Below are 144179 nucleotides of genomic sequence, written 5' to 3' on the forward strand. Positions count from 1 at the left end.
AACTGGGGGTCAGGGAAAGAAGTGCCCTTCACGGACACAGATAAGACACATGAATCAGACTTTCTCGCCGCTGTCACCACATTTAAGATATTCAAAGCTATTTTGCACGACACGGGAAGGTCTCATTGCTGCGTGCTGCTTATTTAACAGGTTGCGTTAGCAGTTGTGAGTTAATAATTCTTAACAGGCGAGTTTAACATGTATTGACCAGTCAGGAATACAAATGAGTCCCCTGAGGTAAAAGTCAAAGGCTGGGATACCACGAGACAACAAAGCAACTAATTGGTCTCGAGGGGTTTACCAAATATACAGGAACACAATCTTTAAAGGACTCATCGTATGCCCATTTTACCACAAGTTGATATGGTTCCTTGGGGTCTTAATGAAATGTCTGTAGCATACTTTTGTCAAAATACCACAAGGATCATTTAAAAAAGCCCCTTTTTAGCCGTCTCCCCGGGGAGAGGGCGGAGCGCGTTAGCTCGCGAGCTAACGCTAACCGGGAAGGCGGGGAGCCGGGCCGTCTCGATCCCCCGGAGCCGGTGAGATGATGGTGGGGGGTGGTCCAAGGCCCATGTAGCGAGACTATGACGTATTTTTGGGTCGTAATCCCATTCGACGCCATCTAGCATATCGTTTCTGACATAGAGGAACCACAACAAATCACGGGAGTTGTTTTTTTCCAGAGTTTTTGGGACGGTAGACATGCCAGATACCCAAATTAATGTGTAGAAGCACTACAAAAGTGGAATTTTCACAATATGTCCCCTTTAAGGTTAATTTGTCCAAACAGGCTAATGGTTGTCTTGGCTGTGTGCATCCTTCCAAACACTGGATTTTTGTTGTGTACTTAACCTCTCTGCACTTGATGGAAATGAGCGTGTTGCTTAATTGCACTTTCCTTATTTATTTGCACCTGAAAGATCAGAGATTCATTCACCTCGGTCTCCTGTAGTGCTCCCAAACTCTCACACACTGAAACTGGCACGATCACCACCGAAAGTGCACGTACGCACGCAGGCATCCGCCCTCTCACACACACTGTTGACATTTGACGGACCGAAAAATGTTCCCGACGTGAAACATAGTTAAACCCGTTGCGTCACTTCACCCCGTTCCACAGTCGGAATGCGTGCCCTCCAGCCACCTTTCACCTCAGCTCGCCGGCAACCCAACACCACCACCACCCCCGCTTCCTGACCCCCGGGATGTTTTATTCCCACTGGTATTTTTAGATATCCCATTGAGCTTTGCACTTTCCTCATGTGAAAAGAACCACCTGCTGCGCACATCCATCAGGCTGAGCGGGTCCGTCATGTCATCGGACGAGAGAGAGACGTGAGCTGAAACGTTAACACTCGGCCGGATTAGCCGTGCTTTGCGGTAACCTGTTTTTCGTGTCAGGGGGTCGCTTTAACACAATACTCCAAGGTTAATCCCAGATTTCCCACATGTCTGGTGGAAAATGTTGAACTCCACCTACAATCCGTTAAACAAAAAAGGGTATTTAATGCTAAAATCTTACTGTACACTCCCCCCTCAAAGTGGAACTCAGTGCCCTTGCAGTTTTTTTTCAGTTTGTTGTCTCATTCATTTGACCCATGCATACTTAAAGAAATCCTCCTGGGATCTTGCCCGGTCATGTGGCACAACCTTTAAGCGGTTGTCCGTGTCAGCAGCGTGCGGCAGGCCCTGAGTTCGCTGCTGTGTGTGCAGATGGAAACCCGAGGGACCCGGAGCTTTAGAAAATGACAAGTGGATGCAACAACAGCAAGAGTCCATCGCTTAACGCTGATAAAGACAGTGAGGACCAGCTGCTTGGTTGCAGCCCGGCTCGGAGTGCAAAACAGAAGATGAAATTTAATCAAATCGGACTCCTGTCTGGCTCCTTGCACACTTTAAAAAATTGGCATGATCCCATCTTATCAGGCTTTTTCTTTCTACCTTCCTCTTTCCATAAGCACTGCACTGTATTTGAGCTCACAGCAAGATATCTCAACACTCTCCCCGGTGCTCTTCCCCAGAGGGTCAGAGTAAACCCTGCACCTCACAGCCCATAATCCAGTGTCCGGGGCCGAGTGTGCCATCCCATGCCAAGGCAAACACGCCTGAGGGGAAACCAGTAGCAGTGGCAGACTAATAATTGAATTGTCTGGCTCCCCGACCCTCGGCCCACGCCGCTCTCCCTGCCAATAATATTTCCGTTGCTGCGTTTTGATAATGGCCCCAATCAAAGTTCAGACAGAGTTCATGTCTGCCCTCGATAAACTGTGCTCAATATTTACAATGGTGCTTGGCGGAGCGACGAGAGGCCCGCTGGATGCTGGGTCACATGGGGCGGGTGGCGCGGCGCACACACACCGTTTTCTTCCCGAAGAGGCTGGGCAAGAGGAATTCAACAGGGCTGAGAAAGGGAGTGGCACCGGGGGCTGCGCATTCCAAAGGGTCTCTCCGACAGAGGCGAGGAATGCTGATGCTGGACTCGCTCACGTGGCTGGAGGAAATCTGAGAGGCATTTCCTTATTCATTCTTGGAGACAGAGAGGACTTACACGAAGTTTAACACATCCCCTCATCCTTTGGAGAAAGATACACACACTTCTAGGCAATCAAGATTTTATCAAAAGAGCCACGCTGCCGATATTAGAAGTAATATTGTCACTTTCCACTGAATTTACTCGGGAAGACATTTTGCACATGACATATTTTTGATTTTGTGACCATCAATATCTGACAGCACAACACAATGTGGTGACAGTGAATTCCACATCGGCATCACGTCTTCAAACCAACTCTACTGTTTATTAATATTAATATATTTAGTTATATTATTAACGTTATCTAACATATGACACTTTCAGAATGATTCACAGCCTCACCTACAGGGAGATCTGACTCCTCCTATCTGGTCCATCATATTTGCTGCATGTATCTTCCTTTATCATTATAATAATATTATTCTATTTATATTTTATTCTGATGAATACATGCCCAAACTAACACTGTGGATGTCAAAGTGAAATATTTGACCTTAAAATAAACATAACATTCACAAGATTTAAAGAGACAGCATAGAAACATTCGTGGTATGAACTCACTTTTATATTTCTCACTCAGGAAAACATGTAGAACACATCATCTGACCCCCTAACTGCAATCAGCATGGCAGCAAAAAGCTAGTGTATGAAGATGACGGCACAAACAACAACATGCAAACAAGGCCTGTTTGTGTTCAATTAGGAAATAATAGATTACACATTATTACACTATTATAAATGAAAAAATGTGAGATTACGAAAGACTCAATTACACTTTAATTAGTCCCGTGTGTTTGCTTAAGCCAGTTGCTGGTGCTGTGGTATAATAAACACGGCGGCAGATAAGGAGTGGGCACAGCAAGCTCATCGCGCCGCTCTCCCATCAATCCCACTTCCGCGACTGGGCATCGCCGAAAGGTAAGAGACACATCACTCAAGCCGCTCGTGTCAGTGAGGCAGATTTGATTTGTCAGGCAGTGTAACCTTGAGGCGTGTTACAGTGGCTCGCGTGTATCTTTGGCCTCTCGTGCGATGGCGGTAAGTGATGGGTTTGCATACGACTGTGGCACGCGAGCGCCATCATTCACTCCAATGAGCCTCCTTTGTAGCACGGGCCCTCTCAATGTGAAATGATTAACTTGGTGGGGAGGTGGCTTGTCTGTGGCATATACGTCCGTAATCTAGTTGGTAGGGAAATGAGGCTCGAGCATGAAAAATGAAATGCTGAGAAGAATAACGAGGCCCTTGTTGCATCACACACCTTTTTATTATGCAAAACTTGTGTCTGCAAGATAAAATACTCTTATGCACATTAATATACAACAAATTCCATTTATTACAGCAGTGGCTCTACGTACTGCACATTAACTTGTGATGTATGCGTCCCAGTGAAATGAAGAGACGCTGCACACACGATAACCTCAACCCGGGACACTTTCTCTCACCCTGACTCTGCTCCCCCACGCCATCCCTAACCTTGGGTGCGAGGAAGTTGACAGCATCTCTGTGTGACTTCATTACGGGTTCAAAGGTCGTCTGACTCAGGGATGGGCGTGGGCTCAAGGGAAATGGTGAGGAGGGGGACCGTCCCGCCCGTCGACACCCACCCCAGAGCGGATCTGTTGAAGGAGGATCGGTTGATCGGTGCGTCCCCCCGGAGCTCAGGGAAGTCGGGGAGGGCCTCGACCTGTGCCGGCTTGTTGGGAGCAGGTCTGCTTGGTGTCTTGCCAAAGCCGCCGAATGGGGTGGCCACCCTGGATGTGAGAGAGCATAGTGTTAACAGTAGTTGTGGTGTGTACTAGGGACTGCAGAGAGATTTTAAGCAGCACACTAATTAAAGTCAAGCAGAGAATCAGACCACGAGACATAGTCCAGGGGATAACAGCTCAGAGTGAGATGCATATGTACATAATATGAAGGATTACACTTTGTTTGCACAGTGAGCACGTGCATGCATGATGTGTTTACACTAGGCAAACTAGAAATATTTACAAAAATAACTTCTGGTGCAAAGGAAAAGTTGTAAAAGTTATAAAACACTTTCTGCTGCTATCAGCCTCTAATTTAGATTACAATGACTAATGCAAGCAACCTGAAGATCTAGCCATACTTTCCAAATGTGTTCCCAGTGGCCACTCTCTACGAAAACTTATAGTCTTGCTTTAAATTACAAATATTCCTCCGTGTTAGCTTCATGAAATTAGGCTCTTTACAGCAGGTGGTATTCTATGACACAATCCTCCCATTATGATCCAGTTTATCTTGACTGGGTATATTTTACTGATGACTTGCTGTCCCTCTGTGTGCTCGTTACCTGTTGAAACTTTTGTACCCCGGTAGGTCTGGCTGGGGCTCGGGCTCAGGCATGCAGCCGGTGAGAGCGCTGGCTAAGGCCGGATCACCGTTGATGGCCTGGTCCCAGGGTGAGAAGTAGGACTTTGGCACAGCCGTACTGTTGAACTTCTCTGGTGGGATGTCTTTTAAAGGACCTCCGTACCCTGTGGTGGAGTTATGCAAAGCAGACAGTGATTGAGTAGAGGGCCTTTCCTGTGTCAACTAAAGGGTAGACAGTAGTTTTTCCTATTTTAAATACACTTGTTCCCATCATTTATTCTTTTTATATGTGCAAAATTAAATACGTTGAGGTCTTTGAACTATAACTATCTCTTTGTTGTTATAGAACTGTAGATCTTTCAGTCTTAGTGCTTAACATTGTAAAAACCCTCCCCAGTTTTTTCTTCAGCCCTTCATTCCTCGCTCACAGCAAAACAAATAACGCCGCAGCCAGCGTCCATGTGTGTGTGCACGCCTGCGTGAATGTCTCCCTGCATAGTCCGTGTGTGTTGATGGGAAAGGCCGATCCGAAGCACTATCCTTCAAACCCAGCGCTTCACTCAGGGGGGGCTCGCAAGCTGAGGCCTTACATAACGTGAGGTGTCACGGCCTAACCTCTCACAATGAACAATCCCCCTTCCTGAGTTTATGTTTTGCCCCGAGAAGGAAGCAGAAGAGACCAAACAGACCTGCGGGGGAAGTTTACATATTTTTTGGGGGGGGGGGATCTATTACAGAACATCGTATAAAAGATTTTCCTGAGGCCCGGGAAACATTGTTCTTGTAGTCGGACATTTGACTGGATTGGATGTTTTTGTGGGTTGAGGAATGTCACACACCCTGATCTATTGCGTATGTTTGCAGATAAAAACATGATCCCAAAAAGACAGCAGGCAGCACTTTGAACATTTTGTACATGATGTTCTAGTTTGTTTGTTTTTTACATTTAAATGCTGAAACATAATCCTATAAAGATACAACTTATCTGTATGCTTTGTTTTCAAAATTCAACACAAAAGCAACTCAAGTGCATAAAACAGTATATTTTTGCCAGTTATATTATGCTTTCTTTTTCAAGGCTATACAGTGTTTTTACCACATATTCTCTGCCAACTACAACTTATTATAAGTAATATAAGTTGTTGTAAGTTTTCTCTGTATATCAATTGCCTGGTCACATATTTTAACGTCAGTACACGGACATAGAAGACGCACCCCTGGGTGGATGAGTGTGCTATTTTAGGGATTCTTAACATTCGATACTTAATGCACTTTGGCCTGATGTCCGCTACAGCTGGAGTGACTTCATTCAGACAGTTATGGGTGGCGTCTGCTTCCGAGCTCCAGGAAAAACACGATGCTCAAGCGTGGACGAATGCTCATCCCTCCATCAGCGCCGGATTTGTGTCAACTGGGCACAACTGAGACGCGAGGGAGGATGTGTGTGCAAAGCTGATGGTATCAATGGCACGGGAGGCACAGAGGAAACACTTCCCGTTGGTAAACTCAACAATTTCTCTTTTAAAAAGATAGTCGTGGCCGATTGTGACGAGCTTGGGAGAGGTAGGGGGGGGGGGGGGGGGGGGGTGTGGAGGAGTTGGGATAATGATAGAATGGGGGGGAGGAGAGGATAAGACTTAAACTACGCTCTCGTCCAGCAGATTCCAGACGAGAAGAAAATGTTCTCCTTCAGGATCAAAGCCGGCGTAAGTGCAAACAACGAGAAACAGTCGAGTTCTTATCGAAGCATTAAAGGAAACAAAATCATACCGAATGTACTAAAACCCACTGGTCAGGACATTCTAGTTCATCGTGTCCCAAACAGGGACCAAAGAAGGTCACTTGGTTTGTCAACTCAGCTTTACTTTATCAGTGCTGCGACAGTCTTGAGTCCTTGAAATGTGTTGGTGTTCCAGTGCAGTGCATCACCAGCGTTACCGACCCGGGGCAATGCTGTCTGGATTCGGCTCCCCTCCTCCGTCTGGTGCGTCACACGCCTCCTCTTTGGGTGGCTGGTTGTCACCGGAGTTGTTTTCGTCCGCGGGATTCTCCGTCTGAGAAACCACTCCGTTCTAAAAGAAAGATCGAGGAGGTGAGCCGAGCGCAGAGATTAAGTTGAACACAAAGAGATTAAAAGTTCCCGATCTTGAGCAATCGGCATTAACATGAACATTTGTTGCCATTAGACTGTATTTAAAGATGGATGACATGACTGCTCCTCAAAAGTGAAGCCAAATTGTCTCAATCGCCACCTGGTGGTCGGCAGCAGTTAAGGTCCTAAATCATATTAGTTTGGTGAAAGGTCATGATTGACAGCCGAGACGCCCGATTGGTTGAGTGCGTGTATCGGTGGAACATCTCTTCCACTGCTCCACGTCCCAAACACTACTGCATCATGGCGGCGGTCTTATCCAGGATGATTTTGGCTTCCTTTCTACACAGCGGAGACGTGTCGTCCATCTTTATATATAATCTTACTTTTGGCCATTTTGGGGCTGTGGAAAGAAGTTGTAAATATGACACTGAAAACAGTATTGTCACTTTTTTTAAGTTGATGTAAAGTAATTTAAAAGCTACTAACAGCCAGTAATATTTATATATATGATTTGAAAAGTTTGGCGAACATCTACAGTTGCACGAAACAAAAAATCTTTTTTCTGAGGAAGATTGTGTAATATGATTGAAAGCTGCAGGACAGACAGTAAGTGAACCCTTGGACTGTTATTTGACAGGCCGCAAAATTAATTAACAACATTTTCCATATTCCCCCCCCCCAGTTTTATGGAAACACAATAAAAACAAAAGTGATGCAAGCGCTGTAAATCTGGAGCGTGTCTGATTCTTATTGAAACCAAATGTTTCACTTTTCCACCCTGCTTTGCTTCATGCAGTAAAAACTCGATTTTTCATGTTTGTATATCTCCAGTCTGCCTGTCCATTTTCTCTCTCTCTCGGCACAAGAGACATTGTCTTCTGGGCCGGGACGAAAAGTACCGCAGCCCGAGCATCCAGCTTTCATCCCTCTGCAAGATATTTATGATGATTTACTGCAGGACTTCCTCAGGAAATGTTGACAACTTGAAACAAAATCCCTTCGCTGCCCTGAGCAATAAACAAACAGAGATATGCGAGTCCGACTCACTTCAAAGATGAGGAGGAAAAGAAAAAAACTTCCCTGGAGCGTAGAAATTATTTTATCTATGGGCTTCAAGACGGCAACGAAAAGTACACAAGGCCACCACAGAACTAAATGAAAGAGGATTTAACCAGCATTGCTAATGAATTAAGAATATAACACAGAGGCTCTTAGTCATTTTATCGCGATTCAGTTTTACTGACAGATCAGGCTAAGCCGCTGGGGAAAAGAAAATGCTGAGCTGGCACACTGCCCATCCACACACAAAGGGACATTAATAAAAAGTGTTTATGAGCAGCTGGGAGACTTTCACTGCTGCGATTCTGTGCCACTCCACGCATGTAGCACAAGTGGTGGAAACACCTCAAGTGCCTGGTCTTTCCCATATAGACTCAGTCAGGATGTGAGGTATTGTGCAAATATTTGTCATGTGATTGAGAGGAAAGATGTGGTGAAAATGATTAGCGCATTACCACCGTATGAAATTCTTACAATAACATCTTCATCAAAGGGAATTTCCATGCTTGTTATGTCCTTATCTCGGGCACAATAAATGTATATGTATTAAAAATAACTGAACTTGTAACAGTTTCCCCTGCTTCCAGTCTGTATGATATTTTCTATTTTAGCCGTACCTTCCTGACTCTCAGACTTCTGATTGGTATTGATCATCTCATCTAAGTGTTAGTGAGCGATTCAGTCTCTATCTACTCCTGTAAACAAACAATTTCGAGAGGAGTGATTCGATTTCATGACTTCGAGAATGAAATTCCGAATGCTTGTGTGCTTTTGTGTTTTCCCCGTCACGCACTTCATTGTTTCTGCTCACATTGATCTGGGTGTTGTTGTGGTTCTGGATGCTCTCGAAGGTGTATTTCTCCGAGCGTCGCTGGCGCATTTTGAAGAGACGGGAGCCCCGGTTGGAGGCGAGCGACAGCTCCTCCAGCATGATGTCCTTAGGCACGCTCACTTTCTTCCCAAGATCCATCTCGATGTCTAGACACAAAGAAACAAACAGGAGACAGAAGAGAATGTGTGTGTTCACTGTTTGCCGCTCCACGCTTGATCAGACTTCTAACATAATTCTTTTTCTTGTACTTCCATCGATCAAACTTCATTCAACACAAAAAAATAAATTATGGTCATTGAACATGGTGGGAAAAGTGCTGCTGCAGCAGAAGTGGTATACTGCGAGGCAGTATAATGAATGAGGCCTCATCTCCCCACATAATCCACTCATGTCCAGATCTTGTTTTGTGGTTAGCGCCGCTACTGCATGCTGATCGCAGATATGTCACAGGCCTATATCCGAGTGTGAGAGGTGTAATTTGCCAGGATATCTTTCAGCTGTCAGTGGCCTTCAGACGCTCCCTATCCCACCGAGCCACGCAGTTGTCCTTGCCCAGAAATAGCTTGTTCAAAAGGACAACGACAAAGGGATTAGTTTCTTTGGCCCATAAAAGTATTCATTTGCTTATTTATAGTCGGGCAACTGCTGGACGGGCAAATGTTGAACTCACACCTTCCACAGTAAGTGTGGCAGTCATATTAGACACCCCAATATGTGTGTGTAGGGCAGGGTGTGCGTTTATAGTGAAGTTATTATGTGTGGGGATTTCATACTGTAAGATATAAAGTTCAAATCCATCTTGATATGTGAAATAAGACAGAGGGTTGAAAGGAGCAGGATGTGAGGAGATGAGAGGGAAACCGAGCGGATGAGAAAAGAGGCAGGTGAAGAGGAAAGGTTTCATCTACCTTCCTGCCCGAGAACCTCCCTGCAGATCGCCGCCGCCTGCATCTTCCGCTCGCTGGTCGTCATGGTGGAGAACTGCGACATGGCTGCCCCTGGAGGGGTCAGGGGGAGGGAGGCAGAAAGTCTCAGGAGACAGTGCACATCAGTACAACCTGTTCAAACGCACAGCAAGACACAAAGGCAAGACAAACAGCGGCCGTGTGTCGGCCATCGATCGGGCCAAACATCAGGCATCCACGCCACGCACGGAAAGCCCACTCAAGCAGACAGAAGCCATCGGGGGCGACGAAAAGGGCAAAGTTAGCACATCCCTTTAAATAACCTTGGCCTGTTAAACGCCGAGCACATGCTCTTCAGACATGGCAGCCAGCTGTGTCAGGGGGGTCCGGGAATCAATATGTTTGAAATTACCCAAGTGGGCTGAAAGGACACAGATAGAAACATGCCGCTGTCAGAGCACACACGTGACGCCGGGCCGGAGGAAATGGCACAGCGGAGGGTTCACACCGAGGGATCGAGTGAGCACAACTCGAGTGTTATATTCCATTCCAAAAATAGTTTTCACAAAGTTTTTTGGGGGGGAGGGTGGGGGGGATGGATCAAAGGAAGACACTAGTCACCAAACATGTCAAAGAGGTAAGTAGACTTTTATTAGCTTTATGCATTGCACTGTTAAAACCAGGTTATTCTCCATATAAAAACATTAAGATAAAAGCCATTATGAAAAACTTATCAAGCTGAGACATAAAGAAAAATGGGAAGGGGGATGAACGTAAGAATCCTGGACACGTACCTGAGGAGAAGCCCAAAGCGATGTCTTACCTGTCCTAAGGGACCCTCTGGGACTGGTAGTGGTCTCAATGTGTGCCTCGGGGTCAGAAGTCAGAAAGGGGGAGAGGCAAGAGGGTCAGACTGGGGAGGTCCAACTGCTCGTGGCACCCCGGCACTGGGGCTGGTCGTGGGGAGGGTGGGCAGAGGGGGCTTGCGGCCGGACCCGTCTGCCTGAGCGGCTGAATGAGTGGGTGGGTTGGTTGGTGTGAGTGTGTGTGTCGTCATTGGTATTTAGTTCACAAGCGGAGGGGGGGGCAGACTAAATTTAGAGCCCTGTCAGGATGGCTTGTGGGCTATCAGTGATCACCATCCAGGAATGAGTTACTTCTACAGTTACTAGTGTATGAGGAAGGATTGTAAAATAACTTATTTGATCAAAGAGAATTAACGATTTGATTTAAAATAAATAACCCCACTGAGAAAGCTAGAACACCTGAACATTTTTATAATTAACCTAGTTATTAAGGGAGAATAGAAACACAGAAATCACATACTATGAGTCAACAGCTTTAGTGAAAAGGAAGTTAAAGATATAATATGTTGTAAAATGTAACTTTAGCCACTATGAGTCTTTTAATCAAAACAACAACAAAAGACATAATTTAATGATGTCGCAAAGGAGCATGGGATCATGGGAGTTGTTGTCTTCAATGAAAATAGACCTGATGTGAGGCGGAGGTAAACTGCATTTATGATGGTAGCAGAAATGTACTCTTGACTAAACCAACATAAACGTGTATTATATAGTTTAAAAAAAACAATATTACATCATCTATGAGTTAAACAATATGCAATTTCAATGAATTCTATTAAACCCGTTTGTGCAATGATGGGGGGTGTTAATTACGGGGGACTTGAGTTTTCAGACTAAACGAAAACAACTCTTATTGATATGAATACTGCTTCAGCCATTCTATATCCCCCACGACTGCCTGAGCTTTATCTGTGGCAAACGACAGATAGTGACGCACAGTACAAAGGCCAATGATCTGTTTGCAAATATACGTGAACTCTGAAAGCACCACAGGGATAACAAAAAATAAAAGAAGCACCCTGGAAAAACACTGACACCGCTTTAGCATAAAAAAATTAAGTTGATTCAGCTGCCTCTGTATTTATCAGCTGCTGTGGACTTGCAGTGCACAGACAACAATAAATACATTCAGTGACAGGCAGCACGGGAACATCGCCCCCTCAGGGCCCGCAGACCAATCAGATACTATTTGCTTTAAAGGCCGTCATGTGATATAGGAGAGACAGGGGCTTAATGGGACGCACTCACCTTATAATCCAGTCACAATGTTTTAATTGACTTTGCTGAATTTAATTTAGCTCCTATATATTTATTTATTTGTCGGGAGAGACAAATAAAGGGAGACAGGGGAGAATCTGCTCGAGCGTAATGCTGGAGGTTCAGGGGTGCAGTGTGTTTCCTTCCATACAGGAAACTATATAGGAAACTATACCAGACGCCTCATACACAAAATGAAGTATCGTCCCTATTGCAATTCACGCTTCACCATTTGAATATTCTGAAGAGTCTCTTCCGAATCCAAATTGCCTGTGGGGGGGAAATAATTTCTGTTTATCGTCTCCCTCCCTGTGCCCTTATCTCTCATTCTCTAATGGTGCGGCTACAGTAAGCACCCACTGTTGTTATGTAACATGTGGTCACCATGGGAACAACCCCCCCCCCCCCCCTCTACCTACCCCACTCCCCAACCCAACCCCTTCCAACCTAACCCCCCTCCGCTGGGTATGCAGCCAGGGACTGTTGAAGAAAACACGTCGCACAGAAAAGCTTCCTGGGACGGCACAGCGAGCAACGAATGGCCCCGGGGGGGTAAAGTATTTCACGCTGGGAATAAAGGAGCACAGACACACAGTGGAGTTTGTGAAGAAGGGTCATATCCGTGCATTTATTCTTGAAAAATGTGAAAAACATATCGGAATTAGGTTGGAACAAATAGGTATTGATTATTGGAAATCGCGTCAGGACCACAAGTCATGCTCGTATGCAGGCGATACAGTGAAATTATCACAGATACACAAAAGCACGAGAGGAGGCTCAACACACACACAATGTTGTGCGAGGAGTCGTATTTGTATTTATGAGATTATGTACACACTGTGGGGGGGGGACAACCTTTTCGTAATTGGAAGAGATGTTTGCAAGTCGCTAGCCAAAGCCCAAACCAAACTCAAGCCACAAACTCATTAAACACTGCAAGCAATATTCCCACTGAACCATAATAAATCATAAAACTTTCTTCTGCAAAATAGAAATTCAGAATACGATTAATTAGTCGTTGATTGTACTTTAAATCCGAACTAAAACACCACTGTCCTTCTACATGCTAGTTTTCCAGGAGGCAAACTCCCCCAAAAAGTGTTGGAAAACTCTTCTTCTCATCTTCCCTCTCTCTGAGTAGTTGGCGGCCATATGCTAATGCGATAATTAAAATGAAGCAGGTAAATTAATCTCACTTCTTCACGCTGACGTAACCACGCGTCCCGCCCCCACATAGAGTTATGGCACTAACCTTTCCCCGAGTTTTAAGCCTCACTTCTAATCGACATCCTGACAGTGGAAGGACTTTCCCCGTCTGAAAACACCAACCCCCGAAAAAGACAAAACCAGCAAAAACACGAAAAAATAGTAAAACGTGCACGTTCACTGCAAGAACCAGCATGCTGAATACATACATCCACAGCAGACAGTGAAACCGGGATGAGCCACAAGCTCGGGAACAATTCTAGAGACATTCTGTAACTTACTCAAGGGAACGTAGGTTTCTTCATTTTCTCTGTCATCATCCCCTCATATCTCTTTTCTCAGGACACCATCATTACCTCCGCCAAGGTTTGTTTGTTTGAGTTGAGGATTATGGGAAAAGTACACAATGGATTACCACGTGTATCACTTTCTGTAATATGTACTTTCATAGGGCGACGGTTGGGCCTTTGGCGGAGTTATGCGCTCTACTGAGTACGTCGAGTTACTCTTCTTCCACATTCTGAAAGTTTAACTGAACACTCAGCTATCGTCATCTCCAGACAAACTGTTTCTATATAATCATCCAAAACCCCCTCCACTGATCCAGCACATGATTCACACTCAGTGCATCCGTTCCATAACAACATGCTCCCGGCTTTTTATGACGAACCAACTTCAGTGTATCCACCAATCAATTCACCGAGTAAACTCTCCGAAACATTGTTAAAGTCACCATCGGTCTTCACATTTGATTGCTGCATGCAAATACTTCATTTAAATCATATAAAAAAAGGTGAAAGTGTTTTTTAAAACACGTAGTAGCATGAAAACCAGGAGAAATTCAAAACAAGCATTTCCAAATGTCCGTTTCATGTTTCGCTCACTGCTCACTCAAAACTGCGAGGACCCTCTAACTGCACTTGAACGCGTCACGAGGTTGAGTTGTGTCCTACCGTCTCCAACTCCAAGTGTTGCTGGCGTTCACAGACTTGTAAGTTCCCGAGGGCCTCTTATACTCAAAGGAAGAGGCAGAGGGCCCAGGGCTTGCCTCTGTCACAGGCCTCTGAGGCTGCCACTGTCTGGGCAGAGACCGGTAACCGGCCGGACCAGCGACACTGGAGATGACGCTCTTTGCAGGGGTCACAAACGATGGCAGGGGGGCCCGACTCTGACTGCGGCCCTGGCTCCAAGTCTGGCTGCCAGTTTTCTGAGGGGCTTGATAAGACCCCCCGGCCTTCCATTCCGCCGGCGGCTCGGGCAGCAGTTTGCGCTGGGCGGCCAAACGGACGTTCGAGGCGAGGGTTTGGTGTAGGTTCCGCAAAGAGAAGGCCTCATCCACCAGGCCCAGGGGGTGTCGGGAGGCCGCCTCCCAGGGCGAAAGGGGCTTGTGGCCCTTCTCCGGCCAGGACCCCTGCCTTGCTGTGGGAGTTGGGCAGGCCCGAGTTGGAGGCCTCGGGGAAGAAGTCGTTGAGGCGGACTTCTGGCCTCTGAATGGTGTTCTGCCTGGTGGGGAAAGAGAGTAGCTCCTGCCAAGTGCCTGTAAAGAAAGATCCAGACATGTTTGTTTTAATAAGGGTTCAGGTTTGTTTGGTTGACTGGCTCCTCCAGCCAAATCAAATCCGCTCGGAAAGAAATGATGGAAAACAGAGGAGCACTACGTCAGCACATTTCCAGGGCGATAACATCCTCATATTGTATTAAAAGGAACTCGGTCAATTTTTTTTACGTATAAACATTGAATGTTTAGAAAGAAGGCAAAAAGATCTGAAATAGTTTTAAGACTTATTATTATTAAACCTATTGAGGAGGTAACAGATCATTCCACATTAAGCCTCCTCAGCACAGGAGGGGACTATACTTCTCAGAACAACTGGCTCTTGAGAGTATTACCAAGCTTATCGTCACTCGATCTGATTTTGAACACGGCAACACATCTGAAGTAAAGCAGTGAGATGGTGAAGCTGCTAAATGCTTAATAGTAAAAACCTCCTCAGGGCTGCCCACAGAGCCCAGGGTTACGTGGGGTGAAGAAGCACCTCTAACAACACATTCTGTGGGGGGTGGAACAAATGCAGAAAAGAGGCAGTGCTGCCATCCCCTGGCCAAAGATGTGTAAAATCAGCAGGTGGAAATGGAAAAAGAGCAGAATAGAAAAGAGTGCAGACATAAAAAAAAAAGAAGTGTAGCTGAATGAGTCAATAGGGGGAATTAAATCTACGCTGACTCAGGTATTTCAAAGGCCCAGAATGCTTCTGCCTATCCTGGAGTGAGGCAGACACTAGAATAGATCAGTAGATTAGCAAACAATCTGAGGTGACATATTTGTTTTGTGCAGTTTATGCCCGAAGCGCATTCAAGAGCGGAAGGTTGAACTGAACTAGGATCTTAATCTGATCTTTACAGGACATCAGCAACTTCCACGGTGGGGTTAAAACAGGTGATGCACAGAATTTAAAATTACGTGTGTGGGTAATGATTTTGGCTGTTATCTCAATTTCATTCGTTGTTTTTATATGCTTCATTTAATTCTATTGCATTTTTTTAAACCATTTTTATTTATATGCTTTATTTTCATAATTTTTTTTATCTTTATATTTATTTATGCACCTATCTTTGTAAGGAGTGAAGCCTCTCATTATTTAATTGCATCTAAGTATAACGACAAGATGTTTCATTTGTTTATTTCATTTTTAAATCATATTTCAATTTAATGTCTTGTCTTCAGAATGCATTAGAAATTAAATATGGTAATTAAAAATGTGCGTGTAAACAACCAATATGCCGTTATCGGGGGGGTCAACCCCAGCCATGTGAATAGGAATCAGCTTCCTCCAGATATAGCTGCAGAAATCTCTTGAATTAACACATAATTTGATATGAAAATTTCCACCGTACAAATAACTGCCCTTTCTCTAAGTGCATGACACCACATGGATATACATTTCAGCAGGGGGCCCACTCACTTGACCAACAGTTATCCAGTGAGGTCTCCTCCCGGTGAGTTCACCGGTCTAAGAATACCCTTGATGAACACATCACCAGGAATTCTGCATCATTCTGCAGGAATGTGCTGCTCAAGCATTCACCTCAATCTACTGAGAATGTCAGGGATTCCTTCTTTATAGCGTGTCAACTGTATTTTTGTTTTACTGTTAAGAAGTGATTGGTTTGTGAAAGACAGTGGGTGCAAGTGGTACTTCAGTTGAAATCCATTTTGTCTGTGCTAATGCAAACTTGATCAGTATTTATAGTACAGGTGAGAGAAGGTGGTGAAATTCAGAGACAGGAAACATAACAAAAGAAACCAGAAATAGAAGAAAACCGTAAAAAGCGTGCAGAGGTGAACTGAAAGAAAGGAAAAGGAGAAACAAGGATAAAAGACATTTTAATGGCACTGCAGTGAATCATACAGAAAGTGCACTACGAAGAGAAACACACACGGGGAAAAGAAAAGAACACAAAGAACAGAGGCAGCCCTGTACCAAAAATATATAAGTGAACATTACTGAGCTGGTCATCCTTTCAACAATCCTCCTTTTTGGATATTGTCTATTCATATAAAACAAAAGCAGGTGAAGATGCATTAAAGAGTGAGACGAGGACAATGGGCAATGGGCAATAGTACTACATTACACGAAACATTTTTTGCTTTCTTCAAAAAAATATTATAGGGTCCAGGAGATTGTAGCTTTCACTTGAGGCTTCAGTTGAAATCCAAGCCGTCTATTCCTGGACCTCAGCTCTCCCTCTCATGAGGCCGTTTAAATATAGGACCTAACATGATGCAACAGTTGGTAAAAAGCTTAAAATAAAACTAATCCACCTCAGCGAGCGCTATGGGAGAGAAAGCACTGAAGAAAAAGTGTTTACTAATCAAGCATTTAAGCAAGCCACTGTTTGGTTGTCACTTTAAAGCAGTATTTCCGTTTTCTCCAGTGTCGTTACATAATCCCTGTACCTTGTACCAACATCACTTCGATTACAAACTTAGCCCTCTGCTTACCATCCCCCTCCACCACTTCATTACTATTTTTCCACTTTTTTTGATAACTCTTTTTAGGCACATTTAGTGTTTGCTTCTTTTCAGAAATCAACTTCCTGTTGTCACAGTCGAGAGCCCATCACTATTTTGATTTCTTTTTTTCTTTCAGCTCTCTTTCAGCCTCTCCTACATCATTTCTTCTTCTTATTCTTTTGCACATAATTACATTTATCATTAGTCATTTTAGTCTTTAGTCAATTTATATTGTATATATCCATTTCTAGTGAACCATCCATATGCATAATCTTATATAAAAATGCTCCTCTGTGTCTAAAGAGCTATACTTACATCCTGTTCTTATTCTTATGCTCCTAATATTTTATGACACCATTCACATTATCTCTTTGAGAACCACCAAGCTCTGTCCAATGTCAAGAGCAGGTGGAAGTGTACAATGTCATTACAGCACTTTTACGTGCTCTTAATGCACCACATGCCAGTGGACTGTAAGAGCACCAATGTTGTGGTTCAGGCCGACACAATGCATGTAATGAAATCACTCTTTATCAACTGCTGCTGGCTTCCACACCTGAGCTGTGCTCTTTTTGGCAGAAAATCTAGGCTTAGGAGCGGCTGCAGGGTTACCACCTGATGCAGATTCAGGCCGAGCAGCCACAGGGAAACTAGGAACAACAAAGCTACTGGGAGGCTGCGGCTGGTAAGGCACTGAAGGAGCCGCCATGTAGGGAGGGCTGCTGGCCGGTGGGTAAGAAACCTGCGGTGCCTGTTGGTAGGAAGGGTTTGCCGGTTGAGGAGCTTGGGGATGATAAACAGGTGGGGCAGCTTGTTGATACTGTGGGTTATATGGTTGCTGGTAAGGGACGGCAGGGGGTTGCTGATAAGCATTAGGGTTGGCATAAACATTAGCTGGGGTTTGCTGGTAGTGGCCCTCATGCATCATTGGCTGCATAGGCATCCCATAGGCCTGCTGGGGGTATGGAGCATTAAGTGGTCCAGTTGGCTGGATGGGAGCCATTTGCTCATAACTAATTGGTTGGTTGTCAGCGGGGGGGTCAGGAGGGGAACTGTCGGGCTTAGGCGCAGGGGGCTTCGGAGCCACCACTGCTGGACCATAAGTAAAGAGGGAGGAATTAAGTTGATATGGTTGATGCTTCATCACATCTATAACATTAAGGGGTTTAGGTGCAGGTTTCCCTTTGGCTTTTTTCTTATCTTTGGATGCAGGACTAGATTGAGGGATCTGCTTTGTTGCTGCTGGGGGATAAGAAGGGGAGTGAATAGGATTATACGCCCGTGAAGGTGGAGCACGTACATTTGGACTATATTTCCACTCGTTCGGTAAGGAGGCAGCTGGTGATGATGACCGGCTCGCCTTGTTCGCTTCCACAGTCTCGGAGTCCACAACATACTTCTCCATACGAGACTGTCTCTTGGCAAACATATCAGCTCCCTTCCCTCTTACAACTGGCATCTCATTCGCTGGACCTGCTGATGATGGGTTTAAGATAGTGGCCATCGGGTTGATCGGCGGTGAAGCTCTTTGACGTATGGTAAAAGAGTGCATTCGCTGGGGTGGAGAGGGTGGGGTGCGGTTTTGTGGGGCATTTTGTGGTTGAAGCCACGGTTTTGGAGAAGGAGGAGTGTTCACCATTGACGTGGAAACATTCACAGGTGTTTGCTGGGACTCTGGTGCCCAATGTGTCTGAGGCTGAGGCTGTGCTGGAGACCAGGCTGTATTCGTTGATGGCTGTGGTGGAGACTTTGCTGTGGCTGGTTGCCAGTTTGGCTGTGGTGTGGACTGGGATGGAACTGGTTGAGCCCAATGTGGTGGTTGATTTGGGGCCTGGTTTTGCTCTTGTGCCCAAGAATTTATTGAGTGCTGTCCATGGCCTGGAGGTTGCTGGGGCCATGATGGTTGGGGCTGAGCCTGGGCAGGTACTGGTGCCCATGGACTCAAATTGGCTTGAGGCTGCGCTTGAGGTTGTGCTTGGGGTGCTTGCATCCACGGGGGCTGAGCTTGGGCTTGAGCTTGTGATGGTGGCCATGCATTAATTGAAGGCTGCTGTTGCTGCTGAGGCTGAGCTGAGACCCAAGGTGGCTGTGATTGAGCGGGTGCCTGGGCCTGTGGCCAAGCTTGTTGTGGAGCCTGTTTCTGTTGTTGTTGAACCCAAGGCGACTGTGGCTCGGATTCTGGCTGAGCCTGTTGAACCCAAGGAGGTTGTACTTGGGATTTCTGCTGGGATGGTTGCATCCATGGTGGTTGAGGCTGTGTATCCGCCTCTAATGGCTTTGCCCATGGGGCCTGGGTCTGCTGCTGCACTGGTTCTTGAGGCTGACCCCAAGTTGGTTGCATTTGCTGAACTTGTGGCTGCTCTAGAGGCTGGGCCCAGGGTGGCTGAACTTGTGGCTGAGGCTGCTCTAGAGGCTGGGCCCAGGGTGGCTGAACTTGTGGCTGAGGCTCTGGTTGCTCTAGAGGTTGGGCCCAGGGTGGATGAACCTGTGGCTGAGGCTGTGGTTGCTCTATAGGCTGGGCCCAGGGTGGATGGGCCTGTTGCTGAGGATGAGGTTGCTCTAGAGGCTGGGCCCATGGTGGTTGGACCTGGGGATGAGGCTGTGGTTGCGCTGGAGGCTGGGCCCAGGCTGCCTGAGCATGTGTCTGGGCTTGTGCCGGTTCTTCAGGCTGACTCCAGGATGGCTGAATTTGAGGGGTCCAAGTGTTTGTGGGGGGTGGAGGCTGAGCCAGGGTCTGAGAATTTTGTCTTGTCACCCAAGGTAACTGTGGTGGGGACTGACTTGGAGGTGGTTCCTGTGGTTGCACTTGAACTGGATGCCAGGAATTGGTAGATGCTTGTTGTGACTGGGATTGTGCTGGGGCCCAGGTGGTTACAGGTGCAGGCTCTGGCTGCGGATTAGAATAAATTTGACCATTTTCCTCTTGAGTTGTCACTTGGAGGGGCTCTTTTTGAGATTCAGGCTCTGAGAGAGTCCACGTGTGCTGCCCTTCTGTATTGGTGCTGGCAGCAGCCTCCGCGGGGGCGGGAGGGGGAGAGGGCTCAGGAGCAGGTGCAGGGGTTGGCTCTTGCTCTGGAGCAGGAGTAGTGTCTGTGGTGGGGGCAGCAGCAGGTGTGGAAGCACTATTTTCAGCACACTGAGCCATGTCCTGGTTGTTCATTTCTATCTGTGGGGACCAAAGAGAGCTGGGGTCGATCGCAGGCTTTGGAGCCACTGGTGGAGGATTCTTCTGTTTAGCTCGTGGAGGCTGGAGGAAATTACAAGCCTCAGCCCCAAGGCTGAGGTAGTCTTCCTCAGGTCCTGACTCAAAACCCAACTTCTTATCACCCTTGTTTAGGAGGTTCAATAAGGCCGGGTTAGGTGACACTTTTGGGGCTTCCTTAAACGTGAACATTTGCTTGCCAGTATTTCTTTTCCTTGCATCCATCAGAAGGCCAGTCCTACTAGCAGGGGTAGCAATGCGCTCATCTCGGGATGCTAGCTCCTCCCCTTGGCCCACCGAATCTGCATTGGTCCCACACATTGCGGGAGCAGCTGAGAAAGGCTTTGCAGTGCGATTGCTTAAAGAACTCTGCATTTCATTGGTTTGATGTTGGACTGTGCCATTGACGTTTGAAGAATACTGCTGCATTTGCTGGTGCTGTTGCTGATATTCTTGCTGCTGCTGATACACTTGCTGCTGTTGATAATGCTGCTGCTCATACTGCTGTTGCTGGTACTGTTGGTATGCTTGCTGCTGTTGGTAGCTCTGTTGCTGCTGTTGATAGCTCTGTTGCTGCTGTTGATAGCTCTGTTGCTGCTGTTGGTAGCTCTGTTGTTGCTCATGGAACTGTTGCTCTTGATACTGCTGGTACTGGTGTTGCTGTTGGCTTTGCTGGTGTACATTTACATCCATGTAAGCATGGCCCTCTGTCGTTGACTGCATATAGGACTGCTCCATTGTCTTCTTCTCAGGCTCCGGCACTCCTTCCACGGGAATCCCCTGGCGCCGGAGCTCATCGTGCTCAGCACCTAGCTCATCCATCCTCTGACGTCGCTGGACAAACATAAGGGCACCCTTTCCTTTGGTATCAGGCAAACACTCCATCTCTGCTTTGTTGTTCAGGTTCCTTTCAATATCAAGGAGACCTTTGTCCCAGTTGATAGTCAGCACACCTTTGCTACTTTGGACATTAGTCAGGAAATTCTTATCTAGTTCAGAATCGCTCGGAGCCACAAGGGTAAATTCGACAGTGTGGGTTTCTTGTTTTTCGTCTTCCTCGTCCTCGTCCTCGCTGTTCTCTGGTTCGTCTTCTCCTGTGCCGTAGCTCACAAGCGTGTACTTCTTGGCCCTTTGCCGATGTTTCTTGAACATCAACACCCCTTTGTTGTTGGGGTTGGGCGGAGCAGCCGTGAGGAGGAGAGCAATAAGTTTACATTTGGACTTGTGCTCCTTCAGCTGCTTCTCGGACAGACTCTCGCTACGCCTGAGCCCTGCGTCGAGAAAGAAAGAGAGAATTTAGGGTTATAGCAAATGGTAACAGTTCTGTTTGTACATTTCAGTTCTTTGATCACTGACAGTTGTTGCAGACTGTATCTACACTGATCACAATTGGAATTGTCTAAATTACTTTACATCTATTTTGGTTATATGCCCATGAATATCAATCTGAAAATAAAATCATACTACGTTATATAACTCCCATTGGTTCCAGTATTCATTTGAAAATAGATCATAGTGACAAGATAAAAAAAGATAAGGTTAAGCAAGTAACAAAGCTTTTATTTGTAAAAATACATCCTTTAGGTCCAGTCAAAGCAGAAGCAACAGACTTAAATATAACAAGTAAATGATAAATGTTATACATTCTCTTGTTGATCTGATATGATTGCACCACAAATACAAACTAATCTATAAACTGATCCCTTCACAAGGAAGAGAAATACACAAATTCTATCCAACCATAGCCGTGTACTTTTCCTCATTATTCCAAATTTGCTCATTCGGTCGAACATAAATCATCTTCCCGCAAAGCACTTACAAAGTTCTGTGACCCATATCTAACATCCTCATTTGTCCATTGAAAATTGCGCTGCATTAAATTGGTTATTAATCCCCATAACGCATAAAGCCGGGACTAGGACCTGAGAAAGATTAAAGATAGACTGCGCGCAATAAATTCACCAGGATCAGAGCATCTTTGCCATACAGCTTATCTGCAAGTTCATAAACTCACCCTCAAAGCTGAAATCTATCACATACACTCATACTTAAGCCAAGTCAGCGCTGCGATAAAATAACAAGTAGCCTTACTGTTTTTATATTGCTGCAAGACTAACCTGAAGGTGGAGGACACAGCGGGAGTGAGCGACTGACTCACTTTTTTAGCTCAGTTAAAGCACTCAGTGCGAGAGGATCAGGTAACGGGCTGGGGGGAGCACATGCTGGTGTCTGTCAAAGGGCCACTTCTGCAGGCATCATCAGCGGGCTGGTGTTATATTTATGTCTTCCACACAGCCCAGAGGAATGCCTCCGTATCCATATTCATCATTAAGCCTCTTTAAAAGTAACAGAATTGGTTTATAAAGAGCAGCATATTCTCCTAATATGAACGATTCCACATCCTTTTGTTTCTCTCCTATCAGATTCTGTTAATTTAACCTGCGTCACCATACAATCCGCTCCCTGCTGCCCTGTCGACACTTTGTGTTGTAATTCAGATCAGACCCGGATGTATCTTCTCCCATTCAAAGGAATGAGTACCCTCCTCCAACTGCACTGAGAGATACATCCTATTTTGAGGGGTACACACATTGGACCATCAGGCTCTGGAATGCACACATGCTGTTGACAAATGCAATCCAGTGCCCTACTGGCTTGTAGAAGATCCCTTAAAGAGTAGATGATTCTAATCCACACACTCAAATACATTGAGGACAAAACGCACACACGATTATGGTAGGTAACACAAATGGAAATGGTCCTTACTGGAGTGCCTTGCCCGATGCTTGTTAGGTTTGTCTGGATCCCCCTCAGAGTCGGAGTCCTGCTCTGCTGCCTGTGACGCCTCATCTGTGGGAATTCCAAATGAGACCGTAAAAGACCCAGGGTCTCCCTCGCAGTGCCCTCCTCCTTCTTCCCCTTCACTTTGGGATCCGACGCTTCCACTGACCCTGGGGCCTCCCACGCTCAGGATGCCCCTCCCTGCCCCGGCTGCTGATGGCTGCTGCAAAATGACCTCCACCTGCCCCAGCACCGAAGGGGAGCCGAGCACCACCCCATGCTGGCCCAGTGGCTCTCTCACGGAGCTCGGCACAAGGTGCGATATGGTGGAGGTGTGGATGGTCTCGATAACCTCCCTGTCTGAGAGCCCCCCCTCGACCCCGAGTGCACTACCAAGAGAGCAGCATCCCGCTTGGTCAGACGTTTGCTCGGACAGGGAAACCTGGAGCTCCACCACGTTCCCAGGGGAGAAGCACCGTCGTCCTTCTTTCTCACTGATAACAGGCTCTCGGCCTCTCTGACCATCAGACGGGGGAGCATCCAGCTGGGTGCAAAACAACTGGGGTCCCTTGGGGGACTCTGTGTTGCTGTCCGGCTCCCCATAGTAGAGCTGGTTCTGGGACTCGGATATGTAGAGTTCTCTCGGGCTTTGGGATCTGTGCTTTGGGGAGAGGATGTGGAGGGTGGTGCTCGCTAAAGCCTCGGACGAAGGTTCCCTCTCACCACAATGTGTGTCTGAATCCTCGCCTTCAGGAATGGAGCTGAATCTGTCAGAGCCGAGGGGGAAGAACAGGAATAAATAAAATTGATCATTTAAATAGGAAATTATGCCATTTGGGGTTTTGGTGAAACTGTGAAAGTCTGATTTTACATAAATAAGAATCATATCATTACAGAGGATTGGAGCCATTAGCTTGCTATAGGAAGGTGAGGCCTATCTTCCACTGCTGAAGTTGTTGTTATAAAGTAGATTTCATCTTTAAACAGCCAGTTAAATGAAAAGGTCAGGCCTCTGAAGGGGAAAATAATCACATTTCAACATCGCTCTTTACCGAACATTTACGTTCAAGGTAAGGAGGAGCACGAATGCCATATAATGTTATTATCCGTGACTGGTATCATTGAATTTAGGCCAATTACATCGGTGACTAATCCTTTTTCAGCCACAAGGTCAGCTGCTCTCCATGTCCGAAGAGATCCTTGTGTGTCATAGAAACACTTTTAATACAAATCCTGCACTGAGATCATAGTCCTGTTATAGCCACAATAAATTGGATTCAACTAATTAGTTCAACTTCAATGCGCCATCGAAAAACAACTGTCTCCCCCGCTGTGGGTTTAAATGCGGCACACACTAGGGCGCATGCAGCAATATTTGAAGGGATCTCACCCTGGCAAACACACTGGCAGTGCCCACTGAGTAATGGCCGAGCAGCTGCACGTCAATCACGCACACAAATCTGTTGCACCTTGAACCGAGCCAGCGGGAAGGTCACCATGGCTGACACACATTCAGTCACCAGCACACACACACACACACGGGCATTAAAACCAGTGTATGTACACATATGAGCTGTGCAATGAGCCGTGCAAAAGGATGCAGGCCATAAAAGACAGAAAGAAAACAACATGCTATCTAAATGCTAATTCAGTGCAGCTTTAATGATTTCTGCACTGCGGTGGTGAACACCAAGGGCCCAGTGCAGGGCCCATTTGTCACGACACACAACATATTCCACGTTTATTGATTTTGCATGTATACCCTCCTCCGATTGTGAATCGATTGGGGCGGCATGCGGAGCTGCACCTTTTGAGAAGCAGCTGCAGGCGGTCGATGGACGTGTCGATGAGGACAAGGGCCCGTAAGAGGGTGAGCTCGGCGCACGGCTCTCCGTTCAGCGACACCACCTCGTCGCCCTCCTGCACTCCGGCCGAGAAGGCGCGGCCTCCTTCCTCCACCTGTGGACGACACAAAAGCATGTCCATTACAACCACACATGAGCTCTTCACAAACAGCACCGGACATGCATCAGTTAATCAGCTTGTGACCCCAAAATGCAAATGTACATATAATATAATATATATATACAAACTATGACTGCTGCTATTTTCAGGGAGTCTCAATTAATGTTCTTACTGAGGTCATTATACAGAAACCCGCCCCCTCCATTTTGATCTCGGAAAACAAGAGGACAATAGTATTTTTTACAATGGAGTTAAGATGGATTATGCATTTTCATGAAAATAAAAGGAGAAAACATAAATCTGTATAATATTTAAAGATAAAACGAGTTTTTTCCAGTCATGGCAGTCGGGGGGAAGAACTAAATAAAAACATGTTAGACTAGATTATTATTCTAGAGATATAAAAGGAAAACAATTGAGACGTAGTGGTAGTTGAATTTTAAATTGAATGAATTCAAAACATAACCGTGCTGCTGCAGTACTATAGCTGCAGGCCGGCTCTGCCCAGATCCATGTGACGGGCACCTCCTTGCACAGTTGAGCTAATGATTGATGGTTTAGTTCTCTTGTAAATGGTTCCCGAGTTCGATAAAATGGTTCATTAATAAGAGGATTTAATAAGGAAGAAACACCTCATACATTTTTGCACAATAGGCCACTTATTCAAAGCGAGGGGATAAATGATTACTTCAGTTCCATGCAGTTAGCGGATACGCTCTCGGCGAAAGATATTTAGCAAATGCTGCAAATAAACAGCTTTAGGTGGGTTTGTGAGGTCTGCAGTGCTTTTCTTACTACTTGAGCAACACTAGAGGGTGTTTCATGTGCTGCGTGACATCTTATCATAAACAGTCCCTCCCACACTTCGTTGTGTTTCCTAAATATTGACTGTCAAATGAAAAACACAATGCCAAAAAACACAATCTTCAAATATCGATGGGGATAATGCACAGCCCTTAATTCGCCCTGTAGGATGAATCCGCACATTGACCCAGTAATGTTTATGATAGATCAATACAGTTTAACCTGAGGCGATGCTGAACACGTCGCTCTGCCATCGATCACACTAATGTTCTCCCGTGCTCTTCAAGTTGAGTCAAACCATAACAAAACCAAAACAGTCTCCTTGGTTTCTCCTATTAAAGTGACACAGGAGGACATCGTGACGAGCAGCAGTGCACGTTTAAGGTTTTCCATCTCTCTATCCTTTAACAACACACGGAAAGATTGATTAATTTGTTTTATTCCGTCTCCTGCCTAAAGCAAAACAGAAACTAGATTTGCAATATCGGGACTAAACCAATAAACCATCCTAACGATGTAGAAACAAAAGGAAGCCAACTTTTGAGCATTAGAATTAAACAACCATTCCATTCTGTCGTCGTCAGGGTACCACTGGATTTCAATCATATATTTTATGCAGTATAGATATTTTAAATCATCATTATAATGCCAAAGTATAAGAAAATGTGATTCTCAACCTCTCTTCATTCACACAACCAGAAATGTTTTTAAATCTACCAACTTCCAGAGCCAGAGGAAAGATCCCTGTTCTCAGCTCCCCCCGATAAGTTTGCTGTAACATAAGATTCAAGTGTGCTTGATTTAAATATATATGTTAAAGTGAATCTTATATTTGTTCTATGTTTATTCATGGCAAAGCCATATTTTTTAAACTATGACAAAGTTGTTTGCATTCAAACCCGAAGCCACTGCTATGAAATCTGGAAAATTATGCCATTCTTCTTACTACAAATGTATTTCATTGTACTGTTCTATTTAGATTTTGGAATTTGACACTTGCTGGCAGCTGTACCACCTCCATTGACATGCATTCAACTCTCGAAACCTGCAGTACCGCCATCTTGTCACTAGATGGCAATGTCCACACATACATCTTCAGTTGCTGATTCAAATAGAGGAGAATGCATGGATAGACACAAGAGGAAATCAAAGCAGTTTACATCCCAAAATAACCTATTGTTTTGTGATACAAATTGCTGAGCATACCAAGCAGGTCGTTGCATCCAAGTACCCAAACACAAATCTTGAATTGGACAAAAAACCAGCCAAGACAAACAAAGAGAGACTATATATACAAACATATTTTATGAGGGACTTTATAGAGCTGGTAGCTTTCAGGTAAAACCTCCTGTGAGTCCATCCCTGAGTTTATAAGAGTGAACCAGCACACACACAGGCCCTATAAGGCGGCCTGGGAGCCGGTCCATGGGGGACGCACGCCTCACAACAGCAGGGACTCTGGGTTCGTCCTCAGGGCCACAGCAAACCAGCCGTGCTCCAAAAAAGGAAGGGAAACATTCGTCGTGTTCTCCCACCTCGCAAAACAAAGACAATCGTGCAAATCGCTCGAAAGAAGGTAGAATACCACCTGGTGTTTCTATCATGCTGCCCGTAAACTGGTTGTAAAGGGAAACCCCAGTTTGCAGTAATTGGGGCTGGAGAGGAAAACCAATGAGCGCTACTGTAGGTGTCTGACCAGAGGGGTCGTAAACAGCTTTGGAAAGCTTCAAATTCGAATGAAGTGCTCTCCGAACATTACCAGCAGAACCCCGATCGTCTGAATTCACATCATGTGGGGTCACAATTAAGGCAACATTTACGCCCGCATTATCCCGGGTCGGCCATTTTCGAATTATCTATTTAATGGGCTCGAGCACAATGGAAAAGAAATCGCAGGAGAAGCTGGACTGAGTAGAGTGTTCGTGCAGCCCCCGGCGGTTCCTGCCCTTCGCAGCTTAAAGCAATTATGTAATTTTTTTTGTACATTTGAGGTAAATATTTTCCAGCTGTTTACAGGTACCACTTACACCATGTAGGGAGGAGCGTGCGTTTAATGTTTTCATTCACTCATCCAGTCTTTATTTGCTCAGGGCAGAATACTTAATGGAAGGCCAGTTACTGGGCTGATTGAAAACATATTGCATTGTATCTACTGACATATACTGTAACAGAGAAACCCCAGATCCCTTTATTATTTACTTTAATTTGGGTTTAACAGCTTTAACTTAATGTGTCTTAATTTGGGTTTTCTACTGTAGATTTAATTTGGAAAGAAGCCTATATGGATACTAGGTTGAGAGCATGGATATTATCAGTTATCCTGACAATTGACAGCACTGATATTTACTTTAACTAATTTACATTAAACTATATTTAAATACAGTTAAGCTTCAGTTCCTCTCCAAAGAAAACAATATCTGACATTTGGGGACACATATGACAAATTAGAAACATTAAGGATCATTGAAAATGCCAAACATACTATATCCAGTCCATATGTGGATATTGTGTGACTAAATTATCCCTTGTTCCTTCAGTTGACAAGGAGAACATGAATAACCCATGTTTTTAAGTGTTAAAAAGAAGGCATTGAGTGTCCACAGCCAGGAGCCCTGCAGCTCATTCCTATATAATCCAAATGTTTAAGCTGTTGGCTTTAATTTGCATGAACGATGTGAGAGGAAAAAGTCTCGGGTCATATCTGCTGCCTCCCTGGATCGGGACGTTACAAAAAAAACAAAAAAACAAACAATGCCAAAACTCCTGTAACTGTGGAGCACTTTGTTTACTCCAGGAAAAAAAAATGCACTGGACGAATGAGGCAATGGCATTTTGCTGATTGCTTGGCAGCTTAATAAGGTTCCTATGGTGCCGTGTTAGAGCAGAAACATCAGCAACAAGAGCCCTCTTTACTCTGCCAAGGCCAAGATAATCCAGGCAAGGAGGACTCCTAACTCAGCCTGCGAATAGAGTTTAATGGAAATTAGATAAAATTCTCATTAGCTGGCGTAATTAATATCAACGTGCAGGCTCAGCCCCAAAAGTTAGAAAACTTTGCAGACTTGCATTAAGATTACATTTTGCTATTCAGCGGTCCAGAACTGATCTGATGCATGTTGACATTCCACATACCAAGATGACATACTTTAGTAATTAGGAGGCCGAAAAAAGTCTCCTGCTCTGATTCTGATGATTAAACAATTTCTAATTCTGAAAGTCTGTCTCCTATCAATGCAAATGACATCACCGGGTCTTTTTATTTGTTTTCTATAAGACGTCGAAAAAGTATGCACGATGATTCCTCCATGTTTTCTTCTGAAGGTGTGTTGGTGAATTCGCAGGTCAGGACTTGGAAAAAAAAGTTGCAGTTTCTGTAGCTTTAAAAATAAGGTGACCTCATCAACTTTGTACTCGGGCCACGACTCCAACTAAGAAGAAACACACAGCTTCCCTTATATGGAGAGAACCTTTTGAGAGTGGATACCCGGTGCCCCCTCGCACTGCACCGCCTGTCAGCGCGCGGAACAATCACTTTCTCCTGGGGAAACAAAAACTGTTTCTCTCCTCGCTAGCGTTCAACAGAAGCGTTTAATAGAAACGCATTTTTCCATCAGACACACACGGGAGAGAAACCGTGGGCTACAGGCCTCCATCTTGGCACGTCCTCCCCTTTCGACTCTCACCGAACACACTCTGCTCTCCCTCCAGAAGAGTTTGGAGGCATGTTCAGAGTTATGCCTTCCAGATGAGGTGGACTAAAGCCCCCAGATGTCCGCGAGTGAGGCAACAGATCATATGCGGCTACCACTGGTTTTAACAGGACAAACACTCAAATCCAGTGTATTTACAGGAACCTTGTGTGGGGGGGCGTGGAGAGAAAATTAAAGCTTAAACGAGCATTAGATGTAGGGGGTATTTTCCCATCAGGGCAAGATGACAGAGGACTGTTACAGTTGATCTGCTTGATAGAGCTCACGGATGCTGCGACCTTTTGGCAAAGCCTCTCGTAAAGGTCATGTTGACTCATGCAGAACTCCTTTGCCCTACAGTGAACATAACTTAGTGGGGGTATTGGCTCATCGTACATTAAAAGTAACAGGCTTGTAAGATTGCCATGACATGAAGGGGAATACATTTGTGAAAAAGCATTTGAACTCCATGATAAACTCATCCTTTCAGTCCAGATGTTTCTGAGGTGGCTCTACATTCACCTGTTCAGTCTGCAGAGACTCCTGCAGTGAGGTGTGGACACAATAGCTACAGCCTTACTCAAAGATAAGTGTTTCATTATCTCGTTAAAATGATCAACCGATGCTCTCAGGACGCTTTCTTCTGCCGGAGCTTTGATGTCACAGGAATGCAGCTGGAGAAAAAACATTTACGTCTTCAGTGAGAGACGTGTGCGACCTGAGCACTCGTGAACATGCATGACTATATATAGGCTCCACTGGTCTTCAAAATAAAAGCACCTGGCTCTACCATTTTTACCACGCACGTACAGTGCATTAAAATGAAATGTTCTGAAACTTAATCTTTATGCATCACATACGAAAGAAAAGAGAATGGTGGTTTTATCGGCGCATTTAATCTGCCTTCAAAGTTAATAGTGAACATGATTTAGGGACCTATGCAAATGCTCGTTAAATCTAACAGTAGATGATTAAAGTGGCATAGCTTCAAGAGAAATAGGGACATTGTGCATAGTTTAAATGTATAAGTTAATGCTCCTGAGGTCCAGAGGATGAAGTTGGATAATGTCATCACTACAGTTACAACCAAACAGCAGCCTGTTACTCTTAGAAATAACAGTCATACATTATTGCCCATGTTAGAACAAGAGGAGCAAACGACTCAAGTTAACATAACATAATAATTATTTGTACAACAGGATTATCAATCAACACTACAGTTCCTAAATGCACCATCACACTTTATCACTTGAAGTGTGCAGGTGAAATCCTCTGTTGTCATTTCTAAGGTTTATTACCACACTATCAGCCCTAAGCAAACGCCGTGGAGCCGATATGTTCCTATAACAGGGCCTACATTTGTCTAACCTCCTGCACCCATCTGCATGTTCCTCTCTCCCTGGTCTTCCTCCGTAACACACGTACTCTTCCCTGTTCGGGTCGATTGCACGTCCGAATGATGTGCTGCCTTCCTGCTGTAATCTTTGTGAGTGATAACAGATCACACTGGCCTCAGCTTCACACTCTCCCTCGGCCTTGACCATATAAGGGTCCAGAGGAATCTCGCACACCAAAACACAGCCAACGCACAAAAAAATGCAGGGACACAAACACACACACGCACACACACTGCTCCGAAGAAAAAAAGAACGTTTCTCCCACCAGGGACTGTTTCACTTAAGATTTCTCTTTTCTCCAGTGAATGGCTCAAAGAAACTTTATCCAAACTTAAATAGATAACGGCTCTTGTTATCCAAACCGAGAGGGAATTCATACAGTCTCCAATATCCAGCAGATAACACGAGTAGAACTTTCATCATATTTACAGGCAGAGCCCAACTTGCTCAGATGACACATTTAAATAATAACTTCATGTCAATTATTGATATAGATTTACATATTGAGATAAACATAGGAAGTTATATAGAGAGAGATTTATATACAAAGAGAGAGGGAGCTATATCGAGATAAAGAGTTATATAGAGAGGGAGACATACAGTGAGAGATTGAGAGAGTTATAGAGAGAGATAGAGAGAGAGGGAGAGATGTAGAGAGAGACAGGGAGAGTTATCGAGAGAGATAGAGAGTTATAGAGAGAGGGAGAGATATAGAAAGAGACAGCAAGAGTTATAGAGAGAGGAAGATATATAGAGAGATGTAGAGTTATATTAGAAGGGGGAGATAAAGAGTGATAAAGACAGAGTTATAGAGAAGGGGAGAGATAAATAGCTTATAGAGAGATGGAGAGAGTTATATAGACAGGGGCAGAAACAGAGAGGGAGAGTTATACAAAGAGGTAAAGATGTAGAGAGAGATGGAGAGAGTTATATAGAGAGGGAGAGATATAGAATCATAGAGAGAGAGAGAAAGCTATAGAATGATATATCGAGAGATAGAGAGATAGAGGATGATAGAGAAAAAGATGCACATAGAGAAACCGAGGCGTGGGGATATGGACAGACAAACAGACAGATACCTGTGAAATGAGGAAGGGTCTGTAGGTGTCTCCCTCTCCCTCTCTCAGGGTGAATCCCCAGGGTGCACCCCCACGCAGCGTCACGCAGATGTAATCCCCGGTGCCCATGATGCTGCGCGCCGCTCTTCCTCATGCACACAGCAGCGCTGCTACCATCGAGCTGACGGCCGCGGCAGCACTCTGCACGAACCACCTCTCCACCTCCACTGCTCTGTATAAACCCCATCATCCGAGTTCTGCCCGAGTCCAGCCCGCTGCTGCAGACGTCACGGCGCAAGGACCCGCCTGCAGGCTTCGGCGTGCAACTGGTGGTTTGAGTCCTGCAAGGGGAGGGAGAGGGAGGCGAGGGGGGCTGGAGTTGGACAAAAAGTTAATATTGTGTATTAATATACGTTTTTATACTTATATTACTATTTTATTCACCCACATACAGTATTGTTTGACTCCTATTATACTCTATGAATACTGGCAGTACTCATTGTATATTACTTTCATTACATACTCGTAATTCTCATACTTCCTCATCTTCTTCTATTACATATTCTTATTTCCTTAATACTCGAGTACTTCCTCCTCTTGTATTACATAGTGTTAGTACTCATACTCTATGACTTTCTCCTCTTATTATATTACATAGTCTTAGTACTCATAAACTCTATTACTTCCTCCTCTTTTATTACATAGTGTAAGTACTCATATACTCTAGTACTTCCACCCCCTCTTCTTCTGTAATTCTACTCACAATATTTTTCTTCCTTCCTTCTTCCTTCCTCCCCTTCCCCTACTTCTTCCTCAAGATTAAAATCAGGGGCGTAGGCCCATGGTCAGTGTTATGAATAAATACATAATTATAAATGAAAATAGTCTTGCAAATAAAACCACAATCCTATTACAATGTGGACTTGTAAAGAATGTGTAGAACATAAATAAACTTTTTTTTAACAATACACAAAAAAGGCTTGTTTGTGTCATTGAATCTTGTCAATTATTACAATTGTATGTCTCTACGACAACAGAGAGTGAGGCCTGCTGGTGAGCAGAGGTGCAGCTCGTGAACAGGCAAGGCAGGCAACTGCTTGGGGCCCCAAGCTGAGAGGGGGGCCCCCGAGGGCTGACACACTTTACGCCACAGCAGAGTCTCATAAGGTGACTGGGGACTGGGGACTACAATCCCTCCCCTCTAACAACCAATGGAGTATTTGCGATGACATCTCAGTAGGAAACCTCCCTATAGGGGCCCTGTGTTATTCTCAAAATTTGAATTGAAAATGAAAGCAAAGTAAAATTAAGAGTTGTCAATCTGGAAGTGAAAAAAGAAAGAATAAAAGAAGGACAAATTTAACAAACCTAGTAATACAGACAGTAGTGAAACTTTAAAACCATTAAGCCCGGGTGAAATGAACATCGTCTCCTAGAGTAGACTTTGCATATGGGACACCAGTAACTAAAGCACGGGCCTTATAATGTGGGCTATAATTGAATGTATAATTATATTTTGTACTATAGTTATATTGCATTTATTTCAAGTTATTTCTGATGTTTTATACATTTATATTGTTAAGTTATATTTGAAATATTTGTATCGTCAATATCTCCTTTATCATCAATATCTCCTTTAGCACATACTGCTCGAAATATGATACTGGATGCCTAAATTTCCCTAAGGATCAATAAAGTATTGATCTATCTAGATTATGTATAACATAATATTGATTAACGCTTTGAGGGGGCCCCCTGCAGCATGAACATTTTTGCTAGGGGCCCCAATAGACTCCAGACTCGCCACTGCAGGTGAATGTAAAACAGGCAAGTTATAGACTTTTATATAGACATATACAGACATACACATACTTATACACAGACTTACATATATACTTATATAGACATGTATACAGAATTACATACTTATATATGGACTTATATACAGTCTTATATAGACTTGTATACAGACTTACATACTTATATATGGACTTACATATAGTTTTATATGGACTTGTATACAGACTTACATACATACTTATATATAGACTTATATACGTGTATACAGATCAATATACCTAGTTATATATAGACTTACAGAAAGTCTTATATACAATCTTATACACAATCTTCTAGCCCTTTATACAGACTATGGTTATAGCTCTGTGACCTGTGCTGACGTGTATGGGATCCCTTTGCCTCACGCATGCGCACAGCGACACGCACTACTCCGTGTCTTGTGAAGTTGGTCAGAGGCAGACGGAGCAGAAGCACGCACCTGGATACTGACTTTTCAACATAAAAGCACAATGTTCCATTTCACCGAGATTCTTTGACGCACAAAACGTTAAATTATGTTTTGCAGAGAAGAGTAAAAAGCATTTAAAAGAACAAAGATTATTTTCCTGTTATTTAAAAGCGTCCGAGACTGTGTACTCGTCTGTGAGGATTGTATTTTGAAACACAGCGCCGGAAGCTCCGGGTGTCTCGTTTCCCTCGTAACGTAGCGACCGGCGCCTCCGTGGAGTTTGACGTGGCACTCCGCTTCTTCCACCGAGGAGAGGACCGCTGGAACCTTCAGGTAAACACCGCTGCGACACCACTCACAACCGGGACATGTGGAACCGGCGCCTCGCTGGGCCCCGTCAACCCACTTCCCTAATTCATTCTCTAGCTTCCGGTGCGGAGTTGAAAGAGAAAAACGGAGAGAAAAAGTTTGTGCTGATTTCCGCGCTGCTAGCAAAGATGCTCTCTTTGATTCATGGACACGTCACGTCATCGCACTTCACCGATGTTAAGCCAAAGGTCAAATGGTAACCCGTGATGTGGATACGTGCGTGGCGCTGGATGCGAATCGGTTTAAAAAAAAACAACAACAAAAAACACACACACACGTAAGGATGCTTCATAACGGTTCCTTTGACGTGGCACAATCTGGGAAGTGGCTGGGCGACTTCAATATTGAGCTGAACATTCACCAGCGAGTATTGACTTCTATCCATGTCTTTTCATGGATGTGTTCATGGACGTGTTGTGTAATTGGTTTATTGGGTTGTAATAAAGGGCGTCAATGGTGTCGACCACAGCTGTTGTTGTTGTTGTTGACCCAGCTGTTCCTAGAAGTTTGTGAAAGACTTGACACATAGGCTCCATGGGCTTGGCGTGAAATGACAGCAAGGCTTATAATCCACTGGTAAACACTCACAGCAAGTGTTTTCCAATGGCTGACAGCAAAACTGATAACTGCCTTATCTCTCAATAAGCGACACCAAAGGTCCATGTTACACCAGTTAGCGATGATTGCATGAGGTCAAACTTTACCTGTTGCTTATTTTGGCTTGTAAACATCCCGGATTCATTCAATGAACACACAAACATGAGTCGGAAAGGCCTGATGCAAACTGTATGTGGTTCCTGTGATCTTCTTTTTTAACTGCCCACGCCCAAAAGAAAAAACAAGATCTTTGTTTTGAAATTAATCTTGTCTCAATTTTTGTTATCTTTTCCACTTCACAGGCCGTCGAGGGCTCATGCGTCTTGGAAGGAAGGAATTAACGGGCGTTCCATCGAGATGAGTCAGCAGGGTTATGTCGCCGCACCCCCGTACTCCCAGGCCCAGCCAGGGATGGGGGGCTACCAAGGTGGATTTGGGAGTGGTCCTACACAGCCCCTCTATGGGCACTACGGCGGGCCACCACAGGCGTTCACCGCTCCACCAGCAGGTAGATGTCGTTTGCCTTTATATTTGGAATGGTCCTCAAATTACATGGTTGTCAGACAGCTTATCAGTTGTAGTAAATTATACTTTTTTTCTCCATAATAGCAGAAGAACCCTACAATTTCCCAGCCCTCAGAGATTACATTGTTTTTTTTGTGTGCATGAAAGAAACCAAATAATACGTTGTGCAGAATACGGCTCATAAGATGTCTTAGCTTTTTGCAGCTTCGAATTCATCTGCTACACCACTGTGATAACGCTCATATTTAGAACCAACGGCACGAGCAAATATAGATAAAGTCAATTTCTTGGGTATATTTCATAACTGCACCCTGAAACAAGCCCTAAGTGGAGTTCAAACACGAGCACTGAAATGATGGTGTCATGTCACTCACTGCAGGGATGATGAAATCGCCGGTTTCCTCTCCTGCCGCCATGCCTCCGCCTCAAGTCGGCAGTTCGTACAATCCAAACGTCCAGCAGAATGGCGCTCATCCACAAAGGTAACAGCGAATCTTCTCTGAAATCAACACAAATATGTTAAGAATGTGAAAAGGAACTACTGGATGTTGTCTGTTCACTTTGTTTAACTGGGTCAGGAAAAGTACTGGCTTTCTCTGATGATGTTTCACTGGCCCTTAAATTTGCTTTATCTTTTTAATGTTAAAATTGTCTTAACAGATTATTTCAAAACAGCAAAGTTTACAGGCAACTGTGCTGCTCGTTCTATTGACATCATCCGACGCTGAATGAACTGTTATTAGCAGCTGTTAGCATGAGACACTTAATCTATATGAGGCACAGTATCCTGGCTGTAACTGTCTTGGACTCCTCAGGTACCCTGCTCCACCAGCTGTATCTGCTCCTTATGGACAACCCCCACAGGCCCCATACAACAGCATGGCCTCACCTGCCCCGCCTGCAGCACAGCAGCTCACCAATCAGATGAGTGCTATGAACATGGGAAGCTATGGTAAGTTTGCTTTACACATTTACACTGCTACTACTAAATTATCACCTTTACTATTGAAAAAAACTGGAACCAGAAGAAGCAGTTCGAGGAGTAATTATATTATATTGTTGCAACTTTCCTCTTTGCGTAGCCCCAGGGCCCATGCAGAGCCCTCCTCCACCAACAGGCTCTGTAGCCCAGCAGCCTTTCCAGGCACCTCCTCCATCAGCAATGGGCCATCCACAGATGCATCCTGGCCCACAGTCACTCCACTCACCCCAGCAAATGCCCCCTCAGATGGCTCCACCGCAGTCATTCCACTCATCCCAGCAATTGCCCCCTCAGATGGCTCAACAGCAGTCACCCCAAATGGGCATGGGAGGCATGGCCGGTCCTTTTCCCGGCCCACCGCCTCCAGGCCCCGGAGGTTTTCAGCAGCCTGGTCCTGGACCCAATGGTCCACAAGGATACCCACAGCAAGCTGGTAAATCTGCCACCAAACAAACAAAAAGAAAATGTATCAATCAAGTGGTATAAGAATCAGATTGTTTTAGTTACTTTCATTAGTTGTAGAGCTGTAGATATATTTTCAAAGTACTAGTGTGTCTGTGATGTGTATTTTTTTCTCTGTTTGCTCTGCATAAGAGAAATATCTTGTTTGTAAAATATTTGTCTTTCTGGTGTAGAAGTAATTGAGTAGTCTGATCAGAACTTATTCTACAGCTTACAACAAAGCTTCAAGCCCATTCATACTTTACACTTAAGTTCCCAAAAATACCCTCTAATAGCCAGGATGTCTTGTGTCCATGTGCAGGTCAGTTTGGGGGTTACATGGCTGGGCCCCAGCAGGGCATGCCAGGGGCCTTCCCCGGAACACCGGGCTCACTGGCTGGCCCTCCGCAGAAGAAACTGGACCCTGCTGTTATGCCAAGCATAGTGAGTTAACAGCTTATCCCCCTGGGACCTCCTTCACATACCAACATACCACATATGTCTTTACATTTTCTGTCCTGAGCTAGTGACTTATAAAATCCTCAAAAAGTGTGTGACAAAGGCATGTACTGTAAATATTTTCTTTTGTTAACATAACGGGTATTTTTCTATAAATTCTTATGAATTGTATTTATCTAGATTTACAGAAAAATGGATGGTGATCAAAGAATGTCATGTAGCTAGGCTCTCTGCATTAATTACATATACATTTAAAAATATAGTATTTTCATAATCTGTCCGTTGTAGACCAAGATCATACAGGAGGACCAGGCCAACCATGGAGGAGAGGTCTTCAGCACAAGCATCAGAGGAACGGTTCCACCTCTGGTCACCACTGACTTCACAGCATGGGACCAGGGTAACCAAATTAACCCTTTATTTGCCAGATGTTTTGGGCTACAGCTGCTTGATTTAATAAATTTGTATTTTTGTGTAGGCAGACAATCTTTCCTTTATGTTGCGTTCCCAACTTAATTTAATCTGACCTAGCAACATCTATACTGATGCTTACACCTCTGTAGAAACCTCACTAGTATCACTTTTATATAGATACCAAGATTATTCATATTTATCACCTCGTTGCAGTGTTATACTCTGCTGAAGGTTCAGTGTGAGGAATTTAGTGACATCTAGTGGTGAAGTTGTATGTTGCAGCTGAATACCCTCACCTCACCCTCCCATTCCAAGAATGAAGGAGACCCCAATGGTAGTCTTCAGTTTTCCTAAAAACTCAAAAGCTTTTTAGTTTGTCCAGTCTGGGCTCCTGTAAAAGAAATGTCAGCCTCCAAAGACAGGTCCCGCTCCTGATGTAAATATAAAAGGCTCAGTCTAGGGTAAAGAAAACAACAATTTGTACAATTTAGGCGATGACACTCTAGTGAAAACATCATTATGATTATTTTATACTCAATTCTTGCCATTAGATCCCTTTCACCTAAATCCTACACACTGGACCTTTAACTTTTGGTCATGTTATTTTCTAAAGGTCTGGATATTTGTAATGGATGGTAAACTGTAGCAAATGTAGGTGAAAATCCATACATTTCTATTAATACTCCGGTTCAATAGTTTTTCTGTCAATTGTGGTAAATCATTTTCAAGTGAAAGGCTTTTAATAGGTATCTCTTTGAGGATTATAAATATTGACTATTTGTTGTTAGAGTAAATCTTAAATGCAGAACTTTGTTAAAAGAATCATAATAATCAGGTCATTGACAGTTGTTTTTGCTGTTCCCAGGCAATGCCAGTCCCAGGTTCATGCGCTGCACCACCTACTCCCTCCCCTGCACCGCCGATCTGGCCAAGCAGTGCCAAGTGCCCCTGGCTTGCATCATTAAACCCTTTGCCACTTTGCAAAAGAATGAGGTAAGTTGTGGATTTATATATATATATAACTTGAAGCCAGCGTCTCCAACTAGTTTCTTTACTGACTAATGTCAGTAAAAAAAAAAAGGAGATCAGAGTGCAGCTTGGCTGTGAAAGAAATAAAATCCTATTTGCCTCATGTCACGTTGTCCGCCATGTCCAACTCTTGCAGGGAATGATAAATGCTAATATATGCCAGTGTCTCGACCACAGATGGAGATTTCTGATGGCCAACCTTGTGTTATAAGCAATCACTAAATTTAGCTCTCTGATATATTGTCTCTTCGTATTAGAGAAGTGAATTTGTCCTGTGAATGACCCTCCTGTTGGATAACGTGTGGTCCAAGAATCCTGTCTTAGATACTTTCCCCCTACACTCGCCGAGTCCCAGGAACCAACTGGCCTTTTTAGGCAATGTTGGCTTTCTCTCATCTGGCTTAGGGGTAATTAGCTAATGTCAGATCTGCAGAGGGCCACTAGAGAAGAGAGGAGGTTTTATACTAAAGCAATGAGATGTATGAGTATTTTACTTTATGCCTTGATTCCAGACTGTGCAGCGTGGAGCAGATTCCCACCCGAAATACGAGAGTGAAACTAAATCCCAACTGAGTTTGTTATTCTAACTCAAAGGAGCATTGTGTTGTGTTTGGATGTTCAATGGATTGATTCATCATCCACCATATTTTGTTTACTGCACCGGTTAAACAGCTCTAAGACACTGTAGTGGTTCTCAGACTGTGGGGTGGGCTCCTCTAAAGCCGCTGCAGGGGGTGTGTGGACAACCAGGGTTAAAATACAGAGTGAAACTAAGTTTAATGACCAAGACCTGGGGGGAAAATGAACTTGCAGAAGTTTGTATATTGTTGTTTTCACCAAAAATCGAATATCATTGTTAATGGCTGATAAAAACAGTGGTGGAGGACATGCCAGAAAAAGTTCAGCACGACTGCTGTAAACACTTCATCTCATTTGAAGCAAATACTTTCAATTTATTTTGTGTCAAACCACACAGGGAACTTTAAATAGAAAGTGTTACATAGTGTTTGGTTAGCGAACTCTGTAACAGCGCTGTGGTATATATGTTAAACAGCTTCATGCTCATCATTCTTATTCAATGAGAGACTAAATGCTCTGTATATGAAAGTGCAGTGTGTATTGTTTGGGTGCCATGGAATCGGCGATGCTTGAGACAGAGCAGAATTTAGCATGGTCCATGTATGGTTAAATGTTGCATTGCTGAAAACAGGGGCGGCGTCGGAAGAAATAAACCAGAGAATCCGTGTATCAGACTTGGTTTTCTGTACACACGGAAGAATTTAGTTTAGTCATCGATTTCCCTTTTCACAAACCCAGAATTAGTTTAGTTGAAAACTATAATTGAACTTGTGTTGTGTACCTGTCCGTGTGTAGGCTCCTCTATATGTTGTGGATCACGGTGAGACGGGCCCCATCCGCTGCAATCGATGCAAGGCCTACATGTGTCCCTACATGAAGTTCATCGATGGCGGACGTCGCTACCAGTGCTCTTTCTGCAACTGTGTCAACGAAGGTACAGTACTTCTATTTCATCCTAAAGACTTTGGCAAAAAAAAGAAGAGAAACATGCATTTGATTTAAACTAGATAAATATAATTTGCAAACTTCATGATTCACGTATTTTGTTGTCCTACCCCAGTTCCAGCCTTCTTCTTCCAACATCTGGACCACAATGGCCGTAGGGTGGACTTCAACGAGAGGCCTGAGTTGTGCTTGGGATCCTATGAGTTTGCAGCCACCATTGACTACTGCAAGGTAAAGCACTTCTCCAAACCCATCACATAGTCCATTAAGTTGATTGTTTGAGTTTAAAGAAAAAGAGAGAGACAAGTACATGAATTCAGGGTTTGTTTGATGATTTAACACAGAAAGTGTTGTGCACGATTTTTCCTCAGAGGTTTGTCAACTATGCACTGAAACAAACACACAAAAAAAGACAGATACAAATCAACTGTGTGTCCCCATGGAGGCTGCGGCTGTTGAGAACAACATCAGAGGGTCAGAGTACATTGGCAAAGCTGAGTCACCCCACTGGCCTACTTTTTTCTTTGCTCTGTTTATTGAGACTTATAAACACTCTCTGTGGGCCAGCGATAAAACAAAAGCCTGCAAGGTGAGTGTCTTGTCGCGGCTCGTAACTGTGGAAACATAACAGGGTCTTACCGACACACACTCCAGTGCCATTAACCTCCATCAAGGAATTCAAACCTGGCACAGTCTTCTTACAGCCACACCAGCTCTGGTTCTTTGGGAACTAATAACAGAAACTTGAGGGGGAAGACTCCAGGGCTTGCACGCCAAGATTAAGACCCTTAAAAAACCAGAATACAGGACTGAAAAGAGGAATAATTAGTTTGCACCAGACACTCATTTCCTCATTTAAGTTTGAAATAAGGTATTTTATGCTGCATTCCAGTCAAGTCTAAATTAATCTCACCCTCTACCTTCATCTCCCGCAGAACAACAAGCCTCCGAATCCTCCCGCCTTCATCTTCATGATCGACGTGTCCTATAACAACATCAAGAGTGGACTGGTCAAACTGATATGTGAAGAGCTGAAGACCCTGCTGGAGAAGCTGCCCAGGTACACGATTACACACTCACTCATTCACACAGTACAGGTCAAAATATATTACTATATGTGCTTTATTAATAATACCTCTTTTACAACTAAATCAGTGGGTACACGCAGGTTTTATGAACAAAGGTAAACCTACTTCTCCAGTAGAGGAGTGAAGCTGTCCCTGGGTGTCTAATTTCTTGAATGCACTGAAAACTGAGAATCCTTGTCCCCTCCCTGCTTTAACAAATAAGTGCATTCACCAGGGTATCAAAATTCAGGCTTTATCGCAGGACTTCCATCAGTTTTCCACGAGATCATCTTCTCAAGAAGCTGCACCAGGATCTGTTACTGTGCAGAACTATATGCTGTTCACTCACCACGCACCTTGCCAAAATAGGACATCCTACAACTACTTGTTCTCATCAGCTGAATATTCCTGCATGACGTTTTGCAGATCGGTCGTTATCGGTCGAGGAGGGCGCCGCAGCTGCCAAGAAAGGAAAATATTATAGTGCAGGCATGTGAAAGAAAAACAAAACAAAACAAAAAAGAAATGGCCGTACAGATGGCTCCGATAGTTGTGGTAACGGTTGTTCCGGAAGTGACTTTTTTTGATTGATCGTGGCAGGAAAAGAGGATTTACATCACCACAATATTTCCATATTTGTGTGATACCATGACCTCATCTCTTCAGCTGCGTTTGAATCTTCTCTTTGTTTGTACAGGCACTAAATTAAAAGGCATTAGACACACTGCATTTTGATATGCTTCGTATAATTCTGCAGTGTTTGGCACGTTCCCTCAAAATAAGGCCTGCGTCTGGTTAAAGTAAATGCAGATGTTCGTTGTTGGTATTTCTAGTCTGTCTGGTATTAGAAAGGATAACATCGAATCTGAATCTATTAATTTCCAACAGCACCCATGACTAATGTTCCCATAGGGGTCTGGGATCAGAGTTAACCAGTGGCATACGTTCTGCTCAGAAACCACATTACATGTTCCCCCGGTGCGTCTGCGTGATTTAAGTGGAGCGGCTGACAAACTGCAGTTGGCAGTGTCAGTGAGGAATGCTTTTAAATGACTGTGATGGTGAAGGGTTTTGATGTATGGTGCTGGTTTAGCGGAGCTACCAGTTCCACACCCGAATCCAGAGAGTTCTGGTAAACGTCACAAAGTTTTAATTTTTCATTATACGTTGCACCGATACACAAAAATGAAGCATAGTTGGTTCATAGACTGTATTTACAGTTATATACCTTTCTGTCTATATATAGATAATATGTATAATGATAATCTATCACAAGTTGTAATAATGAGAAACAGAAAGAGCAAAAGAAAATAGCAGGCATGGGTCAATGGGCATGGTTTTCTTGAAGAACCAAAAATTACTCGGACCCATACACACATAAACAAGTCCATATTGGATGTTCTTTCAATCCTGAAAGGAAGTTTATACTTGACAATGTCCCATGGCTTGGACAATGGACTTTCTAATAGCTGAAACGGTGCTTGAAAGTCACGTGCAAACCCAGAATTTCCTCCTGTTTTTCTTCTTGCTTCAAAGTACCAGTTTCCTCATATTATTTAAATAACAGCGTCTAGTTTTTCGGTTATGTTGCGTCATTGCGGGAGAAAAAATGCAGTAGAAATGCAAGTGGGATCCAAGCAGTGGCCTCAGGATGACTTGTCTCGGACAAAATAGAATTTATCCACTGCACACGTTTGAATAAACATTTCCAACGATGTCCCAGAACACGCTCTGAGGTTCACAGACCCTTGTCCCTTCTCCCCCACCAGAGAGGCAGGCGAGGAGAGCTCGGCGATTAAAGTGGGCTTCGTAACCTACAACAAGGTCCTGCACTTCTACAACGTGAAGAGCGCTTTGGCCCAGCCCCAGATGATGGTGGTGTCAGACACGGCCGAAGTGTTCGTCCCGCTGCTCGACGGCTTCCTCGTCAACTTCCAGGAGTCGAGGGCCGTCATCTGCAAGTAAGAAGCAGCTCATTGATAGTTTGGGGGAAATGTGTAGAGAAGTGGAATGTTTCTACATAGATTTTACTTTTTGGTTAGAGGTTAACAAGGCTTCAGTTGAATATTTAAAGAACAAACATTTTTAAGTAAAAGCTTATGCCTGAGAGAGACAAAATATAGAAATTTGCACTTAAATACTGTGGAGTACAGGCAAATTGCTGAGCAAGCCATAACCCTGTCCCCTTGTCTGCAGCCTCCTGGACCAGATCCCTGACATGTTTGCCGACACCAACGAGAGTGAAACGGTCTTTGCTCCCGTCATCCAGGCCGGCGTGGAGGCATTTAAGGTCAGCCGCCACACGGTGACATCTGTCAGCATCGGGTTAGGATTATATTAGGAAGCTACAGCAGCGTCCTTGAACTATGAGAGGCTGCTGTGGCTTTAGATATGGAAGAAATCTATTAGGTTGATTTGACTTTTGTTAATTGTATCTCGAATTATATCTTTGTACCAAAGCACATAATGGTGTATTTTCCCTGAAAAGGTCGATTTAAATCGACACAAAAGACCAAAAAACACAACCACCCCCACAAGATTGTTTCAATTAGTCAAAATATATCAGATGTGTGGAACGACTTCAGCACTTTTGTCTGATCTCCATGTTTGTGTTTACTTTCAAGTCCAGTAAACTTTCCCAGTGATATGAGGTCAGTGTTTGGCGCAGACCGAAGGAAACATTCTCACAGCTTTTAATTGGAAACAGTTGTAATATTTCACACAAGCAAATAGCCTTGTTTATTTTTCTATGCCTCTTGGTGTTTAATAATACAAAAAAAAGAGGATTGCTGACGTCTTTATCTTCTCTTTATCATTTGGCAACCACAAGGTAGTGCTTTAAAAATAAAAGATGATTATCATTAGAATCATTTGAGTACTGCCCTCCCCCCGTTATGATTTCACTCTATCGCTACAAACAACACATCATGAAAGAACACGCTACACACCTTTTAGTTTGACCTTCTTTTGACGACTTTTTCTTTCCCCTCTCTCGTCACTCTATCGCCTCACAGGCCGCAGAATGTAGCGGAAAGATCTTCCTCTTCCACTCCTCCATGCCCACGGCCGAGGCTCCTGGCAAACTCAAGAACAGGGATGACAAAAAGCTGGTCAACACAGAGAAGGAGAAAGTGAGTAGTGTTTTTTTATTGTGTTGAGTGGACTTGACTGGAAGATCTTTTTTTTATATATAAAACATACAAAAAAGAGGGTTTAGACTTTATTTTGAAAAAGACAATTTACACTGATCTGACTTACCCAGCATAATTGTCTGTTTTCCTACAGAACCTGTTCCAGCCTCTGAAAGGAGTGTATGAGCAACTGTCCAAGGACTGTGTGGCACAGGGCTGCTGCGTGGATCTCTTCCTCTTCCCCAACCAGTACCTCGACCTGGCAACCATGGGTGATGTGCCCTCACACACCGGAGGCTCCGTGTACAAGTACAACAACTTTCAGGTACAACATATTGCAAAATACAGTATATCGACAAACATTTTTTCAGTTTTTATTTCTTGTAACGAAGCGATCATTTTACAGACAGGCTTAGGCCTTTGCAGCTTAATCAAATCTTTCTGGGTTCACATAATAACACTGGCATGGTACCCACTGTTTAATATAATTGCCCCAAAGGAATAGTGCAACAAGCATGGGAAACGGCTCCAACCTGTACAAACACACCACAGACCAAAGCAATGCTGTTCTGTTGAACACGCACAGTCCAAACAAACACTGACACACTTCATTAATAACACTGCAATGACGACATTAGACATAAAACACTGTTACTAAGAGCAACAGGATGTTAACCCCCAACAAAAACGAAATCTTTTATTCTAGTGTTTATTTATATTTCTTACTTTTGTCCAGAATGATGTTTCAGTCAAGCTTATCTTGGTATTAAATTACTTGCATTGAGGTTCATTTAAGAGCCACCGTGTCATTGACAATACTGCCACCTGCTGGTCAGAGCGTATGCACATCACATGCAGGATCTGCTGCTCACCCGAGTGCACTTCTTCTTTCCAGGTGGAGACAAACGGGGAGCATTTCCTGAGGGACCTAAGGAAGGATGTGCAGAAGAGCATCGGATTTGACGCCATCATGCGTGTTCGCACCAGTACAGGTAAGGAATAGTGCAGGATTTCCCATCTGGTGTCTTAATGGGACAAGATTATCCTTAGCAGTATAAGGTTTGACCTCCCTGTACGTCACGTTTCTGTCTCCAGGCTTCAGAGCCACAGATTTCTTCGGAGCCATCCACATGAACAACACCACAGATGTAGAGATGGCGGCCGTGGACTGTGACAAGGCCTTGACCGTGGAGTTCAAGCACGACGATACGCTCAGCGAGGAGGCCGGAGCGCTCCTGCAGGTTTGTTGTGTGTCTTCTTCCTTTCTGTCCGTCGGATATGAAATCTTCAAGGTCTGCTTCTCACTCCTGTTTGCACGTGTCTTTTCCCAGTGTGCCTTCCTGTACACCACCATCAGCGGCCAGCGACGCCTCCGTATCCACAACCTCAGTCTGAACTGCAGCTCGCAGCTGTTGGACCTGTACAAGGCCTGTGAGACCGACTCGCTCATCAACTTCTTCGCCAAATCAGGTGACTGTCCGATTACATTTAATGAGAAAATGGAACTCAGATAGTTTCCTCCACTTGTACACGATCATTTTGTCTTTTACTTCAAGTTTGCATGTAAAAACACAGATTTGGTTATTTTTTACGCTAAGGTAAAATGCAGAAATGCTTTACTTCCCATCTTATGATCTATGAACAGTCCATTATTAAAGGAGGCAGCCTCCCTATAGAGTCAGTGCTCTTTATTTTGGGGGGGTGGGGGTGTAATGTAGTGCAGACGTAGCCTGCTGATGCAGAGCTAATGCTCACTGACTTGTGAGGAGAAGAAGAATGAGCTGTGAAAGTAAGGAACACATGTTTCAAATTAAGAACAGATAAACACAAAGCCTGCCATAAAACCTAGATGTAGTCCTGACGTTGAGTTGCCTTCTTTCCCTCGTCCTGCTCCTCTTCATCTCCCTCGTTGTCCCTCTTGCACTTCATTCCACTTTCTTATGATTAACTTTCTCGTATTTTAACCGTTTTTTCCCGTGCCCGCTCAGCTTACCGTGCCATATTGAACCAGCCTCTAAAGAATGTGAGGGACATCCTGGTCAACCAGACAGCCCATATGTTGGCCTGTTACAGGAAGATCTGCGCCGAACCTTCAGCCGCCAGCCAGGTCAGTGCGGAGCAGCACCAGTCTCTGATTTAACGTCATTCAACGAGATGCGTTTAGGTTTGACGTGTCTGTAATTGTAATTTTACAAAGGACATCTATTATGCACGAGTCAGAAAGTCACTAAACACTGTTATGCATGTGTCCATATTTAGCTGATCCTGCCGAGCACCATGAAGGTGTTCCCAGTCTACATGAACAGCCTGATGAAAACAGCCCCCCTGGTGTCGAGCACGGAGCTGTCCACAGACGACAGAGCCCATCTGAGGCAGTCGGTCATGGCCATGGGGGTGGAGGACACACAGCTGCTGCTCTACCCTCGCCTCATCCCACTGGTGAGGGTCACACTGACATTGTTTTCATGAACCTTATTATGAGTGTAACATGTCTCCTTTCAATCCACAGCAGAGACATTTTTACATTAAGAGAAGTGGATTAGTCACAGATTGATTTAGATTCTGAGATATTTTTACGTCACAATCGGGACGAATCTCCTCTACTTTCCACATTTGTTGAATAAAAGTGAATTTACATTGTGCCAAGTGCTTTGTGAACTTTACCATTCCAGTGGGAAATGTCAGCCTGTGTAGAAATCTCAATAATCTCTGTGTTTTTTCTTTTTAAAAGCACGACCTGGACGTTGGAGGCGATGCTCTGCCCGCCTCGGTGCCCTGTACAGAGGAGTCTCTCGCCGACTCTGGCATGTTCCTGCTGGAGAACGGCCTCTCCATGTTTCTGTGGTTGGGCCAAGCAATCCCCCCTGACCTCATCCAGAGCATCTTCAACCTGCCCTCCCTCGCCCACCTGCAAGACAACTTGGTCAGAATTCATTTGAACAGCACTTAGATCTCACACACACTTATAAACCAGATAAAACAGTACAATATGAATCCTTTGATGCAGCCAGGAAGTAGAACAGCTTCACATGTGTAACCTGTAAAGTGTTCTACCCTGATGAAGTCAACAATAGTTCTAAAATATGTAAACCTTATGCCGAGTTCAAACGGACACATTGATTTTTCCAAGACAAAAGTAAAACATGTTGTTCTGATCCTCGTGGAGAAGGAGGTAGAACATCATTAACAGCGTATTTAAGTTCACTGGTCTTAGTTAATAAATAAAAATCAGAACTGGTCTTCCATCCTCAAATGTGAGATATTTGAATTTTCAGTGACGAACCTTGTAATTGTGCTTTTCAGTTTTCGCTGCCAGAGCTGGACAACCCACTGTCGCAGAAAGTCCGATCCATCATCAGTGGCCTGCTCGAAAAGAGGCCGAACTCCATGAAGGTAAGGAAACTCTTTGCCCTCAGACAGCTGTAGTTAATTCAACTGTAATAGAGGAAAACTGCCGAAGATAAACACCGTAGAGCTTTTCCATGACCTCTGCCTCCCCCTAGTGGATTTAGTATGTAAATACAAGAAGCCTCAAGGACCCATTCTTTTTCCCAAAGCACAATTTAAGGATCCATATTTTAACCACACTAACTTTGTCAATCATCAACAATGCAACTTATATTTCTTTACATCCAAAATGTCATTGAGCCACAAGTGACCGCATTTTTGAACGGAATCTGTTTCCTCTCCGCTCAGCTCGTCATCGTGAGGCAGAAGGACAAGCCGGAGGTGATATTCCGCCAGTTCCTCGTGGAGGACAAAAGTCTGTTCGGCGGAGCCTCCTACTGTGACTTCCTTTGCCACGTTCACCGGGAGATCAGGCAGCTGCTCACCTAATTTAAAGTCCAAACGCCCGGTGTCCTCGAGTGTTCCCATCCGGACAGGGCCGGGTAGAAAACACATGATCTAATGGACCGTGCACAGATCTCACAGGGTCAGTCCATTTGAAATTGTCAGGACAATGCTTTTTATGGGGTTTTATAAAAAGACAGAAGAGGGACCAAGGATCCGGGAGATTCCACCTCCAGTGTCCACAGCTGCCTTTCACATACACACGGTATGATCTCCAAATAACGACTTGTCGCTCCAGGAGCCTCCGAGTAAATCTGCCAGAATTAAATGGACAACACATCTCGTGTTTCCCAGCACGGATACTTGGCGTGATGGACAGTGGAGACGGTAATAACATCAGTGCCTGCGGCTGAAATGCATTTTGGCAGAAAGCCCACTGGCTTGAGCAATAGAGCATCTATCTCCACTGTTCAAGTTGATTTAAGTCCTTTTTCATTTCACTATGTAGATTTACAGCGTCTGGATAACACGAGGGGTTATTTGTAGATGTTCGCCAGTATTTGTTACCCTCAGATAAAGTCTTAATATTTAAAGAATTCTCAGAATCTCATTTAAAAAATATCGATTTCATTATAAACAGTTAACTCTGTAAGAAAATTTATAATATTTAACTTTCTTTCTGCATTTTATCTAATTTCTCTCTCATTACATTAACCTTTAGTCAATGTGTCTGCAGTATTCAGTTATTTCATAATTTAGCAGAAACGTTGGCAGGATAAAGTTTTTTTCCCCCCCGTCATTACACCCTGAATAATGAGAAGCAGTTGATTCGCTCAGGCCCACACCAAAGAAAAGAAAAAAAAGATTATTTGACCTTTTATGTTCGAGACTTGATCTTCACTTTGTGCAGTGACGCAGAATCTGCTCTGGTGTTCTGAGATTACAGGGAAACCAACGCAGCTGTGGCTCCACAAAGGAAACAAGAGAAACTCCTCTTTTCCCTGTAGAAGAGTCCGAATTGGTCATTAACAACTAAAACCATTTCAAATGGCATCGGGTAAAAGGACTTAACGCGATGCCCAGAGAGAAGACCATGTGACAGGGGCCAAATATCAAGCTTTTCCCTCAAACTGTCACATTAAACTTTGTTATTTATTCTTGTTGGAGAGATATATTTTGACAAGCGATTTACAATAATACGAAAAAAAAAAAAAAACTTCTGCCCGGACCGACAATCAGACTTCAGCTCACGGTTCAAATGTAGTAATTTACTTTTATTACTCAAATCAACTTATAGTTAACGAGCTCCAGTAGTTACATCATCATTCTGCATGGCCTTACTTGTTTATTTTATACCAGTCGATCATTTCTTTGTCATGCAGATTCTTCATCTGACAAATATCACACCACCTTGTGTATGTGTGTGTGGCCCACCAGGTCATTTTTGTACATGAAATGAGCAACTTGTGTTGCCGAAGATATTCCTATCTGCCTTAAGTTGATGTAATACATGGTTGTGATAAAAAAAAAGATGATGTCCAAATGTACATGTCCCTTTGACGTCCACGGCTGATTTAAATCCATCTTCAGTATTTGGTTTTATATGCAAAATGTATCTCAGGTAATTTCAGTACCTTTCCATTTTTTTGTTGAAAGCAGTGATTCGAGTTGAACTGGAAACATGGATCTTCTGGGCTTTTGTTGGAGTTGAATTGTGGGAAATTATGGATTGGCGTGTTCCAGTACTTTCATTCCAAACCCTAAAGAAAACTTTGTCTAATTAAATCTTTGCTGTTGCAAAAACTGTTGCTGCTGACTTTTGTTTTTAAACATTTGACACCTACAGTTTGAGATAAATGATAAAGTCACAGATCTGTAGGTAGGAATATGTTCTCCTGACATTATCGAATGAGCTCTCGAACCATCATTTAAAGGCGCAAATTGCTGATTGGTGGACATTTACAATTAGAAACCCATTGCACACTATCCAATAAAATATATACAAGCAAAGACCTGATCTTACATGAGCAATAACCTTGATATTTACACAAACATACACAAAACGTCTGTAGATGTAGAATTTATTTTCTTTGTTAAATCCAGTCCAACTGGCAATTTTTTGCCTCAGCGTGTACCTTCGTCCTGTCGCCACAAGGGGGCGCCAGACAACCGCTCTTCAGTCAGACACAATAAAAGAACGATGCACTTTCTCATCCTCATACATGCTCTGCTCTCATTGGGTAATAAACTACTTCTAAAAAGGTCATGGACGAGCATACAAAAGACATTTTGGAATATACAGTCGAGGATTCATTTCAAGTCAAACCCACCAAATTCCACATGCACAGTCAGAGGAAAAGCTGCGGCCAGATCCCTGTGGTCCTGTGAGATTCTTAAAGTGACCGATGTTTTGTCCACTCGTATGAATAAATACTGTGTTTTCCCACCTATCACAGTACTACAAAATATCCTCTAAGACAAACACCAAAGTGTGTGACCAGCGCCTCGGATGCTTCGGATCCTATTTACAGAAGAAATGTAAAAATGTCCTACAATTTACTCTTTCAGAAAATAGTATCTGCATCCGCCGGGATGTTTTAAAAGTAACTTGTATCCCCCGATTTTAAATACAGGTACGTATCGAGAATAAAAACATGAACTTACAGTTTTAAAACAGCAAGGCACACAAAACACAAATAAACAGAAAGTCAGGTTTGATGGAAACGCACACATCGTCTCAAAAAGAACACAAATGGGAAGAACCTGCCATTTTCTTTGCTGAATAAATGAACCAACACGAGTCATTAAGTGTGTGACTCTTGATTTCTGCTCATACAGTGCAATGATGATGGAAAAACAACATGATAAACTGTCAAATGCACAAATCCAACTCAGATTTTCGTCTGCAGCCGGAAACACTCATTACTTACATAACATCCGGACACTTGCAGTGGCAGTACTCGGTCGATTCCCCGTGAGCGAGACGCAGTCGGTGAACCCCTGCCCAGCATGCCTCGTGCTTTGCACACATTTGGGGCCAATCAATGCTTTAATCAAAGGCAGCAGGAACCAATCAGGCTGAATGGTCGTGGGGCGGGGGGGGGGACAGCTGGACCTGAGCCCACAGGAGAGTTGGAAAGCAGCAGGAACCCAGAACATGAAGAGCTAAATAGTTTGTGCCCAAAAAAGTGAATTCCCATTTGAATACTTTACAAGTGACAGTGTTTTTAAACACCATATAAATAACCTGGGACACTCCTCTCAGTGTAAACTCCTCTTACAGTGCTTCAGAAACTGAAATAATAAAAACATACTGATAGATGGTTTACTTTACAGATCATATACATACACAGAGTGAAATGAAATACACTGGAAGCAGCGTTTATTTCATGGAGGCAGGGAAACGCCTCATGATATGCTCGTGGGCAAATGGAGCTACCGGTGTGCTTGGACATCAGTGTCCTCGTGTTGTCTCATCCTCGTTGGCAAGTAAACATGAACTAAAGTGTCTCATAGAGTTCATATATATATATTACCTATAGTATATACAATTTTTTTTAAATGGTACAATGCGTGTTTTTTTTTCCTTTCAAAAGAGCAAAGCGTAGGAACACTCTGGAATCCAAACCCCCCAGTCTGGAATGTTGAAACGTGATTTCCTGTTTTGTTTTTTCTTCACTTTTGTTTTTTCTGGTGATGGCGTTTAAAAGTCACAGTGATTTCACTTGGCAGCACATGAAGCAAGTCAAAGCTGCGACGGAAGAGAAAACCAGTCCAGACCCTCCTTATTCCCAGTGTGTTCCCAAACATTGAAGGCTAACACAGTTTACAGACGGCAAACAGAAAGGAAAAATAAAAAAGACAACTCCGGAGACAGATGGTGGAATGAAACCTTGAAGTTAAAATTTCAAACCGGAGCTGCAGAAAACGTTGTATTTTGTTCTGTCCTTTCAATTATTTTTTTCCAATATATCCAATATAAGGCGACTGGATTCCAGAGTGTTCCCCAGCGTGCTCCTGCCCCTGGCCCCCCCGGTCGTGGACAACAGCTGGGTCTATGATCAGAGGTTCTGCACAGCACACTGTACACAGAGCGAGTCCAAGTCAGTCAGTGGGGCGAGCTAAAGGTGGTGTTCTCCTCCTCCTCCTCCTCCTCCTCCTCCTCCTCCGACGCTCGGGCCGAAAGCTAGAGAACGTTTTCAAAGAGGTGCATCGATCTCATGATGTTTTCATCCTGCAGACAGACGGACAGAGAGAGAGAGAGAGAGAGAGAGAGAGAGAGAAACAATGTGATGAGAAGTGTGCCAGCAGCGGTGGGAGCAGACGTGTCGGGGGGGGGGGGGGGGGGAGCATCCAGCTTACATTTTGGCAGCAGTCGATGAACTCGTCTATGGTTACCACTCCGTCTTTGTTCTTATCCATCTTCTGTTGTCGGGGAGAGAGAGAGATGAGTTAAAGTCTGCTAAAGCCTCTTCACTGTGACAGACTGTCTGTTTGTCTGTGTGGCCGCCGGCGCCCCCCCCACTTGCCTGAAAGAAAACCTCCACGTGCTGACGAGGCGTCTCCTCCCTGAGGGCGGGGTACGTGCACTTCCCCATCATGTCGTAGATGGCCTTCATGATGTCCAGCATTTCCTGTGGGGGGGGGGGGGGGGGGGGGTCCCAGAGGGGGGCTCATCAAGAACATTTTAGTTTTACGGTTCCTGGTCTGAGGATCTTTTTCTGTGGAGTTTGGGGCTTTTAGGATAATTGCAGACTCTGAATTGACCGTTGATGTGAATGGTTGTTTGTGTCTTTATATTCTGACCCCCCCCCAGAGTGAATGGAATCTCACATGTTGTGTTCAAATGAATGAAGAGTGGTGATTCTCTAAAAGGGGGAGGGTGGGATCTTCCCATCTAGAAATGAAGCCAAAGTATCCAAGATACAAACGAGGGATTAACAACCTGTACTGCGGCCAGCCACCAGGTGGCGATAGAGACGCTGCTGACCAATTCGTCTTTACATAGAGACTATGATCTCTACACTATCATGATGACAATAAAGATGGAGAGCAGGACATTCAATCCGCTCAGTAAATGAATACGTAATTAAGAATCATTAATAATAATGTACAGTTTATTGTCAGGTCTGGAGAAATAAACAAAACAGAATTTGATTGATGGATTGATTGAGTGTTGAAATATCAATATTCCCATGGGATGAAGGCAGAGATCTCAAACTGGTGTCTGATACAAACCAACAGAGTGAAATCTAATTACTAAAATGGCTGAAGCCTCTTATGAACACCACCTCTTAATCACGCCCGTATAGAGGAGCTACCTCTAACCCTAACCCCAACACCAGCGTGTGAAGGGACGAACCTCTTTGGTGATATATCCGTCTTTGTTGATATCGTAGAGGTTGAAAGCCCAGTTGAGTTTTTCCTGGACGGTTCCTCGCAAGAGGATCGAGAGGCCCATGACGAAATCCTGCAGCGGGGGGGGGGGAATACACACATTTATATAAAAGCAGCATTTTGCAGATGAAATCAAATCACTGAGTCACGACAATATGCGGAAGCCATCATACATTTTTACAAGTATTCATAAGAGCCAAATGATGAAACAGCAAGAGAGCAGACGCTGGAAATTAGAATAACTCATTATTCACATTATTAGACGTCTCGTACTGTTTCCTTATCCTTCGGGGGGGGGGGGGGGGGGGGGATCCTCAGCACTTTTGAACAGACATTAGTTAGTGAAGCTCTGGTTTGGAGCAATGACAGGTTTTCTGTTCATATAAGCAAATGCGTGGCCCCTCGTGAATATTCATCACGTGTTGACGGCTTCTCAAGTCGACGTGCTCGGATTGAATTAAAGGGGATCGTGGTTAGCAGGTTATGTAATGAGGCGGTGGAATGCACTAAGGGGCCCCCAGTGGTGAAACTGTCCTGTTTTGAGACGCTGGACAGAGGTGACCTCTCTCGAATTTGTTGAAATGTCCAACAAGGACTAATCCTGGATAACAGTGGGGTCAGTTTCTTATCTCGGGGCCTAATCCTGAAGGAATGAGTTAACTCACATTCATCCTAGTACCTGTTGATTAATAAATACTAGTACTGGGCCCGTTGTAAACCTGACTGCTTGGTGTTTGTCAATGCTCCGGAACTTTATTGTTTGTTTGCTGGACCCCAGGTGGGCCAGATGTTGTTGCCGATGGGTCTGCAAGTGGCTCTTTGCCTGTTAGAGAGAATATGAAATCACTCCACTCACCTCAAAACTAACAGAGCCGTTGTGATCCGTGTCAAATGCATTGAACAGGAAGTGTGCGTACGTGGAGGCGTCTGCGAGGAGAACAAACACACACACACAAGTCAAGTTCAGGAGAATCTACCACCACACTGATGTTACACCTCCACAGCTGCAAGCACAAATTTTGTCATTTTTCTAAAAACCATCCTCAGATCATTTTTTTCCCGGTGTGCCGAGCCATTACACGCACTGGTCTGCCTGAACCTCTTTCCCAGCAGATATATCAAAGCCTCCCACTGTTTCCTGTCTGGCTCCTCGGGTGGAATCTTTGCATAGTGATGAGAACCAACAGTGAAACGGACCCTCGGCGTCACACTGTAGATAAACTCCGCTTTCTTCCCCGCGTTTCCCTCTGTCCCTGCGTTTCCTTTGATGGAACTTTAACTCTCAAGTACTTCAGCACTTGATGGGAGAGTGCGTGTGTGTGTGTGTGTGTGTGTGTCGGTCCGGCACACAGAGGAGATTAGAGGCCGGCGACACGAGTTGGAAGAAAAGAAAAAGACGGGGCAACAAACCTCCTTGTGGGAAGAACTGGGAGTAGATGACTTTGAACGTGTCCTCGTTGACGACTCCGCTGGGACATTCCTGCAAGACAGAGCAAAATCACACAGGTCGTCAGCGTCTGCCTAACGCTTCCCTCGAGTCTTTGCATCAAATCGGAGTTTAAAATGTGCCACACAAACCTTCAGTAAACAACTTACACAAGTGGAACTGAAACTTGTGCATAAACTTTACTGAAAAGTCAGATTTCCCTGTAGAAGGAGAGATACTGAGGCCTGTAGCTAAAACGTTAAATCTTTAAATTTGTATATTCTTGATAAGGGGGGAAATAGTTGATATTGATAAATATTCAGTTCCAGAGGAAAGAAATTCACTCGAGCCATTACTTGTGTTCCCAGGATGAATTCTGGAGACGTCAGTATTTATATCTGTAACCGAATCAAGCTCGGTTTGGTTTTTTATTAAAACTGTCTGGATGGTACGTGTCCACAGCCAGTGAAAGTCACCCACTCTTCTGCAACACTGGCTTTGTGTCCTTTCAGAGGAATGTGCCGTCCAAAGACAGAGGTGGACGACCTCGCTCAGACCGGCATGGTGGTGAAGGCGGGTCGTCGTGCAGGGTTTGAGTTTCTGTGTGTTGACGAGGCCGCAGCCATGATACTGAATCTAAAAGAAGAAGGGAAACATTCCACTCATTTACAGGATTCCTGGACCAGCAGGTGTTTCCTGGCTGATCAGAACCTGGAGCTGAAGGTGTGAGAAAACAAAGATGAAACCTTGTTGTCTTGCTTCAAACGGGCGCCTTGTGTTTTCCTGCTGAGAGGAAGCACGAGTCCCCCGAGGCTTCTGTTGTCTCACACACACCCTCGCACATATTGTCGGGTGAGGTGAGGTCGGGAAAATAAGATGAAGTTTGAAAGTTTTCTTCATAATTAATAACGGACGTGAGTGATGCAGCAAGAAGAAAAACTCTCCTCCTGAGCTGACGATTCTGGCTTGAACGATGCAATTTCTTTCAAATTCCTGATTTGAACATTTTGAGGTATTTTACTGTGAAAAGGTTTCATTCAGCATATCTGCTTTTCTTTCTAAATTCGAAATAAATCTAACTTTTGACTCAAAAAGCTCCAATTCACGAAAAACATTGCATTTCTCAAGCGAAGGCAAAACTCTTCTGTATCAGCCAGTGCAACACACTCGTGACATTCTTTCTGGAACGGGAATTCAATGTTTTGCAGAATTTTTTTTACCAGACACAGTTAAAAAAGTTCCCATGATGCTTTGCACTTTGCTTTCACCTTCTGTGCAGTTCATGTCAAACCAGCATCTCTTCATTAAATGTTTTTAATAATTTTCTTACCACAGGATGAATCTCTAACCCACAGTTTGCCTTTATTTATTATTCATTTTTTTTTAATGATGAATGCAATATACAGTACTAATTTTGCAGTACAGTTTGTTCTAATGCACGAGGGTGTAGTTCCACATTAATACTTTAAAGGTGGAACTAATTTCTCCAGTAAAATGTAATAAACCCGGAGTTTTTCGTGATTAAAATGACTATGAAGTCAGAAAGTTTCTTCAGGATTTAACTTTTGCAACCAATGGAATTAAAGACGAGAGAATATAGAGATTAACCAATCATTTGCCCTTACAAAGTATAAATGATGAAGACATCATGAACCAACATTATTATAATATTAACAAATTAGCATCACCAGATTGGGGAACACAATACTAGAGCATGTGCAGGCTGCTTATTCCTCCTCTGACGCTTTTCATTTTAAGCTTCCTCACATTTGCTAATTAGACTCACTCTCCATTTTGCATCCCATCACAAAATTCAGCAAGGTCTGATGGAAATGTCCCAAGGTTCCATTGTTTGTGATTATTGAAATTTGCACCACAATTCTCATTTGTTTAATCTGTGCACGGATGTTTGAATATTACACATTTTAGGGGGGGTTTAGGGCAGAGACTCCTCTGCCTAATGATAAACCGAGTCTTGCCCGAAGCTTTGCATTCATCCAACAGAGAGCGGAACTTTCAAATGTGTTATTCCAGCAGACGGTGCACAGATGTCAGCACTGGGAGGAAATATCAAATCATATCCCTTCTCAAAGTATAAAGTTTTATCCGCAGCATCTTTGTTCATGTGAAACACCACTTTTTTTTTTTTGTTGAGCAGAGCTTCTGTTAATTAGCAGTCAACCTTTTGTTGTGTAATGAGGCACGGGAAATGAGGAGAGAGATCGTTTCTCTTCACTTGTGGAGTCGGTGCACGCCTGCCTGTGTGTGTGTGTGTGTGTGTGTGTGTGTGTGTGTGTGTGTGTGTGTCTAAACACAGATGGGCAATTACAGCTGTCAACCCTAATAACCCACTGATGAAGCGGGACAGCAATAAACCAGTGGCTTTGTTCCAAGCGCTCTCCTAACCTCGTTAAGTCATTTGTTGCAAATTTGAAGGAAAAATTAAAGGCCAGTAAAATATGTTGGTGATTGTTGAAGCAGGCCTCACACCGACGGCAACATTCATCTAATTGTAGTTTATTTCCTCTTGTCAGCCTCATGGTGACATCGGCGCCTGAGGCTGTTTTTCCAATCGAGAGCAAGGCCACCGGATGAAACACAGTTTGCACTCACTTGATAAACGTCCGGCGGTCGCACCGGGGGAAAGGAGAAGCTGGGAATCAGGAGCCCAGTCACACACTGCTCTCTGATATCAAGCTTTTGGGAAATATGTTTTGTTGTCTGCATCAGTGAAGCGCAGATAAATGAATACAATTATCTTTTGAAGGACATATAATCCTTTAAATTCCACATCTGCTAGAGTTTGTGCTGATCTCACTCTTAAGACTGTTTAGAAAGAGGGACAACGTCAAAAGTGAAGCCAAAGTGTCACGATCACCCCCTGGTGGCTGGCTGCAGCATGGGTCATAAATCCCGCCTCCTCCATGTTAGTGGAAGGGATGTGGGTGAAACTAAATAGTGGAAGCACAAGTCAGGGTGTTTTAATTAGTAATTTTTTTGCAAGAAGCCAGGCTCGCGATTAGTCGAGCTCGTGTATCGGAAGGACCGACTTTAAGAGGTGCTGTAAAATAAAAATATTAGTATTACATAGTACATTTTCTATAATTTCTCTCTCATTTCATGTATTGTTTAGAATCTCTTTATTTATAAACTCATAAATGAAGTCTACAAATCAACTGGAATAATATAAGGCATTGTTATAAGGTAATCTACAAAGGAAGATGCAGTATTCTACTTTTTGCACATTATCTCATCGCGAGGGGTCAGAAAAAATCTTTCTATTCATTTGATATGATTTTAATATTGGCTCGGCCATTAAAATTAAATCACACATTCAATCTGTGAAATGCCAAACCAGTCAGACGTGAAATTTCTTCACAAGGCTTCACGGGACAATGCAGCAATAAGCAGAGCTGGGGGGGGGGGGGGGGAGAATCTTAATCTACAGGCCCGAAGCGATGCCCCACACTGTGAACTGTGAAAGCCCGGCAGATTTAGCCAGACAGGAAAATATTACCGTGTTATTTCCTGTAGTCGAGGACCAAGGATTTTATGAAACAATAGATCCTCTCTCTTGACCTTTGGTTTGACCTTTGCTCTAATACCACCTGAAGTGCAACACCCGGAGGCGGAGGGCTTGTTCTGGATATATTGCGGATCTGAGACAAAGCTACAAGGAAATGACTCGTGAACTTTGCTGTCGAGACAAACTACCTCGGCCTCCCACCTGCGTTCGAGCCATTTGATCTGAATAGAAAACCTTGGACGTGAAGGACGAAGGAGCAGGTTTCTCATCATGGGACCGATGCCAGCTTCAATTAGTCTGGCTGGCCTCTAAAAGCCTGTCTGTATTCCGGGTTGGGCCGAGGCAGAGATGAGCCGTTTGACCCTGGCAGTGACATGATGGACAAAAGCCTTTTTAGTAGATGCAACTTAAGAGCCGTGACTCTTTCTTTGTTCAATCTGGACTTCTGGCTCCTCGGCGTCCGTCTTATTACACAGAAGAGATAAGTAACTTTGAATTGGACCAAAGTTTCGTACAATTCATCCTGGAACGCTGGCATCAAACTTCATTGGACGACAAACTAATCAGAATCACTGACATCTTTTAAATCCCCTCTCAACCCTCAATGAAAGCCTTTTACTAATTCTAGCACGTTGTGTTATTGTAAGCCTGTCCTTGCTTTTTTTTTTTACCTCCTCAGGGATGTTTTGGCCTCTTGTTTGTTAGTCGGCGGGATCACACTAAAACTATTCCCCAGATTTTGAAATAACGCCCTTAAATATATTTGAGGACCCAGGAACTTTTCCCCCCCCTTTGATTTATCATTTAATTAAAAATACGGTGGCATGAGGGGATGGGACTGTTGGGCCTTGGTGGAGGTACACACTCTACTGAGAGCTATTCTAGTTTATTATTTAGCATTTATCTTAAATGTTAGGTTTTTTAATTTCCTATTTATTCACTCCCGTAAATCTTTCGTATCTGAATTGCTTGTTGTACCAGCACTTAGGTCTACTACTATTATTATTATTATTATTATTGAGATATTTCATTGGACCAGTTAAAAGCTTGACCTGATGGTGGCGCTACAGTCATTAGGGCTTCCTCCTCTCAGGACCATGAACGTCTAAGTAGGAAGTTTCAGGTAAATCCATCCTGTAGTTGTTGAGAAGCTCCAGCTGCACCAAAGTGATGAAGATCCCCAGAGCTGCTCGTGCAAGCGGCTAAAAATAAAATCCCAAATCTCTAGTGTGCAAAAAATAAATAAATGGAAGCGTGTATATAAACATGTGAACTAACCACTCCCTCATAGTTACATGGAGGCAAAGTGTGGGGCAGGAATTGAAGGCCTCATTAGCGTACCTCTCACCTCTTCGTCTTAGGTGGACACAGACTAATGGGCTTTGCAGGGACGTGGCTGGAGCACAGTGCGGGCTCCACAGGAAACTGAGGCCTCATGGGAGTTTCCCTATCACAGAACTCTCGCTCGCGCTCCTCTCTTTCTTCCATCGGCAGACAATTTGGGCGAACCCGATCGATCGTCACTTATCTCCCTGGATCGGTCCGGGGTGCCGTACGACCTAATTACCCCCGGCACAGTGAACAATGTACAGGAAATCCTGTTTTGCTGAGGTGAGCGCGATTTGCCTTGATAACATCTTTTTGCGCAAGATGAAGATGACTCAGCAAAAACAGCATTTTATCTTAATGCCACACGAGCAGAAAGTGGAAGTGTAACAGCAATGAGAGCTCGAGGGGAAGGGGAGTTGTTTGAGGAGGCTCCAGTAGAACAAATCAAATAATATCAAAGCCAAACAAGATCTTTTTGTGTCCAAGAGGGAGAGAGGTGTCCAGCGGAGAACAACGCCCCCTGGGGGGTGTATATTATAAATGGGGCCCGAGGCCGTGTGTGTGTGTCACTTACGTTCTTGAAGCCGCGGTAAAGGATCTGCAGCTCCTTGCGGGAGAAGCGGGTCTGGGCTTCCAGCTGCTCCAGGCCCTCGGGGCGATGGCGGACTGCGGAGAGCTCAAGCTCATCTTCAACGCTGTCTGGAGAAGAGGAGGAGGAGGAGGAGGAGGAGGAAGGTCAGGTGTGAGCATGAGGCTTCAAGTTGAAATAGCAAATCAGCATTTTTTATTTAAAGGCTGGAATTAGTGACTTCCCATTAGCCCTGCAGGTATCACAGAGAGATGAGGAAAACAAACAACTCTATTCAAAATCCCAACAAAACCTCAGAATGGCTCCTTCCTCTAAACACCAAATACAACATTTAGCCTTTTTGAAACCTCAGACCTCGAGCCTGGTCTTGACGGAGGGCAGCTGAACCCTGTGTGACCCCGTAGTGCATATTAGACTTGTCAACACGGGGCCTCTCATGTACCTGAGGTGTGACACAGCGTTTAAATGTCTCATTAGCACCAAAGAGTCTTATTGTGACCCACAGCCAAGAGACCTATAATTCACCTGCTACTGTGGGGCTAATGTTTTCTGCAAAATGACAAAAGAAATAGTAATAACCCAACATTTCACATTTTCACAAAACTAAAAGAAAAGCTAGGTTTTTGAAGGATTTCTAAAATTGATGCACGTGTGACTAAATCCTATACTGAGTGTATAACCCCCCCCCCCCCCCCCCTGGTACCAGGAAATGCAACAGGAAGTAAAATCATCTTAAATAGGAACCAAAGTCATCACCACTTGCTTTCATGACTGGACGGCGGCGTTTTGGTCGTGGACCACGGACAGAGCCTCATGAGTCGAGCTCGCACGCCGCCCTTGTGGACAATCTGAGGGTAACCTGGGAAATACAGCATTAGGTCTTACCCAGCAGACAACTAAGTCAAGCCTCAGTGCATTCTGGGGGGGAAAAAATCATGCAAGCGGGGAGGGTTTATTAAATATAGACATGAAGCTACAGCTCGTGGTTTGTTCTTCAGGACAACAACTTGGGCTGCGAGTTCAAATCTGCATCAGGCATATGAAATATGCCACATTATAAGTAACATAACTTAAAGGTTAAAGTATTAAGTAAGCTGAATGCAACCAAATATATATAGAACTTGTACTTGCAGATCTTTTCTGCGTTATTCAGTCTGTAATATAAACGTTTTCATATCTGCAAACATAAATCCTGATAGGATATGGCACCTGTGACCTCACTTCAGGATGTAATTTAACATCTCATCATGTGTCAACTCTTCTGAACGCATCGCCAAACTAAAACGTGTCCCGCCCCCTGTAATATAAGTGGTCCAATCAGAGGTTAGAATAGATGACCACATCACAGGAAGACCCCTCTTATGGTATATATATGTAGCAGAGCCGTTGGGGTATGAGAGCTTTGAGCTGAAACAGTTTTGCAGGTTCGCCTCTGAGCATGTGAGAACACTCCCCTTCTTGCTCCGGGCTATTCTAAAAAATTCAGTGTGAGGTTTGACGGCAGTGGCCGGCGTTCAGAACGAGCCCCCGAGCGCTGGAAACCATTCGTCAATCAAACCAGTACTAATTTCAAGACCACGGCTGCAGGTAAAAATAAAAGCAGAGTGAAGTCTCACGCCATTTTTCTTAAGAGGAAAACCAAACGTTTGAAACGGCCTCAGCAAACCTGAGCTGTAAAGGAAAAACCAGTGGCAACGATTACATCACTGATTAGAGAAGCTGTGAAAAGTGCCTCGTTTATCTGCGGCTCGGCTCCGGCGTCGTTAGGGAGGTCCGGAGTGAAGAACCGGCTGCGAGCGGGAGAACAGCTCAGTGTGACACGACTGAGCAGGAGGAAAAAAAACGATCCCTGAAAGTGCAGCGAGAGAGAAGATTGAGTTGACGCAGCGGGGCGAGTAACGAGGCTGCGAGAAGAAAACACACACGCCAGCACAGCGAGTTCCTGAGCAGACACAAAGTCACTGCCATGCTCACATCTCAGTTCAGCATGTCTGGAGGCAAAGGATTAGTGTTTTATTATAATTCTGGCAACATATTTACTGTTGAATACTCTGTCATTGTTTCTTTGGAAGTTTTTTTTATCATAAGCTGTGTTTCAATCCAGAGGCAGCAAAACTAGACTGTGCCATTTCGATGTGTCTTTTCCAATGCGACTGACGAATGTCCATGTAAGTGGATGGGACGTGGACCAAACTAAAAAAGGTTAATGTCAAATACATCTTGCCATAAAAAGAGGGGGAAACGTGGTGACTGTCTCCTGAGACCGACACCTGATTGGCCGAGACCTTGCATCAGCAGGAGCTCAATACCGTGGCTCCATCCCTCAATGGCCACTGGCTCCGAGATGGCAGCGGGGGCTTCTGGGATAATTTGGTTTCATTTAGAGATAGTTGGAGTCTCGGGATAATTCACAGTCTATGGTTTTTGAACAGAAGTTAATTAATGTGAAACTCTGCTCAGTTTAAGGCTGAAGGCAGCTTCACCACACTTGGCCTAAAGCAGGATTTCTTGTTTCACAGTCTTGCCAAATATGTTTTTTTTCCCCCCGGCAAGCTGGCAAAGACCCATCAGAGAAAGTTTTAAAGTCAACATCTGCTGTGGGCCAAGCTTTCTCTACCCCCCCCCCATCCCAGTGTCTGGAGTCAAACTCTGCACAGACAAAGAGCAGATGGTTGAAAGCACAGTTGACTCATTTTATGACACAATAACTTGACACTTCATTTATAATAAAACCAATTCTGTTCAATATATGTGGTTAAGTGCATTTCATTCACTGAACACATTCGGAAACATGATGTATTTCTTGACACTATATATACCGGTTTAATTACATTTATATTTTCCCGATATATTGTTGCATATTTCTACTTCTTTCTATTCCTTCACCCAAATACTGGATGCTATTTATGGAATGTCTTTCTGCTGCTGTGACATAGCAAATGTCCCCATTAAGGGACTAATAAAGGACTTCTTAAATAGCTTGAGGGTGAAGAGGTTCAGCAAAGCTCTCATCTTTTGTTGTTACTGGCCCGACACGCACACACACCGACCCACAAACACACACACACACACGCACGCCCTCCTGAAGAAGTGCCCTCCCTCAGGTTCAACCAGACAGATGCTGCTTTTGTTACCCAGCTTTATTGGTCCTGACAGCAGGCTGGCGTTATTTCGGAAGTGTTACTGTACGACAGAGACATGCGTCCCTGGCTCAAGGGCAGCGCGGTGAGCTTCCAGCACGTGAGCGATGAGTTTCGGTGACTCTGATTGAGAGACAGACCGCCGCCGCCGCCGCCAATCAAATCGGTAGAACGACCGTCGGTTAAAAAGCGAAAGCATCTTAATGAAATGGAATCAAGGAGAATGAGTGACACGGTGCTTAATCAAGCAGGAAAAGAGCAGGCAGTCACGCCTGTCTGATTAATGTCTGCCCTTTCAGTCCATTGGCAAAATCGATATGATGCTGGAGAGTGTGTGCGCCCCCCCCCCCCCCCCCCCCCCCCCCGTTCCCCGCACCCTGTGCCACAAGGATCACTGTTTTGCTGGTGTTGCATCACTTGTGTCCAAATTATTAAAAACCCTACATGGGTGTTGTTGTCCTGAAGAATCAAAGCCAGAGGGTTCCGTACACACACACGTTACTGATTCAGTCATCACATGCACACACACAAACACACACACACACATCCCCATGCCATACTTTTGCCTTCTTCGAAAAACAGCTTGTGGAGTGACTGACTGTAATGGCAGGTGGAAGCCGGAGGAACAGCTCATCAGAAAATGTAATTCCTCGGCCACACAGAGGCACTTTGACCCTGCAGCCATACAAGAGAATGAAATTGAACGGCCCTGTGAAGGTTGTAAACCAAGACAAACACCTCAGCAAAATATAATCACCGAGGGACAAGGTGCCACTTGACGGCTTTCACAATAAAATGCTCGACTGCACGGTGGCGTCCTTTAACAATGAGCTCACAAAGCCGAACAAGCTGACCCCTTAAAAATGAATGTGAAAGGATAACCCCCCCGAAAGAATGGGTCTGGACTGATCAATCATGGCTGAACTGCTAAATATCCTCAGGGTTTGGGACTCGGGAGTCATTTATCTCAAAGGTAAATTCAAGCCAGAGGGTAAAAAAAAAAAACTCTCTGGCCTGGAATCAATTGGATCCATGAACTGAAAAAAGTGGTTAATAAATATTTGATAAATCCATTACGTGCACAAACTACAATGTCTCCAGTTAAGCACGGATGGCTGTGAAAAAAAAGATAAATCTCAGGTTAATTTGATGAGCCCCCCCCCCGAGCTTGCCGCCTCTTTGTTTTGTTGCGGGGGGGTGTGTACAGAAAGTGTTGACGGCCCCGGGGACCACATGGGATCCATGGATTTAACAGGCTATAAGTATCAAAGCCCCGTACTTCAAATGAGAATTATTAAAAACAGATTTATGACGGCGGAGCGTCTGAGTTTAATCTTTGTGAAATTGACTGAGATCATTTCTGATTCCAGGCTTTGATAATCATCAGCCACTGGATTCCAGCTGTTAGAAGCCCAGTGTTATTCTGTCTCCATCTCATGTGCTTGTGTGTGTGTCTGAGATGAGGTCTTATCGGTCTTATAACCCAGCGTGTGAGCGGATTCCTACGCTGATCTAAAGATCTTCAGCCGCAATTAGCTCCGTGTTACATATCGTGTAATTGACTTGAGTGTCAGGGAACTTGATGCTCAGAAAAGAAAGGTATTTTTCCATTGAGGTAACATGAAAACCCCTTTGACATAATAAAATACACATTGTTAAACATTGCACAAGCTTCCTCCCGTCATTCTGCAATTCCCCCACTCAACAAGTGACACCAATACCCACAAAGACCCACTGACACACTTATTGTTCTCTCTCTCACTCAGTGCTGCTCCTGTGTTTCACCACTGGTGGGACCAAAGAGATCCTGACAGTAAAGATTCAAACCCTCAGTTTGGGAGGAGGAGATGAAGAGTCCACAGACATGCTTCACTGTGAGGCAGTGTTTACACATGGAGGTGCTCCGAGGTAGTATTTGTTTAAATCGGGGGCCATGAAGGGGCCACAGCTTACACAGAGGGGAAAATCACACGTCCAAGATCTGTGACTAATTCCTCATTTTTGAAGGTGCACATTAAATATATTGTTTATATGTTACCTTGCTATTGTTTAGCAAGTAAAATGTTTACCTTGTTCAGCACCATAGTTCAGAGTGGTAGCAGGATAACATTTAATTCTTGGCAGAAACTGGGCTTTACATTTAACACTGGAAGCAACATACCTGGCAAATGGACAAGATAAACCATTTGACTCAAATGCACTTTCGAAAATCGGTGAGTGTACAGTAAATATACCATCTTAAATACACAAGAACCCACACAATTGAACTGGAAGATAGTAAAATTGAGCCTGTTTCAGTTATTTGCGATAGAACCTGCAGACATTTTAAAGTCATTAATCATTTCATATAGACATAAGAGCAAGAAGCAAGAGATCACACCACCTTCCATCAGTCCTCTCCTCAAAGCTGCACCCCCCCCCCCAAAAAACAGTAACTTAATGTATTGTAAATGTTAAAAGTTAGTGTGACACATCTGCAGGTGTCAAAGAAGTCACGGCTGACCTGACAGGAACGCTTCTCGTTCGCCCATAATTTTGAAGCTGATCAGTGAAAGCACCTCTTTGCCACGGCCTCCCGTCAATACTCTCCTGCAACTGATGACACAGCATCCAGACTTCAAAACCTTCCACCCGGATCTTATCTCAGCCTGAGCGCTCTCCTAATATAGGCCACTTCTTCAGCCCGGGCCAAACAAATCAAACACCAATCTGTGGGTATCGAGTTCATCAGGAGGCTGCTCCGTGTGTCTCCTGCTGTCCATGTACGGGCAGAACATGGACACATCCATCAGGTGTGGATGACTCAAGCAAGTGCATCTGGTAGAAATGACCAGAGAGACACTTCCAGGGAGCTTTGAAGCGGATCTTAATGTTTATTATCACAGGGAGAATTCAATTGGAATTTAAACTCTCGGGTTCATCACCGCTTAAGGCACATTATAATCAGGGGACATTCCGAGTCCCATATATGAGTGGATTGTATCTGGAAGTGGGCCCCAGCATTTCTCCGCCATCATTCCACATCTCGATTCGTCTCTTTGGTTCAAAGGAGAAACTGTCCGACTCCAATTGAAATTCCCTCCCCCCACTATTTGAAGATATAAATCAAAAAACTGATTTACAAATGAATTCAACACAGATTTCTGAGTCACTTTCTGGTTTGACTGAATTGATTTAATGAGGACTGAACGCTCTGGGGGGGGGGGGTTCTCACCCTCACACCAGGTTATCAAAGACAGCGGCAGCCAGGTGTTAATCTCTTAACACTTTTATCTGTCTCCTGCAGATGTCCACACAGATGGTATCAAAGTCAAATCTATCGGATTACTGTCTCTGAGAACTCCCCCGAAAAGAAACGCAATGTAATATCAGGATTAAACTGAGGAATCAATACTTATAAAATTGTTTTGATGAGGAAGATTAACTTTATACATTCCTAACCTATCAATTAAGGCAGAAATATTATTCCATTAAAAATAATTGATGGCTGTAGAAAAGCAGAGCTTGTTTAACTGATGTTCATTTATTTAGTGCAAGTCCAAGCCAATGATTTGCCGAGCGGTCAATGCCTCTTTCGCGTTTGGATTTAAAACCATTTCTCCAAAAGGTCACCTCAGTATTAGCAGCAAAGAACATTTACAGAAGGTCACGTCGTGTCGTGTGGCCCGTTACACGAGTGTAAAATTCAATCTGAGCCAATCGGGGAAAAGAGCCAGGAGGCAGGAGGCTGTGGTTAAGCCCGGTATTTATTGTGTCAACGTTCAAAACAGCGGATTCACTGCAACACCTCATTCCAGCGTTCGGGCCCCGAGGCCGTGTGTTCTATTTCAGCACAAACAGGGACAAATGTGGTGCTTGGCCACTCGCGATTAACTGAAATTACACCGGGAGAGCCGGAGGGCGGCGAGGACGGCGGACGAGCAGCGTCCAGCAGCCTCGGCCCGGTGGTGGATTTTTACTGAACTGACCTGTTCACTGGAAGCGTGGCACTAGTCACCTCCCAGCAAAATCCCAACTTGGGGGAAAGTGATGCACTGCTGCTTTTTTTTAATTTATTGCTCCAGTATTGCTTCAGTTTAAAATACACTTGTTGAGGCCTCTGTTCCAGATTGAGTCCAGATTGAATAGAAACGCTGCAGTTGACCTACTATGCATTTCATATATGGTCAAACATGGCAGATATAATATATATACATAATATTTAGGGCTGTGTCCAAAACAGCAATCACACAGCCGAGGTAAAATCAGTTAAATGTGAACTTTTAGACTCAAACTCGGTCTTAACTGGAAGGCAATGAGCAAAACTGTGAGCTCAGCATCTTTTACCCCCCAAGTTTCCAGTCTTGTTTGTTAACAGGAAGTTCAGACATCCTCACTGTACATGTGGAGTTGCACCCTCCTCCTCTTCCTCCTCCTCCAGAAGTAAACTCCCTATAGAGATGATGTTAAATAAGTGAACTGTGAGGGTGAGTGGAAGTGCCACAGGATACCATGTAAAGTCTGCATATCCAAATTCGCCTGAAAACACAAGATAAATCATCTTTGCAGAGGCCGACTTCTCCTTCCCTGAAGTGTAACAAATTCCCCTTTGTGGCACAGAATATTTTCTAATGCTCCCAAACAAATTATAGCCCAGGTCCAGAATACCAGCACTGTTCAGCTCTGTGCTGGTCTCTGATCTGCAGATCCGAGTCAATAGAAGAAGAGTAATTCAAACACGGTCCTCGCTGTGTAATGACAAATCCTAATCTGATGCCAGACAAATCAGGAGGGAGGTGGACACAGATCCGCCATTTCTTCCCATTTAGTGGGCACAACCACGAATAAGCCTTTAGATTGAAGCCGAGGAGAGCGATGTGTCCTTCCTGTTATCTAATAAGAACGGCCTCCGGTTGCCTGTGGCGGGCAGTGACACCGACAAACAGAAAAAGGAAACGGCAGGGTCACTGGTCTGTGTTCAGACAAAACCCAATTGGTCAAATCACCGAGACCACAATCACCAACTGCCTGGGAGACGGGGCTTGAATGACATCACGTATTTGCATTTTTAAATCTTCAGTTATGAGAAGTGTGTTTACTTTTTCCTGGCATGTGACAAGTTTTGAGACAAACTGCCAATGATGGAAGGCAGATCCAAATAGATCTGAGACTGGGAAGAGACAATGTGTAAACAGCCAGATGAACAGAAGCCTTGATGATGCCCTTTATAATGTTTGGAGACGGTGCAACCACATTTTATAACTGGGAGCGGGATTGTGACTATTAGCAAAAGCCAGAACTGGAGGGTGTGTGTGTGTGTGTGTGTGTGTGTGTGATGAATGATTGGGACACCTCATACGCCTGTGTACAGTTTGCAGCTTCTCTCTTTCTTTCTCAGCCCTTTTAGAACAAACTATCGAGTCATTTTTCAAAATAAAAGCTCATTGAAATGTGAGGCATCGACGGCTCGATCACAGATTTCATTATTAATATGTCTTTAACTCAGGTAAACTACAGATAACAAATAAATGTATGAATTCAAGCAAATAAACTCTGAATGCTAGAAAATGTGCTTTCGAGTTCAAGAGGCAATATTTTTCAGCCTTAAGAACACCATCCACATTTTGTATGTTCTTACATGAACTGTGGCATTGTGTTTTTGAAGTACACTCTCCTTCCCACTGGCCGTAATGACACACCATCAGATGGACCGATGCATTTACTGGGATGTGAAAGGCAGGGAAAGACCAGTCTGTGCCTTTAATTGCAATCATTTGTCACTCTCAAGTGTTTCAATACGTCTGTGTCCGTGGAAAAAAGCCACTTTGCTGTGCACTGGGCAGAAAAACCTGTCTGGCCTTTCTCCTCTTATCATTTTGAAATTAGACGGTGGAACAAAGGAAGGAAGTTTTACCACGATTCGGCCCCAAAAGTTGAAGCTTTCCCCCCCAAAGGTCTTGAAGGGGGAGTAAGTTTTACTGATTCAGTTTCAAGGGAGTCATCTGTATTCACACCAATGTTACCTCACGGATTTATCGATCGTATGCTGACAAGATACGTACATGTGCTACGTTTGTCTTAAAATTATCTATGGCCATTGCAGCGTTCTGGCTCCGTATCGCTTTTAATCCCCCGTCCATACAGAAATATGCAAATATCAGATTACAACTCACGTACCCTGGGGATGCACGCGGCGGTGTACACAGGAAATGATGGAATAACAGCTAATCTCCTTTGCATATAAGCAATTGTATCGTAGCACAGAATTTAACTGTTAGCATAAAGCATAAAGCTGTTAGCAAAGACGACAAGCTCAGCAATGCTTATAACAGATTAATTGACTGCAACACTTACTAATTTGATTAAAACCGGCCGAGTGGTCCCTCTTTATGCTTTTTATACTGAATCCTGTGGATGTTTTTGTGCGTCCATTACTTGTGAGTTCATCATTTTTGATACCTCACCAGAGGCTAATTAGCATTTCACGAGATGAGACTCTTAACCCCTTTTCGCTAAGCTTCATCTCCACTGCTGATGATGGATGATATTTTATCGGACTTATCGGACACAAAATTAAAACCCGTCCCTGCGTGGCGAATGGTTCCACTGCACCATTCAAGTCGCTGGTAATGAGATCGCTTCACTACAGCGACGAGTCAGCGTTTTTTCTCCACCGCGATCGCTTTCCACGAGTTTCATCCGTGGAGAACCACGAAACCACTTTCCAACGACTCCATGCGATGAGGGTTTTAGAAAGTGTGCAGACTTCACAAGAGAAACTCTCAAACATCCTTTTCAGCCATGGAAAGTAGAGGAGACTATAAAGGCCAAAAGGAAAAAAATGGAATTAAAAAAGCCGACACTGCTGGAAAGGATCTTCTGCATTATGCATGGGAAACCTTTGTCCCTGGCTTAATTAGGGGAAATATTGTTCCTGGCTGCGTGTGGCAACATGGATATTCATTTTGTTTGACTAATTAAAGTCGCGCACATGCAGAAACGAGCTGAAGTAGCCTTGATTGAAAATAAGCGCCACGTGCGAGCAAGTGTCAAAGCTCCAGAGACGGACGCGGGTTTATGAAAAACTCGCAGTTCTTTTCTCCTCATAACGACACTTAAGGCTATAACTGCGTCTTTTAATAAGACCAACAACCGCACGTGGCTTTGTGCGAGATTTGAATTAATGACGATCGCAAAACCCCAAAGAGCTTCTAGTCACGTTTAATAATACTTGGACGTATCACAAGCGGGCTGCTTCAGGGACCCTGCTTTATACTGCATCCCTGCACCGAGCTCTTAAGTCAATCTTTAAGAACACAACCTGCTTTCTTCCACCTTCAAGCAGCCCAATCATCCGTATCACATCCGTGGCTCCGAAGCATCTTCAATCAACTTACCAGGATTTGTTACCCGTGATGTTTTAGTCTGAACTGATTGCTCGAGCGATACTTGCCCTTGCTCCGCCGACTCGAACTGACAGGTCAAGTCCTCTTACTTCTGAAAAGACGACACCAGAGGGACCAATAGCTTAGGGCGTCCAGGCATAAAGGTTAAGTCAATCATGTCACCGCTCTAAATAAGCATCATGGAAGATAGCCTAAGGGTAATTGGACCGGTTGATTGTTGGTCCTCTACATGAATCGGTAAGTGGATGAACACTTACAGCTCGGCAGGGGGGGCTGCTCGTAAAACACATCTCGCACTCCGCTACCTGGAAACGAGTAGGTGTTTCTATATTTTAATCTTTTAGACCCGGTCGACTCGCTGGGGTATTAATGAGATTTATTTCCACTAGGAGGGTCGGCAATTAAATGAAGTGGTCAGAATGTTAAATTGTGGCATCCGGAGCAATGCAAACACTTAAACTGACTTCCTTAATGGATGCGTGTCTCGACAAAGAAAACAATCTGCAATAACTGCATGAAGGTGCAGTTAGTAGCGCACACATGAAACACAGTGTGTGTGTGTGTGTTGGGGGTGAATGAACAGTTCACACTTCTGCCCTTTACAGGAGGAACACACTTTCTGGACTGCATCACACAGCACCGGGTACACAGCCCCGTGACGCAGGCCTTTGTGAGTGAGCGATTCCCCGGCTGCAGGTCGGCTGTGCCCCCCCGCTCACCGGGATTATTATGACAGGCACGTCGCGACTAAATGCCACAAAGCAACGGCGGCAGAAAGGTAATTTATAATTTTGTGTCAGAAAGATTAAACAGGTTTGTTTGATGTTTAAAAGTCTCCACCTGTTTCAGACCTGAGAGCATCCCCCCCCCTCCCCCCACACCATGTTCCTCCTGTGCTGGATGACGTTTCCTGCATCTGATACCGATCAACAGGTTGAGCTCGATCATGGTTGACCCTAAGAAAAATCGGAAAATCATAAAACAACATTGCAAATGCAGCACAGTTTTTTTTAGCCTTGAATAAACAAGACATGGAGCCTTAAAGGGTATTTCATTCATTCATTATCTACTCCCCACTATGCCGATGGAGGGGATTCTGCTGCAACCCTCTGTTTACCCCTGAAGCTCAAGTGTGTTCTGTGGACTCAAACACTTCACCCACCCCCCCAATCGGCAGAGTGGTGGGTAGATAATGAGTGAATTCTTTCTGCGAACTATCTCTTTAACCTATGCCAGCAGCTCTGGGAGGCGATACCTTGTTTCCATGTCAGTTTTCGTGAGGTGAACAATTCAAAGGGACACCAAGACCTTAGGATGTATCCTCTGGGGAACATGAATATCTGGACACATTTATTGCCAATCGAATACATCTTTAAAACCATGCTGCTTGCATTATATATAAAAAAACTGGTTGTGCCGGGCAATGTCAAAATAACCAAGTGTGATTGTTTCCTGTCTATCTTGACTCATTACCCAATTCAATAAAGTATAGGAAAGCCCATAAAGAAAGGTTTGCATATAATCATCTATAGCGCTATATTACAATATCAATATATCTGGTGACAATTTAATCATTTGTGCCTTTTTTACAGAATCATTTGATGGACTAATAGATTAATAGGAGAGGAGGTCAAAGGAAAATCTATTCCATAAGACGGTCTTGCCGATCGGTTACAGTGGTGAGATGCCAGATATGTCCAAGGTATGGATGTCATAGACCCGCAGAAGTTACACCAACTAAACAGCTTGTGAGAAGAAGTCCAGCAACTTCCACAATTCACACTGTGTAAATGAACATAGATGATTAAATTGCTCTCAAGCCTCAAGAGCCACTTTCTGCTGATGTGGACTTTAACTCAAACCCTATAAGGTTCATCTGCAGTCGCCTCTCCGTGCACATCCATCACATTCCTGGGGTTTCGCCTCAGCCGACCCCCCCTGCTGCCGTGACCTGCTCATCACTGCAGATACTACGCCACTTCACCAGCCAGTGAAAACAGACTCTTCCCCCCCCCCCAAAAAAAATAAAAAAAATAAAAATAAATAACGATGCTGCTTAGTGCAGACGCCAACTCTCTGTGTGTTGTTGCCAGGTCAAAAATCCCCAACAAGGACACACAGAGAACATAATTTGATGAAGATAATAACAAGTAACGTGTCTGAACTGACGCAGCGTTCCATTGTGGTTGGGGTTATGGTGTTAGTGTGAAAATGTGTGTGTCTGTGTGAGAGAGATTTACGGGGGGTATGGGGCTGAAACAGAGAATTACTTGCAGATAATTAGCAGTACCCCATGAGTCTCTGCTCAGCACTTTGCACTAATGACAGTTTTGTGTTAGTGTAAGTGGAAATGTTTGTGTGGAGGGGATAAGTACGTGTGTGTTTGTGTCTTTAGGAACTTTTCCAGTATAAACAGTAACTTTGTCAGGACCACTGGACCTCATGGGGACCAGAGCCAAGTCCTAATCAGGCAAAACGTCATTTCTGAGGTCAGGCTTTTGTCCACAATGAATGCTAGTCAATGCAATGTCCTAATAAGGATAGCTCCGACAACCACCTTTGTGCGACTACGACAAAAGGTAAATAAGTATATGAAGTCAAGCTAATTGAACTAGAAGATGAGATGTTAAATTAGAGAAATCAGATCTCTAATGTAGTTATTGTGCAGCTGCAACCTTGGCATAGTTACATAGTTTGCAGAAATACATGTATCAGTCCAAATAGATTCATAATTAAACTGGAAGTGGCCAAACATGTGCGTCTTGCAAAATCCCTGGCACACGACAACTCCCACCACAATGCTCTGATGCAACGATCTGTGTTTTCTCCAACAGGGCAGCCTGTGAGTGGCAGGTAGGAGCTGCTAACAAACCATCTCCAGGTCTGAAGTCTTTACCGTCTGTGCAGTAGAGAGGAGAGGAGTCCCCGGAGAAGAGAGGGGACAGAATCGTTACAATGCCTCTTTGTCCTGCCAGCAGACTCCACAGTCTGATGTGGAGCAGGGTAAAAAACAACCTCCAGACCAACTTCAGATACTGCAGCCCAGCTGGGAAGCTCACTCGGCTTAGAGAGGCTTCTGAAGCGAGACCTTTATCCCCCAGATGCCCCCAGTGGGGCTGCTCAGGTGGCCGCTGGCGGAGGGATGTGATCGCACTGGGCAGCTCCCAGCTGTGAACACGTCTGACGGTATTAATGTTAAGCAGAGCGTGCTCGCTCGGTGGAAGACTTTCCCCGAGAGGCTTTTTGTTTAAAAAAAATAAATACAAAAGGCAGGAAACAACAGTGGCAGAAAGGGATTTGTTTTTTACAAAATTGGAAACACAACACGACTGTTGGGTTTATACATGAATGAAGCAGTGGCTCAGAGGTCAGGACTGAGACTTTAAAGCCAGAAGGCCTCAGATTCAAGTGTAACCCTTTGACATTCATCTTTTGCTATAATGAGTTGAGTTTAACAGAATAAATGATGAGTTGATAATGAATTGCCAACAGTTTATGAATTATCTATTTATCTATCTATAGGTTTGCCAGTTTGGCAAAACAAGTGACTTTTATACATTAAAGCTGAAACAAATCATCTGATCTCAGTGATTTGAGAGGAAAATGGTTCCAGCTTCTTAAATGTGAAGATTTTATGGTTTTCTTAGCTTTATTGTCCTTGTATCATAAAAACTATATATTTATGCCATTTCTCACTATCTTCCTTCATTTTATGCACAAATGCTTCTGGATTTTAATGGAGAAAATGAACAGCTCATTAATAAAATGTAAAAACTTTTGTAGTGATTGTTAGTTGGGCACTACAGTTTGAATTCAGGTTTACTTCAAGTTTTCTCGAAGCCCAGAAGACAGGATTTTCAGATTCCATACATGACACTTCCCTCGGCTGAGAACTCCAGTGTTGACACAAACCACTGTGATCCCTCGTTTTCAAATCAATTCCCATCATCGAGACTTTCTCTTAACTCATCTCTCTCTCTCTCTATGCACTGGATCGATTCCTGTATCGACTGCCCGCGCCCCCGACAGCGTCCCCCCTGTAAACGGTGACAGACACCTGAGTGGCACACTGATCATATCAAAACTCCTCTGACGTCTCTATCGTCTCATCGGGGGGAAAAAAAACATCAATATCACGTCGTCGGCTGTTTTTGGGGAAAACATGGCCCAGACTCTCTCTCCCCCCCCCCCCCCCCCCCCATCGCACTGCGCTGTTTACTGAGGCATGTAAACTGTTAAAAAAATGAAAACACTGCTCCCATGTGCCTTCTGAAATAACCCAGTCGCGGCCAACAGGCAGACGCCGACACCTCCACCCTGTGTAAACACTCCCCTCGGGGTCAGGTCAGCTGTTTCCAGCTACTCGCTTTCACACATGGCCATTTTTTTTTTTTTTTACTGAATAAGGGTGAAGCTTCGGGAAGAGACGTTTGACGGATGATCCTAATTAGAAGATAAGGCGTGTTTACTAAACAGCGATCTGATGAATGGGCTGGGGTTTTTCGGCTACAACTGCTGACTGTGCTGCTCCACTTTATTTAATGAGACAACCGCAGAGGATCCAAACCAAACTGTTTATTTAGGCCCCCCCCCCCCCCCCCACCCCGGTTCACTCTGCGCAGCATGAGCCAGGCGGTGCCCTGAATTCCTCCCTGGGTCCACAGAGAAGATGTATATACACATAAAGACGCTGTGAGATGAGCAACTAAAACCCGCCTGTACACACATCCTCCTAAAACATATGCACAAAATAAAAGAGGGATGGAATTGACCTCAGAGGTTTTAGAATGACAGACTTGTCTTTCATTCCCCATCTCTCCGAATCCAGGAAATTCAGAATCCTTCAAAAGCTTTTCAAATCTTTCTGAGCTGACACATTTCTCCCGACTCAACATTCTCCTGCCTCCAGTCCCATCTCGAGCTCACACTTACTTTAACTTCCACTAAAAAAAAAAGACACACCAGTTTTCTTCCCTGCCTCAATTAACTTTAATTAACGTCTTCAAATAGTCATTTTAGAAACTTCAGGTCAGGAGTTAAAGAAACTGAAGAACAGATGTTGGCGTTTCTCTATTTTTCTCCTCCTTCTCTCCCTTCATTCCCCCGTCCCTCCATCAGCGCCTTACCCTCCGAGAAGCTGATGAGCCCCAGCAGGTGCAGCAGCTTGATCGAGGCGAACACCAGCACCACGATTCCCACCGTTTGCAGCCCCTCCGTCTCCCAGATGGCATTTATCATCGCTCCGCCCTCGGACAACTCCGTGCCACCATACCCTGACCCGGAGCCGGAGCCCGAGCCGGCCTCCTCGCCCTCGGGACCCCCGCCAGGACCAGCGCTGTCACCCGGTCCCGCACTCCGGTTCACCTGCACCCACTCCAGTGCTGCACCGGCCCACACCTAGGGGCCGGGCGCCTCCCGGGCACCCGCCTGCTGCCCTGTTTGAATATGTGGAGGTCGAGGATCAGAGAGAAGGGAGCCGGTGTCGGGTTTGTGAGAAGCCTGAAGTCATTTAGGGTCTCTCTGGTCTCAAGGGGGGGTGAAAGAGAATTTAGAAAAGCCGGCTCCAGGGGGAATAAAGTCCAGGCATGCTGATCTCAAAGCGTCCTCCTCCTTCCCTCTTCTCACAGATGAGGAGACAGGTGAAATGGCTGGGAGAAAAGAAAACTCCGCTCTCGCCTGATAGTTTGCGGCTGCCTCTCGCTCTGACTGCCTGGCTGCAGAGTAAAGGGAGGGAGGATGAGAGGGAGGGGATATGTGTGAGGGAGAGGGGCGGGTGGAGGAGGGTGAGACAGAGGCGGGGGGGGGGACTCGAGGCGCTGGAGGACGCGCAGCCTCTCGTGAGCTCTACGCGTTCACATTAAGTGCAAACCCAAATCCTGGAACGCAACACAGCACCGAAACAATCAGAAAAATGAGTCAACGAATTGTGTTAATGTCTCATTGTCGAGTTACTGTGTGTGTGTGTGCGTGTGTTTACTGTTGTGTCATATGATTAAATCATGAAAATGACTCGGTTTTTAAGCTGCAGAAAGAGCAGAAGTTGCAGATGAGGGGAAAATGAAGCAGGATGGATGGAAAACAACAGCTTTATCATAATACACCGGCTGTAATCTACTTTTCATACAGACAATAACAATCTGCTGCGCTTTTCAACTACTGTTGCATATGCAATATGCTAATTTCCTCCCAAAAAAGAGGGGTTAAAGATATGAGAAAACTCCATTGTTTTCGTGCATAAAACCAGATTAGGAAGAAATAAAAATGTATAATCAACCACGTGACTGTTAATTCTGACTCTTCTAAGCTTCTATATGAGAGGGTTTCATGGGTATCAGCGATATGTGGATGAGAGGAGTCAATATGTCTCAGTGGCTTTTATATTTATCAATGTAAGTGTATGTTATTGATCACATTGCTTCATTAAATATAACCAACTCTTTTCCAAAGGGACGTTAATGGGGCTGAGATGTAGTGGAGTGGTGTGCGTGTGCGTGTGTGTTGTTGATTCAGTGCTTGGAGCAAATGAGTGAAGACACCACCACCTACTGGCCTTGTGCAGACTGTCATAATCCTAATCATCCACCTCGAGCCTAATTAATGGTCAACATCACAGATATAAAAAGCTCAAAATATACAAAAAATACATTTTAAAATAGTTTCAATACTCAAACCACTTATATATATATATATATATATATATCTCCTCTGGTTCTATTCATTGCAATCATCACACCTTTCGATTATTTTGGAATGAAATGTAGACTCACCAGTTACTCCGCAGCTCATCTGACCAATAAGAAGCTCTCAAATACATTTACTTCAACGTTCTTCCCTGAACGGTCAACAAAATGCAAAAAGGACACATCTACAATAATGGGTTAGGGTTAGAAAAATAAAATAAAATAGTATTCCGCAGATCCATCCAACTTAATCTGGCTTCCCCTCCTGGTAAGGACTCATTGGTATGTGGGGCTCATCCGTAGAGGATGAGAAACACCGACCGACAATATGACTGTATTGTCATATGATTTTGTTAAAATAGAATTCAATCTATTATACAGTGATTCCTCCTTAGGGGAATGATATTGTTTATTAGCTATTCAAGCCACAACAATGAATGGTATTGGAAACCTTCTGAGACTTAGCACAAATCTGAAGAATTTCCATTAAATATTAAAGCAGCTATCATGAGTATTGCTCCATAAATAATGGATCATATTAATGTGTTTATAAAAGGGGTCGCGACTAACGACGAACCCAACTCAACTCTGCATTTTATCATCTTTTAACTGACTGTTTTATGGCCCACAGCTTTTAGGTTTGAATTCATTCTCACTGATCTCGGGTTAGGGTTAGGGTTAGAGAGTGATTGAGGAAAGCTTTAAAAACAAACTTTGTGGTACCTGCCCTGCACAAAATGACAGTTACTGACGATTAACTCCTTTAATACGTCTCAAAAAGAATGAAAAGCATCAAAATGCCTAATAAAACCTGCCCCAGTTTTCTGTAACAGCGTAATTCGGGAACAGATTCTCCTGTGGGGGAAATTCTTGGTTTGGTTCAAAGCGTTACCCAGCTGCCACGTACAGTGTGGTGTACAGAATATCAGCTGACCCAACTGCCTCAGCATATCCTAGGCATCGGCATCATTGGCAACATGCGGGCAACTGGCACGACATCAGTGCTGCCCCGGCCACATCACACATCCACCCGAGCCACATGTACAGTCATTCACTCACTCCATCCTGGCTCTCCACATGGCCCCTGGGAGCCTGATGGGGGATGACTGACCAATCATAACCTCTTCCCGCAGCCTAGTGATACAATATCCAATGAATTACTGAAAGGAAGAGGGTGGAGATGAGAGGGTGAGGGGAGAGTCACGGCTCATCCATCCAAACTAGAGGAGGCATTATTCCATCACAACTCTGACAGGTAAATACTACATCACACACCCTGCTCCATTAATGTCACACAGATTCTGGACAATGGCCGCCCAGACACTTTTACAGCACAGCAGGTCTGACAGATGGACAGAGTAAAATAATTCAGCGTACGTTGACCTGACAGGGCTTTTTGGTTCTGGACGATTGAAATTACAAAAAATGGTTTTGTGTTGAAATCTGAAAGGTAAAAATGTTGATGTCTAGAGTCGACGTCGCTGTTGTGTGAAAGAGATTTGAGTAAAAATAGACTTTTTGATCAAAGGTTCTGTAAATCGCTGTCTTCAGTCTCCTGAAATCACATAAATAAAGTATTTTCTCTTTTAACAAAACTAGAAAACCTGACTGTTGCCAAATCTAATGATACTGTACCTGAATGTCACTGAAGCTAGTGATACTGAACCTTAATAGAATAATAAAATGCTTTACTTAGTGTAATATCAAAGTCCATTATTTAAGTCTAAGCTAAATATTCATATAATTTAGTCCATTACATCCTGTGAGGAGGAAAAGCCTTTAATACAATTATATACACGTTGGCTCTTCTTTAGACTGTTTCAGGCTCCATCTGTTGATATGATAAAGAAAAATAAGGAGTAGATCTATGCTGTGATCCTCTGGAACTCTGGTGCTCTCATCTCAAGCAGATAAATATCTTTAATAACAACGGAGATGAAGCTAAAATCCCCAAAATGGAGGAACAGACAATATTACTGGTATTTGTTATCATTATATTTGAAGAAAACCATATTTGCAATGTTACACAGGAGAGTAATTTTATCATCCTATGACATTTCTCTTAATTAAGATAGACATTTGCGCCTTTAAAAATATATATATTTATATATACACGTTTGTGTTTTCTACATGGTTTATACGTTTTGGTTCTATTAATTAGAAAAGAGTTGCCTTTTTTGTTAAGAGAATTCTTATACATATTTAAATGGTGAGAATAAATCAGGATAACTTCTCACAACTACACAAAATAGATCCGATCACCTCATGACGGCTCGCGCCTCCGAAATCACTCCACACCATCACGTCCCCACTGAAGCGTCCCCTCTGCCGGGCGACGTCTCTGATTGATCCGAGTCTGAAATGTCAGGCGGCTGCTGTGTCACCTACTCTGTCGTTTCTTATCTGTGTAATGAACAAGTCTGGGTGACAAAACTCCAGCCCCTTTGTGCGTCTGCCTGTGTCGACCGATAGACACAGATCTCCGGAGAGATTACACATTTTCTCTCACTCGTCGCTGGCACCTGTCTCACCACTTTCCGTCCCCGGTGTTCACAAGTGGACGGAATCTCCTCCCCTCTGGTCTGAGGAGAGTTAGACGCAGAGGACACGACCAACAGTAGAGGTCGATGAAGGCCTCACTAACCGTGGGCACGTTAAATATGACGTTTGTAAACAAAGAAAGGAGTTTGCATCTGTGCATCCATTCCTTAGCTGTTTCTTAAGCGGTCTCAAGTCAGGGGCTACATCCAAATGGGTTCGGTCTATGCAGCCGTGTAGGGCGGGAAGGCTAAACCGAAATAAGGACGTTCTGGTCTACAGAGGATTTCCGTGCATCATCAGTCTCTCCAGAATCCTAGGATAGCTGGGGCCGGAGAAGGATCCACCTGTTGCAGCCTTTTTTTCTTGGGTTTGAAAGGATGCATTTGTAGGCCGCATTTAAAGAAGCCTTTCGAAATGGTATATCCTAAATGCTCTGCTGTGATGCAACTAGTGGTTTGGACAATGGACGGATGGACGAAGACAAACAGAATCTGTTAAACCCTTACGAGCCTTGACGATGCTTTACAAATTTCCGCTTCTTCACACTTCAGAAACACTGTAGAGCAACAAATAGTAATAAAACTAAATTGGACCCCACAGGTGCAGGAGTAATCTCAATAAATATTTTGCAGTGAACCTAAAAGTCTTATATTCTAACCAAGGAACCCTTGAGAGCATTTTCATGAAGTGACAAGTGTTCTCAATCTCCCTGGAGTCCCTGTGGAAGTACAGGACCAGGAGAGAGGGGGGGGGGCTGCTTTCCGATGCAGCCATCATCAATCACGGCCGCTGTTTACAGATCGGCCCGGGGGTCCAAGTGGGTGAGATAATTAGGCGACACCTGCAGCGATCTGCTCAGGGATGCAAAGCGGGCATTAGTGTTTGCCTTGTGTGTGTTTTCCGCCCCGAGGCAAATTCAAACCAGGGCCGTCGCATTTACTGAAGCAGCGCCTGCGAAACGGGGGGGAAAGGCAATTACGAGCCGTGAACCGGGGCGACCCTCGGCGAAACAGGCATGAGCAATCAACCGCACGGTGCCACGGGGTGATTCGGATACTCAGGACTAACTCTGTGGCCAGGTGCGTGTGCGTTCATGCATTCAGGGGATTCCGCTATCGACAGGTACGAGTCAACAGTTTCAGCTTGTTTTAACTCCTCAGTCTGTTTTAGGGTTAGATTATAACAAATGTATGCTTGCAAATCCGGAATGCACATTGTTTAATGTTGGATGGTAGTAAACACATGAGCGTGTCCTCACTGTGTGGATCCATTATCAACCTGAATTACTCCTTTCAACACCGACTCTGGGAGCTTAGAAATAACAATTATTACTCTCTATGTGATTTTTGTTTTGTTTCTTTTTCTCTTTTTTCTTTTCCATTCACCTAGAGACAGGTAGGGTTGGGACCTCTACAGGGGAAGGAGGTGTTGGTGGGTGTGTTGGAGGAGGGCTGGGGGTGGGGGGTTACTGTAAATAGTAAAAAATTTGAAAAATGTGAGCTTGTACAGTATCTCTTATGTCCTCATTTTGTAACATCGATGCTCAATAAACATACTATAAAAAAAAAGAAATATAAATTATAGTTTGAATCAATTAGATCAATAAATGATATCAATGTGCAAAAATGTATTTATCATTAATGTCAATTTTCAGCAAAATAATCATCAAAACATAGCTGCATAGTTGATTCTGACCCGACAATTTGCTGCTTTTACTTTAAGTCAAGTAAATACCTGCTGTTCTTTGACTTTTGAAAAAGTGTAAATAGCTATAAGAGAATAATGGCTGAATTCCATTTAGCTGCATCAGTCTGAGTCTTTAATTAGCTCCATATTTGGCAATCATGTAAACCAATGAGAAGAAATGTGTATTTCTGCAGCCAGCAGACATCACATTCTTTTTAGACCCCCCCCCCCCCCCCCCGAGTTAAACAAAATTCAACTGTGATTCAAATATTCTGAAAGAGCCTGAACTCCACTGTGGATAACTCAGCCTTGGTAATATAACTGTACCAGGTATGATGCACTGCAGGAGGGAGACACACATAAATAAAACTCAGTAAACAGCCTTGAGGTGGATTCTTTGTATCGTGTCCTACATGGCTTCTCTAGAGAATGTCAGCACGTTCATCACGAGACATGTCAGCCATCGCTCTTCAGCAGGACCCTGAGATTTTATCATCCCCCCCAATTCTTTCCGTACGATTAGCTGTGGCGTAAAAAAGGGGGGAACGTCAATGGCCTTGTCTGCAAAATGGACGGTAGCACAAAGCTGAGGGCCAACGTGTTCCGGCTGATAACATCGATCCGCCTTCCTGCTCGTCTTCGCCATGTTAGCCGTGGAGTGAAGGCTCATGCGGAGGACACGGTGTGCCTTGTGCGGCGCCGCTGCCTGGCATCTGATTTACGGCAGCGAGGTGCCCGTCAAACCGAACTTCAAATGGAAAGGTCAATCGGGAGTGTGCATTAGTCGGAGGAGTAGAAAGCAGAGAAGACAAGCGGGGACATAAAATGGCAGACGGGACACAAGACGGCTGGAGCCACTGTCCCTGCCGGATGAGATACGGCAGAGAGGGCGCACTGAGGGAAGACAGAAATCAATACAGGTGTTTATTTCTTAAAGGAAGCACTGACGTGGGGAAACGTTGCAGAGGAGGTTCCTGATGTAAACAATCTCTTATTTACATTTAATTGCGTGGAGACGTCCGTCAACGTGACAGTTTTAAGACGAGAGAGAATCATTGCCGCGAGCCGTTTGGTCTGCAGACCTCAAATCAGATATGACTAAGTAGCAGAGCAGGCACCGGGTTTTTTTTAACGACCCTGAAGGGAAACACCAGAGAATTCTGACACCAGCATTTCATACCATGAGATTAATGTTCAATAAAATGCATTAAATTCAATGGTGGAGACAAAAAACAACTTTTGATATTCAAAGAAAGGTTTAAATTAATAACGTTAAGTGTGCAATGTCTTTTAGAGACTTAATTAACCTATATATATGTCATACAGTATAATTAGGTACATAATGGCCCCCCTTATAAATTAGGAGAACAGTCTAATAACAGTCGTCTCTAGTTCAGCATCAGACGGGATAATCATGCCAAAAACTGCAATAACAAATGGCAGCATATTTTCTGTGTGGGACACACTCAGGGAAGAACGTTATATTGGGAGGTGGCAAAATCATGTGTGAGGATTTTGCACCAATACAGAAACTGAGAGGAGACAAACAACAAAAGTTTAGTTCATCTACATTTTCCATGAGACTATTCCTCGTCGTACAGATAAATAGTTTCTGTAAGAGATCACCTAACCCGGACAAATCCAAATGATAATCGGGGCAGGAAAACCGAGGCTTCATACTTCATCTAATGCTCGATTATGTAAAAAGTTTCAGGTTGTTAAATACTTAAAGCACAAGGTCGGAGCTGGTTGCTTTTTGGTTTGATGTGTTCACTTCAAAAGATGCACCACACAGAGCTTTGTTCATACAAAGCTTTGTTCCCTATTCAGTCGCCTTGAAAATTACCTTCACCAAAACGCATATCAACAGCGCGGCTTTACCGTGTCGAGCTCAACAGCACCGACGACTATCGGCTCTTTTAAAGTGTGTTTCTGCAGCGAGCAAGGGAGATTCTCTCTTGTTACCACGCTGATTGATGACGGGGGGGGGGGGGGGGGGCTGATGCCCGTGGAAACGCCACTGACTGGGTTTCATTTGGTGGAAAGCTGTGAATGTGCCGGTAACACCCCACTTAGACCCGAGGCAATGATCACAAACAGGAAAAAAGTGTAGTTTTCAGTACCTCATTCAACACAACCAATCATCTGTGCCTAACTTCTGCTGACATATCATCAAGCTGTATGTCATTTTTTTTTTATCTCTATCATTAAAAGGTGTTTATTGATTTGCTCCTACTTCTTGTCAGTGTAAAAACCTCTGTTAACTTCTATTCAGAACCAGACTGGCAGCTGGTGTTGCTGGTTGATTCTTATTCCGATAGAAAGCTTTGGTTCCCTCTGCTGGACAAAGCCTGGTAACTTTCTCATGTACTCCAGTTCACAGTGTCTGCAAAGTTCATGGTTCAATGTTATATCCTCATAATCAAGTCTGAGGTTCTCAAATGGTGGTCTGAGGACCCTGGTGGGTGGGTGGCACACTGCCGGGGGGCCCATGGAAAGTTTTTTCGATTCATTCAATTTGAACCTTTAACAAACGCCTGACATCTGAGTATTCTGTGTTGACATGACGTTTCTAAAAGTGTCAAATGTCAAACTATCCAATGAGAGGGTCCCCGGAGTATTTTCTATCTTGAACTGGGTCCTTGGTTGAGAAAAACATTGAGAACCTCTGAGCTATATGCAGTTCAAAGGACATTATGAGTTTTTAATGCACTCTGACACATGCTGGTATTCTTTATGCAAATGTTCATAAAATTAAATCGGTTTTTGGTGTTATGAGTCACGTGATGGAGTAAAAGCTCCAGGCTATGTGTTCACTTTTTGGTAGGATCTCAAAACTATTGTATTATAAAAGTAACAGAACTTCACTAAATGTCATCATCACACACAGGCAGGTTATCAAAGCCACTTCAAGGCTGCACTTCTCCAGATTCCTTTCATCTGCTGCTGCTCCGACTACACAGCACACGTCTCTCACTCCAGGAAATCATGTGTCATAAAGCACCCATGTGCAGCAAGACATCCTCTTAGCAAATATCATTATGATGCAAAGTACATTTTCGATATATTGTGCATTCATACCGGAATACATTGAGAATCTTTTATGCATCCAGAACATGTGCTTTGTGTGTGATAAACCCTGCACAGCTTAGACCTGTGTGCAAAACACCACATATGTTTTTGAAGTGGAACCGTTCAATTACAGCTCACCGTTTAATAACAGAAATATTAGGCATGTTGAATCATGGCTCCATATATAACTCACACACATACACACACACAGGATCTATAGCCTGATCCCTAAACCCAGCCAAGTCACTTCAGCTGAGATTTACTGTAAAGTACGTAAAACCTGCAACAATGGAGGGTAGTGTGTTGCAGTCATGTCTTTGGATTTAGTACAGCTGTACAAACACAATAATATACAGTCAGGGGCCCATGTGTGCACTGTGCTTGAACATAGTTGTGTTCCAAATAAATTTAAGTAAATGTCAGTTTGTCTCATTGGAGAATAAGAGACAAATATATGAACATATGTGAATTGGGTTATTTCTTCTTGGAATTATTTGTCGTACAGTCCTGTCTGATGTGTGATTGGACTAATTTGCAAAAAACAGCCATATCAAACCAGCTGCTCCTGTCGGCCCCACGTGCCCGAGCAGAGTCCCTCACTGTCACAGAGACTGAAAAGAGCCACTTGCGTCCGGCTGTGCTGCAGGTCTATTTTTACCCAGAAGCCATCCTGTGGGAGAGAGCGCACCACAGAGCAGCTCAACAATCGTCTGTGATGCTTCAAGTCTGATTAGATTTGGGGAGAGATGGATTTTCATTAAATTGGCAATTTGAAGATAAACATCTAAATTGAAAATGCAAAGGCCTCTACATGTGACCGAAACAAATACTGAACTGTACGTGCAAACAGCAATACACCTTTAAGATCTCACTTCAATAAACACATGCTTTTCAAAAACCCACAAATTAGTCACAATAATTAGGCCTTTGTCTGTATTTTTGAAGTATTTTAATAGTTGTGGATCAAATTAATTGGTGACTCACTCGAATAAGCACATGACATTTATCAAAATGGTGATTATAATGGAGCTGATTTAAAAATTAGCAAAGGGGGGTTGCTAAATGTCAGGCATCAATCATCACGGCAATTAAGGATTTAATCAAGATTATTCCCCCCCCCCCCTCATGAATGATTTGTTTAAATATCTTGCAGCTATTTCAACTTTTTAAAAAGCTGAAAACCGGAATCTTAAAAGAACACATAGCATTTTTGATGTAGTCGCAAAAATCTTAAGGGGAAACTGGAACTTCAAATGTAGATGTTGAGTCTCCACTCGTGCAGATCCTCGCCATCCGCCATTTTTTGGAACTTTCACAATCCCACGTGTGACTGCCATTGTTCCCGTCGGCGTCCTTTAAGTGGGCGCTCAATTCAACATAGAGAAAGAAAGTGAAAAACAACTCAACAAAGGTCCACCGTGGAGGAGAAGACGCCTTTTACAGCGTCTCCAGTCAAAGTCCAGAATCAACTTTCCATCTTATCCTCACTTGTTAACTTTTTAACACAATCAAAGGCTTAATTTGAAGAGGGGCAGTATGTTTAAAATTTCCATTTCCTTTTAATTTTGCCGGTTTCATCCCAAACGCCGCCATGGCCACACCCTCCGGCTCTAAAGGGCCAGGATCTCCAGGTTCCAGCTGCTGCATGAGGTCCTCAACCGTCCCCACTCTCATTTGGATAAGCAAGTTAGCCGACCCAGAGACGCTGCTAGCTTTCCCGTCCAATCCAATTTCATTCAAATCGAATAACCATCAAAGTGTAGAAGCAAAGTGTCGAAACATGTGACCGGAGAGAGAGAGAAATGGAGGGAACGAAAAACTATGGAGCCAATAAGCAGTGAAGTCCCGTGAATCATGCAAAGAGGCAAGATATCAAAATAAAAGCCTGGACGGATGCAGAGGCTGACGAGGACTTGAGCGTCTGAGTGAAAGTTCATCGTGCTGTTCAAAGACAAAGTGAGGAAATGGGAGCACGAGGCCAAAGAGTTCACAAAACAATCTCCACGATCGGATTATGATCTATGACACATCTTTTCAACGTTCACATATCTTGTGATCCTGGAATATCTGCATAAATAAATCAGATTTGTAGTTTTTCTTGCACTTTTCTTGGTGCACACTGTATTTTAAGATTGCCAGGAACCTCCAAACAGATGCAACAGATGGAATCCCTGAATCTACACACATCTCCTTCACACGTTTGTGCCACAGGAACTCCCAGATGGTCCTTTCACGCCTCAGACAACTCAGACACCCAATGAACCACTTGCTTTTGAACTTGCAACCAGTTGGAGAGAAAGAGGTTCCAGTTTAGCCGTCTCCTTACCGTCATAGTCGTCTTCTAACAAACCGAACTGCTCCAGCACCTTGACAAACAGAACCACGACCACCAGCACGGCAATCATCTCCAGTCCCTCCAAGTTCATGGTGGACATGTAAGGCGGGTCAAAGACGCTTACGGAGCTCAGCAGGCACCGCCGTCTGCGGGCCATTAAACACCACTTAAACCCCCCCCTGCATCTCTGGCTTGTGATGAGGGGACCGGCACAAGTCACGGAGAAAGAGAGAGAGAGAGTAGGGAGGGGAGTGTGGAAGAGAAAGGAGAGGGAGGTAGGTGGGATGGAGGGGCGAGGATAAAGACGAGGGGGGGGCGTGAGGAGGAGAGAGGGACCGACTGCTGGAATAAAACCAGGAGGAGGAGAGACGGAGGTGATGTGAGATACCGAGGACTGAGGTGTGGGAAAGGTCAAACGCATTGAAGTGGGAAATTTCTTTATTTTTTCTTCACCACAGCGACTATCAAAACACAAAATCTTAGATCACCTATAAATCATATTAGAAAATGTAACATTATACAAGTTTAGCCAGGTCAGCACAATCTGTCGCAATAATGATGGTCAAGACTGAAACATCTCAATGATATCTTTCTTAGAGACAGTCATCGGAGTGGGCTAACGGGTTTTGTCTGTCTCTGAGGACCCTTGTCCTCCACTGAGACCCTGTAGCAACCCGCACCGGCTCCACAGGATCCTCTAAGAACCTGGATTTGAGAGGAATTGATTGGTCAGTGGACGGTGCTTTTATAAGAGATGATCTTTTATCTCGAACTTAACCATTCAGCATAAGCTACTACAGGGATTTACCCCAATTATAAGTAAACAGGCTTTGCAGGACGTTCACAAAACAAAATATATTTATATATTTATTTCACACACTATATTTTATAATCATAATTCGCAAGATGTAAAACAATGTATGTGGATGTGAATTATAATGTCCATGGATGAGTTCTATGACAAAATTGTGGTTATAGTGGTTTTCCACCTTTTTTAGATGTATACTCTTGAATAGAAAATGATGTTTGTGGCTGGAGAGTCCAGACTCGACAAAGAAGCTGTGGGTGGACAGAAAAGAAGAAAAAAAAAAATCACAGCTCGAGCCATCACCTGCATTCGTGAACTCGCCATCACCCGGACTTAAAATAATGTGCAAAACCTTAAGGGAGAGGTGGCGAGGGGGGGAGGTCAGCGAGAAAGACACACACGGCAGAGAAGAAAGGACTCGGCTGTGGTCGGCAGCAGGTGGCCGCTGGAGACTAAAGGATACCTGTTCACGTGGTGGCTCCTGATTCTCAGCAGCAAACAGTACAGACATCGATGATAAGGTTTATCATCATGTGTCTGCTCCACTTTTAGAATTCCCTCACAGTCTCCAAGATTTATAGCGTGACCTGAAAGCATCTATTCGAAATGGGCCAAGTCAACTTTTGACATGTGTCTGCCAGAAACAGATGGAGTTAATCAAACCACAAGCAAACCACAGCCCTTTACCAAATGGAGAGGATCCTTCCAGGACGCTATTTGCATGCTTATTAAGAAATAAATAAAGTGACATTGTAGCTTATTATTTAAAAAGCTGCCCCGGAGATAAAGCTCCCTTGGCAGATCCTCTCAGGGACAGGAAGTGATCCCACCCTCGTCCTCACAGTCCATCGAATCAAAGAGAATTTTTAAGGACACTGAATTGCGACTGGGCGGCTCATTTAGCCCACTATCAGTTACTTTTCTTTATTTGTGGCAGCTGAGCAGGAGCCAAATATAGCTCCTGAGCCCCCGGGAGAGTGTGTCATGTGTGAGTGTGTGTGTGTGTGTGTGTGTGTTTGGACAAGACAGGACAGGCAGCTGTGTAGGAAGCTCAGAGAAGAACAGGGTGTTTTAAAGGTGTAAAGAAGGTGTAATGGAAGTTTCGCTGGGGGAAAAAAGAAACTCCAGGTGTGTTTTAATTTCAAGCGATTTTCAAGATGGGGCGTTTCTGTTCGAACGCCAGCGTGACCTCATCTCGCACACATCTGCTCTCCAATCACCTCAGAACTCTGCCTAGGCTGTAATCAACCCTGCCTGGATAATGGCGATGACAATAATCAAGGTTTTGGTGGGTGTCATCAGCACACAGTGTGCCGCATCAATCAGAGCGTGATTGGTGATGAAGGTAATTGCCGGCGTGGAGGTATTGTTGTGCGTCGGTTAAGGCTGCAAGGTCGCGTTGGATCGCAGGCACCAGAGGACGTCTGTAGTGACTGTATAACCTGATGTATGTAATTAATATTACACAGGAGAAAGTTATTAGTGCCATAATGAAACTTGAGCTAACTTTCCTTTTATTTCTCTCAGAGTTTCTACAGTAAAATCGCTTGAAACTTGACACACAGTTACTGAGAGTCCCCCGGAAAAAGAGTGAGGTGAAAATTCTTTGTCACCTCTTAGGGATTAATTTGTATTAAAGTTATAAGTGCCATTGTGAAAATGTTCCCCTTTAATTTTCCACAGTATAGAAAGTTGACGTGCATAAAGTTCTATGGCATTAATTCTCTGAATGTATTTGTTTTTCAAAAGGGTTTAACCTGAGCCAGGTCATACAAAAATGATAGCTAACATCACTTTCATACAGAGTGAGTAGCAAACAGCTGTTAAATTACATTATCTGAGTTATTTTCTTAAGTGCACCGGTGACAGACTCTGTATCAGCCGATGTGCAAAGTCCAGGTATCAGCATTGGTATCAGGAAGGACAAATTGGCATCGGATTTAATTTATGTTAAGTGTTGCAGCTGAAAACACATCCCACAAAATCAGCCAGAAATGGAAGGAGAAGGAAAAGATATGTATGATTACTCAACAGGGGATTATCCACTTCATTAGCCCTCCTCCATATATATAGACTTATTCCAGTTATCGTGATTGCTGTAGTGCGATTAGTGCACCTTCAGGTACAGTAAAATCCTCCTCTTACTGTAAATCAACAAACCCAGCGGAAGGAAGGGAGATTTCTTCGAGGTAAATTAAGTTAGAATTGAATTTCCAGTCTCCAGATAAAACACCAAAGCTGCAACGTGGCGTTAAAGCAAATCACTGTCTTCCATTCGTTTTGGGGATATTGCAAAAGCCGGCCCCAGCGGCCCGCAACCTTCAAACAACGTGGTTGATTGCAGATTAATGTGATTTGGGGCCTTGTTAAACTCCCAGTAATGGATTGTGGTGCAATGAATCTGAAGTCAATTTTGATGTGCAAGACATTTTCCTGGAAGAACATAACTTAATGTAAAACGCTAACATGCAATGAAAGCAAACAATGTCTTTGTTGTAATGGAAGCGATAATGGAGGGCAGCCGAGTACAGCTCCTGAATGAAGAGTGAAATTAATATAAAACCGATAATCTAATAGATCAGCTTGGCTTGAATGTTTGTTTGAGATGATTTAAATCCTGATCCTGATTCTGGTTTTCGATCAAAAACAATAATCTGCATCAAAAGAAATTACCATTTTCTATTATGATTATATTGTTTTCCACCATATTGATAAAAGTTTTGAGTGACGAGACCTGTGTGACCCTGACTCCTACAGTAAATCCTAAAAGACATATCACTATTCGCAATACATTGCTGTAACTACTTGCAAATACTACACCACGAGATGGGCAGTCAAAATACACAACCTTTTCTCAATTGTTTCTTTGATTTTGCTGCCATCAAGTGGCAACAGTGAGAATGAACAAGTCAAAGCTGACGCCAGGAAGTGATAAATTGTCAAATAAATACGGATGAGATTTTAAATTTATCTATAAATTATTTTTTGCATTGAAGATTTAATAATAGAAAAATACATCACTTTTTATATATGTATGATCTATAAACGTATATTCTATTACTCTATTCTTTCGCCTTATTATTGGCCTTTCATATAAAGATGTGTTCTTACTCTTTCTGAATGTTATGCCTCCGAACATTTTCTCTCACGTGCTTCACATGAATATAGATACATTACAAACACTCTCCTGATATTAAATCCACTGTATCATTGGGTATTATTATGGATTCAAACACTCTACATCGTGGTGAGGAGTGAGCCAGGCCTGCTCCCTGGGGGCGTCAGTAAATAGCTTTGATTCGCTCTCCGTGTGCGTTGCCATGATTCACCATGAGCCACACCGGTGTCCATGTACGCCGGGGCCCACTTCTCCGAACAGCAACCGCCCCCCCCCGCTCATTCATCCGGTTCTGAGTGAGCCCCTCTTAATACCTGGTCACCCTGTGGGCATGGAGTGATTCATTTCTCAGAGCAAAGAGGGGAAACCAAAAAATAAGCCAAAGTCCAACAGATGTGCCTTTGCTTTTCGATTTAAATGCTAATTTAGAGATCTGAACGACCAACAGAGATTACATGGTTCAGATAGAACAGAGAATAAGAAGGGGGAGAGGGGAAGTGAAAGCTGCGCAGGTGACCCCTCCTCTCTCCCTCATGTAAGAGTGGCCTTTGCACACTTGGACAAACACAGAATCGGGACATCAGGAGTATTTTTACATGCTCCGTTATGTTATTTATATATTTTTACAGCTGTCAGGAGAAGAAAAAGATGTTTCCAGAGGGAGACTGACATTCAGAAATCCGCAAGCTGAGCCTTACATCATGTCGGAAAGTGCTTCTCCGCAGTTTCAGGCAGTTATTCATAAGTGACAATTATCCTCTGAATGTCATCTCCCCTATAGTAACGACCACTGGGCATTTACCGGAGACCTTGGCGGACCTGTCATTGGCTGATGGTTAATGCTGTGATACGCTCCACTTCTTGTACCTGAGGTGAGATGAACAGAGCCGAAGAAGCAAGCGAGCGCTAAATGTTCCCTTCGAAATCTCCGTCACGCCGAGACGTCCGCCCGACACTTCGGGAAACAACACGAGTGGCTCGGTGAGAAATCTTCACGTGACAGATGGGTTGCACAAAAACAGACAGTTTACAGTGTACAGAGAGTTATTATAGGGTTTCTGAGGCTTTGGAAGATTAGCAATAATCAAGGGTTTTTAATTTAAACTGTTTACAGAGTGATGCCGGAGCCATTTCACTTGAGCTTCAGCAAACTGTCCGTGTCTTTAACCCTCAGTCAGTGAATCTGAGGCTTGGAGTTTGCTCCAGCCTGGACATGTGGCCTGTGAAAATGACTGACCTACTTCGAAATGACATTTCATCACCTAAATACTGGGAAGAAAATCGTTTCCAAGCAACCCCCCCCCCCCCCCCCCCACCCACCGCTGTTATAGAAGAACCATTTTTCCTCTTTAAAAGACCTCTGATGCCGGCATCTGCTCTGTTCTTGCACTGCTCGAGTCGAGAGCTGCTTTTGATGCAATCATGTCATTTACCAGACATACCGGAGAAACGTGTGGGCGGGTATGTTGGGCGCTGCACTCAGTCAGATCCATACACTGTAAATAAAGATGGGAGAAATGACAGCTCCCGAGAACGTGAAGCCAAAGTATTGGTCATAAATCCTAAGTAGGATTCCATAAAAGTCCTTGTATACATTAACCACCATTTTTTCTTTTTTTGCTAGACTTCAGAATGTACCTCAAGGGTCAATTTTGGGACCAGTTTATTATTGTTTTTTATGCGTTCCTATATGCTCCTCTTATTAGTGCACATACAGTCTGCTCGGCTTTTAACCAAGAAGAACACAACACTGTTCATTTAAACGATGACATTTAAAATACCGCCATCTACTGGGCACATGTTTGAATGTGTTAAGCCTGTTGCTAGAAAATCTCGACCGTATCTTGAGCTTTGAGCAGCACATTAACAAACAAAAGTTCACCTATGTTCAACTATAAAATTTAAATAAAAAAATCTTTGGCTTTCTAAGAGTTTTTTTTACTTTTTAAAGACGATGTTGTCATTTTTTTTAACCTACAGATTCATAGTTATTGATGGAATCCCATTTCTGAGGAAACTCATTCTTGACTATAAAAAAAAGCTAAGTCAGAGTCCAGTCATTTAAGTTTATTTGTTTGTGCACGTGTGTGGAGTAATAAATATGTTCAAGAACAATCATTCCGTCTCTGGCTGTGTGTTGGAGAGCCCCGGGGCGTGCACCACTGCCACACTGGAGCCTAACGTGGGGCTCTACACAGCCAGAGACGAGGACCAGAAGGCGGACTGGGAGCTGGAGGACATGGTGGCCGGGAGGAGGGAGCGGCCTACAGACAGGAGATGGAGGCGATCCAGAGGCGGGGAGAGGGAGGCGATGCTGGCGGGGCGTCAATTTCTAAAATTTTTAGGACTGCAAAGCAGCACTGAGCGGGCCTAAGTGTTGCATCGTTTAGCCAGAATTTCTTTTTATGATCGTTGAACACTGACACTGCAGGAGTGGAGTTGTTTGTTTACGGCTCAGCATCAAAGGATTCATGGTCCAAAACGTCGTGTTTTAATGGCGTGTAATCAAAATTTGATGCCGCGCCACGGTGACGAAAAATCTTTTAATAACATTTTATCTCCATCTTATTGACACTGATCTCAATTTGAAGATGATCTTATGAAAGCCCTGGTAAAAGTACATCAGTGTAAAAATGTGGAATATGGCCAAAATGGCCACTAAATGCAAAAAAGCAGGCTTCCTGTTGTGTCTTTCCAATTGCCCCAAAGATTTTTGTGAAGATCGGTCAATGTGAACACGTTCCGGGGGTCTCGGGGGGCACTATTGAGACATTTTGCGACGCCCATTGAAAATTCCTCCAGAATACGTACATTTTCATCCCTTTCTAATTTTCTGCAAATTTGGGTGAGAATTTGAGCACAAGAAAGCCCTCAAAAAGCCAATTAATTTGCCTGAATAATAAAAATAATAATAAAATTAGATTGAGTCTGATTGCTCTGGTAGATCTGAACCTGACCCGTCCCCACAGCGTCTTCTGTCCTCGCTTCTGCATAGTTTGTCTTTTCTCACACGAGTCTTCCCCTTCACACTTTGAAAAGTTACCAGGTCTGGATTTTTGGACGATCCTGGATGAAGGGTCCTTTAAGGCACTTCATGGTCTGAGTTTTGATATCTCAGATCTCTCATCCCAAGAAGAGGGAAATCTTTTGGTTCCAGATTTATCTCAGCTGAAGACTAAGAGGGTAGAGCTTTTCAAACATCAGCCCTGAACCATTTTGAATATGCTGCTTTTTGAAGCAATACGTTATCAGTTTCTAGTTGTCTGTTTTTACTGGTGTTTATTTTGTACTTTTTGGACTAACTGCTGTGTTTTGTGTGTTTCTGTTGTTTATGCCGTCTCTCAAAGTGCTTCAGACAGCAATTAATGGTGATCAGCTCCAAAGGTTTGCTTTTCAAACAGAAAATATGGTGTGGTCAGATTTGGCTGGAGGCGAGCATGGTGATTGGGCACGGCTACCCCCCAAAACGACAGCTGCTCTCCCTGTGGTCGGCCGCAGCCTCCTCTCAGGTTCGTAAACACCAGAAGGCCTGTGAGGGGACGGGGGCCAGAAGTACTCGCGCTAATGTGACGAGAGAAAAACAGCTCACAACCTCAACTTAGTTTGCATAAGTTCGAATTCTCATCAGGAACATGTTTTAATGGTGTTTTGTACATAAAAAGCAACGGCAACATTAATTTACCAGTTGGTCGCCTGAGTCATACTTAATGTTGTGCTGTTTCTCGAGCCGCTCTCCTTCTAAACGATCCCAACGCCTACACAGAATCCACTCGTCCCAACTCTCCCCACGCACACGACACAAACAGGCGACACGTCTGAAATGCTACTGACAGACGGCACGAGGCCAAACACAATCGGCAGGCAGGCACCGCGACAATGAAGCCGGCAACATCTTTTCTCCCCGGGTGACATTCAGGAACACTGAGGGGACACTCGGAGCCGGAGCGGGGCGTCAAAGTTGCACCGTCACCTCTTGTCATGTAGATGAGCTCCGCGATGAAATTAATGGAGAGCATTAGAGTGGGTGGTGGAGTAGCACTGAGACCTCTTTGACAAAGCTGGTTTTATTATTTCGTCCTCATCTAAAGAACCCTTCATGCTGTGTGAGTCAGCCTGTTGCATAATTTGACAAAATATCAGGAGGTAATTTTGGTGTAAAATCTGTCCTGACATTAATTAATATGATTGAATTTGATCCTTGACAAAGAGGGAGGTGATGTTAATGTCACTGCTGAAGGTCAAGATGAGCATAACAAAGAATTCATCAACCAAGAGGAGGAACAGCAACAACTGTCATTTCTTTTATTTTATAATCATTTTATAATGTTGTGTTGGACTTGTTGCTATTATCAGTTTTTCACTTCATTCATATGCCATAATAACTTCAATCTATTATTCAACTATCTTATTAAGACTCTTCCTGGGTTTTATTTTCCATGTCATCATTTCTATAATAATTATCATTTGAATTGTTATTGTTCAATTTGGGGGGAAAATTGGTCTACACATTGAACTTGTCAATCACTAGTTGCAGGACTTCAAGATGATGTTCCAATAATTAAATCCAGAATAGACACTATTCATAGTTTTGACTTTGGCTAAATATATTTTTGATCACTTTTAAATTTGGGATTAAATAACCAACAGTTTATTCATTTAGCAACCAATCAACGAATCAGTTCTGTCTCAATTAAATCCCACCTTTGACCATGTGATCACAGCTTAGCAAACAAGATTAGTTACAACATTATAGGGTGATTTTTGAAAAGTAGATAACTAGCTACAATAATAAGCTTAACCAGGGATTCTTTGCTTCCAATTTGGCATTTTGTAGAGCTACAGGTTATTGTCCACATAAAAAAGTTTAGGTCTAGAGCTGGGGAATAAAACAATAAATATAATCATAAAGATTAATCAAGGTTTGTCAAGTTTAAAACCTGAAACTTCGCTCAGGAGCAAAGATCTGTCTTTAATCCTAAATAACAACAATTACGTGATATCTATCCAGAAAACTATTGATATTTATTGATGTGAACATTTTTATCTTGATAAAATTGTTGGTCACATCACAGAAGTCACTAAATTTCATCCCCTGTATGGATGGATGCTTTCCTGCAGCACTAGATTATAGGCAAACCATAGTGGCCAGGCTCAGCTCTTTATTGGATTTAAGGACGATTACGATCCAGCGCCTCCTGCCAAACCGTCTATCTGACGCAACACGATGTTCGCCAAACTCATTTGTCAGCTGCGCAGCCACACGAGCCGAGAGGACGACATTGTGGAGGCATGTGATGAAGTGACAGCATTGTTTGGCTCCTGTCAAACACAGAATGAAGAGCTGTCACAATCTGTCTCATCAGGGACGGAAAAAAACAAAAAACGATACTACTTTAGTATTCCCAATTATACACAAAGTGGTACTGTGTAGAGTACATGTACACAACCTGGTGTAAGACTTTGTGTGTCTGATCCCTTGTTCTGCTTTTCTAGGTCCCTGTGTGAAAAGTGCTTACAGTGCACACGCTCTGTGATCCATCGCCTGGGAAAGTCACCGAGAAGCTCCTCATTCATTTTGCTCCCGAGCTTTTCTCAAAGCACCTGAGTGAAATATGACTTTTTGTTCTTGGTGTGTCACCCGTTCTGTCTCTGTCCCACCACACACACCACACACACCACTAAATATAACCCGCCCCAGTCCGCCGGGTCACCCACTAAATATTTCACCTTCCTTTGATAAAAGTCCGGTCGTCTTTTTTTGTTACGAGTTGCGACGCCAAGGCTGATCTGCACCTTAGCACCAGCACGCTGAGATGTAACATAAGCTCGTGCGAGTGTGTTGGCGGAGAGTCGATATGGCATGCTGTGTGTGCATGTGTGTGTGCCTGTGTGTGTGTGTTGCCACTCTAAAATAAATCAATGCAGGGCAAAGCAAATGGAAACAAGTGAGCGTGTGAAGATCAGAGGGAAATGTTCAACCAAGAGGTGGCTGACCTCCAGTCGATTTCATGGACTAGTGAGGTGGCAACGTGAACTCAGACGAGGGAAATTAATCAGGAACGATGTGAAAAGTCCAAAACACACACACACACACAGAATAAGACCAGAAACTCACAAACACACAGAATTCATACGTAAAAGTATCTCATCAATAACATGATGTCAAGAAAACTCCATCAACTTCAACCTTTCTAAACATTTACTTTTAGACATATCAAATGAAATGTCCTCCTCTGTCCCATGTTGCCCTCCTACCTGTCGTCTTGCGCCTCTGCTTCGGCTGCAGGGAGAAGATGACCATGAGAGCCCCCATGATCCAGACTCTCTCGCTCAGTGATCTGGAAGTCCTGCTCGATTTCACACGCACACGCCCGCACTCCCACACGCTTGAGAGTGAAGAGGATTGAGAACCAAAAGAAAAAAGAAGAAGATGAAGGAGAAGGAGAAGAAGAGGTTGCCGGGAGCTGCCTCACGTGAAGACTATCAAGCCTGCCGTCTAAACTTCTCCTTTATAGTCACCCCGGCTGAGGTGGGCAGCGCGGCGCTAAGTGACGGGGAGTGGGAGTACAACGTGCGCGCCTCGGTTGGGTTTTGAATTTTGACGCGCACCCTCCGCAGCCCCCTCCCTTCCCCTGGTTCTCCTTTGAAACCTCGTTGGCTGCACCAGTTGAGCACCGATATTAATTGAGTGCTCGCGGAAGGAAGCCAGTGGCCACGCTGGTTTTCAACAGACCTCTCTCTCTCCTCACTCGGGGAGGGAGAGCGAGTGGAGGAGGCAGAAGAGAGCTCCTGCTGTACATTACCATAACTCCCTCACCGGCTTTTGCCTTTTAACTGCTCCTCCTCATCAGGCGGATTCATATTCAAGTTCAGCGAGCGTCTGTTTTACCTACTTACACGCATTCAAATCATCAGATAAAAACTTCAGCCACTGCCTTTTATGAACTCGTACAATTACTTGTTTCTCTATGCGACTCTTTTTTTGTATCCTCTCTATAATTTCCAAATTTCATGTAATGCACTTTGAATTGTTGTTAAAATGTGCTGTATAAGTAAACTGGCCATACAGGATTCTTCGGAATATCCCATTATGCATTTCAGTTTGGCTCCATAACAATCTCACGCCTCTGATAATACCCGCAGTCATAAGCAAAGAAAAGTTTGACCTCAGCACCCTTCAAAAAATGCAACACTAATTCTGTATTCGTAAGCATGCGCACAGTCTCCTGCTGGAAGGTTATTTTCCCATCATGCACCATATGGAAAAACAGCGATTGCCTCTTCAGGGTTGATCCCGCAGCTGCCTGCGTGGCAGACCATCTCTGCACCGGCTCGGGAGAAGATCCTGGGATTACAGCGAAGGTGTGCAGGTCAGCACCACGCCAAGACCACTCATCTTTTCCCCTTCTTCTTTTTTCATCTCTCGCTCAGACCGAGTTAAATGCTCACCTGATGTGACACGTCAACAAGAGAAAAGAAGAATAGAACGAAAAAAGACTTGCGCTCCCCCCTGCCACCCGAAGGCAGTTCATTCACTTCTTGAACAATGTGACGGCAGCGCGATTCAGAAACAGAACGGTCGACAATCAGGCAGCGATTTGCAGCCGCTCCATTAAAACCACTTCCCGTTGGTCGGCTTGCTCCGAGGTCTCAGACAAGAGCTGAAAAAAAACTGCCAGTGTAATCTCTCCAGCTCAGTGGGGCAGTAAACTGTACACACCTGCGCACGCTGTAACAACAAAACAAACACACACGTTGCCATGGCTGTTGTGAAGGTCAAGCACCTTTGAATAACCGACTCCCTGTTTCTGCTGTAATTGGGTTCTTATCGAGGAACCTGACCGGCCACGGATCCAATTACTTCAGGGTGACACCTGCATTATAATTCAAACCACGTCATTGAAAAAAAAAGAAAAGAAAAAGGAAATATGTCAAAACAATATTAACAACAATGGTGTGCGTTCTGTTCCGTTTCCTGCATTTCATAAATGATCAATTTTATCTCAGCAACCACAAACTGTTTCCATTTAGCAAGTTTCAATCCGACCCCAATATATCAGTCAGCCCATAATATCAGTCGATATGAGCCTTTCTTGGGAATATGGATATTAGGCTTCATGTTTCCCGATGTGAAACCTTTTATTTTATAAAATATACAATGCAGAAAAGCATCTTTTCATTTTACACAAAGAATTTGTTGTCCAAATGCAAGTTCTATATATTTAGTGTTTTCTTTTCATAAAGGTATTGATACATAGTAGCAGCTACAGGTAAAAGAACTTCTCACTTCATCTGCCTAATGTTCATTTATTTCCTCGACTGTTCACTAAAGTCAAATTTCATTCAGAAAACTGTAGATGCTACAGATTCTGGAGCAAATCACGAAAAATCCTCAATGTAAACACAGTTTTACATCATACGACTCATTATGATGTAAGGACTGGGATGGGGTTATCAAAGCCATCTTCAACATGTGTGAGGACTCACAGCCTCTTAGCATGAACCCCTTCATCTGCGGGCCCCGCTCTGAGAACCGGTCCACATCAGCTGAGCGTGCCTTTTCAAAGTGTAGCCTCATTATAACGCTGCGGTAACGACTTTTCATTAAATCAGACGCTCGCGGAGAACATGGTGGAATAATCAAACGTCTCTGGGGCGAACCATCTCCGTACAAACTGAGGATTATTCCACACCCCTCGGAGGAAACCATTTCACAGAAACACAATCTGATTGACTCTGTGGGATTGGAGTGAGGAATTACAACAGCAGGTCAAGTGGTTTATAGAAGTGACGTGAAGCTGAATTTGAGAGCTGGTACTTGAACACGTAAAAGCTAGGACGCCTCAAGTGTGTTGTTGCTCCGCTGCCCACCGACACACACGAGACGTCCATCATCCTGAGTGGGGGGGGGCGGGGGGGGGGGGGGGGGGGGCGGCTTCTGGCTCTTTCCCTTTCTAACTCCCCCATCACATTTAACCTCTTGTTTTATTTCTGTTCATCAATTCAATGCCTCCTACACCACTTTATTTAAAGGAATTCTATCGGTCTGTAGGTGACTCAGTCCAACGTACTGGAGCAGCATCACCACAGGAAGCTGATAAGGTGCAGCCGCCGCACACGTCTCGAGGTGAAGGAGACATTGCTGACGCACTAGTCTGGAACTGGACTGAGCTTCAGCCACAGAAAAAGCTGATTTAAAGGTTTGCAGCTTTTCTGCTTCCACAAGGTGTCTGTTGACTTTCTCACAGAGATATGGGGGGGTAAAAGTTATGGGGCCTAAACTGCAACTTCCCAAAAACTTAATGCAACGAGAAACCTTTTTGATTTTCCAACCTAAAGCTGATTTAATTACATTTTTTGCACCACAATAACTTACCATTAATTAGCATATTCAAGTGCACATTGTATATTGAGTATTCTTGACATTTCCAACATTTGCATGACAGTTTACTGAATGATAGCATGATGAACAACAAGATGACAGGATGCAGGGGAGGTACTGTGAGCGACTTCAGTGTGAAAATGTGCAAAATGATTGTAAGTCGAAACCCTTTTAAATGAGAGTACTAATTTGGAAAATATTGTGTACATCCAAAGCGGGTGTATGTAAATCACAGTCTGTAAGGTTCATAGAAAAAAAGTGGGTAGGATGAGCCTTTAAATAGTTTCACATATTAAAACTGAGCATAATTATTGTACAATACAGATAAGACCCCACCAGACATAGTATGGTAAGAGTATTCAAGTCAAATTCATCAAACCCTACTGCAGAAGACTCTGTGCATCTTATTATTGACTGTTCATTTATTAATTATTCTTCAAAGGATTCGTGGGAACTCACTTCTTGCACATTCTGCACATCCATGGTCTTATTCTCTCTTCTTCCTCACCTCATATTCATATTCCAACTCCAGAATGCTGTAAATTAGAAGACACATAACCTATTGTGTATATATAAAACTGGAGAGATAACTTGTTCTACCTGTGTATGTTAATGTTCAGTTTCCCTGCTCGCTGTGCAGTATATTTATCGTCCACTAGGTGGCAGCAAAACAGTGCAAGTGCATGTATCATTTTCTACTTTTGCATTGAGGGAAGTCAACACTGCCTTTGCCTGCACACTTACAGAACAAACAGATGTGAGTGAACTTCGCTGTGTGTCTCAGCTCAAGTGATTCAAGAGAGTCAAGCGATGGAGGAGGAGTCACAGGAGTCCTCGGGTGTGTTTAAGAGTGACAGCTACGAGCCAGGGAGCCGACATCTGATCGATACAACTCACATAGGGGGTTGAGTTCTTTGAAGAACAGAGGAGAGGCCCTGTCAGATAACACATTAAGAGCCAGGAGTTAAACTGACACGGCAGGTTCCGTGTGTTTGTGTCTCATTAACCTCACGGCGCAAGACGGACACGACAACATGGATTTAATCCCAGTTAGAGAAACAAAGAGGTGCATGTCAGGTTCACCTTAAAAAGATGAAATATGTCACAGAGAAGGATATAGTGTACCGTTACATGAAAGGTGCTTTTTGATCAAGATCCAAAATATACAGTATAAATAGATACATTCATACACGTGTGCTACAGAATTCCTTTCAATCTTCATTTGCCAGATGTGAGGCCCGATACCCAAGTGCACCTAAGGATCTCTACCTTCTCTGTACATTATATCTGACACGTATTTGCGCAGCGCCGCTCTAATCACGTGACACCCCTCGTTTCCCCACTACCCTAGATCATACACACCCTCCCCACCCCTCCACCACCTCTGTATCCACCTGAACTCCGACGCGGGGATTAAAGATATTTGTTCAGCACTAAAGTTGTCATATCAACGAGACTCTAACAACATTCTGCTGCTGCCATAAACATTTTAAACGTGAGCTGCCTGACTGAAATGTAACTTTTATGCTTTAGCTTATATAAAATATCATCTTTCCTTTTTCCTAAAGAAATGGAGGGAGAAATGACCTCAAATATGAGACTGCAGGTTGAAACAATGACTATCAAACTATGGTCAATATATCAGTGAACAGATGTATTCTTGTAAAATAAATGAAGTTGTTCTACAGGAGAGAATGTGACTGAAAACAAGGTATTTATCGAGTATTCTTTTAAAGGCAATATCAAAAAGAATATATAAATTTCCTCTAATAGTTGTATTTTTCCATCTGATTACAGTCGAGGAGATACGTAAAGTGCACTGTCACGTTTTGGACAGTAGAGGGTGCAATTGATTCATTTTGAAAAACGTGCCAGCGCTCACGCAGCCTCCTCCATCTGTAAATACACGCAGGAGATAAACTTCAGCAGTGTGCACTTCGGTTTACATCAATCTTGTGTTATCTCGCCATTTCCCCAAAACCAACGACACCACTCTGCCTCTCAACATGCGCACACAGACTTTACAACAAAGATTAGGGGCCCTTGACAAAAAGGGAAATGTAAATAATAGAGAGCAGACATCCCCCCCACTCTTTTTTTTTTCCATGACGTTACACAAAGCAAAGCCAGAAACACACGGTGATGTGTAAGAGCTCTTTTTACAAACAAACTATAAATCCTTCATTTTGCAATACACATAAGAGTTTATATTTGTGGTCGTCCGGTCTGTTTGAGAGCTGCAGAGGAGAACCTGGGCAGAAGTCGGTGATTTCATTGAACATTTTCAGAAGTGCAAGCAAAGCAGTGCAGCTTAAAAGGGAAATTAAAGGGAGAGAGCGAAGGAGCGCGGTGCAAAATTAAGCCTTTGCAGTGGCAAATCATCAGCAGAAGAGAGAAAGAAAGAAAACCGCTAATGAAGACTTCTTTTGTTTCTGCTTGGGGAGGAGGAGAGGGGACGCAGCAATGCAAGAAATGGAATTGTCTGGCTTGGAATAAAACAGAAATGAAGCCTTGTGGTCATCCTCTAATGCTATAAGCACTTTTCTGAGTATTATTAATTAAAAAAAAGTCACTGATCATGGGTTAATAACTTTAAATTAAAAAAAGAAAAATTACCACAGATGAAATTGTGCAATAGTATAAGTAGATATTGAAAAAGACATATCCATATATATGAATATATTGACCTTCTATAAGTATAGGTAAGGCAGGTATGGTATATAAGAGTATAAAATGCTATATACATTTATATAAAAAAAATGGGTGATATCCACGATAAGAGTTACACAAAGCAAACCCACCGTCCGGATGAACATTTTGGAGAGAGCCTGCTGTTTGTAATTAGAGATCATTAGAGATTGAGACAATACAAGGAGCACAGTGTGCACAGAGGTTGTCATGAGGCATATTTTCAAAGTCGCACTGCAGCAGGAGGCGACACACAGAGAGAGAGAGTAAGAGAGAGAGAGAGAGAGAGAGAAAGAGAGAGAGAGCGAGAGAGGGCGTGTGCACATCCATGCTTTACGGTTTAGTTAACCACAAAGTACAGCATGAGGGATGGCTCGCAATTAGGATGCGACAATAAAAAACGTCAGCACTCTCAGCTCTTTCTCTCCACAGCCCCTGCCGCCGATATCTCACACAGCATCACCATCATCCTGGGGCCGGTGCTAAGCCCTACCTGCCCCACTACCTGCCCAGATGGTCTGAGTCGGTGGGCAGCGGGGCCCCCGTGGCACTCGCCGCACCTTGCTGCCATCAAACCATCCACAAGCCAAACAGGCGACTTGCTTCCAAAGAGGTGGCACAAAAACAAAAGCCTCATGTGCACATTGCGGCCAAGCCGGGCAGCTCGGCCTCTTTGAATTGATTGTTTGGCACAACATCTTAATTAACTGACGGTTGTGCCGGGACATCTTGAATAAAATTATGTATTAACGTTTTGTCTTTATTCTCTTGTCATTTTCCTCTTTGTTCACATCTTCTTTCCTTTTGTCTACCCCCCTCTTTCTTTTCGAGGTGTAAGAATCAGCACCACCTTTAGCCCGGAGCCACAATAAACCGCCCAGGAGTTGGCCAGTCGGGATTTTAATCATGTTGTCCTATAGTGCACCACCCAGGAAACTCACAGAGAAACAAATAACCCTGTCTCATCTCACGTCCTGCACCAGTGGTCACACAGGCCTCTCCCCGACATGGACGCCGGCCAAGCGGATACAGTCGGGCGCGTGTCTCGGCGGCACCGGGCTCGAGTCGATCTGTCATTAGACCCACCTGCTGCCATGTGCCCCTGTAGACCCGGCTCTTGTCAGGTTCTTTTATTACACGCCGACGTGTAGCTGCTGTCGGGCGGAGACACAGAGACACCGAGACCGCAGTTACAGATCAGAGCTCGCTGAGGCACGACATGGACAAGAAGCAAGAGATTACAAGTGAAGCTGCGAGATCTGGGTTTTTCTACTCGGCCATATTAGTCCAGGCAAAGTAACTCATTTTGGAGCCAAAAATCGAACTTATTGCCAAAGATTTTTTTCCATAAAAACCAGAAAAACGTATTAAATGTCCTGAGAAATACTAGTTGAGGAAATATGTTGAATTCTCGTCAATGTGTGCCAATAAGGCCAGGCAACTATACACCCCAATGGGGCTAATTTTTTCCTTTACGCGTATCAAAATGAAACTTCACACAATGAAAGTACCCAGGACAAGTAATATTTTTTGTATTACAAGTTTCTTTCGAAAATGAATTGTAATATGCAAATGAGCTATACACTAATCGAATATGCCCAGAATACACCCAAATAGGCTTAATTTTTCCTTTACTCCTACCACATAAAACTTTACATGCTAAAAGTACACATGAAAAGTCACTTTTTTTGCATTACAAGTTTCTTTTGAAATGAATTTGAATATGCACATGAGCTCCCCACTTATTGAATATGTCCTAACTTGCATAGGCAGACTTTAGGACTTTTTTTAGTATGTTGTTCTGGACACCTCATAGAAATGATCTATGCCGGGATTTTTTTTTTACAATTATTCGGTCGTAAAACGCTACTTTGCCTGGACTATATGTGAAAGGTACTCAAAAAACATGTATAATCAGGATCTAACTTCTCACAGAGCGAGACTAAAGGAATAAAAATTGTCCAGATGGTCGAGAGGACATCAAAATGCAAAACCCCCTTCGTCTTTTCTTATTGCGTTACAGCGAGTGCTCACTCAATCACAACCCCTCATTCCGAGTTCCTCTCCAAACAGAAAAACTATGGAGCTCACGCCGAGTTGTGAAGAGGATCCCAATAAAACCAGGCGGTGGTATGATTGCTGTTCTTATTCGCAGGGCACAAATATTGCTAAATAAGCAATCCAGACTCGAGATGAAAACATAATTCAATCCGCCGCTTAAACCCCAGACGTCCCCGAAACCCCGACAGCAATAAATAACAGCTCCTGGGCCCGTCAATGTTTTAGCAATACTGCATAATGGGCATTATCATTCCACACACTTCTATCTGTCCCAGTCGAGACGGAATGGGAGCAGTTACGTCCTCTGCCAGAAGAGTGATATTGAGTTTGTATTTCATAAGCACAGTTTAATCAGCGTGCTCTGTTTCAGTTTTTGTTCAGTTGAGAGGGTGGAGGGAAGATGAAGCCATACAGGAGAATGAGGAGAGTGTGTGTGTTGGGGGGGGGGGCCTCTAATGTTGCCTCTGCACCACTAGACGACTAAATGATTGAGTCCTGATGATTGTTCTGGTCGGATTGCTTCCAAACGTGAGCCGTCAATATGCTAATTGCTTTGGTTTTGGCCAGTGTCTGTGATGGTTTCCAATCAGGACTGATTTTCTCATTAACTTTTTGAATTGCAAATCAATGTTACTGTTTCATATACTTGTATAAAAGCAATGAGGAGTAATGTGAAAAGAAGAAACTGCAGAGCAAAGTGAAGGATTGTTACATTTATAACAGAAAAACCTACGAGGACAGATTCAAACACTAGCCTCGCTGAATCCCATCTCCTCCATGTTAATGGATGGGACATGGACCAAACTAAAGAGTCAAAGCGCACTTTCAATTCTTCTCATTTATGGAAAGTTATTATCACACTGACTTATCAGATTGATTAATACAAACAAACAGCCAGTTTTCTTAATGGTTGAGCTATTTGTCACATACAGTAAAAAATATGCTAAATATGTAAATTCAAGTAGATCATCCAGGTCTTCTGATATAAAGTTATTTACAGTCTATTCATGGTCAACTAAGTGTTATTTGGAACAGTCAGATACTTTTAAAAGTTGAATCCTAAGTGTTTCATTCGTCGACAGTGTTTTTACTCTTCCGTATATGGACGAATTAAAAAAAACGGCTGAGAAATGTGCATCCTGGGATGGACGACCTGAACTTGGATGCGCCAGGGTCACAGACAGAACCATGAATGATTCATCCGTCAACCACCTCGGGGCCATGATCTCATCTCAAATCTATTTGGCGGCCTCTGACGACAGCTCATCGGCTACGGTGACGGCTGGAACACGGGGCGCCTTACATCAGCTCTTCAACGATAAACCATAAAATGGAAGGGGAAGTCCTTTTACCACGGCTAAATCGGAAGATGTGCCGCGAGTCAGACGTGTGCCAGAGGCTGCACGGTGACACTCGGGTATCACCGTCTCTCTTGTGTTTCCCACGTCAGGGACAGATTGCATGTCGGTGCTGGGAAGACGCGGTGCGAGCTTCATCATGTTGCTGAGGAGGAAGTGCGTTGACGTCGGGTGGAAACAGTGGATTTACTTTGTTATCATGAGAGGTCTGATCTGATGTACTGTCAGGAGGCAGGCAAATGATTAAAATGTAAATAGCAGCAGTGTAAAAACGAGATTAGAGGCGGATTCCTCGAAAACACTCGCCGGCGGTTTAATTTAAAAGCCGGAGCCGAGCCAGCAGCCTTCGGCCATTAATCCTCGCAGATCGAGAGTGGAGATACTCGACTGTGTGTTTCATGACTCTTCAAATCACTGAAGTCTTCCTGCATTAAAATACTTGAATCTGCGGTTTCCTGCTACTTTGAGCTAAAACTGGAGGACAATCAATATGGATATTCAACAAGTATCTCCCACAAAGTGCTCGGCTCACATGGGCATGCACTTTCATGTTAAGGGCCTAAGACATTATACGACCACTTCAATATACTCCCATTGGTTTCTATTGCCCTTATTCTGCAGAGACAGGAACAAAGGCCGAACAGTGAGTGCATTCTACAATCCACGTCCTGCTACGCACATGTTGCACAGTGTGGACATGTTCTTAGTGTTTCTTCACAAGCTGAGACAAAAGGAAGAACAATATCTTCTCCAACAAATACATTCAAATACATATCAGTGGAGGTATAGTGGGAAACAAAGAGGAAGTGATCTACCCGAAGGAAAGTGGTCTTCTTTGATTCTGGGGGATGGAAGGGTGCATTAGTCAGCCATATTTGAAGGAGCCTAAGAAATGGGACTGTCTGTTAAATGCAGCCTCGGAAAGGAGACTGCTGTATTTCCTTACAGATACAGTATGTCACAATAATTAAAGAAATTTTGTGTAGCAGAAACACTGCAAATGTCCACAAAAAAAAACATGGATATTGATAAGGAATAATATCATTTTAGAATAGTAGAATAGTAAAATATTTCCAACTTTAAATCAGCTTGAAGTGAAGAGAACAGGAGACAACTGTCAGTGGATATGGCAGATACAGAAAATCCAATCGCTTCTCCTGAGGCTTGATTTTCTTCCAACCCTATGGTGTGCAACATGATACAGTAAACCACCTATGCATCCTATAATGAGCCGTGCATAATCAAACTCTGAATTAATCACACGAGCAATCCTCTGCTGGGTATCCTCTAACGTACCCACAGTTTTTACCACATCTACCGCTGACCTCGGCGTCTTCATCTCACGTTCAAAGTCAATAATACTAGAACCTTTGCGTCTGCACGCGAGAGCCGGCGACCTTTCACCCCGTCGGTAGCTATTTTCAGAACCGCTCCATCTGTGCTGCACCCGACAGATCAAGGTTGTGTTCCCTTGCTCATAAAAATTACATGGAGTTCACTTGACTGGCAGAAACGTCCGTCTGAATTATGCATCGCGCGGTAAACACTGCGCTCCGACACCCCCCCCCCCCCCCCTCCCCCGAGAGGTTTCAGTTCAATATAACGTGAGCATTGAAACATTGAGCTTTCCCTCAGGGACGCCAGGTAATGGTACAGAAATGACTCGTGGCTTAAGGTGGACAACGGCATCTTGATATCGATGCTGGCAGCCGGTTGTTAAAGTGACGTTATGAGGGTCTGTCTTTGAGTTATGCAGTCATGGCTCATTGATGATCCATATGGGGATGTGAGGGAGCATGTGCCGGGGGAGCGATTATAACAGTGAGTAGGGTTGTCAAATTGTAGATTATGGATTTATTAATGGATCCTTTGGGCAGAGACACCAGGGCCCAAGGGGTCAGGAGGCATCTAGAAGCAGTAATGTCTGGATTGTGCACATTTCTTTATGGTTAAATCAGTTTTTTTTTTAAAGGTTGAGTGCCAAACAAAACCAATCAAATGTTTGGCTCAGTCCATTTTTCCCTTCGTGTTACAGCTGCCCTGCAAACTGCATTTTAAGGGAGACCGATTATTTACAGTGTGAACTGAATACTAAAGTACAGCTGCAGTTCTTGAACCCAACAGTGGCACAAAGAGATAAAAAACTACAAAGAGACAAACAACTACAGAGAGACACAATATTTTGGTTACCAGACACAAAGCAATAGCAAAGTGACACAAAATGACCACTAACACACACAAATTTAGGATAAAGAGTCTTAAACTGACTAGAAAGAGACACAAAACAGCCACTGAGATACACACTTATATGATTGAGATGCACAACAACTACAAACACACAAAAAACTACAAAGAAACATTAAATTACTAAAGTAACAAAGGTTTTACGATACAAAGCTGCAAAACGACTACAGTCACAAAATGGTAAAACAAAAACATAAAAACCAAAAGATAAAACCAAGAACTATATAGAGGTTTGAAATGACTAGAGAGACATGTCATTCAAGAAAAAAGATGCTTCCCAAGAGGCGTATAAAGACAGATGCAACACCTACATGTGTGATAACGACAACTAGGAGACCTAGAGCGACCACATCAAGATGCAAAAATACTTATTTGCTACACAAACTCCTTGCTCTTTCCTCTCTTCTCCTTTAAAAGCGGGTGAATGGGTCTTTAACATGTCAATGCTCCCCTCCACTCGTCAAGGTGGTGCACATTCTGAATCATGTGCTCGGCCATCAAATGAATGCAGCAAATGCAAATACACAAACACACACACACACGAGTGGGACTATCCATAGTGTCTATTCACTTAGATTCCCCGCTCCACTCCTCCACTCAGCAACTCTGTGACAAACACAGCAGGTAAATACATTCCAGCATGCCTCCACTCTCCTGAGGGATGGATTCATTTCCCCCCCACACAGGCACCAGTACATCTTGGGCCACTCGCTCAGTCGTTGGCTCTTTCACGCTTTTTCAGTTTTAAATTAGAGCACAACGTCGGGAACCGTCCCCGATTCCGCAGCAATTATGCCACCAAATTCGATTATGATGTTGGCAGGAGTCAATTACAGTGGCCTGTTCTGCGAGGTTTACAAGCCTCGGTGCATTCCCACAGAGTTGAGTGTGTGCACGTTCTCAGCGGTACACGTGCACGCTGCTCGAGCATTAACGTGATAATCGTTTTCAGGGAACGGGCACATTTGGTTGAGGGGGAAATTTCCCACCGTGGTGAGCAGCAGCGTAAACACATGTCAAGGGACCAAATACAAACATGATTATGAATACGCCAAGAGCTGAGTTTTATATGAGTTTTAGGGAAAGAACATTTTATAATGGTAATATAAAATATAATTTGGGGCTGCAGTGTGATGAGGCCACATCCTTATCACTATTAAAACTGTGTTGAATCCCCGTCCATACCAACATGCCTGAAAATCATGTGACCGCTCACAAAGCTACAAAAGGAGAAGCTGTGTCTATTTGAGCTGTTCTACTCATCGACCACTGTACAAGTTCACCCATTCATCCACCTGTTCAAACAGCGCTTCTTCTATCACTCATTCTTCATACACTGTTGGAACAGCCATCAGGGGAAATTAGGATATCAGTATCTTGCCAAAGGGAACTTTCGGAATGCAGACTGCAGGAGCAGGGGATCGAACCACCGGGAATTCTGTTTACAGGATGACCGTCTCTATCTCAATGGCCTAATGTGCACAACTTTGTTCAACTGTAACTTTCACATTTTTTGTATTCCATTTCCTTCAAGTATTCATTTCCTTATATCCTCATTTCTAAATCACCTATTTTGAAATGGTCTCTTTTGTGATTGTGGATTCACCTGAATGCACAGGCCCGCTTTCCCTAATGACTCATACAACACCTCCCGAGCCCTTCCCAGAGTCATTTGCTCTCAGTGCAGTTTGACAGCAGTTCAATCTTCACAAGTTCCATGTCGCTCTTCTCGTCTATTGCAAGCAGACAGAGATTCGAATGGAGGAGTCCCTGTTGTGGCAGGTGTCTGAAGCTGCAGTAATATTGAACAACTGCCCTGCAGACATCCAGAAATTATTGCAGCAACTCCTGCTCCGAAATGCAATTAACATCCTCATCACTTTCTCCGTCGCCCCTGCCTCTTCCGGATCGGAGCGGAGAGGGTTAAAGTCTGCATCACAGAGTGCAGCCGCCTGCAAGCATCATAAAATCCCATTTCATGGTCAAGCTGTGGCGTCAGAGCACTGTTCTCTATCTGGGCTCGGGGTCATCAGATAAATCGATGAATTTCATTTTCCATCTTCATAGCTCGGCAACAGAAATTTACCAACTTCACTTGAGAACATACAGAGACTCTGGTGTGTATCTGTGTGTGTGTGTGTGTGTGTGTCAGGCATTTTATTACAACCGGGGGGGGAGTAATGAGCACCAATTATTTCAGATTACAACTTTTCAATTAGCACGTTTGGATGTGTGAACAAAGAATAGTGTGAACAAGGAGTAGGAAATGTGCACGGAGATATTTCTGTGCGAGTAGATAACAGGAAAGCGTCTCTGAGTGCAGCTTTAAATTATTAGATGCATATAGAATATGCAAATATTTTTCTTTTAACGTCCCTCAAGGAGGAGAATTTGTTTTTGCTTTCTGAGATGTGTTATATTTTTTCATTGACAATATATAAGAAAAACAAGATGGTGAAATTGAATGACTTCTTCTTATAGATACAATTAAGAGTGATTAATTTCTTGAAAGCATTTTGAAATGCTCTGCGTCTCCATAAAATTGATTTATATCGAAACAAAGAATAAGTCATGCTCCCATTTGCCGTCCTTTGTCTCATCAATGCTTTACACCCGATCTTGACACTACAATTTTAGGTTTTAAAAGAAGAATCGATAGCTGAAACAGAGCCAGCCCATCTCACAAGGAGCCAGGATTTCCACCGAGCTGACACCTCTGGAAGAGTGTTGCACAGCGAGATCTCCTTTACCGCCCGCAGGACTGTAAACCTCTAAGCTGCAGCCAAGACCACCTTTTATTCCTGCTCAGACACGGCTTACGCATTAATTATTCACATTCCACCGTTTGCCAGAAGTGGGGGAATTGAATTTAAACACGATGAGATCCCGGCGCGAACACAAATCGCCGGCGAGTAGTGGCTGAAGCTGCTCAGTGTGTCAACGGGAGATGGTGCCAAGGAGGCGGAGGGCTGGGTTTCCTCCTGCAGTCTTATATTTGTTTGTCGCAATATGAAATAGAAATGAGAACACAACAGTGGTCTGTAGCGAACATGGAGCTCCGTGTGCGGGAGTCGCTGTTAGATGAGTGGAGTCATGCTGGGGGCATGGATGAGGAACCAGCAGAGGCCCTTACAATGGTCTCTTACATAAATCAAACTAAATAAATATGGTAATGTTCACACAGGAGTGGAGGGGGGGGACCAAGCAGCCCAACTGAGGTGTCTGGTAGATATTGATATGATCTAATGACCTCAGTGACAGTAATGGGGGTACACGTGCACGAAGGTCACCTGAAACTATGAAGTCTGACTGACTACTCGCACAGTAAAAACATTACGGGCCATTCTACTCTCACCAAATTAGAGATGTGAGTTTATTATGAAAACTGTCTTGGGAAAAATTGGAATATGATGGGCGGCCACAGTCTAGATAACTAATGGGAACCACTGTAAACACCCAAATGCAACAGTTTCCATGTGTATATAAATAACCCATCATCTCCTGTGCTGGTGGTGCTGGCAGGCAGATGCAGTGCGACAGCCCACACATGCACAGGTCCCCTTGAAATGTACAAGTAATTGTTTGCACCGCTGTCACAAAGCAGACGCTCCAACCACCATTACCACCACCACCACCACCAGCAGCAGCAGCATCATCCCTGCCACAGTGACATGAACCGAGCCCACTTACAATCCCAGTGAAAGGCACTCTGAAGCCTCTGCACTGACCACCTGCTGGAAAAAGACCCACCCTGACAGTTCTGGGTTAACGGAGGAAATAAGTTGTGTGTGCAGGGATAACACCAAGTGACACCGGGAAAAGCCACTGTGGTCAACTTACACACATGCACGCACACAGAGATAAACGTAGATCCACTATCAGTGCCCTTCTCATCACTAGACGGTCGACAGACATAAGCAATGAGAGCAGCAGCATGTTAGGCCACTCCGTAGTGAAGCTGCTGGAAACTTACAGTATGGTTTTTGACGAATCCAATTATCGCAATGTTGCTGATTGGTGTTTCTTTTTCTTATGACTCTGAGAAAAATAACTGCAACACCCTGAAATCAGTTTTTTGGGAATAAGCAAAAATAAGGGGATAACACCCAACGTGCACCCAAACACAGAGTCTATTCCAGCACGTCCCAGCTTGAGCTGCGACACATTGATCGTTCTGTTTAAAGGACCAGTAATTGTGGGCGAGTGGTGCGCTCTGATTGCCTCTCGGCTTCTTCAACACCAATTTGTCTGCTTGTCAGTCGAGGGCAGGGACCAGAACTCGGCGTGTGGGCCCGGGGGGGGGAGGCCTGACAGGATGTGTGATCTTGTTGTGCCGTGTCCAGTGCTTCCTCCTCGTCTTGTTTGTGTGCGAGTTTGCTCGGTGATGAGTGAGTGTATTTTTTCCCATCGTAACGCAACACTGGCGATCGATAACGAGGCCCCCTTTTGTGTTTGGAGTTTTACAGCATGACGGGCTGTCGTTGCTTTCAACCACAGAATTTCAGATGTGACTCGGCCTTCTTTGCTTTCCAGTCACAAAATGTTTTTTCCATGATTTAATTATCAGGGGAACTCGTTTGGCTGCTGTAGAAATGCAGTATAATATACATAAAACTGGGCCACATTCACTGTTCTTGTCCTCCTCAAAAAATAAATAAAGCTCTGAATAAACTAAGAGCTTGATTTCCTAGATTCAACAGGAAGAAAAAATATGTGTATTTGATTTAGGTCTTTATTTATCATCTTTGTTTCAGGGAGAATTAACGCCTTTACTTTCCGAGGCAAATCACTTATTAATCAGCATAACTTAAATTAAAGATCATTGAACAAGCCAACACTATCCCTTCATACAACAACATGAACAATCCATAACAAACCCATCTGTTTCAGCCTTAATGACATTTCACACATCCTCCTTTCTCCACAAATTGTGAGTGTATTCTTTAGTGTTTTATGCCGCCGCCTGCAAAACACAAAACTCCGGTAGCGTCTTTAGCAGAGAAATCATCACCTCCACCGTGTCTTCTTTCTGTGGAGCTTTTTCTGTGCGGCCACCCCAGGCTCTGGATTTAGCCAGCCATTAAAGAAACAATGCCCATTTGTCATGTGCAATGGGGGTCCTCCATTAGACGTGAACCTGGAGGTGCCGTCATTTACCGCGGCGCCATCGCTTCTACCACAGGAGATATAAGACACGATGAAAAAGAAAAAGGTAAAATGAGCTTTAGAGGGAAATATCAGCCGAACAAAGGCACAGTTTTCAAGCTGCTCACGTTCCACCTCCAGTGTCCTGCAGCGACGAGGCTGGGTTTACCACAGGGGAACCTAATTATACTCTCCCATTGTTTCCTCAAGGTGAGATGTTAGGACTCTTCTCCTCAAGGCTTAAAATAACCTGAATCACTTGTACTCTACTTTAGGTCATGAGGCTTTTTTCCAGCCCCTCAAAACACACTTTGGATCAAGTATCTAACCCATTTTTATTCCAGATTAGCACATAAAAATCTATCCTATCCCACCATGATATCTTGAAATAGAATATGTAGAGATGTTTCTGGTATTAACTTGATAATTTTTACATCAATAGTATATTCTGAGAGCTGCTGCTGCTCAGACAAAACAACTCTATGCTCCTCGCCTCTATAAACAGATTCTACATGTGAATATGAAGGCGAGGGACAGGGTTGTGTTGTTGGAAGCCGTTTTATTTCTGTTTATAGACGGACCAATCATGTTTGAGCAGGGTTTAGATGACTGCAGGTTAAGGGCCTGGAATTAATCTTAACTTTAAAACTTTCTCCCCTGTTAACTTCTAATCTGTGAGAGCAAGGAGGCGAATAAAACATTGGCTTCAAGAGTGTTGAGTTTAACCTGGGTGAACCCGTGATAGATCGCTTTGCATTCATGTGTGACCGACCCAAACAATCCATGTGGAGAGCAAAGGAACCCGTTGAGGAGGAACCCACTGACCAAAATCCATCGGCTATATTTATCGGCATTCATATGCATATATAGCTGCTAATAGAGATTAGCCAAACAAAGAAAAACAAGTATTTTGTGTGTAGAAACATTCGTCGGAGATTGGCTCAGAGCCACCACAGATTGGTAGAGACCAAAACAGAGCTAAAAAGACTCCGTATTAGAATGAATGGATGTTAAGAAGTTAAATAAGCTAAAAAAAATGACATTAAAGCAAAGTTCACAGATATCCCATCGATTATCTCTGTGTATTATACTTAATATCTGAATCTGAGGTGTAAGATATGAGATATTTCAGAAGAGCCGGTTGCAGGCGACTAACCCTTTTCCAAAAAACCTTATCAAAACGCATGAGTCTCTGATTACACAGACAACAGCAGTGTGAAACATGGGAGAGAAACCCCGCACCGGCTCCCCGGGCAGGAGACACAATACCAGCCTCCCAGAGAGGGCCTCGTCTACGATGGCACTTTCCATCAGCACATTGTGGAGTACACTGCTTCAGTTGCAGCCACTCAGAGCTCACTGGCACTCCGGCGTCTGCCCCTTGTGCACCGAGTCGTTCGTCATCGGGGCGGCCGAGTGAAGTGACAGCCTCTAAATCAGAGAGCTAATGAAAAGTTAAAGAGGACCTCTCATAAAAATTCACGAAGGCCAATCCGAGGTGGGAGAAGTTAAAAGGTGGGCAAGTATGCGAATTTGATATTACCCTACACAATTAAGGATCTCAGAATAAGGCAGAATGAGGGTATAAGACCTTATCATCATTACAGCCGGGCTCCTACCCATACACAGAAGACACATACATAAATGCATGCAATACTCTAGAAAGCAGACAGCTGTTACAAAGTCGCCCCAGGCAGGAGATGGTATATTAAAAAAAAGGAAAGTGATCATACATCGCATGGTGAGTTGAACGTCCTCTCAAAGACAGATGGGTGAGACTACACGCTGTGACGTGACGGTAATGAGGAATGAAGTTGGTTTGATAAAACCCGTGTATCCTGCTGCTCGAGCCTCTAATTCAAACAACTTAAATCTCCCGGCTCGTGAACTCCTCGGCGGACCACATGTTGGCTTTTCTCCAAGATCCCACCGAGGGTTATAATTGTTTTGTCAGGCCAATGCAGCCGCTATGGGCACATATGCTAATAATATATCATGCAAAATAGAGTCATTCATTTTTGTTAATCATTTCAGTACAACAGATGCATTACTCATCATATAAAAGCAGCTTATTGGTTATGGGGAGTAATTGTTTGACGGCCATTGCCGTTTCCCAAGGACATAATGTTATTTAATGTCCCACTGATATTAATATATTGTATTTCTGTACTTTATGTGTTTGCAATTTTGCATGAGGAATTGGGTGGGAGGGGATTGACTTTTCTCTCTTTGTATGCTTCATTTGTGCATCTATGTTCTCTAATATATAACATTTCATAATATCCTATGTATCTTTCTTTGCACATTGTATATGTGTTTGTTTTCAATTTTTTTTAAATAACGCTAAATTAAACCTTTGTTTCAAAACATGTTTGGGAAGCTAAATTGACTTTCTGAATCTGCCTGGAGGTAGAATAGCACTTTGCAATTAAGTTTAGTGATTAGCACCCGATATTCTTACATTTTTAACCCTTGCGCTGCTGTGTCATCTCATCTTTTCTTGTATAATAAACCGACCACTATGACTAAGAGAAAATGGACTGTCTCCATGTGATTCTCCAGCCAGATTGAGGGGAGTCACAGTCATAACATGATCAGAAAGCAAAACCCTCTTGAACTGACCCAGAGGGCCTGTTAATGCCAAAGCTCTAATTATAGGCTGTCACAGAAGTCTCAGCTCAGACTCATCTTCTGCCTCAGTAGATAAACAGTTTCATCTGATGTGGGGACAGAGTTTCATCGGGATGATGCATCAGCACAAAGATCTAGGAATGGTTATTTTAGGAATATTTATTTTGTAGTAAGGTACAATTCGAATTAAATATGGACATTTTCCATGGCTTCTCCGGTGAAAGCAGCTGCCTCGGAGAATTGTTTTTCTGGCTCCTTCCCTCGCATCACAACAAACAGAAATACAGAAAGCAAATATTGCTTTGTCTGCATCTCTGTTTACTTCTGCAGCTTTTCCGTCTCCGCTCCACTCACTCCACCCAATTTACTTTTGCAAATCTCAGGTGACACCCTTTCCTTTTGCCCCCCCGTTCAAACTGGAAGCAGTTTGTATGGTCTGTAGGAGATTAAAACTGTACACCAGGAATCCCCAGGATGGTATTTTACATCAAGTCATATGTTGGGACTCAGGTCAAAGTTCACCAAAGTTGAACTCCACAGGAGGCCAGTCTGCCTTGACACAGGAAGCAAATGTTTTATGCAAAGATTCAAAGTGTATGGGAGGCAAAGGTTCTCCCCAGATACATATGCGTATGTCACTTGTTGGACTTTCCAGCATGGAAGACTGACAAATAGCTGACATGTTAGCTCTGGCTACAGAACCGGAAATCACTTATTTTACACCGCTCTAGCGGCAGGACGGGGCAACTGCAGTTTTGGAACAACGAAGGAGGCCATATTTTCAGGAAAAGAACATATCAGTTTTATCACTGTAAAACTTTATTCTTTAAAACTTTAAGTCACACTTTTGGCAGTATTTGAGGCATTTCCGATGCTGGTATCTGTATCAGAACATCTGTAATCAGCTGCGATGATCGTTTTGGCCTGAACTCCTGATAAAGTCACAAATATCTCCTTGTGTCTCCACTGTCCTCAGGCCAATGTCAATGACAGAAACAAAATAAACGTTCTACACAGTAGCCTTTGTCCTTCTTCTGACGAGATGAATCTGAATTTATTTTCCATTGGCCCCTCAAAAACATAGATACTACCATGGCTGTGCCCAGTAAAACAACAACAATTGATCGTCCTCAATAATTTTTCGACAACCGCCCTATAACCAATCATGAGAATCTAGTGAAAGAGAATCACAGATCGGAGGAGAAGGCAGAGATTTCCTTTGGGGCCACGGTTTAATCACGGTGGAGAAGAAAAATGACGGCAGGAGGAAAAATAGGCCAGGGGACCTGAGAGGAGGGACAATGGCAAAAGGGTGATTTATACCTATTAGGTACAAATCTAATGTATCACGGCGCCAGTCGGAGGCAATAAAGCGGTCAGTGTGATCTGTGGAGCAGTGCGCATGAGGAGAGAGGGGCCTCATAACAGCGCTGGCTGGAGCTCAGCAGCTGCTGAGGTAGTGGTACTGTATATGGCAAACACAAATATCTTTTCCTCCGTTGCTTTGCATTTAAATCGAATCTGCGATGCTTTCAGCTTTGTGAGGGAGACTGAAGGGGGAAGATTTTTAAGCATTTCTCAGCATCCTGCCTCAGCCCTACGACAATCACAGAACTCTCTGAGAGCTGCGGAATTCAGCTTAACAGAAGATTTGAATCACGAAACATGCGAGATGCTCTGTCTGAGTGACCTGGCACAGATAAGAACTGGCTGCTAGTAATTTCAAAAGACACTATTGGCAGTCTATGAAGTCATAATGATCTCATTCATCATGGTGTCTGAGGCTTCCGTTTCTTTCCAACGACAAACTCATCATTCGATATGCAACATATGTGGCTTCATGAAATTGTTTTAAGGTCCAGTAAATACAGCAGATGTCTGCCAAGAGAGGAGGATATAATTTAATTATTTTCGGCTGTGATTATTCAAAGAGACATGCAGGGGGGGGGAGGGGGCCTGGTCGAGACGTGTGATAAGAAGCGTGGAAATGCTCGTTGTGAGGAGTGTGATCAGTGATCTCCCGGGAATTGATTGTATGGGTTTTAAAATGAGTGCCAGCACGTGATTTTAGCCCCATCCATCTTTACTCAAGAGAGTGGTGTTTCAGTTTGAGAGCAGGACTTATAGAATTCAGAATTTGTGATGCTTTAACTCAAAATCCTTGCGCTCTCACTTAACTCCGCTTGCACTCATATTTTGTTGCTGATCTCAGATTTCTTCTTGCGCTTGTTTTTTTTTCGTGCAAAAAGTCTGTCAAAGCTCCTAAACCAATCGAACGCCAGGTGTAGTGTTAAAAAATTAAATGTGTCCGCTGTCATTGTGCTCTCTAACTAAAGGACAACGCTCTTGAGTAAAGATGGAAGACAAAAGTTAACCAAACAATCCCAGCTAATATTGGAGCCTGGACGGGGGGGGACCTGTCCAGGCTGGCCCACAGCATCACAGGACCAACATACAGAGACAAATAGCCATTAGGGATTCCAATCAAACTATTTAAACTGTGGGGATAAACACGAAAACAAAAGCAGATGTTGAAATATGAACACGCCGTCATTTGTGTTAATATGTTCTAAAACACTACAAATCACCATTAAACAGACTCACACTGATTTATCAATTAAAGTCTTCCAATGGAAGCATGCGCCCCTTCGTTGTGCTTCACACACAGCGGAGAGTCCTCCTGTTTAACCTGCCAGCCGTTGACACAAGGTTAGCCGGGTAAGTAATGGGGCCAAGGGTGGATCGGGCTGCAGAGTGATGGAGAGGGAGCTCCATTTTCTGCATGGCTGTCCATGACTGGCTCTGCCCCGGAGAGTGAGTGATTACCCCGGTTAACAACAGAGGTGTGGAGAGAGGATGCTGTGTGCGCACACACACACACACACACCCCTGCAAGACCAACCATGTCTCTCTCAGGCCGGGCTGTGTGTCGCCACGTTGTGTTGTCCTTGATGTCATGTTTTTCAGATTGGAGGTGCCGAGGATGAGCCGACACAACAACATGCACGTCACATTTCTACAACACAAACTAGAATTTGGTAAACACTGAGGTTGACAAACTGGAAACATGCAAAACAAGTGATTACAGTCTGACACAACACGGCAATGTACTTTTACTCAATGACGCCAATGTGAGAAACAAAGCTTCGCCGCGGTGACAGAAACTAAAACTAATTAACAAGCAAAACACACACACACACACACTTTTCCTGACACAGTGCATTTTATTTACTTGGTTGCAACTTTCTAGAAATAATAGGTTTTTTTACAACCCTATTAATACCCGTCCAAACCTGTGGAGAAAAGCACTACAGTGGAAAAACCCTTTTAAGTTATACTCAAACCAATACACCCCGACCACAGCTTTGATCATAAGTCACATAGGGAAAGGCGCTGCATTGTGAAAGTGTCAAAAAACGACAGTTTACGGGAATAAAACGTCATCAGTTACCCCCCTCCTCATGTCCATCTCCCCCCCCTCCAACCATTTGACATTTCTCGCAAACCTCCGGATCGATCGGTTTGAAATTTCAATCTGTCAACAATCAAATAAAGCCACGGGAAACCATTTTGGGAGAGGGACAGTTTAGTTTACAATCACGGGCTCCAAACAGCAGCTGAGAGAAATGAACTATGAAAAAGGAAAAATGAAAGTCTCTCAAACAAAACATCAATACGAGAACTTCTCCATTTACTCGGTGACGCCAGCGACACGATTCCCACATGACGTAAAGGTTTATATCTCAAAAGCATATTAATGATACTAAGCTTCCCTGGTTTCCCTCTGGTCTCCACTCTGACCCTCAAAGAGGTATTGATTCTGTCTCTGTTGGCAGGGAGCTGGAGCAGTGCTGCAGCCACCAGTAATTGCCGGCTAACGGTGGGTGGAGAGGACATCGTCTCGACTGGGGAAGAGGGTTGGCTATTTTTGTGAATACCAAAGCGAGTGATAGCGGACAACGCTTGAAATGGAGCACCTCGACGGGACCCTTTAAGAGAAGCGTTAGCCGGCGTGAGAGAGGAGGTCAAGCGGCCAAGGAGAAACGGGGACACAAAGCTGGAGGGAGAGCGCGAAGGGAAGACGTGATATCAGACGGGAAGGGGAACTTTTTCATTTAAGTTAACAATAGCAATGTTCACTGGAGGGAGAAGATAATGCCGGGGTAATAGAACAATTCTCCGAGGTGATAACAACAATGGGGCAATGAAAACAAATGAAGGCTCCCGCGAATATTCTGTCGACTTAAATGGCCATAACCTCGTTTTAGCAGTTCTTTAGTGATGAAGCAGTGGTAAAGAGTAAATTGACTTTACTTAAATAGCTTTTCAAGTCTTATCAATGGTTTTTCTGTAGCTTCATTGTTTCTTTTTTGGGCGTTTTTCCTTCACTAATACCAACAATACTCTCCTGCTGGATTCAGTGAGCACGGTGAGACACAGCAGCTCGACCAGCCAAACTCAAAATAGCCCTGTTTTTTCTGTCCCCTCACAAGAACTCTGGTTAACAAACATTAGTGTAGATAGGGAAACTGATTACCTGGGCTCGCGAGGGTGAGTTTGAATGGACAGTGTGCAGGAAAGACCACAGGCCGGATCCCAAACACAGAAAAATGGGGAGTGAAATACAATCCAGGCAACCGGGAGGGATTCATGGACGTGGCACCGATCAATACAAGAACAAAGCCGCAACTTTTGCTCATATGTCAACGTGAATGTTGTTGGCAATTCATTTATCATTTGCATGCAAGTTTACTCGTTTTCTTTCATCTCCTCCCAATTCTCAGATTGATGACCTTGGCAATCCACCAACTTCACACACAGGTCACTTTCATCACTATATCCATTAGTTACTCTCTTAATTAAACCCTGATGACGTCGTCAGGGTTATTTTTGATTTGGTTTGCGCAGACAACTAAGAGTTTAAGTGAAGTTTAAAAGATTTGCCCCATTTATCAGACATGGACAGTCGGATGAAAGATGCTACAGAATTGCATCGTGGGAAATGTAGGACAGAGTTTCTGGAGATTAGAGCCGCAAAGTCAGTGTGAACTAGCAGGTGCTGTGGTGGTCAAACAAAGACATGCAAGGCCCATTCCCAGCTGATATCATTTCGATTAGAAGAAGGTTCAAATTAACTTTGCAATTTCTAACATCCCATTTTATGGATCTAGCAACCGCAGTGCAGTGCTTCGGCATTAGACTTTAAATCTATTGATCAGTCACACAAAGTGGACTTTCTGGATAAGGTCTCACAACACACACAACTTTATCAACCCCCACAGTGATACTGTGAAAGTTTTAATGTTCACTAAAGTTTAAATATCCCATATGCTTTTGCTGCTGGTATGAATTCATGTTCTTAATCGTTCCAAACTTGATTGATGCACAATATGCAATAGCCTGAGAATCGTTTTAAATGGGTTTGTATTGTCCCTGCCAAATCATCCTTTTGATAGAAAAGGCCAACGTGACAAAAATCAAACAATCCTCTCAATAAATGGGTCTTGTTGGTGTGCGGATTTGCGAGAGTACCGTACAGTCCCCCGACACACAAAGCTTTACTCACACTTCAACTAGGAGGGTGACATTTCTTTAACAAGTTCATCATCTCTTAATGATTCACCTTACGTCTGGTAATTAATGACAAGGAATCGGATTGCAGGGGCGGTGACGCACAGAGGGATCTCTCTGCAGAAACACAGCCCTGCAGACGAGGTGACGGTTTAACTTTGTCGTCCATGTGACCAGTGAAGCCGATTCCTAACCTCTATGATAGAAAGGTCAAAGAACATTTCCACAATGGGCTTTACAAAGAGGCTGAATTAGACGGTGACATTTATTTTCCACTGCAGTAAGCACACTCTCGCTTTTTGTCCTCTTTTAAATAACACTGGGCCACATTGTCCAGCAGCACTTAAAAAAAGTCATTGACAGGCCAGCAGAGGACGACCGGGCTGGACAAGGCTGTGGTTTAGCTAATGGAGGACGCCCGAGCACCGCGGAGGAATATGTGCTGCTCCGGTGTCGGGCATCAGAAACCAGAAACCAGTAGAAAGCTGGGACACTGTGAAACCAAAGAGACGTTAAACCAAGCCCGCAGGCAAACCTGATGCGCACGCAGACATCACCTCCCAGCGTCATGGCTAGTGGTCCTTGGGAAAGAGGGTCATGGTCAAATGTTACATTGAAAAGGTTAAACGAGAGCCGCTGCTGATACTCGCCGGATCGATACGGAGTCCTACTCTGTTGCTCCAAGTTCGGCTGCGTTAAGGTCAACAACACAATGTGCATGCTCCACACAGTTGCAGCAACTATCTCCGACAGGATGATTGTGTTTCCCAAGATGAATTTAACTACTTTTTCAGTTATGATTGTCATACTACACAAAAGGTGTGTGGTATTCAGTCTCTGCATTGTAACGCGTTTAACCTGAGCCAAGCCACACACCTTCACTATCCTATACAGGATCAGTAGAATACAGCTTTTAAAATACATTTTATATATATTTAAAAAATGCTCTAGTATCAAATCTGTACTGTGTATCAGCCGGTACACAGAGTCAAGGTATCGGAATTGGTATCAAGAAGGGACAAATAGTAGCGGAGCACCTCTCTTTTCATCCAATGCCAGTAATTTTGATTTCTCTCCAAATCTTACTTGCCAGATGGGCACTTACGATTTACAACAAGTAACAAAACCTCTCGCACAGCATGAGCACAAGCATCAAACTTCAGACTGTGATGCACACAGATGCTTGTCAGGGGAATCAAACCGATTCCATGTTAGTTCACTGTGTGTGAAAAGGAAACGTGACGCAACACGGACGGACCAGCTGTTCCTGTTGCACCTTTCCAAATCTGACGTGGGAGAAGCGTTCTGCTGCAGATAGATTCACTATTTAATTGAAATCTTAGGGGGGGAAAAGAAACAGCACTAAAGCAGCTGCAGAACAAACATTAAATTAAAACATTGGGTGTCCACTTGGTCCATAAACTTTAAAGAAAATAAAGTTTCTACGTCACAACTGCATCGTCTTATCTAAACCACAGCCGATCTATTGCTGTCACAGACTTGGGACACCGCTGCTGGCAGGCTTGATGCCAATTGAAACTGCCTGCACGTATCAAATATTCAGTGTTTGGTCAGGGATTATGGGCTTTGAACGTGCCGTCCTCAGGGGACAGGTGGAACATGACCTGCCGATTGCCATCAGGACACCAAAGACGGGGGAAACAAAGACAGGGCCCTCGTGTCCTCGGTCAGGCCCACGCACGTGTGCTCAGTAAGTACATTCTGAGAAGTCGCAGAGTGCATCGCTTCTCCCGAGCAAACAGGCACCAGTGACCCGGAATTGTCGAGTAACTCTACAGATGACGAAATCCCATTTTAGCTGATTTAGCGATAAAAAGCACTTGGGGGGAGAGAGGGGGAAAATGCTGAGTCGGCAGCACGCGTGAGCTGGGCGACGTTGCAATCATTCAGCTTTGATCCATTATAAAAAACTCAGGGCAACATCCATTCCTGTCTGGACTCGGAATAACTGCATTGAAAAGCTGCATCTAAAACACTCGGAATCAATGGACGCTGCTTGAAATATTTATCGGCTCATCGAAGCGAGTCTCGCAAAAGGAAAAGATCGAGAGGAGAGGCGGAGTCGTGATGTCAAACGAGATGCTCGGAATCAGTTACCGGCATGTGAGCCTGTCCCCATGTGGTAAAAAAAGAAGGATGATGCATTACCCAAGTTGAAAAGCCTGACAGCCAAACACTCGGGGAGGAAACCGGCTGAGACGATGTGGGGGGGGGGGGGGGGGATTCCAAGCAAGGTTTCAGAGCGAATGGATAAATCACTGGAAACCGTGTCTTTTGTAAGGAAGCGGCTAAATCAAAGAGGTTCAGGGCGACTCAATGACCCCTGATGGATACTTTGGTGGACTGGAAGCTCATAGCTATTGTTTCCCACGTTTTCAATATTTGCTCAAATTGCTGATTCAACCTGTGCACCAGTGATTTGTTTCCCCTCCCGTTTACCCCATAAGATCAATTCCAAGACCCGCTCTGCAGACAGCAGCGTTGCATGAATGCGAGTGGTGGTTTCACACGTGTGTCAGAGACAGCCGTACAAGGGCAGTAAATCTGTCGTGATCAATAAGCAACGGCCCTGGCTCACCATAAAAACACCACGATGATAACGATGCTAAATTGCTCCTTTTAAACGTACAGCAAAGCTTGTTCATAGATCTGTATTGAGAATAAGCCTGTGGACAATAATCACCTGTGACATTACAGTGACATCACATGTGTAATATCTGCCCAGGCCTGCTGTGACATCTCACACACAGACACACACACACACACACACACACAGAGACAGTACCCTCGATCTATGCTCTGCGTGGGTGCTGGCGACAAATTGATCAATGAAGCAATGAGCGCGAGGCTGAACGTGGACAATGAACATCTCAATTAAAATCACATGGTCTGCTAACAGACTCCATCCATCACTCTCTCTCCCTCTCTCTCTCCCCCCCCGTTAACCCAAATAAGGCCGAGCCAGCTCCCCTCTGGTCAAACGCAATTTGTATTAATCTGCGGCACGGGCTGTTGGAGGTAAGTTCAGGTTTATGGAGAAATGGATCCCCTAAAGTGGAAATTGTCAAGTGAATGACTGGTAATGGGTTTTATAATTATGTCTCTGTGCCGAGGCCGGTGATGTTATGTTTTTCGGGGGTTGTCCATCCCATTATGGTGAATGTGATCTCTAAAGAACGGATTGAAGCAATTTCCAGTGGTCAAAGTCAACGTGGACTCGTGTCATAACACTTACTGTGAATCTGAAGACCAATTGATACAATACTTGATATTTTATATTAAAAAAGGACATCATGCTCATGCATATACACCTGATAAATGTTTATAGTCGTAAGTCTACATATATTACATCATAGGTACACATTAGTCTGGACAGATGTGATTTTAATCAGCAGCTTGGCTTGTTGACAGAGTCATACATCTACAAGGCGGGAAAAATGTATTTACGTTTCTCCGTGAAGTAACCCTTTAATCTTTGTGTGGGAAACCTTTTATCACAAATATATATATATTCAACATACTGGTGCAGCAACCATGTTTATCTCTTTACTTCATTAGTCTAGTTTCCAAGGTTCAGGCGACCACCTAATATCTGACAATGTGGTCGATAACAAAGACTCTGTTTATCCACCCCAGCACATGCAAAGTAATTGACCCGAGTCCAAAGGGAAATATGTCCAGCCTCGTGTTTAACATGATCAATAAGAAAGGAGAACTGACACGGACATTAAAGATACAGATTTTGCACAACAACAAAAAACCTGAAGGCTAAAACGAGGCATAAAGCCATACCACATTTATATTTGATTCAATCATCCCTTCGAGGGCACTAAAGGTCCAAATCCCTCCTGAATATCCACTGATCGGGTTTTCACGTGTGGGAGCTGCAACGCGACCTCAACGACCCACCCGTCGCTATGGAAACACAGGGTACACTTCCTCTGGCACACACAGTAGATGGATTTCTCCGAGCTTGGTATCTCCCGAGAGGATGCATTTGTAAGTATGATCGGGGGGGCTGAATCTATGTAGCTTTTCAAAAAGGGGCAGCGACTTCTATAGCCGTCTCCCATCCTCCCCAGCTAGCTCTCTCTCCGGGTCGAAGGTCAAGGAGAATGTGGAGAAGTAGGCCATTGCTTCCCGGAGACGATTCCCTTCCTCAAACTGATCCGTCCTCAGGAGTTAAAAATATGATGTACGTCTCGCACGTTGCAGAAGAACGCTGGAGTTCATTAGCGTGTTCGTGTCGCACCTCGCTAACGCTCGACACCATCTCACTCACACGGCGTGATAATCAACAACCTTCTCGAGAAAAAAGCGAAGCCACGGCCGAGGGAGGAAGGAGACGGGAGCCTGCTCAAGCCGTCACATCATCGCCGCAGCTCACCAGCATAAACAAGCCACGCGGGAACCAGAATAAACCATCACAACACGGGTCCCAAGGGCATAAGTAAATACTGCTCATCAGCGGTTCGATGCTCGCCAGCGATCAGCCGCAGCTCATAACCTTTATCCCTCAGTGAGCCCTTCATGCAGTAATCTGTCAGTAATCCACAGCTAATCCACCATTAATCTCGTTAAACCCTTTGATTTACTATCTGCCTTATTAAGCTCTCGGTGCGCGCACACTGAACAAAAGGGGGAGAACTAAATCTATTATATACTTGCAGCGTGATACAGGTTGTGTATTGCAGTGTGTGCGTTCACTGTGCGCAACAACCTTCACTTATTCTCTGTTTTTTTGTTATTGGACGGGGAAGATTTTGCATCTGCATCCAGCTCCACATCATTACCCTGTGCGGTGGCAGAGCTGGAAGCAAGATATTGTTTTCACCCACTGTCCGTGTGTGTGTGTGTGTGTGTGTATGTGTCTGTGTGTACAAAATAACCAAATACCGCAAGGATGGATTTTCAACAAACTTGGTGGGAATATTACTTGGGAGGGTATCACACATTCTTCCACCACATCTCTGCCACAAATAGAGCGAGAGAGCCGATCTGAAGCTTCTATTGATCGGAAAAATATTCCTGATCACATGATGTCCTGTGTACAAAGTGATGAGAAGTCACAAGGGAGTCGGAAAATGATATCATGCATCATTCAAATGCATCTTTTTTTTAGATATCTCTGCATCCTATTGGACCACAGGCAATGATAGAAAAATAATAGCGGATCATACGGTCGGAATGATGTCATGATGTCACCATGAAGTCAGGAAAATGACATCATATAGTGCAGTAATGCAGAGACGAGATCTACAGCTTATATAGATTAACCAATCATTGATCTTCATAAGGTATAAATGACAAATTGACATGAAATGGAAACAGTAAAACATAAACAATAAATACTGTTGTGTTTTTTACTGTCTTATACAAATAATCATCATCATACATTACTCGTTCAGCCCATATTCACATATCACCATTTCCCGCATAGGGCTCAACAAGTTGTCATCGTTCCTTACCCGCGACTGGAGTGAGGAAAAGATACCAAAAAACATATTTTTACATTAAATGACATAATATACTTCAATTGAACAAACCCCCGGACAAAGCTGACACACACAAAACATTTTGCTTCTTGCAGCCGATGCAGAGGAAGCAGTTTTCCTGCACAACAAATAATTCAAACCACATTGGAGAACTTCCACAAATCTCAAGCAAAGTCTGCCCTGTACACAAAACCGAAACAACCGCTGCTGATGATGATGATGGAGTAACATTTGATCCAAAACATGAGTAAAGTGGAGAACTTTGCTGCTGAACTCCCGAGAGGATGAAACAAACATCTCAGCAGATTTTAAGAGAATCAAGCGCACGTGGAGTGAAAGGGAACTCTGTGTCTCAGAGTCCGGCCGGGGGTCTTACCGGTGTTGAGCGTGCCCGTGACGAATCTGTACAGGTACTGTGCGAACTTGAAGATCTCTCGCTTGCACCTCCTCCTGCAGCTCATCTTTGCTCCTTGGGCAAAGGGGGGATGGGGGGGTCTGGAAAAGGTCAGGACTCTGGAATCCAGTGATGCCTTTTTGTTTAAAAAAAATAAAATAAAAAAAAACTGCCGGTACTATTGTCCTCTTGTTCTCTCCTCCAGCTTGGCCCTCGCGTCCGGCGGGAGTGAAGCGCACGAGTGAGTGGAAAGCGGTTGTGCGGCCGAGTGTGTGTATCCGTGGATCCAGGACAAGCTCAGTCTGATCAACGCGGGGACGTGGGACAATAATGTTTGCTCACCGGCCGTTCACCTCCTGCTCTCTGGGGGGGGGGGAAAGGTGGAGAGTGGGCTTCTCCCAGTCCCTTTAACCCTTCCTCCCAACACTCGCTCCTACTCCTCCTCTGGACTTTGCCTGGAACTCCTCTGAGCAAAACATCCTCTCTCTCCTCTTCCTCCCTCCGCGTTACTACAGATCACACACACTCACTCCTGGCTTCACGATACAGTGGGGGATCCAGCGAGCCTCTCCCCCCCCCTCCTCTCCCTTAGACACACAAACAAACACACACACTCTCCCACACTTGATCTTGTAGTGCGCCTGCTGCTCGCTCCACTCAGCACCATCTGTGGAGGTTTTACCCTCGCTGACGGTTGCCATGGAGGTGTGGCCTGATTGGCCTGAGAGGAGGAGGAAGAGGAGGAGAGAGATAGAAAAACACACACACACACACACGAGGAGGAGGAGGAGGAGGAGAAATAAAAAGGGAATTACAGGGAAAGTGTCCACCTCCATGAATCAGAAGTGACAGTACATTACGGCTCGTGTGTAATTGAATGTTATAACAGTGAGGGACCTTAACGACCTGTGGTAGCGCTCCACTTTGGGGTCGAGGGGGACACAGATGAGGACGTGAGAAATGTGCTGTAACAGTTTCTATATAAAAGAGAAGGGAGGCGGAGAGCGGGTGAGATTCCCTCCGTCGGAAAAACGTCAAGGTCGGCGTTAATGATGACTGACAGGCTTCGCCCCGGCATATCTGCGATGACACGAGGACGAGCCGGGTGCATCATCTTCACCGCTAATTAGCCGGCGCCGCGTCTCGATTGCACTCATCCATCAATGCCAAGTCTGCAAAACCCTGTCATTAACTCAAACCTTTGGCCGCTTCCATACGTGGTGCTGCTGTGAATTTGCTGTGGGGGGGGACACCGATAGGGTTTATTTTTCTTCTCATTAATACACATCCATCAGGCCGACAGGTGCAAAGGTATGAAAATGAGATTGGACTAAATCGGCCCTGAAAGCCGGGGCTGAGATTCTGCAGGTCACTCCGCGGAGAGGCAGGTCTATTTCGGGGAATCCTGCTCCGTGCGGAGTAACTGCAGACTCTGACCTTGGAGTTCTTGTCTGTGTGTTACACGCACACGCACACACACACTCACTCTCTCTCTCTCTTGATGGGAACGAGCCGCTAGGGGATTGTCCAACAGGCGGGAATAAAAGAAAAAGTTGGCTTCAGGTAAAATAAAGATTTCAAGGACTTGACGTGTTTGTGAGAAACTTCTTTGTGGGTCAGAGCGGAGAACTAGTGCAGTGTCTCAATTAGGTGAATCATTTTAAAAAGGTACCTGTGGGCCGCGGCGGTGTCTCTTTGCAACATGACTTGCTTTCACGGATACTAGAAGTGGACCAGACACACGTATTTAAAAGAACAAGATTGGAAGAGACGCTTTTTAATAAACCAATATAAAAAACCCAGACCTCCCTGGTACCATGTAGTTTGCAATGATTAACTGAGAAGTCAACTTGTGGTTATTAAGTTTTTTTTTATCCATATTGGTTTTAGCCAGGGACAGTTGGTTTTGTTGGTTAAAATGATGACTGTCACTATCACAGACATCAATAACAGCAATTATGTTTGCCAAATATGATTTTTCTTTTACAGAATAAACAATTTAGAAACGATGTTCATTTATATCAACATTTCACATGGACCTAATTCAATTCAAGTTTTCTGTACATATATATTAATTGTTTTTGTAATTGCTGAGCTTGTTAACGCAAAAATGACTTATCACACAGTTCTATTAAAGTAAAATGTTAAGATAAGAAAGTTATTTTGTACTGACACGTCCCTGTTAGGTCGTGAAACACAGCTTGGCTTTGTGAAGCAACGCAGCAACAGCTTCACTACAAGAAGCTGTGAAGCTCCTTTACCCTGTGATCACATGTTCAAGTCTTTCTTTAGAGGACATGGCACAGAAAGCTCTCCAGACCGTATCCGGATACACATGCAATCCTCAAGTGTGCACTCGAGTCTGTGCACACTTACATTTAGTCCTGTACACCCCCCCCCGTGAGAACACTTAACATCTGTGCAGCTCCATCGCTTGTCACCTAGACCCTCGTTTCCATTTCTGCTCATGTTTCCGATAAACAAACGCACCCCTCAAGTCTCGAGTCTCTCATCGTGAGCTAAATGAGGTTCGTCCCCCTCACTACCTCCGAGGTTGAGAAAACGGACACCGACCGAAACACCACCGGGTTCACGGCGTTGCTGCCAAGCTAAGGGTTGCATTTATCCTAGGCCTTCTCCCCGACCACTGGTGAGCGGGAAGTGTGAAAAAAATCGCCACATTCCAAGTCCATATAGAGTCCGGAAAAAAACTCCAGACACTAGTCCTGTTTACCTTGATGAGTACGGTCAAGGTGACGAGCAGTATGGAGGCCGAGGTCAAATCAGGGTCATGTCGTGTTTGTAGAAGTGGATCCTTAAAACACTTATGTTCATCCTACCTGTTTGACTCCCTGTAAAATGTTTATGTTTCAGGATATTGTCAGATATTGTGGAGCTGTCAGAGGAGGACTCTCTAATGACAAGGAATAATCAAACACACATTCCAAACAGGCAGGTAAAGAACAGGCACTGCATCAATTTACTCAATACTGCAGTAAAAAGGGTTTATTCATGTAAAATAACTAAAATGCCTCTTTTCTACATTAGAGACTCATGTGGCCGATGAGCTAAAGTGTTGTCTAAGTCGCCTTGAACCCTCCAGTCAACCAGACGGATGAAGTGTGAACTGGTTTCACCTCCGTTGCTGTCGGCTAAAATCAAACTTGTGCGCCATATAATATTAACACCGTCGACTTAGCCTCACAGCCTCCTGTAAAAGTTGAAGGGAACCGGTAGAGAGTGAGTTGGAGCTTCAGGTGCTTTGGATTTTTTTAATTTCACTTTACAAGCAGAACCCCCCCCCCGTCACCTTGAGTACGCATATTCCCGAAGCCTTTTCCTGATTTTGATGGAACATGAGCTTTTTGTGTAGCACCCTGCAGCGATGACAGGCACAACATGAAAAGGGCTCCACTCAGGCAGAGGTTGACAGGTATATTGATCCAGCTAGAAAACAATGACTGCAGGTGCCTGAGGCTGAGAGCCACCATTTGCACCTAAAGCTGTCTTTCTCTCTCTTCCCCCCCACTGCGTTAAAGCAGCTTGGTCGACCGGAAAGAAGCTGAGAGGAGCTTGAAATCAAATATTGTGGGGGGACAATTTATAACCAAAGCCATCTCCTGCGATTTATGCATTACAAACCGCCGTAAAATGTCTGCCCGTATCCACACAGGCTGCAGGATAGAAAGTGCCAACTGGCTCTGCTGTCACACAAAGCACATCTGAGGGGACAAATGTAAAAAAAAAAAAACTCTCAGGACATTTCAAGTCCATGACACATCTCCATCAGGTGAAAGTGGCCACTAAACTGAACGTCAAGAGCCGAGCCACAATCCGTAAAGTGCCCCTCTGCCGTCAAGTGTACTTTACTTTACAGGCTGCTGATGAAATCCAGAAAAGGGTCCGGAAACCTGTTGCAGTGGATAAGGATGCTTGATGCTGTGGCCATGCACAATCTGGCCAATAAAGTGTTTCAGGGCTGATGCAGTTTCCCCCCCACAGCGATCTGATATACCTTTGTTGGCTAGTATAAGTTTTTGTAAATGCAAATGAGGGGATGCGAATACAATTTCTCTTTCCCACAGACTTAAATTGAATTGAAATCAAATCCCACAGGACCAATTAGAAAGTGCTGGGCCTCCAAAGATAGTTAATGGGAAACACTTCCTTGACACTGGCTAAGGTGTATGCTCTTAAATGTTTTATATCAGCGAATATCAGCAGAAATAAAAGCCGGAACCGATGAGTCAATGAAAGACTCATATCAGCTGAAAGATTGATCGGGCTCCGCTACAGTAAATATCTTTACAAAGGGTAAATTGCGGGATTTTTCGTAAATGTTATTCAACCAGAGGACAGGATATCCTAACAGCTTGTGCTGGTACTGAGTGAATGTGAAATTATAATTATCTATCCACCAACCGCTCAAAAATAATTAGTGTAGGTTATTTCTGAGTCGTGAATTATTAAGTGTTTCATACTGCGGACACTGATTCTACTTTCGGATTAATATAAATGAGTCGTAAATTCACACCTCTGCTATTTTCATCCTGGGAGACACGGACGTGAAGGATGAATGGAGACGATTAAAACTGTTATTTCCACTGATACATAAAGAAACAACAAACCTCATTAATGGCAGAGCAGCAACCCCTGGCCTCTTCACACCCGCCAGGTACCGTATCTAACCAGTACCTGAACGTGTGATTAGCCATATAGAGGACGTCCCCTGAAGGAATGGACGTCAAAGTAACAAATGTCTTAAATCATCTCTAGAACTTTACAGAGGAGCTTCAAGAAATAACTTTAAGACAGGGAAATCATTACAATCATTAATATACTACATTACATGAGGAAGTCATTGATACCCGATTGACTTACAGCGGAAAGATTGAGTTTCATAACGGCTCTGACCGAGAAACTGTGATGTGGCTGATCCACAACCTGCTTAATACTCTGCAGACTGCTGCCTGCACATAATATAAGAAAGCAACTCGTGATCCTTTTAATTATAGATCATAGACAATTATTTGCTCTATCAGAAACAATTATTCAGACCGGATCGATTTCAACAAAAAGATAATTAAAAAAATATTAAAAAGAAACGTCCACAGACCAATTCCCACATTAATTCAGCATTCCCGAGCAAAATCACAAAAGGGGAAAAGTGCAATTAAGCTTTTGTTAAACAATCAAGCGCCACACTGTTTACTTTTTAAAACCGCAATAAAACAAAAAGCTCATCACCATGAGTCATCGCACTGCAACACTCTGCTGAGCACACAGAAAGCTGCTGGTGGGAGGCTGTGACTGCCGCATCAGTCGTGTTTACTGGTTTGTATACAGATAAATCCTAACGGACGTCCTGCGTTAACATTTCCACTGCAGTGAGTGAGAGGAGCAGGGACTGGGAGCTGCAGATATACTGTAGATTCCAGTGTGCTGCATTTAATTTCACATTGAACAGTTAGGTCTGGGCTCTCTGCCCGGGAGCCGCTGACTGAATACACAATTTTATGAGCCTCAGATAAAAAAAGAAGGTGGTGATGTGATGCGTCGCTGCCAAACACGCACAATGACAGCAGAGGCTCGGAACCACAACTAATACATAAATAACTAAAGATATTAAAAAGGGATTTTCAGGATCCGCTTCAGCAATGATGGCTGTTTAAAACATGGATCGAATGCTGGGAACACTGTTTTCAGCCCTTGACCTTAAATTACTGTATTATACTGAGTGGATCAACATTGTGAGACCTCATTAAAAACAGCTTTAATTATCTCTTATAATTAAAAGGGAATATTTGATATCGTGCAGCAACTAAATACATATTTATTTTGATACACAAAATCCAGATCATGATCCTGATCTGCACCACGTTTTTCCCGGTACACAAACATAAGCAGTCTATTGTTGTCATAGAACAAAATACTTTCTTTTTTTTTTAACCCCACACTTAAATTTTCAATTCTTTCCCTCACTTTCGCAAAGAATAATTCATGAATCTTGATTTTGAGGGCACTGACATTCGAAGTTTGGTGCAGAGGCAAATTAAAATCTGGTGAATTTCAATGTGGTCTCGTGAGGGGACAGCTTGTCAAACCTGTTGACAAGCTGCACGGAAAAGTTGAAAATGTAAAGTTTAAGTTTAATAGACTCAATTCGAGTCTGGATTGTAGGAGCAAAGAAAGAAGAGCCCTGCAGGACACACAAAAGCCATCGAGCCAAACAGCCGCTGGAGCAACCTTTACAAAGCGCCCAGATGCTGCCATCAGGGAAAAGGTTAGCCCATTTGTTAATTATATTTGGAAGAAAGAAAACAACTTTACACGGGTTTAAGGCAGCATCCTCCTCGGCAGATAAAGAATTCATGTGGAGGGCTGCAGCCGCATTAAAGCTGAGTGGGGGTCTTACTGGATCCCGTCTGCGCTTCACACAATATAATATCCAGCAAATAATCAATAGGCAGTGATAGATAATCGTTTCCCCCCCGATGAACAGGACCCACTGAACAGCTCGGACAGAGATTGAGATTCGCATTATTGCAGAATCTGCACTTTTTGTACAAACAATTAAAATCATCTAAATATTTAATGCAATACGAAACTACATGTGGGTTAGGGTTTCCATGTGATTATAATTTATCCTAATTTTCTTTAGGCGTTATTTTCTTTAACTATTCCAGATCAACTTGATATTCCTCTTGTCACTAAACATTTGTGACAATTTTGCCTGTTGTGAAATAAGTAAAACTAATCATGAAAACATATATGAAATGAATAAATTAGAGACAAATCTAAATTCTTAATTTCTCATAAATTACCACACACAAAAAAAACCATTAGGAACCAGCAGATATTTCCCTTATTTGTCATTTAATTTACAGCAGTATAATTAAAGGTCTCTCTCCACTAATAGTTTCAATTTCAATATTATAAAAGCACACTAATGCATATATACATAATAATCTCAAGTGTATATGTCATGCAGTTCAAAATTGATGCATCATTCAAAATAAAGAAGGGAGCATTCAATTCAATTCAAATCAACAAATGTGGAGTTGACGCTGCCAATCTGCAGCTCAGACCAGAACTCTCAGGAGTGGCAGATGACGCTGGCATGTGTTCAAATCCCAGGTTTGAGACGTCTCAGTGTAAACACAGAGCTCCGTATGACACACACATCAAAGTTGACGTCTACTTCCTATTTTTTTTTCTGTTTTACATATGCATGTCTCAGATCCACATGCAACACCCCGAGACACTGATCACCCAGTCGGCGTCCTGTCCCCGGTGATGAATGAGGCCCCCAGCCTGTTTCCTGCCGGTACAAACACTTGAAGTGACAACGCAAGGTGTCAATGCACATAAGAGCCGAGTCGATATCCGAGCACGCCGATGAATTGCTTATGACATCAGTTTACTAATGTCAGCTACACGGCTCCCTGAGGACGCTGCAGGGAAAAACATGCGGGATGCTTCCATGTATGAAAATCCATTTCCCCTGCTTTGCACTTTACAGACCAACACAGGGTGGAGAGGGAGCTCAATGCTTTACTCGTACTCATTACCAGCGTTAAGAATGCAGGCCGAGCTCGTGTTGAACAGGTCATTACGGAAAACTGATTCAATCCCCTTCATTATAGATCTACTGATGGGAGGCGAAGGCACAGTACGACGTAAACAAAAAAGAAGAAGCTATCTCACTCTCCGGCTGGGGAGGACAACACACCAGTGTATATCTCTATCATTACTCCTCCATGAGGGAAGAGACATTTGTTATCTACGCTCAGGTATCTGGAGCGAGGTGATTTAGGTCGATGGAGGCTCTCGAACAAGACGCAGATAACGGGGACTCGCTTTGTGAGTGCAGCCGAGCGGGGGCCTGAAATGGAAACTCCTTTTTTTCAGAGAAACTTGTTGATGACAAAAGCTTTAGCACTGCAAGACTTGTATCCTCAATTCTAAGTTATGGTTGAGATCTTTTTTGTTTCCGTTAATGCACATTATGATTTCAGTTCTGAAAAGGTCACATCCACGCAATCAGCTACAGATGACGCTTATGTTCAAACTCTTTAGAACCAGTCCCGAAGGTTCTCAAGCCATTTCTCTAAATCCTCGTGAGGTCTAACATCTCATTGTGCCTCCATGGAACAGTGTCCTTCATGCTTCCGAACCTGGGGTCATGTTGTACTAATCTAGATTAAACAGATTCTGCATTCGTTATATGACGAATATTACCATATTACCTGAAACAATTATACGTTGGAAAGGCACCTCTCCACCCCTCTGAGCCAAACACAGCTCTGCCCACACGTGTGTTAGCAGGGCAGGTGACCTTCTGAGTAACAGGTGGGCTTATCCAACACCAATGGAGGATGTGTGTTTTACAATGCGAGGGAAAAGAAGTGCATGCACTGGGTCCCTGAAGCTAATGCATGAAAGTGACCTGCAGGTGAACATCACTGAATGGTAATGCTGCTGCTCTAGTTTCATCGAGTGGAGCAGGGTTTGGTGTTGGTCGGCACTGCTCAACTGTTCACTGTTGTTTGCCCATGATAAACCACAACACTGTCCTACATTAGAATGAATGCAAATGGATTCCTGTAGTGACTAAGTGCTCGTTCATTCACTCTCCATTACAGCCTGAGTCAACGTCAGACCACCCGAATACATTTTATACAACTAGTGGTTGAGACAAAGAAAGAAGCCATGATTGACAGCTGCGACTGACTCACCATTGGTCGAGTGGGTGTGTCAGAAGGGACTTTGATACCACGGCTCCATCCCCCCCCGATTGCTAAACACTCTGGTTCCAAATATGCAAGATGGTGGCGTTTATATCTGGGATATTTCAGCTGTATTTCTGGATTTGGGGGAGGAAGGGACGCGGCGTCCATCTTTATATACAACCTATGATGTAGACCCAGCGAGGTCTTTCCTCTACTACACACAGCCTCCTGACCCCCTTTCAAATGGATCACATCCCTTTATTCTTATTGCTCACGACAGTAACTTGGTTGACTTTTCAAATTGAATTCTCCCCTGATTGAAAGGGTGATTTTCAGACCGATGTTCAGTTTCTGTTGGTTCCATCGGTGATCCCCCTCGCCGCATTTCCCCTCTAACTTGAGCGTGTGTGCCGACAGTGAAGGCGGGCGACGGCAAGAGGGAATGAAGAATGAGGGAGCGGTGGAGGAAATCACAATGTAGCAAACCAACCCATCAAGCCCTGGGACAGTAATGAACTTCTTCCGCTTTACCTCAGCCTCATCACTCAGCGTGATCGAGTGAGCATTGGATCTCGCAGGGAGCAAAAGCAACAGTGATCAGGAAAGTGTCACTCCGGCATATTTACTGTCCCTCGGGCCCGGCCGGGTCTTTGAATATGATGTCACACAGACATCATGAATCTCGAGATATTTTCGCCAGGCGACAAAAAGGAGGGGAAAGAGGGCAGAGTATGTCACCGGGGAATGGTAGATGTCATTTAAATGATGGTATATACTGGAGAGTGCGAAATTGAGTTGGTCCAGGACTGAATGTGAAGGTAATATCTCACATCATTTTTTTTTTATTTACTCACTTCTGAGACCATTCCGGTTCCAGATATCAATTTCAGGAACTCTGTTTATCTGCCAATTCATTTTAAAGCTGCAAAATGTTACTCACCCTCACATATACAAATACTACACACACTTCCAAAACAACATCTTATGAAGTAGAGGGCTTCTCGCCTCTGGAGGTTTCTGACGGCCAACGACAATAGATAGAGAGAAGGATATATATATATACATAAATAGATGGAGAGAGAGAGAGAGAGAGAGAGAGAGAGAGAGAGAGATACAGTAGATGTATAGATAGAAAGAGAAATATATAGATTCATAGATAGAGATATATTGTAGAGAGGTGATAGAAAGTTAGAAATATAAAAATATAGATTTAAGAGATTGAAAGACAGATGGATGGAGAGCTAGAAAAAGTGAAAGAGAGAGAGACAGAGAGAGAGAGATAGACAAAGAGATAGCTGTACGGTCCAAGAGGGACTGAAACACTAGGTGGCGTTATGATTTGTATTCAACCCATATATATTTAGATTTGTTTTTATAAATTTGTATTATTTTAAATGACATTATCATCAAAGAAGTCATCATTTAGTTCAGATTATGAAGTAGAGGGCTTCTTGCCTCCGGAGGTTTCTAACGGCTAAAGACGATAGATAGAGAAGGATTTATACAATAGATGGAGAGAGAGAAGGATATATATAGAGAGAGAGAGAGAGCGAGAGAGAAATATATAGATACATAGATAGAGAGATAGATGGTAGAGAGGTAGATAGAAAGCTAGAAATATAGATTTAAGATAGATTGAAAGACAGATGGATAAAGTGAGAGAGAGGGAGACAGAGAAATGGAGAGATTGAGATCGAGAAAGAGAGATAGAGAGACAGATAGAGAATGAGAGAGATAGACAGGTAGCTGCAAGGTCCAAGAGGGTCTGAAACACTAGGTGGCGTTATGATTTGTGTCCAAACAATACTTAGTCAAAAAAAGATATTAAAACCATCATGTATTTCATCAAAGAATAGTCATATCATTTAGTTCAGATTAAGTGTGTAGTATGAATTCATTGAATGAAGAAATGCTGATCATAATGTTGGAGATTATGGTAACCTGCTCTATGAGGGCAGTGTGTTGACTTGATGCATGTCTGGGCCTTACAACACGATAAAGCACTGACAACGGGGTGAGCTGTGATATCTGAGGCCGCAGCTTTATCCTCACAGTCTCATTCACAGGCTTCGGGAAACGCTCACAATGCTGCGGAATTACAGATGCAAATCTTGGGTTTGAATAAAAATCACACATTTTCTGGAGCATCGATCTTGACGTGCTGACGGCCAGGCACCCGGCTTAGACATCAGCCTGTTTAGAAAGATGCACAAAACACAGGGGCGTCGCATTCTCCACACATTTGTTTTAAATACTGAGTTACTTTGATATATTTGAAACAAACAACACACACACAGATCCAGTTGTCTATGGTAGTCTTAGGGGAGTGGGTTATGTAAATCCGTGTGAGCAGGAGCCAAACGGCCGTCTCTCAATCTCTCAGGAGCAGTGAGTGTGAGGCTAAGCAGAGCCAATGAGGGAGAAGAGTGCTTGTTAACAAGATGATGAAAGCCAGGAGAGACCACTGCACATGCACACGATTCACATCATCTCCAGCACGGCCAGGGAAAAGGTTGCCGCTGTTTGATTTGACTTCTCTCCCCCTGTAAAGTCCTTGAAAACTGAATTTTGTCAAAACCTGAAAGGACACACTGAGCATCTGGAGTGTGACCATTAATACTGACACACTGAATCATTGATAAGGTCCATAGTGTGCCGGAGCAAAGTCACCAAGGCCATCTTAAGGGGGAGGGGGATATACGAGAGGAGAGCGGGTTTACTGCTGTGTGGCTGCTTTTGGTGACATGATGCAGTGCTCCACCACTAAGGGCCACTAACTGCCATCGTTATTGAGGATGCAGGGACTGTGGCAAGTGACGGAGCGCTCGCTAAAGGACTGAAGGCAGAAAGACACAGGAGGACATAGATCAAACAGGGCTGTCTGAAAGGACAAGTCGGACTGAGCAACAACAACTCGAACGTCTTCTCAAGGAGTCGACAGCCGTGCCAGTGGCTCTTTGTAATTGTGGGCACAGCAGCACTTAAAGGTGCAGTGTGTCGAATGTAGTGACATCTAGTGGTGCAGTTGGATGTTGCAGATGAATACCCCTCACCCCAGCCTCCCCTTCCAAGCATGAGAGAGAACCTGGGGTGGCCATCAGTTTCGACTACTGCAAAAACATGGCTCCCTACACAGAGACGACCCACTCCCGATGTAAATGTAAAGTATTAGTACGGTGCAGTAATACAGCAGTGGCAATGCATCTACAGCAGATATGCAGCAGGGGGTGCTGTTGTTGAAAGGTAGTTGTATACTGTGTATATATATACTGGCTTTTAACTGAGCTAGGTCCTCCTGTGTCCATTTGGTGTGTCAGTAGTCAGAAATGTGACGCCAGCTTTGGATATCGGTGTTTTTGTAAAACTCATGGTACCATAACAGGAAAAAGTCCGTCACCTTTCCTAGGATGTGGCAGGAAAGAAATACATTCCAGTCAAAGTCTGACATGCTCATCGTATATATTCAAAATTCGAATGCTCTAATTCTGCTGCTACACGCTTCCTTTGTGGCGGCACAACTCCACTCTCTCTCGCGAAAAGCTATTTACTGAATCGCTGCCTCGAAGATGAGAAAAAATAAAAACTTAGTCGCTGCCGTGGGAATGGGCAAATTACACCCACCGCCATGCAGTACAAATGATCATTAGGGCTGTAATTACTGGGAGGCCATCAAGTTCGAAATTCATCAGCAGAAGTGGATTGCCAGAAAGCACTCCGAGAAATACCAGGAAAGGCATCACATGGGGATTAAGTGGTGGGATCATTTCCTCCATTTGATAAAACAATGTGGCGCTCCCTCGACTGGGGAAGAGTCTGTGCGTCCTCTGGATACGTGGATGATGAACTGAATCTTTCTTATAAACCAACTACTTCACGATCTTTTAATAATATAAAGATGCAGTGCCAGTCCGGCCCCCGGCGTGCTAAAAGTCAGACTGCGCGATGAACGAGAACCGTTACTCCAAAATAGGAGTTACTTAAGCAGGTTCCCGCAAAGTCAAACAAACACACAGCGAGAGAACTCACGCCGACAACTTATTCTGGTGAGTGACTCTGTTAGTGTTGAGCTGGAGCTAACTGTCATAACAAAGCGTATATTGTGGCCACGCTAAAAAGCTCTGCAGGCCAGAAGAGAGCCGTCCACTTTTCCATGAGCTCATTTTTATGTGGTTTCCTGCACGAGGCCTGGTGTGGATTTGTTGATCTAATTTTTCTGGAGGGTCGCTCACGCCTGCAGATGGACCGACTCGCACAAACTGCAGCAGTTACTTAAGAAGAGTAGTTACACACACACACACACACACACACCCTCTTCCCCAAGTGACAACAAGTGGGACTGGTGCAATTAGCAAAGCAGAAATTAAAGAGGTTGCCCTTAATGTGTCGCTGCTTATGCGAAACATCTCCGGCCTTGTTTTCCTGTGAAAGTGTCTTTTTAAAATAATGCTCTGGATTGGGTCGGTGCCGATTAGGGACAAATAAGACGCAGATTTCCTCGCTGTGGGACCTTCACAAGGACAACACAGAGAGCCGTTTGTCTTCTCCAAGGTCAAAGCAAACTCTTCCAGCTGTTTCAGTCCGACGCAGATTTTTCGAATGACAATGATGGAGAACTTGGGAAAGGCTGCAGGTCCTGTTTTAATGGGACAGCTTTGAGGAAACAGATGTTTGGAATCGTCCTCGGTCCAGGAAAAGAAATGCCTGCTCTTGCTTTACACATTCGCTGTTTGTTATCATCTGCATCTCAGCAACTGAGTCCAATGAAGACGATTCGCTTCCTGTTCACACCTTCACATGAATGCCCAGTGTGTGAAAGGTCATGTGGTATGACCTTTTCAGGTGGGGTAATATGGACGAAGATTACGTCTTGTATTTAGTTAAAATGATTAATATTTAAAATACTTACTACAAAATACAGTTAAGTTTAACCTGTATCTAATAAGTACCTCGGTACTGTTGAAGTTTCTTTTTGATGATATTACCTAATAAAGTCCCTATTTTATAATTTGACCTACTTGTGTATAAAACTCTAGTTAACGACCAAACAAATGACATCACTTCAGCCTCTGCTTTACTTTGTGTTTGAGGCTCACGAGCAAATATTGATTTAGTAAAATGTGAATGGAAAATGAACAGTGTCCAAGTAGAGCCTCACAAATTCATATATCCGTTATCCATAACCCTTCACCTTTGAGGGTTCAAAGTAGGTAATTGAAGAATAAGTAGAGTTCTGAAAGACACATTTTCATAAATAGCATGGTCTGATACTCAGCCCCATGTCTTTATATAATGAATCTATCATCTGAAACAGTCTTTCATCTCCTCCTTGTTAATGATGAGGTACAGATGAACATGGATGGTTATTGTCATAGTTTTAGTGGCGAACACATCCAGGTTTATCAGAACAGCTGCAGCAGATTGTTCAAACAGATTTCTGCTGGAGTCTCGGAGGAGCTGGTGTTTGGTTCTGTTGCCACCTGCCAGTTTCAAGCTGTAGAATCTAACTTCTTCTGCCATTTTGGACGGAGCCTCCACCTTCAGCCATCTGTCCCTCTACATTGCACTCTCCTTATCTGTCCCGTCCACCGTTCCTCCGGCTAATTAGTCCACGCTCTCTCCCTCGTCTTCTCCTTCGTCTCCTCTTCAACTTCTGCCGTGTATCAGCTCACAGATTCCTCCCCCCTCTTGGCCGCATTGGTCCCTCTGCACTGCCGGGTTTGAAATGTTGTTTTCACTTCCACGGCATCTAATCTTGCTCGCCATTCTTCAGCTCCACTGCAGGATATTGGCATCAGCAGCATAAACGAAAAAAATTGGAGAGTATTCAAATGGCAGGAAACAATTCAAATCCCCCTGCAAGGTGGGAATTACTCCTCCAGAGCCCCCTGGAGTGAGATTTTAATTTTAAACAGCATTTCTGACTTAAAATATGGTGTTTCACATGACACAACTCTTTAGCTTCTCCTGAGTAATGAGTCTGACTTAACTTCTTCCAGTTTTAAGTCCAGTAGGAGGAGTGTGTACTGGTTTTTAAAAGGAAGAGCTACAATTGAAGCTCAAGGAAATAATATGAGAAATCAATAAACCCAAATGGAAAAACTGAAACGAGCCAATGCTGTACGAGCCGCTCCTCGTCACGCTCGTGTGTAATGACCATCTCCCCGTTTTGAATTCTGCATCGATATCAGTGCAACCAGACCTTTTACTTCCTAATGGGTTGTTTGCGCTGCAGTTATTGCTCCTCATTTATCACCGGGCTCCATTTGAGCGAAGCCGTAAATGTCAGACATCTCCCCGCTCTTATAACCACTTCTGGCTGGCGTCTTAACACAAGCAAATATGAAGCAAATTAAACCTCTCGCCGCCAGACAGTTAATTCGGTGTTCTTCCAAGAGGCGCACCGTTACAAATGAGTTCATTAAAACAAGGAAACTTTCATTTGAACCCTGCAGCTTGTTTAACATGCCATTTCAAACCTACGTTTCTTCACAGCTTCGTTGTGTCAGTCTAAAATACATGCGTTACCTTTGTCACTGTACAACTGCACGAGGTCACAATCAGGGGGAGAACTACTGCTCTACAGTTGTATGCCCACGCCAAGCAGTTGCATTCACAATAATAGGACATCACCATGACCCTTGATCCTAAAGGAAAACTCTAGAAATCACGTTCAAGAGTCCAAAATCATGATTTGTGAGGCCCACGTGACCTTGAGCTTTGACCAGCCTGTCGTCCATAAAGTTGTCAGCGTCCACACAGACAGTCAGAACTCACAGTTTCATTTGCAGCTGTGCACGTACATGCAATATAGGCTTGCACTGCACACACAAGGAGCTTCTTTCTCAC

The 144179-nt window shown here is 43.9% G+C and overlaps 4 protein-coding genes across 5 annotated transcripts; 1 reads left to right on the plus strand and 3 right to left on the minus strand.

Annotated features, from left to right (window-relative positions):
* Window positions 1-3597: 3597 nt before the first annotated feature.
* On the minus strand, window positions 3598-10314 carry LOC128430079 (myozenin-2). The gene is made up of 5 exons (XM_053416033.1): window positions 9765-10314; window positions 8836-9002; window positions 6813-6942; window positions 4851-5034; window positions 3598-4290 (listed from the first exon to the last, which is right to left on the minus strand). Exons 1-5 carry the CDS (start codon window positions 9844-9846, stop codon window positions 4062-4064), a joined length of 792 nt encoding a protein of 263 aa, XP_053272008.1. The 5' UTR covers window positions 9847-10314; the 3' UTR covers window positions 3598-4061.
* A 3198-nt stretch (window positions 10315-13512) lies between these two features.
* Window positions 13513-32221, minus strand: LOC128430081 (synaptopodin-2). 2 transcript variants are annotated; one of them, XM_053416035.1, is made up of 5 exons: window positions 32023-32221; window positions 24896-25047; window positions 23074-23855; window positions 18406-21578; window positions 13513-14627 (listed from the first exon to the last, which is right to left on the minus strand). In XM_053416035.1, the coding sequence occupies exons 1-5, from the start codon at window positions 32128-32130 to the stop codon at window positions 14040-14042; spliced, it is 4803 nt and encodes a 1600-aa protein (XP_053272010.1). In that variant the 5' UTR covers window positions 32131-32221; the 3' UTR covers window positions 13513-14039. The 2 variants fall into 2 exon arrangements, with proteins under 2 accessions (XP_053272010.1, XP_053272009.1); XM_053416034.1 differs by lacking the exon at window positions 13513-14627 and having other exon boundaries at window positions 14989-21578.
* A 2268-nt stretch (window positions 32222-34489) lies between these two features.
* Window positions 34490-50387, plus strand: sec24d (SEC24 homolog D, COPII coat complex component). Its single transcript, XM_053416290.1, has 23 exons — window positions 34490-34582; window positions 35518-35723; window positions 36120-36222; window positions 36556-36692; window positions 36823-37155; window positions 37486-37607; window positions 37911-38022; window positions 38902-39029; window positions 40440-40578; window positions 40705-40820; window positions 41525-41649; window positions 43426-43617; window positions 43853-43946; window positions 44671-44787; window positions 44942-45112; window positions 45683-45779; window positions 45883-46028; window positions 46119-46257; window positions 46776-46894; window positions 47047-47226; window positions 47519-47710; window positions 48091-48180; window positions 48484-50387. The coding sequence occupies exons 2-23, from the start codon at window positions 35573-35575 to the stop codon at window positions 48622-48624; spliced, it is 3144 nt and encodes a 1047-aa protein (XP_053272265.1). The 5' UTR covers window positions 34490-34582; window positions 35518-35572; the 3' UTR covers window positions 48625-50387.
* Window positions 50388-50674: 287 nt separating this feature from the next.
* kcnip4a (potassium voltage-gated channel interacting protein 4a) lies at window positions 50675-87776 on the minus strand. Its single transcript, XM_053416708.1, has 10 exons — window positions 87677-87776; window positions 76498-76752; window positions 61610-61705; window positions 60832-60992; window positions 55387-55456; window positions 54833-54903; window positions 53942-54049; window positions 53109-53213; window positions 52942-53004; window positions 50675-52813 (listed from the first exon to the last, which is right to left on the minus strand). The coding sequence occupies exons 1-10, from the start codon at window positions 87774-87776 to the stop codon at window positions 52766-52768; spliced, it is 1077 nt and encodes a 358-aa protein (XP_053272683.1). The 3' UTR covers window positions 50675-52765.
* Between the last annotated feature and the right edge of the window lie 56403 nt (window positions 87777-144179).

The sequence above is a fragment of the Pleuronectes platessa genome, chromosome 23 (assembly GCF_947347685.1).
Source record: "Pleuronectes platessa chromosome 23, fPlePla1.1, whole genome shotgun sequence".
NCBI lineage: Eukaryota > Metazoa > Chordata > Actinopteri > Pleuronectiformes > Pleuronectidae > Pleuronectes > Pleuronectes platessa.

Bases quoted from the DNA above. Each gene is read 5' to 3' on its own strand.
- LOC128430079 (XM_053416033.1), bottom strand. From the start codon at position 9,846: ATGTCGCAGTTCTCCACCATGACGACCAGCGAGCGGAAGATGCAGGCG. The intron at 6,943-8,835 runs GTGAGCAGAAAC...TCTTTCTTTTAG, and splicing joins ACAACAACACCCAGATCAAT to AACGGAGTGGTTTCTCAGAC. The intron at 4,291-4,850 runs GTAACGAGCACA...TCTCACATCCAG, and splicing joins GGGTACAAAAGTTTCAACAG to GGTGGCCACCCCATTCGGCG.
- LOC128430081 (XM_053416034.1), bottom strand. From the start codon at position 32,130: ATGGGCACCGGGGATTACATCTGCGTGACGCTGCGTGGGGGTGCACCC. The intron at 23,856-24,895 runs GTGCAGCTCCGC...CGGCTCTGACAG, and splicing joins CTGCAGCTGCTTCTCAAAAG to ATTCAGCTCCATTCCTGAAG. The intron at 21,579-23,073 runs GTAAGGACCATT...TTCTCGACGCAG, and splicing joins GCATCGGGCAAGGCACTCCA to GGCTCAGGCGTAGCGAGAGT.
- sec24d (XM_053416290.1), top strand. From the start codon at position 35,573: ATGAGTCAGCAGGGTTATGTCGCCGCACCCCCGTACTCCCAGGCCCAG. The intron at 36,693-36,822 runs GTAAGTTTGCTT...CTCTTTGCGTAG, and splicing joins TATGAACATGGGAAGCTATG to CCCCAGGGCCCATGCAGAGC. The intron at 46,029-46,118 runs GTTTGTTGTGTG...GTCTTTTCCCAG, and splicing joins AGGCCGGAGCGCTCCTGCAG to TGTGCCTTCCTGTACACCAC.
- kcnip4a (XM_053416708.1), bottom strand. From the start codon at position 87,776: ATGAACTTGGAGGGACTGGAGATGATTGCCGTGCTGGTGGTCGTGGTT. The intron at 54,050-54,832 runs GTGAGTGGAGTG...CCCCCGCTGCAG, and splicing joins ACGGCTCTGTTAGTTTTGAG to GATTTCGTCATGGGCCTCTC. The intron at 53,005-53,108 runs GCAAGTGGGGGG...CCCCGACAACAG, and splicing joins ACGTGGAGGTTTTCTTTCAG to AAGATGGATAAGAACAAAGA.